At 47.9% G+C, this 141,075-nt stretch overlaps 5 protein-coding genes and 1 long non-coding RNA gene across 10 annotated transcripts in view; 2 read left to right on the plus strand and 4 right to left on the minus strand.

Moving 5' to 3' along the window:
* The first annotated feature begins 19,706 nt into the window (after positions 1–19,706).
* IL24 (interleukin 24) lies at positions 19,707–23,957 on the plus strand. Its single transcript, XM_045983480.1, has 5 exons — positions 19,707–19,974; positions 20,679–20,741; positions 21,604–21,762; positions 22,207–22,281; positions 23,149–23,957. Exons 1-5 carry the CDS (start codon positions 19,741–19,743, stop codon positions 23,230–23,232), a joined length of 615 nt encoding a protein of 204 aa, XP_045839436.1. The 5' UTR covers positions 19,707–19,740; the 3' UTR covers positions 23,233–23,957.
* A 110-nt stretch (positions 23,958–24,067) lies between these two features.
* FCMR (Fc mu receptor) lies at positions 24,068–39,608 on the minus strand. Of its 2 annotated transcripts, none has more exons than XM_045983478.1 (8): positions 39,417–39,608; positions 32,358–32,693; positions 31,516–31,647; positions 30,264–30,486; positions 28,477–28,607; positions 27,935–28,090; positions 27,602–27,660; positions 24,068–25,361 (listed from the first exon to the last, which is right to left on the minus strand). In XM_045983478.1, the coding sequence occupies exons 1-8, from the start codon at positions 39,451–39,453 to the stop codon at positions 25,185–25,187; spliced, it is 1,251 nt and encodes a 416-aa protein (XP_045839434.1). In that variant the 5' UTR covers positions 39,454–39,608; the 3' UTR covers positions 24,068–25,184. The 2 variants fall into 2 exon arrangements, with proteins under 2 accessions (XP_045839434.1, XP_045839435.1); XM_045983479.1 differs by lacking the exon at positions 39,417–39,608 and adding an exon at positions 38,078–38,165.
* A 5,951-nt stretch (positions 39,609–45,559) lies between these two features.
* Positions 45,560–64,086, minus strand: PIGR (polymeric immunoglobulin receptor). Its single transcript, XM_045983663.1, has 11 exons — positions 63,930–64,086; positions 56,271–56,366; positions 55,176–55,520; positions 53,136–53,789; positions 51,536–51,868; positions 50,645–50,968; positions 49,615–49,789; positions 49,121–49,242; positions 48,104–48,235; positions 47,922–47,980; positions 45,560–46,869 (listed from the first exon to the last, which is right to left on the minus strand). Exons 2-11 carry the CDS (start codon positions 56,311–56,313, stop codon positions 46,774–46,776), a joined length of 2,283 nt encoding a protein of 760 aa, XP_045839619.1. The 5' UTR covers positions 56,314–56,366; positions 63,930–64,086; the 3' UTR covers positions 45,560–46,773.
* Positions 64,087–70,320: 6,234 nt separating this feature from the next.
* On the plus strand, positions 70,321–76,895 carry LOC123928467. Of its 2 annotated transcripts, none has more exons than XR_006815710.1 (3): positions 70,321–71,708; positions 72,605–72,663; positions 76,593–76,895. It is a non-coding gene; the product is annotated as an uncharacterized LOC123928467 (long non-coding RNA). The 2 variants fall into 2 exon arrangements; XR_006815711.1 differs by lacking the exon at positions 76,593–76,895 and adding an exon at positions 73,030–73,069.
* FCAMR (Fc alpha and mu receptor) lies at positions 72,679–87,583 on the minus strand. Of its 2 annotated transcripts, XM_045983665.1 has the most exons (9): positions 87,527–87,583; positions 86,900–86,964; positions 85,519–85,633; positions 84,757–85,214; positions 82,098–82,158; positions 77,580–77,918; positions 75,944–76,703; positions 75,187–75,305; positions 72,679–74,566 (listed from the first exon to the last, which is right to left on the minus strand). In XM_045983665.1, exons 4-9 carry the CDS (start codon positions 84,793–84,795, stop codon positions 74,385–74,387), a joined length of 1,500 nt encoding a protein of 499 aa, XP_045839621.1. In that variant the 5' UTR covers positions 84,796–85,214; positions 85,519–85,633; positions 86,900–86,964; positions 87,527–87,583; the 3' UTR covers positions 72,679–74,384. The 2 variants fall into 2 exon arrangements, with proteins under 2 accessions (XP_045839621.1, XP_045839620.1); XM_045983664.1 differs by lacking the exons at positions 84,757–85,214; positions 85,519–85,633; positions 86,900–86,964; positions 87,527–87,583 and having other exon boundaries at positions 82,098–82,854.
* Positions 87,584–135,124: 47,541 nt separating this feature from the next.
* C17H1orf116 (chromosome 17 C1orf116 homolog) overlaps positions 135,125–141,075 on the minus strand; it is a 12,139-nt gene continuing 6,188 nt past the window's right edge. For both annotated transcript variants that reach the window (XM_045983380.1, XM_045983379.1), the window contains 2 exons: positions 139,375–139,552; positions 135,125–137,912 (listed from right to left, as the gene is read on the minus strand). In XM_045983380.1, the coding sequence (XP_045839336.1) occupies positions 136,390–137,493 (1,104 nt within the window). In that variant the 5' untranslated portion in view covers positions 137,494–137,912; positions 139,375–139,552 and the 3' untranslated portion in view covers positions 135,125–136,389. The remainder of the gene's footprint in view (positions 137,913–139,374; positions 139,553–141,075) is intronic.

The following is a 141,075-nucleotide window of genomic DNA, read 5'->3' on the forward strand; positions in this document are numbered from 1 at the left end:
GCAATCCTTAAGACAAGCCTGTGAGGTAGATAGTATTGTTACCAGTTTGCAAAGAACAAAGTGCTCAGGGATGGTAAGTAATTTGTTCAAGAGGGCAGAACCAAGGGTTGAATGTGGGCATGCTGATACCACAGCCCTATATGCTTCCCACTCTATGGTTCACTTTTAGTTCTTTTATCTTATTATTTTATGTTAGACACTGTACAGTACATCATTAGTTTTTGATGTAATGTTCCATGATTCATTGTTTGTGTATAACACCTGGTGCTCCATGCAATCCATGCCCTCCTTAATACCCATCACCAGACTAACCTATAGCCCCCTCCCCTCTGAAACCTTCAGTTTGTTTCCTGGAGTCCATAGTCTTTCATGGTTTGTCTCCCCCTCTACTGTTCACTTTTCCAACAATGGCATCTTGGGTTCAAAGATATAGTAGGAAGGAAAAATGTGTGATGACTTCATAGAGACATGAATAAAAATCCTGACTTTGACAACCACGATCTCAGGCAAGTGACATAGGTAGCCTTAGTTTCTTCATCTGCAAAGTGCAGGTTATACTAGTTACCACACCGGGTTGAAGTGAACACTAAATGAGATCATCGCAGCTACCTTGAACAAGAACTTATTATATACTAAGTACAGTTCTAAGTGCGTCATAAGTGCTCACTCATTTAATTTGTATAAAAGTGTAATAAGATAGCTCTGATTATTCCCATTTCCATATGATGAAGCAGAAGACCAGAAAGATAAAGTACCTTGTTTAAATTCACACAACTTACAATGGTGGAGGTAAAATAGGAATATGGTAAGAAGATTGGAGAACCATGCATCTGACCGCTTCACCTCGCCAGCTGGGCAGAATTTCCAGTCTATAGGGAGCACTGGATCCGTAGAAGCTCTGGCTATTGTAGCAGTCCTGCCTTGAGAAGAAGGTGATGAGCCTTTCTACCAAGCTGTAGTGTTAACTCTAACTTCCTTGTACAACTACTCTCTATGACATCTATGTTGACCTTCTTTTTCCCACGGTCTAAACCTTGTCTCCTCAACAAGCTGAATGTAAATTCCTTTGAAGGTCACAAGATACATGTGCTGAACCTCACGTTGACCTCTCAGTTCTGGTTACTCTACCTCTCCAGGTCTCAGTTTCTGCTGAGAGATTGAATATACAAATGGACAGTGTCTTGACCAATGTAAAAATAGAATTCTGATCTACAATCTGCAGCTTGGGAAACTAACTCATTGCCTACAGTGCCACGCCCAGGAAGCCAGTCTGCCATCTGTAAGTTGGATTTGTATGAAGTCAGACCACTATCTATCAACCATCCCAGGAAGCCAAACCTTAACCCCTGTAGCAATTGGTCCCTTGATGGCCACGATTTGAATGGTAACTGACAGATTCCCTATATATTTGCTCCCACTCCCAACTTTGCAGGAACCAGGAAAGCCGAATTGGCACTCCTAACCAATCACATAGGATGCCCTGCTTCTCGTTAGCCCACTGACATCTTCCTCATGCCAATCAAAGTGTCCCCAAAGGCTTCCTTGTTTCCTGCTATAAAACTTTACCACCCCTGCAAGCCTTTAAATCTGTGTTAAAACACAAGTAATAGTAGATGACTTCCTTGCTATAATAAGCTCTGAATAAATACCCTTTGCCTGTTCTCATTTGGTTGGTCTTAATGTATTCCACACTGCACTTGTAAAATGAAAGAGCTGAAACAGGTGAATCTGAATTCTAGAAACGAGGTGTGCTACAACAGTCTCAGGGGATCAGATGTAGCTGCTGTTGTCTTCATTGTCAGGAGGAGTTTGCATGGTTCCTGTATCACCAGGTTTGGATTCAGAATTTGGGCTGAGCATATCTGATTGGGCAGGCCTAGAGGGTGCTCTGGATGCTGGGAAGCCTGGAGCACCTTCCCTCTGATGGGACGTGGACTCCTTCTCAGAGTGAGAGATGGTTCCCAAACTCACAAATGAGATCTAGATGCAGGGTAACTCGAAAGAGTAAAAACATCCACTCTATCTCTCATTGCCATCATAGCTTGGGGTTGTCCAAATTCCTTTTTTTTTTTTTTTAAGGATCCAGGCCTTCTCCAACATAGTCCAGCATAGCTTTGTCTGCCCATCCCTCTCTCAAAAAGATAGAGAATAGACCATTCTCTTGTGGCCTCAAGTTCCTGAAGGACAGGACTGTGTCTTTTCAGTTTTTTAGCCTATCCTGTCTTAGTATAACACTACATTATTGATAAGGACTGAATTCAAAAGCAAAAAAAATGGAATATGTGTAATGACAACATTTTTAAAAATACCAAATGAAAGTGCTCTTTCTAGGTATGTGGCTTTCACCTGATATTTTTTTTTAGTTCAAACAGATTTGTGTTTATTTCTTTTCTTTTCTTTTTTAAATTTCTTTTCAGTGTTCCAGAATTCATTGTTATGCACCATACCCAGTGCTCCACGCAATATGTGCCCTCCATAACACCCACCACCAGGCTCACCCAACCCCTCACCTTTCTTCCCTCCAAAACCCTCAGTTTGTTTCTCAGAGTCCACAGTCTCTCATGGTTCATCTCCCCCTCCACTTTTCCCCAACTCACTTCTCTTCTTCATCTCCCAATGTCCTCCATGTTATTCCTTATGCTCTCCAAATGTGTGAAACCATATGATAACTGACTCTCTTTGCTTGACTTATTTCACTTGGCATAATCTCTTCCAGTCCCATCCATATTGATACAAAAGTTGGGTATTCATCATTTCTGATGGAGACATAATACTCCAATGTATATATGAACCATATCTTCTTTGTCCATTCTTCTGTTGAAGGACATCTTGGTTCTTTCCACAGTTTGGCGACTGTGGCCATTGCTGCTATGACCACTGGGGTACAGACAGCCCTTCTTTTCACTACATCTGTATCTTTAGGGTAAATACCCAATAGTGCAATTGCAGGGTCATAGGGAAGCTCTATTTTTAATTTCTTAAGGAATATCCACACTATTTTCAAAAGTAACTGCACCAACTTGCATTCCCACCAACAGTGTAAGAGGGTTCACCTTTCTCCACATCCTCTCCAACACATCTTATTTCCTGTCTTGTTAATTTTGGCTATTATAACTGGTATAAGGTGGTATCTCAATGTGGTTTTGATTTGAATCTTCCTGATGGCTAATGATGATGAACATTTTTTCATGTGTCTGTTAGCATTTGTATGTCTTCCTTGGAGAAGTGTCTATTCATGTCTTCTGCCCATTTTTTTGACATGATTATCTGTTTTGTGTGTGTTCAGTTTGAGGAGTTCTTTATAGATCTTGGATATCAGCCTTTTATCTGTAGTGTCATTTGCGAATATCTTCTCCCATTCTGTGGGTTACTCTTTGTTTTGTTGACTGTTTCCTTTGCTGTGCAGAAGCTTTTGATCTTGATGAAGTCCCAAAAGTTCATTTTCACTTTTGTTTCCCTTGTCTTTGGAGACATATCTTGAAAGAAGTTGCTGTGGCCAATGTCAAAGAGGTTACTGCTTATGTTCTCCTCTAGGATTCTAATGGATTCCTACCTCATGTTGAGGTCTTTTATCCATTTTGAGTTTATTTTTGTGTATGGTCGACTCGAGAATGGTCGAGTTTCATTCTTCTACACATAGCTGTCCAATTTTCCCAGCACCATTTATTGAAAAGACTGCCTTTTTTTTCTACTGTATATTTTTTTCTGCTTTGTTGAAGATTATTTGACCATAAAGTTGAGGGTCCATATCTGGGCTCTCTACTCTGTTCCACTGGTCTATGTATCTGTTTTTGTGCCAGTAACATGCTGTCTTGATGATCACAGCTTTGTAGTAAAACTTAAAATCAGGCAACATAATGCCCCCAGTTTTGTTTTTCTTTTTCAACATTTCCTTAGCAATTCGGGGTCTCTGGTTCCAAACAAATTTTAGGATTGTTTGATCTGGCTCTTTGGAAAATGTCAGTGGAATTTTGATTGGAATGGCATTGAAAATATAGATTGCTCTAGGCAGTATAGACATTTTAACAATGTTTATTCTTCTGATCCATGAGCATGGAATGGTCTTCCATCTTTTTGTGTCTTCTTCAATTTCTTTCATGAGTGTTCTGTAGTTCCTCAAGTACAGATACTTTACCCTTTGGTTAGGTTTATTCCCAGGTATCTTATGGTTCTTGCTGCTATAGTAAATGGAATTGATTCTCTAATTTCCCTTTTTGTATTTTCATTGTTAGTGTATAAGAAAGCAACTGATTTTTTTCCTGAGTTAAATGCTCTGGCTTTTGCCAGAACACAGACAACCCACCCTGAAGACTGGGCTTTGCCAATAGGAGGCAGCAGAGCAAACAGTAAAAGGATGACTGAAAACAGCCACTCCCCTATTTCACTGGAAGGTTGGGAGGAGAAGAGGTGACACCCTTTGGTTCAACTCAACTGTCCCGAGCAGGATGAGTCAACTGCTTAACGGGAAGAAGGTAGAACTCAGAGGCCTGGAGGCAGGAAGCCGTGGATTACAACTAGAGTGCTAATACCTTTCAGAAAGCATTCTTTGTTTCACTGAACGTTAGAAGTAGGAGACAACATGTATGATTTACAGGGTGACTGGGGTTCAGCGAGGGAAAACAATTTGCCAAAGTTTGCACAGTAGTTATGGCAGAGTTGGCATTAAAACTCAGGTCCCTGGACTTCCAACATTATTAAACCTCAACTCAATTCAAGAAAAAATAAGTCATCCATATTAGAAATGAAGCAAAACTGTTCTTATACATAGACGACATGCTTATTTGGGTAGAAATATCTGACGGAATCTACAAAAAGCTCCTAGAAATAAGAAGAAAATTTCATTTGGAAGCAGAATATAAGATGAATATACAAAGATCAACTGTATTTCCATATACCAGTAACACACAATTGGAAGTTGAAATAATAATATATATATTATTATAGTACAAATAATAATATAAATAAATAATATACATAAATAATATATGTGTGTATATGATACACACACATGTATATATACATACACACTATTGAAAATAGCATGAAAAGTTTTGAAATTCATGGGGACAAATTAGGCTGAAGATGTAAATGATTTCTTCAATGGGGGTCCTGGGTGGCTCAGTTTGTTAAGCCTCTGATTCTTGGTTTTGACTCAGGACATGATCTCAGGGTTGTTAGATGAGGACCTGCATCAGGATCTACATTCAGCAGGGTGTCTGCTTGAAGAGTCTCTTCCTCTGCCCTTTCCCCCACTCGCACTTGCTCGTTTTCTCTGTCAAATAAATATATCTTTAAAAAAAGATTTCTGCATTAAAGACTACAAACCATTGCTGGGAGAATTAAAAGATGATCTAAATAATGGGAAGATATATCATATTCAAGGATTAGAAGTCTCAATATTATTAAAATGTTAAGTCTCCCCAAATTGATCCATAAATTCAATGCAATCACTATAAAATTTTCAGCAGCGTTTTTTAAAAGGTAGAAATAGATGAAGTCATTTTAAAATTCTTTTAAATTCTTACTTTTAAAATTCTTACTAAAATACAACAGACCAAAAATAGCCTTCTGAAAGAGAAGAACAAAATTGGAGAATTAACATTCTAGTCTCAAGAGTTATATAAAGCTATGGCAATTAAGACAGTGTGGTATCGGCAAAAGTACCGAGCCACTGGAGCTCTGACAGTGTGCTATTGGTATAAAAATAGATCAATGGAACAGAAGAGAAAATCTAGAAAAAGGCCCACACATTCATGGACAATTGATTTTTAACAAAGTTATAGAGGTAATTCAAAAATTAACTCAAGATAATTTTAACTCATTTAAAAATTTTAACTCAAAATGGACCATAGATCCAAGCATACAATGTGTTAAAAAATACATAAAAGACTTGAGCAGACACCAAAGAAGATAAAACAAAACAAAAAGCACATAAAAAGACAGTCGACATTAAGTTGCATTGAGTAAGTGCAAATTACAGCCATGATATACCACATCATACAAACTAGAATGGCTACAAGTAAAAAGATTGGCCATACCAGGTGTGGGGAGGATGTGGGGGAACTGAAAGTCTCATATACTGCTACTGGGGATGTAAAATGGTAAAACCATGTTGAAAACAGCTTAGCGGTTTATAAAAACATAAGTAAACATCTGCCAAATGACCTAGACATTCCGTTCTTATGTATTTATCCAAGAGAAATGAAAGCATATGCCTATATAAAGACTTGTACATGCATTCTTAGAGCAGCTTTCTTTTAAATAAAATTTTGAAATAACCTAAATGTCCACCAATAAATGAATGGTTAATGTGGTGGATATATTATCTTGATGGTGATGATGATCTTACAGAGGTATGCGTATGCCAAAACTTAGCAAATGGCACATTTTAAATATGTGCAGCTTACTGCATGACAATAACAGTAAAGCTTTTGTAAAATAATTCAATTTAATGCCTTAATTTTTTTTTAAGAAGATCTTATTTATTTATTTGACAGAGAGAGACACAACGAAAGACGGAACACAAGCAGGGGGAGCAGGAGAGGGAGAAGCAGTCTTCCGGACAATGCAGGACTTGATCCCAGGACCCCAGGATCATGATCTGAGCTGCAGGCAGATGCTTAACGACTGAGCCATCCAAGTGCCCCTAATGCCTTAAATTTTTCTGAACGTTTCTAAATGTTTTCTAAATGTTTCTCTTTCTAGGCATTGTGGAGGTTACAGGCATATAAAGAGAGTGAGGTTGGCAGGGCAAGTCACTGTCCAGCAATACATGGCCCAATATGATTAAAGAAAGAAGCTTGTGTGGAGGTGAGACCAGAGAAGCCTTTCCAAAGGAGAGATCCTTGGACTAGGCTGTGAAGGGTGAGCAAGGATGTCAGCAAGTGGCGCGAGAAGACAATGGACCTCAAAGTTCTGCTACCTCAGGCAACTGGTTCAGTCTTGTGCTAATATCAACATCTCCTTCTGCATGTACAGCATATAGCAATTTAAAATACCTTTATTTAACTTATTTTATTTACTTATTTATGTCCCACTTCCTACTTAAGTGATTCAGAGTGGCTTATAAAAACACACACAATCCAAGATTTAAAGAAAATGGATGAAACAATTGGAATGCAGACAATACAATGAAGTTGAGCTAGGATTTTTCCACAAAGGATGTATCATAAGATTCTGAATCATAAATTGCTAGAAGGATCAAAATTTGGCCGTGTGCTTTCTACAGGCTGGAACAAATTGGGAAATGATTATTACAAACTCACTAAGCACTTGGTGAAGTTTATCTCATTGAATCCTCACAGACCCCACACAGTGGGGGTGTCAGTCCTCCCAATGGCAGGGCACAGAGATTTTTCTGAAGCTGTTGGGAGCTATTGAATATGTGGAAGTATTTTCCTCTTCATCTGTTTTGCACGAAGGAGGAAATAGCTGTTGAAATTTAAATGAAAATTCTCACTGAGAAGAATCCAAGAAAAATTGGAAAAATCAGGAAATATGGAAATAAAAACTGAAGATAAATGGAGAGGTAACAAGACAAGCAGAAATACAGTCAAGAAGTGGGCAATGGAAATACAGTCAGAGCTGGGCTCGGCACTGGGGATGGCTTTCCCTCAGGGAAGCCATCTAAATTGAGAAAAGTTAAGGAAAGGTTGGGAGACTGAGAAGATGTGTAGAATTTAACACAAATTTACAAGATTGGGGCAACACAAATAAGAGTTCAGAGCCTCCTGAAGAGCGACCCTGTTAAGCTTGGGTTTGAGACCCCAAAGAGCTACCCTGAGGAGTCATGGTATTCTCTAGACTGGCCCTAAGAGGACCAGGAAAATCAGCTTTGAATCATGTCAGTCTACTAAAGTCATCTGAGTAATTAAAGTAATCTGAGATAACTAATCCCCTACTCTCCTTTGAGAAGCAAATATAAATCCACCTCAGAGGCAAATGATATTCTAAGCTTGAAATTATAGTTTTTAAAATACAATGTCTGGAAATGTTCAGAATAGGCAAAGGCATAGAGACTGAAAAGAAACCAGTGGTTTCCAGGGGCTAGAGGCAGGGGAAATGGGGAGTGACTGAGAATGGGTAGGAGGTTGCTTTTTGGGGTGATGAAAGTGTTCTGGAATTAGATAACGGCGCTGGTTGCACAACTCTGGGAATATACCCAAAACCACTTTTAAAGAGTGAACTTTATGGTATGTGAATTATAGCTCAATAAAGCTATTGTTTTTAAAATGAACATGAAATAAAAACATTTTCAGATCAACAAACTTTAGCAGAAAGTACGAATAGTTATTTAAGGCATAACGATTTCAGGACAAGATGATCTGGCTTATTAGGAAATGACTTAGTTCTCATTTGTTTTCATTATAAATGTTAGTCAAAAAAGAGCCCACTCCACAAATCATGGTCATGAGGTTTTCATGTAATATTCTTATATGACTTCTCTCCGGGCTGAACTATTATCGTTTTAAAGCAACTTCGCAGACATCCTAAGCAGACGATAGAAACTGGGATTAACCACAGTCCATTCTACCGTTTCTCTGTGGAGTACTATTATGAACACTATTTTTATTCTTCCTAAATGGAAGAGCATATAGATAAAGGGTAAGAAGCTATTTGTAGCCATCTCAAGTTCTTTTTATTAATAAAAGGCATTAAGTGTGTCACAGTAATATATAAAAATAATATTAGTAATATTTTAATAACATCTAACTCTTTCCTGTGCTTATTAACATGTCAGGCTCTCTCTTCTATACATTTTGCGTGTACTTCCTCGTTTAACAATACCTATGAGGTGCATGGTTATTCTTACTTCATAGAGGAGGAAACTGAAGAACAGAGGAATCAAGAGACTTATCCAAGGTCACACAGCTAGTAAATTGCAGAGTCAGGAACCCAAACACAAAGTGTGACTCCAAGGCTGCATGTTTTCCAGTATACTGTGCTTACTGCCTTTCGTGCACTCAGGTTTAGAGCCGGAATCCTAGGTTCAAGTCTAAGCAGCTCCATTTGCTAGCCCTATGAGCTTGGGCAAATAACAAAACTTCTCTTTGCCTTGGTTTTCTAAAATGGAAATGATATCTGCTCTGCACTACATGGCTTATGGGAATACCAAACTGTGGAAGTACTTTGTAAGATATAACACAACAAGCTAGCTTATTGGACTACAGCTGAGACCAACCTCCAACCCCCACTTCACCGAAGAAATGATGAATTACAGTGCCATGCTACCAGAAGCTGTCCCTAAACCAATCTTCCTGGTAGGTGTCCCAGTATGTGGTCAAGGATATATCCCAAGGACTTGCGATATAAATAGGGAAAGCTGTTTCACAGGTCCAACTGTGGTCCCACATCCTGTTAGGGTGAATGAGACTTTGCAACATTTTTTTGGCTGGAGCAAATGGCACTGAGAACCTGGTAAGGAGAATTCCATTCTCACCATCACTGGGGCAGCCGCCGGAGCTGACAGAGCTGGCTCAGCCAGCCCTGATGGTGTAGACTGGTGCGTGGACGTGCCTATGAGAGACATTCCTTTGAGAATTCTCAAAACGCTCTGGAGAGTGGGACTCTGTAAGAGCCTGGAATGTTTATATGAGTATTTGGGACCACAGCACTTTGAGATGTTTAATTTCTAATTTTTAATCATAGGTTGATGAAACATGAACTTTCAGGTTATCCTATTCCCAGTCATTTTTATTACTATTTTATTGTGGGAAAGAGGAATTCACTCAACCAGGATTAAGCAATGAGATCCATTACATCTCCATTCTTGGAGGTCCATCTCTCGGGGCTGGGAAAAGGCATGGTGATTTTTCAAGGCAGGAAATACTCCACAGAGGGAAATACCCTCTCTTCATTTCCATGAGTAATACATTTTCCAAGAGGATATTTTTCGGAAGCTGAAGGCAGAATGGACAATGAGCCCCACCCACTTGCTGGAAGCTGTGACCACTCTTCATCAGTCCTTTGACTTTTGATGATTCTCTGGATTTGATCATTTATCTGTGGTAAAGGCTGGAGGTAAGGAACCACACACAAAAAATTTTGGTTTAAGGTGCCCAAATTATTTTGTATATCAAGTATCATATGCAAGGCTTTTCGGGGACACAATTTCTAGTTTCTCATATTCTGGGGCAAGCTCAGACCTGCCTTTCTTTGCCAGTTTTAAAATCCATGTAGTAGGGGCGCCTGGGTGGCTCAGTGGGTTAAGCCTCTGCCTTCAGCTCAGGTCATGATCTCAGGGTCCTGGGATCCAGCCCCGCATCGGGCTCTCTGCTCAGCAGAGAGTCTGCTTCCCCACCCCACACCCCCAGTTGCCTCTCTGCCTGCTTGTGATCTCTGTCTGTCAAACAAACAAATAAAATCTTTAAAAAAAAATCCATGTATTAAGTACGTATGTGGGAGAAGTGTGTATGTGGTGGTGGTGGTGGTGGTTTGTCCAGAACTTTTTACTGGCATCTACCAGGAGAAGGGTCCCAAGACTCTCTCTTGCAGGCAAGCTTTCGGACTCCAGCCATCTTACGTTCTGGAGCTGCAGTCCCATTGTGTGACTCCTAAATGACTGAGCAGCCAGTTGCTGGATCCCAACATGGAGCCTCATGCCAGAGCCTGCTGAGTGCCCTGCTCTGCTGTGCTTCAGGAGGAAGCAGTGCTTTCCACCAAAGAAGGATTTTTGAGAATCTCTGACTTAGAATGAGTCGTCTACATAGCACTAGACCAACAGCTCTTCCTAGATTGGGGTCTAAATTCACTTCCTGAGGGCTTAAAGGATCTTTAAGGACATTTAAAATCTTCTCCCCTCTAACATGAACCAGGTTAGGCGAAGTTTTGCTGGTTTTGCTGCAGCAGTAAACAAGACCTTCATCTCTCTCAGTGGCTTAATACAACAGAAGTGATTTCTCCCTAATTTCGCACATCCAAGACACATTAACAAGAGACTCTGCCCATCATGGATACTCAGGGGCCCAGGCGGAAGAACTGCTTCTCTCCTGGGATGTTGCCATCACAACAGGAGTGGGACACGAGAAAGCATGGAAAAGTATGCCTTGGCTTCTAATTCTTCCACCCCAAATAGTCACATGGCCCACTGATTTTCAGTGGCGCAGGGAAGTGTGGTTTTCCCATGCGGTGGGAAGGGGGAAGCTGTAACATGAGGAGCAACTGCCACGTCTGCCTTACATGGAAGTGAGTATCCAAGCAAGAGCACAGAGATTCAAAATCCCAATTCGTGTGCTGAGATGAACCCAACAAAACGTAGTTTTCAAATCATTCTGAATACTTTCATATTGAGTATCTTATTATTTATTTATTCAATAACCTATTCCTCTACTCTGAACAGTGTAAGGAAAAGAGAAGGACACAATATCTGATAACAGTATCTGTCCCTTTGCCCTCCCAGGATCTTAGTCCAGGAGAGGGAGGGCGATGGATGGGAAGGGAAGGGAAAGGGAGGAAAGGGAAGGGGATTCAGTACCACACACACACACACAAAAGACTCAAATTGCTACAGTGTTCAGAGGTGATAGAAATTCTTTGTAGCTTTTGGAAACGGTTTCAAAGAAGAGGACTTGACGAGCAGGCAAAATTTTTAATGCAAAAGTAGTAGGTGTTTGTTGTTTATGCCAATTATACCAAGTAGTTGAAAGATAAAAAGAAAATTATACTCAGCCTGTACTTTTACTTCTTCAAAATAGGTATCCTTAACAGTGTGTGTGTGTGTGTGTGTGTACATGTATATGCATGTATATGCAATCTGCTTTTGACAATCAACACTGTATCATGACCATCTTTCTATGTCAAGGCAGCAGGTGGTAAAGGTGGCGGCTAGTGTTTGGCAGGTGGTAAAGACATCTCAGACTGTGAACAGAGGGGCAGAGGCAGGAGGTGGAGATGAGCAGCTCAGCTGGGTGGGAACACAATGTGCGGAGGTTTGGGGGAGAGATAAAGCTGGGAAAATGAATGGACCAAGTCTCAGAGGCTGTGCATTTCCAGTCAGGGAATTTCAACAGTTTTCAGTGAGCAATGATGAAACTAATGATTTACTTAAATTAAAAATAACGTTTAAAAAGATTTTTTTTTTAATTCGAGAAAAATTGAGAGAGAGAGAGAGAGCAGGAGAGAGAGGGAGAGAGAATCCAAAGTAGACTCCACACTGAGGGGAGAGCCTGATGTGGGCTTGATCCCAGGACTGAGAGGTCACGACCTGAGCCGAAACCAAGAATCGGATGCTTAACTGACTGAGCCATCCAGATGCTCCAAATTAAAAATGACTTGTAAAGAAACTTGCATTTATATTCAACTTGTATAAAATTAGAAAATGAAGAATAACTACAGAGGAGGAAAACATCCATTATCTTACCGCTCCAAGGTAACTCTGTTAAAATCTTGGTATTTATAGTTCTTGATCATTTTCAAGATATATGCCCACTCTTTTTGTGTAAAAACCAGATCATACTGCATATGTCATTCTGTAATCTGCTTTTTAAACCTAAAATGTTATAATTTTTTTAAGAATTTAAATATAAATTATTAGTGGTCAATAGCATTCCATTATGCAGATTTTACCCATAAATAATCAATTAAGAATCACACAAAAATAAAAATCAGTTCAATTTACCTTACCTCCCCCTTAGTGCATTCCATGTACCAAGTTTTGAAATTAACAATTAATTAGAGAACAACCACAATTGCTGAACACCCAGTAAGTGGAAGGCTCTGTGCTAAAGCAAGGCTGGGATGCAGAAACGGAAAAGAAGAGTGATGGGTGGGAGTGGGGAAGGGGGAGTGTTCTCACCAGAAACCAAAGATGGTTTGGTGGGTGAGGAGTAATGCAATCAAGCCGTGCATTTCGAAGTTTCTTCCGGAGTAGTGTGCATTCTTTAAAGAGGGATGAGAGAAGAAGAAGCTGTAAGACTCCTTCCTTTTTCCTCCCTTTCTTTCCCCCTTCCCTTCATCCTTCCTTTCTTCCTCCCTCCTTTCCTTCCTTCCATTAACAAAGGAGAATCTCCGTTAGGAAAAGCAATCTGGGATATGTGAGCGACAGAGCAACACAGGAAGAAGGACCACAGTCTTCGACCTGGATCTACTCAGGAGACTATAACCATCATTTTCTCCAACCTGTATACAGTCAGGTATTTAAAAAAGTCATGTCTTTGGGACTCAAAGCTGGTGTCTTGCAGGTTGTAGGAGAGTACAGGAGCCTGATTCTGGGGAGCAGGGGCAGTTCTCAGAACTGGATGTCTTGTGTGGTTCTGTTTCCTGTGACTGGCCAAAAGCCTTTGCTTAGAAAGTGAGGACCATGGCTCTTCCCTCCCACTTTCCATTCCTTCCTGCTGCAACGAGGATCTGCAGCACCCTACGTCCCTTGACGTGCTCTTAAGTTGTATTTAAATTGCTGTTCCCCATTGGTTTCCATGAATCTTTAAGCAAAATAACAATCACTGGTGGTCCTCTTCTAGCAGCTTCCAGATCCTTCTTTTCCTTGGTCCCTTACAGTCGTTGTATGGCCATGGAATTTGTGAGGGTCATAGCAGTCTTGGGCAGGTGCTCTCCCTTTGCTTTTGCTGATAAACTCCTGCTCAGGCTTCAAGCCTCAGATCAAACATCACCTCTACTGCAAAGTCTCTCTACCCCTTCCAGCACTGTCCCAAGATGGGGGGAGATCCTGTCGTACCTCCATGTTCCCATGAACGCGATTCTTCTGTTAAGGGCACCCAAGACACAGTGTGACAATTTACCTGTTTGCAAGTGTATCTCCACTTTACTGATGCATTAGAGCCCAGAAGACTGCATCTTTGTTGATTTTTTTAACAGCTTTATTGAGATAATTTACACACGATAGAGTTCACCTGTTTAAAGTGTACAACTTCATGGCTTTTAGAATGTTCACGGAGTGCATCACCATAATCTAATTTTATAACATTTTCTTAACACTCCAAAAGAAACCTTGAACTCATTAGCGGTCACACCCATTCCTCCCACCCACCCAGACCCCGAACTCCAAGCCCTAGCCAACCACAATGCTATTTTCTGTCTGTATAGATTTGTCTTTTCTGGACATTTTTACATAAATGCAATTATAGTGATCATTTTTTTGGTATAGCCTCTTCTGGCGCTTAGTAGTGCTTAGGAAATGTTTGTTCAGTAAATGAATGCACATCTGCATGATTGAGAAGTGGCTCGGAAAGGGTGGTACAAGGCAGAGTACTAGACTGAAAACCAGAAGACCTGCACTCCACTTCCAGTTCTGTCGATTCTTTATGTGTCGGAGGGAAAACCACTGGACTCTTCCGACTCTCAGCTTTCTAATCTGCAAAGAAATATTATCTGTCCTCCTTATCTCAAAAGATTACGGTGTATATCAAATGAGAACATTTATTTGGATGTGTTTTGTATATCTAAGCATGCTGTAGAAATGTAAAAAGAATTTGTTTTTACTTTCCTCTTTTGGAATGCCTGTAATAATAAATTGTTTGTTACATCAAGGACAGCAAAGAAGGTAGGATGGCAGAGTGCCGGTCTAAGGGGGCCGACCGATAGACACGCACGTTTCATTTCTGCTCCTGGAATGATAGCAGCTAAGACAGGGAAAAAACTGACAAAATGCCCAGGTAACCCATATCTATTACCGCATAAGTTTCTTAGCCAAATAGGGAGATAACGATCATTCTTAGGGTGAAGATTAAAGTCAATTCATTGGAAGAAAATATGATGTAACTTTCTTTTCTCTCCTGGCTATCAGGAAATCCTAGTTAATGGGCTTATTGCTTCTCTCCTTCAGGGTGTTTCCATGTCTCAGAAAGACAGGGTATTCAGTTCTAAGAGTGAGCCCTTTAGTGCTTCACCTCAGAGTGCAGATGGGACCCTTCACCCTGATTCAGTCCCTTTCTCTCCCTATAGATTCAAGGAGACTTAAGTAGATGTAGGGTAGGCGTGGATTTACTTCTCAAACATGACACTGAAACTCTGTAGAGAGATATAGATGGCAGGTTGTATGAGATTAACTGAGTAAACCACCAAATCTAAGAATATTTTGGGGGGAAAGTAGCCCTGTAAATCAAAGCTTATTCTCAGAGATTTTCTCTCACCCAATATTTTTGTAAGGGAAATTCCCCAAGTCCTGGATGAGAGAGATTAGAAGAGTCTCTGGTCTTAGTCTGGTCTAGGATGGAGTCTGGGTAAAAATACATGGATATAGACCAAAGGACCAACCCCAATTTCTCCAACCTTTCCAAGTCAGAGACTTGGAGCTTCCCCAGGGGTGAGCCAGTGGGGTGGGCTGGGCCATCTGCTCCCTCCCAGGAGCCTTTGGGCTCTGCCTTCCAAGTTGCCATCTTGCTTTTTCCACTTCCCTGATCATGTGATCTGTCCACAGCCCTCTTCCTAGTAAGGACCCCCTTTTTATCCATCTTTGGTGCTATTTCAGCTCTTTCCCTCACAGCCACTTCTTTCCTCTAGCCCAGGATTTCTTAGCCTCAGCACTGTTGGCATTTGGGGTCCCATCATTCTTTGTGGTGAGGGGCTGTCCTGTGCACTGTAGAGTGTCCAGACGCAGCCCTAGCCCATTCCACTCCATGTCTGTAGCATCTCCATCTCCCACACTCCCCAGTTAGGATGCCCCAAAACATCTCCAGACATTGTCCAATGTCCCTAGGGGACCAAACTGTGCCCCTGGAATCACCGCTCTAGTCCTTCCAAGTTCACTTGTGCCCCTGGAATCACTGCTCTAGTCCTTCCAAGTTCACTTGAAGTGCTTATTTGTTGAGACACTGGATTGTCCTTCCTGTGTTTTACGTAGTACCTCACAAATTTTAATATGCTTAAGAATCACCTTGGCATTTCTTAAAATGCACATTCTGGTTGCATAGTTTTGGGGGAAGGGTTTGAGTCTCTGCATTTCTAATGAGCTCCCGAATACTGCTGTTGCTGCTGGTCCACAGACCACACTTGGAGGAACAGGCTCTCCATCGTTGTGTCCTTATGAGCCTGTAGGACTTGACTTTATAAATAAGAAAACTGAGACGCAGAGAGCTCATAGGCCACTCAATCACATTTTGAACCCAAGTCTGCTTGTGTGCAAATCTTGTGCTCATAAGGCACAACCTCATTTGACATTGGGCCAAGGTCCTTGAGTTCTCTCCTGGCCCTCTCTTCCCAGGTAATCGTGCTAGGTTAAGCTCAGGCACATGTTTGCCTGGAATATCCATATTACACCATGCCTTCCTTCGACAGAATGAGCTACCCATGACCCCAGGTCGGGATTCTGGAATCTACTGAGCTATACCCATGACCTCATGCCTCTGTTCTAGCCTGCCCTGCTAACAGCTCATCCCTCCTGCCCTCCTGCCTATCTGGAGGCAGTTGTCTAGCACTGCAGCTGGCCTGGGGCTCACTTTCTCTCTCAGCTTCCTGCCTCAGCTGTCTGTTTCTCCTGTCCTCTCCTGTCTCCCCCGTGTCTACTGCTGCTACGTTTGTACTTGGTGTTCTTTTTTATCTCAGGAATGCCTCTGGGCATCGTCTTCCCGTAGTAGTTAGGGATTTTAGTAATGCTCTGGATCCTCACAGGGGAGGAAAGGGTGTGGTGCGGGCTCCTGCCAAAGACTGGAGGCAGGTTCTCCAGGAGCAAAAGGAGCGAAGGATTCCAGCTTGGTCCTCATACAGACCAGGCTGCTGGCTGGAGACGGCAGCAAGTATTTCATCTGCTTAAGGAAACAAACACCATTGAATGTGTGATGAAGGGAAGGGGTGTAGGTGCCAGAGAGACTGAGAAGGGTCTGCCTGCCGAGAGACTGGGACGGGCCAATTCCTTCCAAGGTCCCCTGTTCGTCCTCCACTGAGCTGGGGAAATGATCCCACCCCTCACATCACGTTCTACTCCCATGTCTCTTGCCTGATCCCAGATGATCCCAAGTCCCAGATGAATTACCAGGAAGGTAATTTAGAGCAGGGCTCAGCAGTCTCTCTGCAAAGGGCAGAGAGTAAATATTTTGGGCTTTGTGGGCCATACGGTCTCAGCCATGACTACTAGTCTCCATCGCTGGAGCACAAAAGCAGCCATAGACAATATGTAACAGACGGGGTGTGGCTGTGAACCAGTAAAACTTTACTCGTAAACACTGAAATTTGAATTTCATGTACTTCTCATTTTTTGATTTTTTGTTTGTTTGTTTGTTTTAGTCATTAACAAATGTAAAACCATTCTTAGGTCACAGGGTAAGCCATTCTCAGCTTATTCTTGGTCCATTGTTTGGCAGTCCCTGATCCAGGGTCTGGTGTTTCCCACAATGTGTCCCAGGGACATGGTCAAATACTCATGGGATGTGCTGCATTAAACAAAGTCAAGTACATGTCCCTGCCCCCCGGCCCTCCTGGGACTTCTCAGTCTTCATTATTCTCAGGAGCATTACATGTTCCCTAGAGGGGCTGGCACACGCCAGCCTTCTGGAATCTACTGACGAGGCAGTCTCTTGTCCCTCAGGACCAGGTTCTGGGCAACATGCTGTAGGAACGCGGCTAGGGTCTACCCTTCACTTTGACCACAGGACAACCGAAGTCTGACACCCAAACATATGGTTGGGTGTCTTCATCTTGGCTCCTGACATGCCAAGTCCCATGGGCAAAACCTGGCCAAGCAGTGCAGGGTGAAGCCCACCCACCAGGACACCGGGATACCTCAGGATACACCAGACCAGCTTTCCAGGTCTGGCCACATACTCACTGCCTTATTCTTCCTGAACCTGAATGGGGCCATCGGGGGCTGCATGTGAGGAAACTCTAAACTTCCAGGCCCTGAACCATCACAGAAGTACGTGTGGGTGATCCTCAGCCTCCAGGTCACTGTCCCGTCATTAACAGAGCACAATTATTGAATGATTTTGGAGTAAGGAGACTGGGTTGCTCTGCACAGCAATAATGTACTCCCGTGCGTGTACAGTTTGCAAAGCACTCTTTGTCGTTTTCCTTTGCTCCTTGCACCTGCGTTGTGGGGTGGGGGAGTCTGTTTGTTTGTTTTAGTTTTATAGATGCAGAAACTGAGGCTCAGGGTAGCCAGGAGACTTGTCCCTGGTCACAGAGCTGGTGGCACAGCCAGAAGTCGGCTCCAGGCCTCAGCTCACCTCGGCTCACCATCGCCCCATTGTCTTCACGTGAGGGGTGAGTAGGCAGTGAAGTAATTCTCTAGGAAAGCATGACCAATTTCCCTTTCTCCACCTCCCCCCTCCCTCCGCCCCTCCCCCCAGCCCCCATATATATGATCTCCACAGAACCTTGAGAGCCTGCACATCTTTACTTTTGAAACGGCTTTCACTGCTAGGAGAAGAACCTTCCACCCGTGGCTATACCCTTGATCAGTGAATGGGGAAGGTGCCTGTCTGACTTGCCCCTCCCTCAACAGGACCCGGCCACCCCTGAACAGCCAGCCCTCAAGCATCCCTTCCGGGACTGAGGTGAGTGCTGGGGGTCGCGGGAGTACTTTGCTTCCAAGCACCCGACCGCTGCTTCATTGGGAGCAGGGCCAGGGGGACGGATGCGGAGCTGCGGTCTCTGCTTTAACACCAAGAAGGGTCTGGGCTGGATGGAAGGAAGGCGGGGAGGATCATGAGGCCCAGAAACGAATTGTCAAGAGAGGCTGCAAAGGCTGTGGCATTGGAAGGAGCAGAGCGAGAAGGCTCTGAGGGAGGCACGGAGGCACCAAGCTCCGGGACAGAGGCTCATCTGACTGGGCGCTCGTCCTGTGCCCCTCTGGCCCACGGGTCGTCAGCCACTCTGGATGCAGGGTCTTTCCCACCTCCCTGCCCAGTCCGGGCTGGAATCGAGAGGCTGCAGGTGTGAAACCAGAGCCCTGAGTGAGGCAGTGAGACAGGTTCTCAAATGTTTGTGGAAGGAAGGAAGGAAGAAGGAAGGAAGGAAGGAAGGGAGAAAGCAGAGAGGAAAGAAGGAAAGAAGAAAAGCAAAGGGCAAAGAAAGCAGGGAGAGGAAACTCTGCACACGGGTGTGACAAAGAGAGCGAGTGGCCGTCCCCTAGCTTGGGGCATCTTCAGACAGTCATCCCATCCGTGCTTTAGTGGGAGGTTTTCAAGGTGATTCACTTGGAAATCTGATTCCTCCCGTTTGTGCGGTTACCTGAAAACTTAACTCTTCGAGTCAGGGGTGAGTCGGTCAGTTGAGGTGGCCGAGTGAGTGTGTGATCCTAACCTGCTGTCTGGGCTCCTCCCTGTGGGCGGGGACTAATCCCCGGGCTCCCTGGTCATGAGGTGTCGGCATGGTCTTCTCCTGGGGAGGAGAAAAGACCTGCCCGAGGGGGCCTGGTGACTTCAGGGCAGAGCTCAGACATGCGAATGCCTAATTAAGGTCCCTATCCTCCCGAGTTCGGAGAATGTTCTACACATGTTCTGCGGCGCTATAAGCCCCCCGCCCACCATTTCTTCACTCTTCTTGGTTCAATTCTGACTGGCCAATTCTTGGCTGGAGAGAACGGTCATGGAGCAAGGAAGGAGGCGTTGGGTGTTGGGGACGTGGGTGGACATGGCGGGGAAGGGTGAAGAGAGAGCGAGACCAGCGGTATGAGATGGAGGGGCAGAAAGACCCGCCCCCCCCCCCCAGCACACCCCAGCAAGGCCACACGTTTGCCATATTCTAAACTGGGAACCTACTCTGATCTCAGATTTCACATCCGTGTGTCCCCGAAGGTGGCCCGGGAGAGCCAAGGAGCACTGATCTTGGTGTGCTACCGCCGGGGCAGAAATGCTACCTTGCGATGCCTCCTTTTCTTCCAGCAGGACCCTCCTGCTCCCTCCTTCGCGGCAGATGGGCTTTCCAGGGCGGACAACTGCCCTCCTCGGCCTGAGTCTGACCCTGCTTCTCTGCAGCCAGGCTCCAGGGGTCCAGGGCCAAGAGTTCCAGTTCGGACCCTGCCGAGTGGAGGGAGTGGTCCTCCAGGAAGTGTGGGAGGCCTTCCGGGCCGTGAAGGACATTGTGGTGAGTGAGTTGTGGCTCTGGACGTGGCTGTGGGGGTTCCCGTGAGTGCAGGAGGCTATTTTGTGATTATGGAGCCCTTTGCAACTCCCTGATTATTTTCCTATATGATAAGTTTATGAAATCAGAGGCATCACAAGCATGCATTCCTTCTTGCACATGAGGAAACAAGGCTTTAGCTAATGGTAAAAAGAGTGGTTGATGCTGAGGTGGGGGGAGCTGCTGGTGAAATGTGACCTAGGTGATCGGTGCTCATACTGGCTCTAAAGCGCCTTTCTCACAGGGATGCTTTGGCTATAAACCAAGGGTTGGAGGATACGGCTGGTTGAGGGGAAGTTCCAAGGGCAAGAGGCAGCTCAAAGGTGCAACCCTCATCCTATGCCAACCCCCATGGAAAATGGGGGTAAAACACTGCCCGTACTCATTCTTAAACCAAATAGGCTTATTTCCTCCTGACTGTCAAGGCTCTGAGAGCTCCTGGGATTCCATCTGCCTCTGGGGGTTAAGCTTAGTGATTTCTGTGGCTGGAAACTTGTATCCTCACCCCCTGGGGGCCTACGTCAGCTCAGCCCTTCCTGGGTCCTCCCTTGGCTCCTCTGGCCTGTGAAATCTCAGACTGGATAGACCTGGGGGCCAGCATGTATTTGCATGGTTGCTTTCTGCGTTGTCCCTCAAGCTGGATGCATCTTCTCTTTCTATTCCCAAAGCAAGCTAAGGATAACATCACGAGTGTCCGGCTGCTACGGAAGGAGATTCTGCAGAACGTTTCGGTAATCAGACACTGGGGAAAGACAATGCCGCTGTGTCTGGTGGCTTGTCTCCTATGGGTGGTCGAGGCGAGGCTGATAGAGACCCCTTCTGCCTGGACTGAGCCTACACAGGATAGGGCTGGGCAGGGAGCCAGAGAAGTCAACGTCTAGATCATCACCCCCGTGTCTGGGTTACATGGGTATGTGTGTATGGGGACATGGAGGGTGGTGCAGATTGAGGCTCATAAGCGGCTTTCTCCATTCAGCTAGAGTCACCAGGATTCCACACGTGCTTCAGTCTCACTGGTTCCATCCTTCTTTCTCACTCATTACCGTCATCCCCACACCTAGCTAGGCAGTCAGTGAGCGCATGTACTGAGCCCTGATCCCTGCAAGGCACTGAGCTTCCCTCTGGCACTCAAGGGGGCTTGAGTGCAACCCCCTCTCTGTTCCAGGGTGTTAGTTTTCTTTCCTCATTTCTCTTTCCAGTTCTTTCCCTGGACTCTCAACTCTGAACCACCAAGTGCCGGGTGCTTTCCGCAGTCCAGCACGCAACCCTACACAAACACAGCTATTAGAGAGGCCATGTAGTGTAGAGGAAAGGACATTAAACAGATGGGGAATTAGGACTTCTGGGACCTAGGTCTGTGTCTGCCACTGACTGGCTGTGGGTCTGTCTTCTCTGGGTCTGTGGTTCCTCCCATCAACCAAGGGCGCCCCTCTGCATGCCCCTGAAGGCTCCTTCAGATTTAATCTTGATCAGCACCTCCTAGAAGATCTCTTTCTCTATGTGCTTATCTTGCCGCGCATGGCACCTGGGTTGTTCACCCAGGGCCACGGTGGGGGGAAGGCTCGGCTCTGCAGTAACCCAGACCCTCCCCAGGACGTCGAGAGCTGCTACCTCATCCGTGCCCTGCTGAAGTTTTACCTGAATACCGTTTTCAAAAACTATCTGGATAAGGCAGCTGACTCCAGGATCCGGAAGTCATTCTCAACTCTGGCCAACAACTTTTTTGTTATCGCCTCAAAACTGCAACCCAGTGTGAGTAGAACAATGCTGTGACCAGGGCCCATGGGAAATGACGTATTTTGAGAAGACATCCTCCCTCCCCTTATCCAGTCCTGGCTTTTATTGTGTGACAGGGATTCGGTGGTGCCATGGGAAAGAGCACAGGCTCTGGATTCTGAAATGAGTAGTTCGGGTCTGCTTCTAACCAGCTGGGAAACCCTTTACAAAGCAGTCAACATCTCTGAGCTTCATTTTCCTTATGTATAAAATGTAGATAATCATGCTATGTGACCAGATTGCTGTGAAAATGAAAGGAGTCAGCCCCCACCACGGTGGGAGTTTGGCAACGGCTACCTTGAGAATTTGGGATTCAGAGTTGGTCTGGGGAACTGCGGTGGCATCACTAGGAAGGAGAGGGAGGGGGCTTGCTTCTGCTGCTACCCAACACTTGGCATAATTTCCCCCCCTATTATCCAGCAGGAAAACGAGATGTTTTCTGTCAGTGAGAGTGCACGCCGGCGGTTTCTACTGTTCCAGAGAGCATTTAAACAGGTAAAGGCCAGGATTTGAGAGCTTGCCTGTCCACCAGTAGACTAGCCTGAACCGTCACACGTGGGTGTCTCATGCAGAACTCACTGCAGGTGACCCCACCAGGCATACCCCAAAGCCACCTAATTTTGCACACCCACAGGGATATTTGCATCAATTATCATCTACTTTGCACAAGCTCCACAAATGACATGATCCATATTTGTGCCAGTTTTCCTATTGAAGTGCATTTCTATTTCCCTACAAGATGATTTCCTTATGAAGGACTTTCCCTGGGAAAGTTTTATGATCACTTGAGCTGGGCAATTGGAGGCTGAAGCGGGTGCCCCAACCCCAAACATGTGCTATGTATCTGCAGTATTTTCCATAATGCTCAAATGGTCTAGTTAGTGAGAAAAAAAGCGAGAATATATTACCATCACCCAAATAAAAACAAAGAAAATCCAAATTTCATCTGTAGACCCCTCCAAAAAATAAATGATTTTGATCACTTTTTTGAGGAACAGATCAATCAGCCTAAAAATAAATGGTGAAGAGGAATCATATACACAGAAAGGGGGGCAACTGGACCTCAGTTTCTTCATCTGCATAGTAAACCTGGGAGGTGGCAAAATCCACCTCGCACTGGGATTCCATAGTTCTTGTTATGAGGAGCTCCAGGTGCTTTTCCCCTGCTCCTTACCCACTGCTACTCACTGGTCCCTTGGTCTTCATTGCCTCCCCCAGCCCTGCGGAGGAATAAGTGATGGGTGGGTGCCCTCATCAGAGGCCATCCCAGAGCTGACACAGCAAGCTCCAGGAGCACAGGATGGGAAGGAAACTTATTCCTGTGGCTAATATGGTAGACCATCAACTCTCTTTTCTCTTTAGTTGGACATCCAATCAGCCCAGACCAAAGCCTTTGGAGAAGTGGACATTCTCTTGACCTGGATGGAGAAATTCTACCAGTTCTGAATGCCAACACCAGGATACCCTCCTTATTCTCCATGTCATTTTGAATGTGCCATATTCCTTCCAGTGATGTTCTCTGAGCACTTCACCCCTTTGACAATGGATATCATTCTTGGCCAGGCTTATGCTCAAAGACTTCTTTCTTGAAGTGGCCCCAAAGGCAGTCCTGGAAGGTTCTCTTGGATGCTGTGAATAATCTACAAAGTAGATTTCTATATTTATTACAACTCTATTTAATTCCTATCAGTGTTCTAATCGATGCCGTATTTATTCATCGGACTGTAAGTTCTGTTTTGGCAGCAGGGACTGTGCCCCATGCTTCTTTTTTTATCCTCCATGATGCTTGACACCATGGGGGGCAGTGGATAAGTGCTAAGTAAATGCTTAATAAAATGGATTTTTTGGTCTGTCTTTGAATGATTGAGGAACAATGAGGGGTGCTGGGATATGAAGTTGCACTTCAGGACATAGAAACCATTTTGCCATGAGATCTGCCGGAACACAGCTCTGGGGAGGAGGTGAGGGGCATCCGTTTGGAATGTAAATGACAGAAGATACAATGCAGGCTAAGGGCCAGGCATGAAGCTGGCTCACTAAACATTTCATTTCTCAGGGCGCCTGGGTGGCTCAGCGGGTTAAAGCCTCTGCCTTCAGCTCGGGTCATGATCCCAGGGTCCTGGGATCAAGCCCCGCGTCGGGCTCTTTGCTTGGCTGGGAGCCTGCTTCCTCCTCTCTCTCTCTCTGCCTGCCTCTCTGCCTACTTGTGGTCTCTATCTGTCAAATAAATAAATCTTAAAAAAAAACAAAAAAACAAACAAAAAAAAACATTTCATTTCTCCCCATCCCCTTCTCCCCATCCCTTCTCCTTGGGGGCCCTCCTTTCTTATACTACTTACTCTTACTTGCTGCTGGAGAGGGTGCCATTGTCAAGCTGATACAGCTAATGGCATCATCACATGACTGTCCAATCTTTGATGCCACTCCCTGCTAATAAGAAGCAGGAAACTCAGCTCTGACAGCCTCTTCTTCCTAAGTGTGGGCAAGTGCTGATAAGGCAGAGACATGCCTCCAGGAAAGGTCTTCTTAACAGCATGACTGCGGTGATCTCTAGTCCTGAGCTCTGGCTGAACTTTGTAGTTGACTTCAGTCTACCTATGCCCTTGCCTGGAAAACTTCAGAGAAGGTCTATGCAGGAGGTGGGCGATCTCTCCCTTCATGACATAAGTGCTTTTGCAGAGTGGCAGGCCCTCCAAGAAGCCACTTTCCTCCCTACCTTGCCAGAAGTTACCTGGCAAAGAGATGAGGGGGCATGTCTGAATGCAGAGAGATATTAACGGTTTGGGATGGCCAAAAAAAGACCAACACGAAGTGCACAAATATCATTGCTAAGCCCTGGAAGGAAGATAAAGAGATAACACAAACTATCCTATTTTTAAAAGAGGGGAGACACTGGGGTCACGGCGTTTATGTACATCAAGGGAAGGAGATAGTATAGAGGATTTAAGAGCACTCACACTAATGAGCCTAGGCTCTGAAAATTTACAACCTTTCATCGTATCGATTAACTCACGGGACTGAGGCATGGCCTCACTAGGAGGTCCAGGAGCCTTCTACTGGTGTGACACCCAAGCCTGAGAAAGTCTCCTGAAGCAACACCTATGCCTATCTCCAGCCTGATGCCATGAGTCTAGAGCCCGGGCAGCGAAGACCCTGTGATCGAAGATACTCTTTGAATCCCATGGCTTGGAAAGGAAGCAGTTAGCACTGGGACAAATGGTCTGCGTGCCCAGGGCCCACTTGAAAACCACAGGGGGCTGCAGAGGGGTGCGAGAAGAGCTGGGAGAGGTTACTGAGCTATTCTCAGGAGACACAGGAATGAGACTCAAGGTTGGCATGGGAGGTAATGAGGGCTCTGGAAACAGAGCAAGTATTGGAATCCAGCAGCTAGACAGGACTCACTGGCACCAGGGTCTGGGCCCAGGGGGACAGCTGGCTAGGTGAGTCAGGCAGGGGATATTGACATAATCATCAGCATCCGTGTCCTCCGCTTTGGCAGCAGGCTTGTAGTAGAGGCTCATGTATTCACAGCTGGTCTTCAGAGACGGGGCATGGAGCCAGAGAGCTTCAGATACCTGGGAACCAGCAAACAAGCATCACTGGATCTGAGGAGGGTGATTTTAATATCTCTCCAGATAGATTTCCACAGTGGGCAATGGGGGGCATGTGCATGGTTGCCAATTTCTAGAAGGCAAAGACACAGAGGTGGCTCTGCCTTGGGCAGTTTCAGGGTGGCGTCTCACCGCAGATAACTGGAAACCACTTAAATCTAATGCGGGCAGGAAATGCCTTAAATGGGGTTCAGGCTCAAGTCACCTGGCTAAGCATAGGTCTAAAGGAGACTCAGCTGCCAGAGGAGTTTCCCCTCTGGGATTAGACAGTGTGACTTATGGAATAAATATGCATTTTCTTAGGGAGTTATTCAGAAGCACGGTGAGTCATCCCTTGCACCTCTGTAAGGACTAAGAGAGGCTGTGATGTGGCATAACAGTACATTCCAGGAAGGGGTTGGGTAGGGAAGAGGAGGAAGGCAGTAGGCTGCTTGGGCACAGTGGTGATCCTCTTCCCCGGAAAGAAACTTCAGGATCATCCGCCTTCAGGATGGGTCAGTTTGGGGGGAGGACAGCACTGTGCATTGATTCCCACACTGCACAATTATTATAACATCTACCCAAGAAGGCTTCAGGAGGGAGAGTCATGTATTGAAATACAAGTGCTGAGAACTGCAAGTTCAGGCCCACGAGCATGGTGGCACTCAGGGAGTGCTCAGTCATGGAAAGCTACTACTACTTTGTGAACGTCGGCAGAGAGAGAATGAGCTGCAATGTGTTTCGAAGATAGATCTCCTACTACTTGTCACCGTCTGTCACCTGAGATTAATTTATTCTGCTTGAAAAATCAAGATGCTCCCTATGAAAGCTAAAATATTGAGCCATTAACCATACACACCTTGTAGTGGACTGGTTTGGTCAAGAGTTTTATCCCTAATAGTGGGAATGAGAGTTTCAAGCAGGGAGGAAGTGTAAGATGGGAGCAAGGTACAGGCTCCGGTGAGGGTGTGTGTGGCAGTGGGGAAGTTCAAGAGGCTGGTGTAACGGTAGATGGCGCTGCTGGGCCATACTTATGCTACTAGGAGCCTTTTCTAGCAGGGGCGGGTAAGGGCAAGGTCAGGAAGCTGAAGGTGACTATGGCATCCCCGTACCTTTTTAGCAAGGCACACAATTATCCAGTTAGGGAGTCCATGTCTCAGTCTCCCTTGAAGATAGGTGTGGCTACATGACTAGGCTAAGGACAATGGGATGTGACTGGATGGGATGCATGAAACCTCAGGGTCATGGTCTTAAAGAAACACCTTTTGCTTTCTCTTAGGGGCTGGAATGGAGACATGATGCTGTGACTAAGCACTGATGGTGGACCAGACGAGACTCCAGAGGATAGTGGAGCAACAAGACAGAAGTTGTTTGAGTCCCTGGATGACCTGGTGGCTTTGGCCAACTCTTCCTGGCCCCCTGCCTTAACTTGGGAGGAAAACAGGCTTCCATCTCATGAGCCCTGTGGTTTAGGGTCTGTTGCATTAGCTTTGTCAACACCCCGATTAAAACTAGGACATCCACCAAGCTTAGTTTTTTCCTGGTTCCTGGGGCAATAGTAGTAGTAGTTTTTAACTACTCTGGGCTCCTTTAGAGAATAAAATAGTTTCTTCTTAATTTGGATAAACAAAAATGAATGGACAGTTCAAATACTTGTTACCCATCTGCCAATGGCTATCCACAGACACAGGAGTTCTCTATGGCCATTCATAGATTTCCAGAGGACTCCTCCTCAGCCAAGGGTTGAATCCTGTCTGCGTCCTGACATCTGTCTGCCAAGTCATCCTCTAGGCCAGGCTTACTACCTCCAGATGGGCAAAGTGCCTCCTCTCATCGACAGAGTTTACTAGAAAGTTCTCCCTCATATTGAAGTAAAACTGGGTAAATTCCAATCCCTAAGACCGCCTGGAAATCGCAGCTCTTTCACATGAAAGCCCTTCTTCGTGTGTAGAATTGCCATCCCTCGCCTCTACTAACCCCCAATTTATCCCACGGCTGGAAGCCAGGTAACGGAGTCTACCACGATTGTTGGACTCTCAGTCCACCGACACCCTCAAAGGAGGAAACTGACACAACCTCTTCCCAGACTAGGGGCCCAGGAGCTGCTGGGAAAGCCGTGCCCTCCCGCTAACAGGCAGCTTCGGTAGCCGCCTCCCCCCAGGGCCAAGCCCAGGTCAGGGCCAGCTTCCCGCCCTGCTGCCAAGCAGGGGCGGGGCAGAGCTTACCTGCGGAGCGGCAGGGGGCGCCCACGCTTGGAGGCCTGGGAGAGGTACCTCCCCCTCACCTAAGGAGACCAGAGGACTGAGGTGAGGGCGTGGCCGCGGTCCGGCCCGCCCCCGGCCCCGCCCCCGCCCCCGCCCCTGGCCCGCCAGAAGCCCTGGGAAGGCGGAGCGGGAGCGGAGGAGCCGGCATTCCCGGAGGCAAGGGGTCGGGCGCAGCCTCGGCGTCCGCGCAATTTCTGCCGCTGCTTGGTGCCCAAGGGTCTCGCTCCGCGTGGCCCCCGCCCGGCTCCGCCCGGCCCCGCCCTCTGTCCCCGCGGCGCCCGGCCCCCGGCTCACCCTCAGCGTCCGCCGCCCGGGCGCGCCGCGGGCACGCGCTGTAGATGTTTTGGGAGCGCGGCGGCTGCGAGGCGCGGGGCCGCTGCGTAGGGGGCCGCTGGGACGCCTCCAGGGCGCGCATCCTCACGGCAGCTCGGCGGACCCGCCTGGAGAGGGCTACTCGGGAAGAGGAGAAAGGTGTCAGGGGCCATTAGTCACCGTCCCCCTCACTCGGGTCCCAGGAAACTACGGGCTGTCTCCCTTTCCCGGGGCGCTTGGCCAGGTCTGCCGGGGAGATGCTCTGAATATATGAGCCTCAGCCTGGCCCAACACGAAAGACCAAAGGGCCCAGGCTGCCCTCCACGTCCCCGTCCCCTCTCCAGTCCCAGTCCCCTCTCCAGACCGTAGACCCCCTGCCACGTTTCTCATGCCCCAGGCTGCTCATCTGAAGCTCCTGAGTTTTCCCTTGGGGGGAGGGGGGTTGGGGGGAGGGACTTCAAGCGGAGTCTGAATGGGCCTTTCTCACAGCTCCCCTCATCCCAACTGAGCCCCCAGCCGCTCACCTTTTCTCCTTTGAATGACCCTTTTCATCAACAGCCCCAGCAGGGCCACCAGGATGAGGGCCAGGGTGGTGGGGACCAGGATGTGAAATCCTTGGTCTTCCAACCCAGGCACGGGGTCCTGGTGGAAGGCTCTGAGGAAGAAAGGAGAGGGAGAGGGAAGGAAGAGGTCTGGGAGGGAGGGAGGTTTAATGCAGCACTCCCAAATAGCCAACTTTTTGGGAAATGGCTCAGAGGTTTGTCCATTTCTTACAAAAAGCCTTCCTACCACCCTGCCCTCAAAGAGCCTTGTCTATGGAGTCATGAAACCTGGATTTAAATTCAGGTTCAACTTTCTACTGGCCGTGTGATCTTGAATCAGCCTCCGAACCTCGCTGAGCCTCATTTCCAGAGAAATGGGTAGAGTAAAGCCTATTTCACGGAACTGTTCAAGGATGAAACAAAATTGTAGGTATAAAGAAGGGAAAGCACCTGGTCCAAGCAGCAATCAGTAAATGTCAGTTCTCCTCTGACTGTTTGCATTTCAGTTTCTTTACAAGATTAGTGCAAATACCAAGCAAATTAAGTTTCTTGTAATAGTGGAAAAGATGTTCCTCACATGGGGTGCCCCTCTGCTTAGAAGGTCTTCCCTCCATGTGTCTACAGATTGAAATTTTACTTTCCTTAAAGGGTGAGTACATCAGTTCTATTTTCTCCTGCAACCATGGCAAGCTAGAATTATTTTTTTTCTCACTGTCTTCAGTTCTTGTGTTTACACGGATTACAACACTTATTACAATCAGACTGGCGTTAGTAAGAGAAAACCTGGATATTTCATGTTTTCATCTTTCTTACATTTTTCAGGACAGAGCACAATGCCTGGAAGATAGTAGAAACTGAGAAAATGTTGGTTGAGGGACACCTGGGTGGCGTAGTCAGTTGAGCTTCTGACTCTTAGTTTCAGCTCAGGTCATGACCTCAGGGTCATGAGAATGAGCCCCCAGACGGCTCAGTGCTGAGCACGGAGTCTGCTTGAGATTATCTCTCCCTCTCTGTCTTCCCCTCCCATTTGTGCTTTCTCTCTCTCTCAAATAAATAAATCTTAAAAAAAAAAAAAGGAAATAAAGAAAATGTTGGTTGAACTGACTTGAGTTCTCCACTGGCCGGCTGGTGGAGTCTACCAAACTAGGGAATCGGGAGTCCTGGTTCTATTTGAAAACACATAGTTCTGATGACCTCAGTTCCTCATCTATAAAACACAAATGGTCCTGGAGGTCCCTTTCCTCACCAACATGCTTGTCTTTGCTTAGGCAAAAATAATTCCAATTCTTAAAGGTTTTCTTTGGAGGCTGCTCTAATGCTGCCCCCTAGTGGTCCATTGCAGCACTTTCCTGGGTGTGCCCCAGCCTTTAGACCAGTAGAAATACTACGTTACACGTGTAATTTTAAATTTCCTAGCCACACTGAAAAAGCAAAAGAAAACAGGTGAAATCAATTGAATAGTTAATAGTTTCATCATTAGTTTTTTTTCTTATTTAGTTCCCCATCAAAGCAGATCTGAATGAATGCTGAGTGACTTAAAGATTTGGGTCTCCTTCCTACAGGATCTCCTGCTGGGGCATTGCCAAGTGTATTCTTGTCATTGCACTAATGAGCCAATGTGCTACAGTCATAGGTAGTATGGTCCACAGGGCCCTAAAGACAAGAAGGGTCTCTGTTGGCAGATGTTGTGGGAAGAGTTCAGTGGGTCTCCTACCTCTAGACTACTTTGCCCGACCTCTAGCCCATTCTGGGTGGTGGAGACCTCTTACCTGTGCCTGTGAAGCCTGGTGTGGTAGTTGTAGCTGGCTGTCTGGGGCTTAAGCAGCCCCTCTGGAGCTGAGGTTTCTGAGGCTGTGGTAGATGGCAGGAAGGTTGGGGGCTTGGCAGCTGCTACTGAAGACGCTCTGGAAACTCGAAGGTGGTGAGAGATTGGGGTGGTGGGGGAGGAGAGGGTTTCTGGAGGGACCTCTGTCCTTTCAGCTGGTGTGGTAACTGCAGGAAATAGCAGAAATAAGTGATTTTCCCTATACACACTCTAGTCTCCAGCAGGATTAAGTCACCCTCTCTTTCCTGAACGCACTCCTCTTTACTTAGACTCTGTACTTGAAGTCCTCATGGCTGAAATGCCTTCTTAGCATGTCCTCTGCACCTAGTATATTTGCTATCCTATATATTTTTCTATATATATTTACTTCAAAATGCCATTTCCTCCAGGAAGCCTTCTTGGACTTCCCAGGCAGAAGAGCTTGCTCTCCTCTGAGCATGGGGAAAACCGTTTGTAGTTCCATCCCCACTCTGCCCTATGCTGTATTTGTGTGCTTGCCTATTCTCCATCCTACACCTATCAGTCACAACCTTGGGGATATGGTACACTCAGTGACACAATCTCTCTTGGAACCCAGCAAAGTCCTCCAGGGTAACAGTTGTTCAATTAATGTATCTACCTCACAAGATAGATGTGAAGATGTGATGGAAATATTGCATGTCAAAATGCATTTAAAACAGGAAAAAGATATAGGAATGTAAAGATACCATTAGTATAATCATCAGTATATAATTATAGTATAATTAGTATAATCATCAGTCTTTTATTGCAAAATGGAATTGTTAAAATCACTGTATTCCAGCAAATGTAGATAGTCCTATGGGGAACAGGAGGTATCAGGACCTCTGGCTGCCTAGTCTTGGCTTCTGCAAGTCATTCATTAAAGAACTAAGATTTTGTGAATGGAGCACGGACTTCATTACTTGTGGTGCCACCTGGTGGTGATGTGTAAGTCCTGCAATTAGTGCCAAGTGCACAAGGCTTTAGGATGGGCTTGAAGGACATTAGGATGCTGATCTTAGGGAGGTACCCTCTCTCAAGACAGGGTAATACACTGTTATCTCAGTGTACTCAGGAGTACACAGAGCTGTCCTCTGCCAACCATTCAATGAACTGAACACATCCCTCCTCCTCCACTTTAGCAATGCCACATCATCTCTCCACCTCCTCTCCCACCTTAGCTTTGATGAACTGACCTTTAGGTATGAATTCAAAAGCACTGTCACGTGCAGGCATCTGGAGCCAAGGGGGCACCGGCATGTGTAGAAATTTGTGAAGCCAAGGTGGGGGTTCAGGCATCGGCTCCTCTTCCCAGAATGGCTCATACTCTGTGGAGGCAAGGGGAATACACCTGTGGGCTCTAAGACCAGACTGCGACCTGGGGAAGGGATGTCAGTAGGAGTTGAAGCTGACCCAGCCAGGGTGGATGGCAGCAAGCGGATGATGGCAGCCTCCACCGGGAAGAGCACAAAAAGAAGCGGACTGGAGACTTCCCCAAAAGAAATTCTCTTTCACCTTCACTCAGCCACCTTCTGCACTAACCACCACTGGGATTCAAGGCTGCATTTGAGTTAGGAAGTCAGTGGAGGAATGGAAGAAGGTGGGATTCAGAAGACATATGGAAAGGATCCGATTATAAAGTACCAAGTTTGGCTTACAAATGTGGCTTGAAAAATGACTGTCTTTCCTTAATAGTTGTCCCTGATATTTCTTATGGGGCAACTGTGTAGGACAATTATGTCCTTTCACTTCTAACTTCTTCCTGTCTCGGAGCCCCTCCTCAATCTTAAACCCCCACTCCTCTTAGGCCTTGGGTGGGATGGATACAGTACAGCACAGTAGTGTTGTAGGAAGAGTGCTGGTTCTTTCATATGGTTTGGACAGGAAATTGGGGGGACTGTGAGGTTTCAACTATACAAATCCCGGTATCTTTGGATTGACTAACATGGCAATAGCATGTGAGTCCGGGGGACTGGTGGCTGTCTTGGCCGTTGTGGGTGAAGACATTTGCTGGGTGCACTGAGCCTGGGACACCTACCGCTGAAGACAGTCAGGGTGACTAGCTGGGTCTTGCCTCGGTCTGTGTTCATGCCTGTCCCACAGGCATAGACCCCACTATCGCTCTTGGTCAGCTCTGTCACCTCTACGAGGAACAGATTCTTATCTGGACAAGGCTTCAGGGTGACTCGTTCTTTGTATTCTTCCTTGACAAAGTTCTTGCTGGACACCACGGTGGCACAGCCTCCAGTCTTGGCCATTTCCCGGCACAGGTAGAGCCTCAGATGCATCTGGGGAAGTGGGCACTCGATGGTGATGGATCCACCCAGCACTCCCTCCATCTTTACTTCTGGGAGGATCTTCAGAGCCCCAGCCACTGCAGGGAGAGAAAGTTAATGTAGAGAAAGCCCCGTTCCCAGTCACAACTCCAACTCCAACCCTATTTCCAAACCAGGCCCCCGCCCAGCCTCGCACTCATCCCTAACTCCAGCATCATCTCATCGTCGGCCCAAGCCTCAGCCGGCCCTTAGCCCCAGCCCTCTTCTGGTCTCTAGCCCTGGCCTCATCCCTAACCCTGTGTATGTCCTCAGCCCGCTTCTATGCCCTGGTCCCTTTGGCCCAAGCCTGGCTTCCAGCCAGATCTCTCCCAGCCTAAGCCTTAACATAACCTTCAGCCTCATTCAAACCCAAACCCATAAGTTCCCAGACACCAACCCCCTAAAAATATAGTCAAAGTACTGCCCTGCTCCAAGGAGAGAGGCTCTCCCACGGCGACCCTACACAGCCCGTAGTGGCCCAGTGGCTTCCGTGCGGAGCTAGGAGGCACAGTGTGATTTTGCTGTAGGAGGTTTTCTGTCTAATTCTGTTTTGCTCAGATCCACTCAGCCAAAACGACTGTTCACCTTCGGTTTCATTTGTTAAATCGTTAAAAAAACAAAACAAAACAAAACCAGAACATTTGTCGAATGCCTTTCATGTGGCAGGAAGGCTGTTGGCCTCCCTCCATGCGCAGAGTGACTCCTTTAGTGGGTGATACAAACGGCCAGTCACTATGGCACCAGCACAGCGGGGTGAAGCCCACGCGGGAAATACGCAGCATTCCCTGTGAGGAAGGAGGCAGTGAGGGCGTGCAGGGGGCTGGTGTAGCGTGAGGGAGAGATTCTGGAGGAAGTGATGTCTCCATTGTGACCTGGAAGACTGGGCGTGAAGGGCCGCCAAGAGAGTGATGATCACCTTTCCTGAAGCAGGGAACACGGGCGGAGCACAAGGGAGTGTGTCAGTGTGCGTGCATATGTGCCCGGGCGTATGCACCTTGTGCATGCAGGGAGGGGGTGACGCAGGGAGGAATACATCATGGCTCATGAGTCCCTGAAATCAAAGCACTTACTCTCTGGCTGAGAGAAGGCAGGTCTAATGCCGTTGAGTCAGCCGGAGAGGAGGCTAAGTCCAAGTCTGATTAATTACCAGCCAAGTGGGTCCTAGTAAATGTCCACATATTTCTGGGAAGAGGGAATAGGCTGGAATGTGTGTGGGGGGAGGGGCCAGGGGACTTGCATGGAGGAGGAAAGACTCTTCCAGGCAGTGAGTACGACCCCCAAAGAGGCGAGGGTCGCAGAGAGAACGTGGCGTGTTCGTGGGGGCAGAGAGGAGTTGATTTCATCCACCGACCATATTAAGAATAGCTCCGATGAGTTTAGTAAGGTGAGGAAAGGCAAGAAGGGAAGTCAAGGAAAGAAGCAGGGCTTGAGGTTTCTGCATGAGCAGAGAGAGAGCTGAGGAGGACATTCTGGAGAGATGGGAGAGCGTGGATAACAGTGAAGAGGTTGAAACCATCATGAGAGTGTGAGTGGGGACGAGGTGCTGGGCGGCGACTATTTACAGGAGCCTGTTCAAGTCTGAGAGTGTAGCTGGTGCCCACGGGGTAGGGAGAAGCACAGGGGCCAGCCAGACACGTGATACCTGCCGTGGCCCTCACACAAGTAATCCAACCCTGTTTCCAACCTGCCGGAAACTGAGGTGTGTGAGGCAGCCTCATGACTGGAACATGGCGATGGAAGGGTGACCCATTCAAAAGACAAAGACCCAGTCAAGGGGTGGGGGAATTACCCTGTGTGACCAGACAGCCCGCACCTGTGTGTGAGGCCCAGCACCTGCCATGAACATGTATTTTTGGACCAACCCAGCCAGAAAGGGGAGTGAATGCTGCTTTCCTAAGAGCAAGATGCTATAGTATGGGCAGGGGCAAGAGAGACCAGAGGGGGACCTCCACCTACGCAGACACTTCCAGTGACCTCACTCTGCTCAGGGATGAGCTTCGGGTAAAGTCTTGGCTTACCCAGATCCTGTTACGGGCTGCATGCTTATGTCCCATTAGAATTCATGGTTTGAAGCCCTAACCTTCAATGTGACGGTCCTAGGAGGTGGGGCCTTTGGGAAGTAATCAGAGTTAGATGAGGTTAGTGGAGCCCTCATAATGGGATTAGTGTTCTCATTCCCTCCAGGGACATGAGAAGAGGCCACATGGATACCCAAGGCGATGGGGGCTGTCTGTAAGCCAGGGAGATGACCATCACCAAGGACGATATTTGCTGGCCCCTTGATCTTGGGCTTCGAGTTTCCAGGACTACGGGAAATAAATATCTATTGTTAAAGTCGCACTGTCTGTGGTATTTTATTGAAGTGGCCAGAACAGACTAAGGCATCCTTACTGTGAGAACTCTGAATGGATGAAACACAAGAAAAGCTACTGGCTACACTGATCTCTGGTCCCAAGGAAGCACGAGTCAGTGAGATGTGAAATGGCCAGACCCCAGATCTCTGTGGAGTTCAGAGGAGCTCCTAGCCCACACACAAGGCTTAGTAAAGCGGATTTCCCAAAAAGAGAAAAGACAGATGTAACCTCCTAGCTTTGAACTTATGCACAGGGGCACCTGTATGGCTCAGTTGGTTAAGCATCTGCCTTCGGCTTGGGTTATGATCACAGGATCCTGGGATGGGGTCCTACGTCGGGATGCCTGCTTAGCCAGGAGTCTGCTTCTCCCTCTGCCCTTACCAATCCCCAGCTTATTCTTTCTCTCTCTTTCTAATAAATAAATAAAATATTTTTTTAAAAAATAGAACTTATGCTCCATGCGCATTAGATTCGCGTTGGAGAAACTTACTAGGCTGCCAACCACCTGATCTCCCCCTTCAGCATGGTGGTTACATTTATCTACCGCGGAGCCTGTGCACCTGCATTTTAAAATAAGCATCCTAAAAAAAAAAAAAATAAATAAAATAAAATAAAATAAAATAAGCATCCTAGGCGCCCTTGAATTTTGCAATTCCAAACTATGTAGCTGTATTTCCAAATGACTCTGGGGACTAACGGGAGGGGTGGAAGAGGTGCCTGAGGATCAACCCTGCATAATATTGGTATTTTAGAGAGACTCCTCAGTCAGCGACATTGATTTCTAAGTTGGTGACTTGGTTTCCATGGTGATGGTAGGGGACAGGTATATATGTGCTTTGAAAAGTCCCTCTCAACATATAATTGGATATAAGTGTGTTTGTGTGTGTGTGTGTATTTGTACATATTGTGTGTGTGTGTGTATTTGGAGCATGGGGGAAAACACATTATTTCCATGATGAGAAACATGGTGAATGCCCGCAGGGCCTTGGCTGGGGAGGTGCTCTGGAGGTAGACTTTGGATTCTGTAGCTACAGTTTTGCAGGTGATGAGAACCCTGTCAACTCAAGTCACAGCAGAATTATGTCTGGAAGAAGGGAGCTGGCCTGAGATTTTTACGTTTGTCATATGGAGTGTGAATTTTTCAAAAAGAATGAGAAACTTCTGACAGCTTCTCGTCCCTGCATACCCAACACGTGTGTCCAGGCCGGCGGTCTGCTCTTTGTCCTGTCACGAGGAATGGGGTGCCCTCTCTCCTCCCACAAGCCAGTCCCTCCTCCTGTGTCCTGAGTCCGTCCTGCTCACTTCTTTAGAACTTCTCTGGTGCCGCTGTCCCTCTCTCCTCCCTGTAGCATTGGTCTCTTCTCTGCTCGCATTGCCGTGGCTTACACACCTGCTCTGATAATGTCCATGTTGAAAAAACCCTCTGTTCGCTTGTTTGCTACCCCCTTCTGTTCTCTTTCTCGGACGAGTCGTCATGACCATGGCTCCATCTCCATGCCTCCTACTTCCTCTTCCACCCACACCTGTCAGAATTTTGTCTCCAAGAGTCCACAAGAACTGCTGGTCAAGTTCAGCAAAAGTTTCCTTTTTTCCCCAAGTTTTCCTTACATTTGGTGTTTTTGTTTTACTTGCCTCTTGGCAGCATTTGAGGGAACTGAGTCCTTCCACTTTGAAACACTTATGTTTTGTGGCTTCCCTGACACCGCATTCTGAATGACTGCTCCTTTTCAATTTCCCTACTTTCTTCTCCTTCTCTATCCACCTCTCAGTGTTGGGTTCCCCCAGGGCCTGGAACGTGGGCCGGTTCTTTACTTGGTCTTCCCTTACTCTCCCCACACTAGTCAATGCCAGCTCTCTGTAGATTTCTCCAGAACATTGATCTCCAGGCTTGTCTTCCCTAGACTCACCTTTCTGATATCTCCACTTGGAACTACTTGAATATCTGAGATGTATTTCAAACTTAAAATGGCAAAACAAACAAACAACAACAAAAAAAGAATTCTTGATTTCTCTTCCAAAACCTATTTCTTCTAAGATCTTCCTTTTTCAGAAGATACACCAGCATCTATCCAGCTGCTGAAGTCCAAAACTCATTCCCATATTATATTAAAAAGTCAAGAATAAATTTAAGGGTGTGTGCATGTGCGTGCGTGAGTGTGTGTGTGTGTGCACATGCATGGATCCGGCCACAACATCAAGTGTATGTATTATTATTTTTGGAGTCAAGGTAAAAAAAGATTTGAAAGCCTCCAGCATGTAATACTGCCTTGCTTTATTATAGAAATTCATTTAGGGCTCCAGGCACGATGGCCTATTGTTTGGGACCTAGACCTGGTTCCTGGGAACCAGGACCACCCCAACATTTGTACAACCTGGGACAGAAGTGCAAATGAAGGCCCAGCTATCCTATGTCTAAGTATTTTAAAGTTATAAATAAAGCTAATGAACTCTTGAAAAAAGTGTGTTCTATATCTCATCTTGGCAAATTCACATGCTCCTTAGATGTCCATTCTAAACCACTTTTTTGGGGGAATAATGTTCTCCACATTCCTAACCTCTGTCTCATCTCCCTTCTTTTCTCATCCCTGGCTCCTGTTCACACCACAAGGGTCCTGGTATGGGCATGACAGATAACCCAGCTGTATTAGTTCCACCCATCTCATTCTGAATGGCCACCTGTGGCCACCCTTCTATAGAATTAGAATACTAGCATAGAAGAACCAGGATAGAGGCTCACACAGTCATTAAAAGTGGTCCCAGAGTCATTTGGACAGGAGACTTGAGGTTTAGGTGAGGGGACATGAATGGGGCTTGAGGTGGACAATATCCTTGGGTCTGTGAACTCCTCACCCTTTGGGGAAGGGCACAAAAGGGAGATGTTCTGGACCCAGAGCAGGGATCACTCTGGCCCAGCTAGAATGGTGGTATTGCTTGGGACAGACTGCAGTGGTACAATTTAAGTACCCTTCACTGCTAGAGATTTTCTACCTCCATCCAACCCCTCTCTCCTCTCAGACCTAAGTTTAGTTAACCATCAACTGGTTCACCTAAGTCCTACTATCTCCCACAGAGTCTGACATTTTGCTTACCAAGTACAGAGTCTGACATTTCATTAAAGTTGCATTTCCTTAGATTTTTAGGGGTATTTAATCTTCAACTCAACAAATATTTGACTTTCTTCCATATTCAAGCTATCAGGAAGGAAGAAAATATGAATAAGAAAATAATGTTGACCCTCCAGGAGTTTACTGTTTCATCAACAAAATGAAGTGAATATATGCCAAGTCACAATATAAAACAGAATGAGGTCAGTTATGGAGATTCAGAAGATGGGTTCTGAAAAGTGTTATTGAAAGGAAGTGGAGGGTGAGGTAGACTTTGAAGGATAAAAGGTGAAGCTGAGAGGAGGGGTGTTCCCAGCAGAAGGAATGGCATGAGGAAGAACATGGTGGCAAGAATGTCTAGCACAACTTCAAGGAGGACTCTTCTTTGGCTGGAGGTTAGGAAGTTCAGGGGATTGTGGTAAGCTCTGAGAGTAAAAAGGGAGCATAAGGGATGAGTTTGTAGGAAGTGGGAACCATTGACGGTTGCTGGGAGGGGCACTCCTATAATTAGAGTCAAGCATTAGGAAGAGGAATCTGGCACTGTGGGCTAGTCAGGTTGAAAGCAGTGGGAAAGACAGTTATGGGATGACTGTGTGTTCTCTTCCTTCCCATTCCCTGTTACCTTTTTATAGAGACTGCCACTGCTGCTCCTTCTGGTAATACTAATCCAGAAACTACATGAATTGGCCACTGACTGAGTCAAAGTCTGGGTTGGGATAAATGGGAAGAGGTGGCAAAAAAACCATTCTGCATTCTATAGCTGATATCAGTGATAGTTAAGATGGATAGAGTGGCTGGTTTGTTGGGGACCAATGAGGAACTTGAAGTAAGGTATTAGGCATGTTGCATTTCAGATCTTCGTGGGATATTGAAGTGGGGGTTCCTAGAAGATAGCTGTAAATTATGGAACTTGGGGAATGGACTAGGGTTACTGAATGGATCAAGGAGCCTTCATTTAAGTTGAAGTTGAAAATGAGACCCAAAGAAAGAGAATGTAGAGGTAGGAAGAAAGGAATTTGGAGGCACTTGCTTTAAAATTCCCCAATTTCAGACTAATGTGTCTAGGAGGGGTGACACCTTCAGCTCTCATGAGTCAACACCTGAGCCCCACAGGAGATGTGTCTGGAGTGGAGAGAGGTGCACTAGCAGAGAGTGGGGAGGACCTCCCAAGAGGCCCTCATATGGTATCCATTCTTATTCTGCCCTAGGTACTGGTCTGCAACTAAACCTGTCCAGGAACAGCAGAGCTAGAGATGGCCCACAACTCCCCTGTGGCCAGTTCGAACCTCCTAAGATATGCGAGGTGTTTTCCCATGGCACTTACCTGGCAGGAAGCAAAGTGACCAAAGCCAGAGGTCCATGGCTCCTTCCAGAGCAAGGTCCCATCCAAGAGCCCCTGAAGACCAGAGCAGAGACCCACTGCTCACCCAGGAAACCTTTACAATCTGGAGCTTGAAAGAGATTTCTGGCCCCACGAGGAGCAAGGCTTGAAAATGAGGAAATGACAACCTGTCTTGTTTGCTAACTAGTCTTAGACTAAAAAAGAAAATACCAGCAAACCACAGCGGAAGTTAGGAATTAAGAAAACATGTTATGTTGAGGGCGAATGGGTCATCAGGGTTCAAAGAGCTTCTAGGCAGCTCCTGAAAGCTACTAGAAACGCTCAGGTTTGCTATTTCTTTGCCTTGGGGACTTTCTCTTGGAGGTCCTCATGCTTTACGTCTATTCGTTAACTTCAAAACCACAGTCACTTGCTTTATCTCTGCCTTTGGGACAAAAGAGACTTATCACCAATTTTCTCCACCTGGAGAAGACCATATGGATAGAAGCTTAGGCCTGAAGTCAGAAGATTCTGGTTGTAGAACTTGAACTTATATGAGAAATAATTTTGAGCACCTCCTATGTGGGAATCCTAACCATAGGTTTTGAGGCACTCAGTCCCTTTCTCTAAGCCTAGATCTCTTCATCTAGAAAATGAAGGTGGGACTAGATGAGCCTGGCATTCCCTCATATAGGTCATTGTTCCTGGAGTCTTAATGAACCCCAGTTTCCCCAGCACCTGATACAAATCACCCCTCATATCCCCAGCTGTGCCCCTAAAGGAGTTGCCTTCTGGCCGGGGCCCAGGCCTCCACGCAGTGACCACAGGGGCCTGCCGGGAGATGATGTGACCATGCCGAAAGTCACACAGCCTAGCAGAGCTGTCCTTCAAGCCCCCAACAGACCATCGGGGGAGGTCCAGTGACTGATGGAGAAGAACAAAATGCTGAGGCCCTTGGTCACAAGGTGTCACAGACAGAGCCTTGGATTCCAGTTAGAAGATGTGGGTTCTGGTCCTGGCTTGGTGCTTACTAGCTTCTGGCCTCAGTTGTCTCATTGATAAATAGGGGTGGTCCCTGCCCTGTGTACATCACAGGGCTTTCATGAGGCGCAGCAGGAGCCGTGGTCATAGAGGTGGTGGAAGAACCCTTTGTTGTGGAGATGCATGGGACTGACCCTTAAGAGGGTATCCCCAGGGCTTCATTCCTGGTGGTGACATTTTAGGTGGCTTCCCAGCAACCTCACCTCTAGGTGCTGCAGCTTCTAGAGCCCATGGAGGACTGAGGCTTCCCACCTCTTTTCTGGGAAGGCTTCTCAGTGGTCCTGTGCACACTGCTCTTCCCTGGCCCCACACCCCTGATTTGTCACATGCTCTCCAAAACACAAAAAGAAAACATCCTCGGTAGAAGTTGCATGGGAGGCCCAGAGCAGGTGCAGAGGAAACGGGTGTGTGGGCGGGCAGCCTGCCCTCCCCGCGCCTACATGGGTTTCCACCAGCACAGAGCTACTGTGGTTCTGATTTCCTCCAACCACAAACTGGGCCAAGGTGGCAGAGGGCAGGCCTGAGAATTCTGGTCAGTGAGTGACCACCAGAGGTCTTGGTTCCAGTTGGCCTCCACCCTACCCTACTCAGAGGGCTCTTCCCAGTTCTCCACAGCTGTCCCACTCCTGGGCTTTGCCATTCATTGGGCTCAAGACCTGGGACTGCCTTGGAGAGAGAGAATGTGACATGTGTGTGACAGTGGGCCCAAGAGGGTTTGTGTGTGTGTGTGTGTGTGAATGTGTAGTGTTTGAGTGTGTGCTGTGTGGTTGTGAGTGTGTAGATGTGGGTGTGTGGTATGTGAGCGATGTGTGCTCTATCACTGTGATGTGTGACTGTGTGTGACGTACACACCATGTGGGACAGTGGGTGGGAGGAATGGCATGGGAACATGTCATGTGTGACAGGTTAGTGTGTGAATATATGATGTGTGGTGTAAAAATGTGTGTGTGGCATGGGAGGTGTGATTATGAAATGCGTGACTGAGTGTGTAAATGTGTATGTGAATGTATGTGTTGTGTGTGTGGCATATGTGGTGTGTGGTTGTGAGTGTGCAAATGTGTGTGGGGGTGTCTGAGAGTGATGTATGGGTGTGAACATGCTGTGTGTGAATGTGTGCAGGGCACGTGGGTGTGCGGAAGGTGGGTGTTAACAGGTTGCATGTGTGAACATGTGTGATGTGATACATGAATTGTGGTGTGTGGTTGTGAGTGTGTGAGTGTGTGGGGGTGTGTGATATGTGTGTGTGAACAGACTACATGTATGAATGTGTGTGATGTGATATGTGAAAGAAAGTGTGGCATATGTCTGTGAGTGTGCAAATGTGTGCAGAGTGTATGGTGTATGTGTGTGTGGACAGGCTACGTGTGTGAACATGTGTGTCTATGAAGATGCAGATTGGATGCACTATGGCGGCCTCCTGCTAGGCAGTGCCTGGCCATGTGTGGCCCAGATAAAACCCTTAGAGATATCACACTGGGGTTAAGAGCAAGAATTAGGGGTCTCATGACTGCCAGGCAGGAAGGGAATGTTGGGAGTCTGAGGAATCAAAACTCCCAAACCTGGGCTGTCCGTCTCGACCTCCAGAGGTTGCTCCAGGGTCTCAGGGACTGGATCCCCAGGGGAAGGCTGAACCCTGGCTAAACTCAAAGTGAGAGAAGTTTACTGTCTTCTTTCTCTTCTCCCTCTCTTGTCTTCTCCAACTGTATTTTCTCTCTCCTTTCTGCCTCTCAGGCAGCTGCAGTGTCCTGGAGTTCCCACTCCCGGGGGAAGGGATAAGAAGCTGAAGTCCACTGACATGCAGGGACCTGAGGGCTTACCATCCTCTGGGGCCAGTGCTTGACCAGAGAGATGAAGCCCAGGGAAAAAAAAGTCTCATGACAGGCAGGTGGATAGAATAAATAATACCGGGTACACCGGGAAGTGTTCTAAGTCTTCAGGAAAATTCACTTATTCCTCCTAAAAACATGGGGTTTATTATCCTCCCTATGTTATAGATGGAGTAAGAAAGATATTTCTCATCATGTTGCTGGGAGGATTGCCTGAGGGGAGCACAACAGAGGGTTTAGCACGATGCCTGAAGTACAGTGTAAGTGCCGTGGCGATCAGCCCTTGTCACTGAGGTGGAAGTTGTCCTTATGGGTTGGGCTTTGTCATAGCATCACCCCACTTTGACCTCCCATATCGCCAGTCTCCAAAGAGCCATCTCCTGGGCCTTTCCAGACCAAGAGCTGAGATCCTAGGTGGTCCTCGCCATGACCCAACACTGCTCTCCCCAAAGACAGACCCTGAGAATCCCCCCAGCTCCTGGACTCAGTGGGGGTCCCACTCAGGTAGAGGTACCTGGCTCAGGTATCCTGTAGTTTCCACCTTCCAACAACCTGGACCACAGGCTTGGCTGTCCCAGAGTGAGCCAGTCCACAGGAATGTGGCTTTGGGAGGGTTAACCTTTACTATAAGCCTACTCATGGCTTTCTGCTACAAGAAATGGTAAGACTTCTTAGCTGAATATGGCTAATATGAATATGGCTATACTTCTGGTAGTATTCTAAGGTTAGAACTTGTATACGTAGAATTTTGCATGAATCTTAATGTGACTTAAGAGCAAAAATCTGAAATTTAGAGTAATCACCTCCACACATTTAGTCAAAGACATTGACTCTAGTGAGCGCGGATTGGCTGCCCATTTCCTTGTCAGTCTTAGGAGGGGCTTACCAAGCCCGAGGAACTCCTGGAGTCTTACGGGACTATCTTCCTTCCCCTCCCGTTTCAGCTCCCTGGCCAGCTGGGGACCAATGGTCTCACCATCTCCTCTCATGGTGTGTCCCCTGTCTACTTAGATATGTGGTCTTTCTGAGGTGATCTCTTATTATTTTTAACATATAGACCCCTTGGTAGAGTTCATCATTTCAGAGAAGTTTGTGGGGTCAGGGGATAGTCCTTGTTTCCCTGCCTTGGGGACCAGTTTCAAGACCTTATGCCAGTCAGCTTCTCTCTGCTGTCTACTGTTCTTGGGAGACATGTTCTGTCCTGACTCTTGGGAAAGTCTTGGAAAAACGAGATATATAAATATATCTTCACACATTAAAATCAACTGCTACAAGCAGATTCGCAGGCACTATTGGACCTCAGTAATGTGTAATCATTATTATGTAATAGATTTTTTTAAAAGAAAAAAAATCAAGGTAATTCAAGGACTTGAGGAAGATTCTTTGTCATCAGAAATATTTAAATAGTTCTCTGAGTGATTGCTGGACACTGATCGTTGCATTCGGTTTATCATTAACCCCACAGTTGGTTGTTACTCCCCAGTCCTGGGCTGAATAGTGTCCTTCCAAAATTTATGTCCACCTGGAATCTTGGAACCTCGGAGAATGACCTTACTTAGAAATGGGCACTTTGCTGATGCAATTCATTAAGATGAGGCCACATTGCATCAGTGTGGGCCCTAAACCCAATGACAAGTGTCCTTGTAGGAAGGCCCTGTGAAGACACAGAGAGGCACAGTGGGAGAAGGTCAGGGGAGGATGGGCAGAGGTTGGAGCCATGCAGCTGTGGGCCAAGGATCCCTGAGGATTGCTGGAGGTGCCTGGCAGCCCCTGGCAGCGAGAAGAAAGGCACAACCCCCTTCACAGATTCCCCCTCACAGCCTTCCAAAGGAACAGACCCTGTGGACATCTTGATTTCAGACTTCAAACCTCTAGAATGGTGAGAGACTAAATTATCATTATTTTAAGCCACCCAGTTTATGGTACTTTGTTACAGTGGCCCTGGGAAATTAATATACTGCACCAAACTGGTGAGTTTTTAACTTAATTAGATATCCCATTTCGACTGCAGACCAGCTTCCTTAGTCATGGAAAGATTTAAAGCGGACTTTGGGGAGTTCATTTTTATATCTGCTATCTCCTCTTTTTAATATCAATTAAGAATAATGTAAGGTTGTCTGTGGCTTCAGTGGCATTTCTTGGCCTTTGATTCTAGGGACCAGGATAGGCTGTCTGAGGTCAGGATTGGCTTGTGGGTTATTGGCATTAATATGGAAGCTGTATCTTAGTCCTTCTGCCCTAGGAATGATGTGCTGGAGGTCAGGGAGCCCCTTCCAGGGGGAAAAGATTGATAGGTTCTGATGGACTTTGTAGTTTTGGTTCTTATGGAATGATGGGCCATCATGCCAGAAGAAGCTAGATATGCCACTCCATTATAGAGAACAGAGAAATAAACATTCCTGATGACCACCTCTCCAGGGTGGAGCCCCAGGCTCTGACCTAGGTCATGGTCTGGCAATCAAGCCTGGGCACTGCAGCTGGTAAAGCAGGAGAGGAGACCAAGGAGGACTGAAGTCCGAGTCTTGTCAAGGGCAGGTTTAGAAGCATGAAGTATCAGAACAGTATGTTCAAGGTCCGTGTGGAAGCAAAGGTTCTGCCCCACATCAGGCAGGATGGAAGCCTGGGAAGAACTTTGTCCTAGAGAGAACTCTCATACACAGAGGCCCTGGGGATGAGTCCAGCATGGACTGGGAGCTGATAGGACATGACAAGGTTTAGTGCCAAAACCTAGGAATGGCCTTGGCAGACAAAGGGGTCCTTTATCTAATTGCTGTACCCCAAGACACTCTGGGTTAACTACTCTAAAAGCTAAGTTATCAATTACCTGGCGTCTGGTTGATATTTCTGTGGAGGGAGTTTACTCATTTGGTTACTTGATTTTTTATTAATAACCTCTCCATCTGGGACGATATCGCAGAAAGGTATGAGATTCAAGGTCAAGTGTTCCATGGATGCTTACCCAAGATTTGTTTTTTTAATGCCAAAGAGAAGTGTGGTTATACTTGCTTACAATTTGTTCCTTTACAAATGTCCTAATTACATTCTATAACACAGAGCTTTGGGATCTTGACCATTGGTGTAGACCCCAAACTATCCTTCTTCTGCAGACCATCTTGGTCCCACTCGTAGGTAGTCTCCCACCCCCGTTCTCAGCCCAGCCTTGGAGGGGGAGGGAACTTTGTCTTGGGCCCACAGGCTGGAGTGCCTGAGAGTGGGACCAAAGCAAAAAGGGCTGTCTGGGAAACAGAAGGTATGGGGACAAATGCAGCCTGAGCCTCCTTGGTGGCAATCACGGTCTTTAATTATTAATGAAGTCGCATTTTTGATTTGTAAGCGAGTGTCAGCTGGTAGGTGCTGGTTGAAGTACAGAGCTCAGAGGGAAAAAGACCTTAAAACTTAGCTCTTGGGAGATCAGCCCCTCCCTGGCATCATCAGACACCTTCTTAACTTTCCTTTGGTTGGGAACTCTTCACATAAGTGGTGTACGAGGGTTTGCCCCCTCGTTTATCCTCTTGGGTCCATCTGAGTGACAGAAAGGGAAAGAGTCCTCTTCCCTGAGGTGGGGTTTGAGAAAGACCAGTCTCCATTATATTTTCTCCTCCTCTACCTCCTCTTTATTCTAGAACTCTGCCTCCATCAGGAGTGCAGGGGCTCTTGTAGAGAGATGCCTGGTCAGGAGGACAGGAGATGCCACCCCTGGTTTTGATACTATTTTATGCTACGTGGTCCCCTTGAGCAAACCTCGTCACCTCTCGGGATCTCAGTTTTCTCTCCTGTGAAATGGTTAGCATGTGTGTTTACGATTCCTTGTATGTATGCCCATGTAACCTGATCGCTCAGGCCCCAGGACTCTGGGCAGTTTATGATTTCTCCTACTGTGGGTGGAAGTGAGTGTCCCTGGTGGGGATTTTCAGGTCTCGGTGAGGGTCACTATAGTGAGAGAAGCTGCAGCTTCCAAGAATTTAGAGATGTTTACAAAAAGGCTACTGGCTGGGTCTGCGGCCTCTCTGACCCAGTGTCAAGAAGAGCCTGGATTCTAGTGAGTATCCAGATATGTATTTTCAATGAAGGAAAGAGGAGAAGATGGAAGGGAGGGGAGATGAAGAGAAGAAAGAGTCAAGGGGAGAGGAGAATTCCACGGAGGATACCATGAGAAGGATGAGGAAAAGCTGCCTTTTTGAAACGATCTTCCCACCCACGGGATCTCTCTTCTTTCTGACAGGTGCCTCTGAGATCTTAATTCTCCTTCGCCATCTTGGGTTCCTTCATTAAAATAAGCTGCAGAGGGGACCCCTCTTGGTCCCTCCACCCCACCAGAAACAGTTAGGCCAGGCTTGGATACCACTGAGGAGGGACCAGCAAACCCTCTGAGGAAGGGAAAGTGGGATGTGAGTGCACGCATTGAAGCCCCCTGGAGCCGAGGTCCCCTGAGGATCAACATGATTTTGAAGGCGATTGTCATGAGTGGTGGGAGCGGAGAGAGCCACTGGCGCCTAGACTTTCTCAGGGCCCTCCCGGACTCCGGCAGCCATGTTGTTGGTCTGGAGCAAGAAGGCGGTGTAGGCCATGTCAGCTTCCTCCTTGGAGGACTAAGGGGGCAAGAGGACAAGAGTCAGTGTTTGGGGCACTGGCTCAGCAGGTGGGGGTCGGAGGGAGTGTAGGCACTTCATAATCTTGGCCTAAGCAACCCAAGCCTGTATTGACCTGCTGCTCTTATTCTAGCTCCTCAGGCTCGCCAAGGACTAATTTTGAGAAGCGGAAAGTTGCAGTTTCTAAAAATACCTCCCTCTGTCTCACTACCTCCTTCCGACACATGGAGTGGAACCACCTCTGTTGCTTGGGCCTGTCCCCGGAAGCTCTGCCCACACAGTCCATGGGCAAGGTGGTCTAGACTGATGTCAGCCACAGTGGTTCACGTTTTTCTTTCATGACCTGCTCAGAGATGTAGCTCGGCAACAACACAGGGCTAGAGGGAAAGGCTGTCTCCAGGACGAGCTTCATCCCCTACTTGTTCCAGATTCGGGGTCTCTGCTGCTTCCAGGGGGAGTAGATATGATAGCAAGCATTAAAACCCTGGACTAAGGAGGCCCAGGGGATGGGAGGAGGGTAATACATGACCCAGAGCCAGGAATCACCTCTGGTAGGGTTGTAAGCAACATGGTGCTTGGCTGGGGTGGGGAAGGGCTTCTGGTGACTACCGAAGTGCCCGTGGCCAGCAGATGTCTTTCAGACTCAAGCGGAAGGCTGGTCCTGAGCAAACTCTCAAGGGAGACTGGGTGGCCTGGAGCCCACATGTTCCACAGCCCAGGAAGGGGATCCACGTAATCACCGGCATTTGGCATTCGACCTTCCCCACCCTGTAGTTTCTTTGTCCTTCCTTCTCATCCCTCGCTCTCCCTGCCTCTGGCACATTCACAGCCCGTCCGCTTACCTCCTGCCTCTGCCTCAGTCACATCAACAGCACAGCCGGGAAGTCAGGCCTTGCCCTCAGAAAGTTCTCCTGAAAACTATTTTCATTGCCTTCCCTCTTCTGACATCAGCCCCAACACTGAGGTAGCTTCTCCTGAGGTCTAACTGCCGTCCCCCATGCTGCACTTCCTTGTCACAAAAGTGAGGCCTCCCTCTCCCTCCTCGTTCTCACCCGTTTTGCCTTCTTGGGTTCTTCGGTCTCCGGGGTGTTCTTGGTGGCGGTGCGGCACTCTGTGTGAGGAGCGAGGGGTGGGGGTTCTTAGCCTTCACTGGCCTTATATCCCCAGAGGCAGGGTCAGGTCTCATTCTCGCTCCCCCAGGGGGTCGGGCATTCCCTTTGAGTGAGGGACGTACCATCTTTTCCTCCGAGCGTTGTCTCCTGAGTGACTGGCGAGGCTCCCATGTTGTCATTGGCACCAAAATCCTTGGAGTTCTCAAAGTCCGACATGCTGATGTCTGTCCTATAGCTTCTAATTGAAACCCGGTCTGTCCAGGAGAAAAAGGAGTTGGTATAGGGACAGGAGATATATGCGAGCAGGACATGCTGCCTCGGAGGGAGCCCCACAGGATAGCTGGAGAGGACAGTGTGGCACGTTGCTCATCTCTGACTCTGACCCGGAGCAGAATGGAAAAGGCCAGAGGCTCCTTCCCCGTCCCTTCTCAAGGAGAATCAAGACTCAATAACCCCTGACCCTTTTTTTTTTTAAAGATTATTTATTTGTGTGTGTGTGTGAGAGAGAGAGAGAGCGAGTGAGAGAGAGAGAGAGAGGGAGCAGGGGAAGGGACACAGGGAGAGGGAGAGAGTGGGAAAGAAGCAGATTCCCCACTGAGAGCAGAGCCTGATGTGGGGCTCGATCTCACTACCCCGAGATCATGACCTGAGTCAAAACCAAGAGTCAGAGGCTCAACCGACTGAGCCTCCCAGGCGCCCCAAGAACCCCTGATCTTTCAAGGCACAGTGCCTCGTTCTGTCCTCACATCAGCCCTGTGAGGCATGTATTATTATCCCTGCCTTGAACCCTGAGGAAATGGAGGCATGAAATGGGGACACCCAAAGTCACACAGCCAGCCAGTTCTCAAAGTAGGCTGGAAGTGTAGCTCCTCCTGCATCCGGAGCTCCTCGTCCTGGAGGTCCTGCCTCTGAACTTGGACCCTGAGCCATTACAGGTGGCCTTCCTGGGACAGCGGCATTCAATGTGAGTTTTGGGTATGAGTTTATCTTTCCCCACCTTGCTTTCCCAGAACACTTTCTCAGAGCCTGTGAAAGAGAAGAGACCGTGGCGGCCCCACACTAAGGGCAGCTAAGCCCCCCCACTGAGGTCCAAGGGCTTGGGACTGGAGCTGCGGGGCAAGGGCCTCCCGGGCACTCACCAACGTTCTTCCTATGCCGTGCCCTGAGCACCGCCACAACCACAGCCCCCACCGCCAGCACCAGGCCCAGGGGCACCAGGGTGGAGACAAGCACTGTGGAGCTCCCGCTTTGTCCTGCAGAGCTGGAAGAAGGGCTGAGTTAGCCGCCGGAAGGGAAGCTTGGGGTCCCAGGTCATCCCAGCAGTCCCCCCAGCCCTTTCTTTCCCTCCTCTTGATACAGCCCCTTAGCTCCACTCTTCTAAGGAAACTTCCCAGACATGGCAAAGGCAAGGACTGAACCTTCTCTGCATCCCAGGTCTGGGAAGTTGAACTGAATGGTGGACACCCCCCACACACCCCCGGCCTCAGGAGAAGGGCAAAGAGAACCACGAGCCCCTCCTGAGCACAAATCAAGGTAGAGAGGGCTGCCCCACCAGCGAGAGGAGGACAGGCCCTCCTCTGTGCTCCCCACAGCCCAAGATCAGGTTCTCATCCTCTGGGATATTCTCCCTCACCTGCTGGCATCTACGGACCCTTTGCTCCCATCTGCAGGGTCTCCGACATCCTTCACTGTTTTGTCATCCACAAAAAGCCTGGGATTCTGAACGACTTTGCTCTCAACCTCTCTGACACTCGACTCTACCACTTCTTCACCAGGAGCTGAATCCACTTGGCTGATGTCTTGGGACCCTGGAGAAAGACAGGCGGGGCTGGATTATTTGTTCTTTCTCTGTTTTCCCTCCTTGATATCAGGGAATGCAAGGAGTGGGACTTCAGGAGCAATCCCGGGGTCAGGGTGAGATCTCAAGGCTATTAGAGTCGAGTGCAGAATAACACTAGAAATAGATGATCTCTGTCCCATTCATACCAAACTCATTTCCATCTCCAAGGCTCCATGGCATAGCTCCAGCTGTACATAGGAGACTGACATTTTTTTTTCAGCTTTTTGAAATTCTGCCCCAGGTCTGCTGGGTGCGATTTTGCTGCCCCCTGGTGGTATCTTGGCAATGGTTCCCTTCGTGAAGGAGACCAGTGGGACCCAGGTATGGTAGGATTTCTAGAGATTCTTATAATACCCTCACTAGGGACAAAACATTTCATGTGACATTTTAAAAAGAGCCTTAAAATGTAAACATGCTCGAAGAATTTGCCTTAATTGTCTTTGTTATATCTTATACATGAAGATATCTGGCCTCTTTCGAGAGCAGGCTTTGGCAGAATGTATCGCATATGACAGTGACTTTGAAATTTCATGACGCAGACGATCTCTCTTATAGAAAGGGCTTCAAAATAGCCTGAAGGGGCAACTATAGGACTTGTCTTGAACCTGTGGTTATATGGCAAACCTACTTTTTTTTTTCGGTTTGTATGCTTTTTTCAGATGCTCCTTGTAGAGGGCTAAATGAGACTCGACAGAGGCTTACTCTCCCCCTGCTTCCAGTCGCTTATAGCCAGACTGGGGGGCCGCCTCTGATGGATGAGCTGGTAGGCAGGAACCTTCTCTGGTAACCCCAGGGGACATAGACCTTGACCTCAGAGACTTACCCTTTACCCTTTCCCCGACTGACAAATAGACAGCCATGGTCTCTCCGTATCGGGGCCCATCCTTCACCCCGCACCAGTACCAGCCTTCATCTGCCTTGGAGACTGGGTTCAGGGTCATGGAAATGATCTGGCTCTTCTGGTCACAGTTCACGAAGGCCTGGCTGGGCCCTTCGTCTTGGCTGGGCAGAGTTCTGCAGTCTCTGTTACTCCACTTGCACCAGTATTTCTCAAAGGAGTAATATTTGCATGGGAAGTGACAGGAGAGCTTGAAGGTCTCCCCCACCCGAGCAACGGCATTTTTGGGTGCCTTGAGGCCTGGTTCTCCTGGAGCAGGGCAGGAGGGAGAGATAGGCATGCAGGTTGACATTGGTGAAACTGCAGGGAAGTAACTGTGGTGGGGACCTTTGTCCATGGCCCATTTCCTCTCTGGAGAGTATTATAAATAAATACATTATACTGAGCACATAAAGAATGTGATTATGTGCCTATGTAATAATTACTATTGATGACCCTCATGCATTAATCTAGTCTATCATTAAACATAGGGTCTTACCCACTGGCCTCAGTTTGCTTTCCTTGATCTTCTCTTCTAGACTCAATACAAAGAGCCACACTCTACTTTTGCTGATGGCATATATACTGTAAAAGAGGCCACTGTTCTTAATACTAAAAGGTGCTACATGCTGTGGTTTGGAGAGTGTGGAGTATGCGCAGGAAAGGGTGCTTGTTACAGTTATGAAAACATGATGTCTCGATCGTTGGGCTCTCTCCTGAGGTTTGTCCCATCAGCATGGGATGAGATAAGAGGAAGAGTGGTTGAGGGGGATGTCACTGCTGACTGAAGGGTCCTGGGGCTGCCTCCCCTCCCTCTTGTCCTGGTTCAGCTCTTACCTTCCACAATCTTGAGCTCCACCATGTATGTCCAGCGATTATCGCCATTGGTCAAACACCAGTAGAAGCCAGCATCCTCGGGGGTGAGCTGGTTGAGTATGACCGTGTAGGTGCCATTGCCTGGCTCTTCGTGCAGTGTGAGCCTGCCCTTGTACTGCTCCTTAACCAGCTCCTCACTCTCCACCAGCGGCTGGCAGCGGCCATTTTGAGTGTCTTCCCAGCGACACCAGTACTTCAGGCGGTCTGCTTCCTTGGGGTTGTAGGGGCAGAGCACTGCCACAGAGCCACCAACCACACCTTTCACCACAGAGGGAATCTGGGGCATTACGGTCTCTGGAAGTACAGAGATGGAATGGAACATCAGCAACACAGTCTGGGTAGCTCTTCCCCATGGTCTCAGCCAGGGCAGAGAGGGAAGTTTAGATCATTTACCTCACTCTCCTCAGAAAATGAGAAAAACTTTCCTAAGCTTTCCTGTAGCTGGAGAAGTCCAGCCAGACTCCAGTGACCTTCACCACTAGTCTGGGCATTTTGTTTCCTTTCCCCACTTTATTCTTGGCAGAGAATGGAAGGAGTTTAAGGAACGACTCTCACTTCTCCTTGGGCTTCTTATAAAATCTCTCTATATACAAGTTTTTGTCTGTTTATTAGCTCATCCCATAAAAATGGCCAGATGGTTTTTCTCCAAATTAAGAAAATATGTTTAGGATGGCATGCTTTGAAATACAAACTATGTAGCACAGAAGGTTTACTAGTTGACCACTCTGAGGGCCAGCTCAAGAAAAAAAAAGATGGCCGTTCTCCAAAAACTAAAGCTGATGTCCAGTGGGAACATGGACTTCATATGAAGATGCTGAGGAATATAGTGAGGGCCAAGCTGGATATAAAAGTACTTCCCAGGGAATGTGAACCCCTTAAGGAAAAGTCGCAGGTGACATTGAACTGCAAGTACTGGTTTGCTGTTTCTCATGAGGGTAACTCTCTGCAGTGCTCCCTGGTGAGGGGGAGCAGGGACTTAATGATTTCACCACCTTGCTGGCCTGCCAGACTAGAGCTATGTAGGCCAGGTGGTGGAATCACAAATACTCTTAGGAGATGTTGAGGGGGAAACTCAGAGGCTGGGGTATTGTTTTCTTGGGACAGCACTGAGGCCAAGATAAGACCAAGAAAAGACCGGGATAAACCTCCCATTACAGATTAAGGGATGAGGGTGCTATCCTGCTTGAAAGACTAGGGAGAAGGGACAGGTGGCCCTTGTAAGCCTTGCCATGGCACTGGGGTTCCATGCTAGGTCCTCACCATGGCTCTCTGAGACCCAGACAGTCTGCGGGTTTTGCCTCAATGAGGAGTTTCGCTCTCCTTCTTGTTAATCAGGGACAGCCATCAGAAGGCCTTTGACAGAGAAGAATTGGTAGGTAATGCAAGGCTGAGGCTGGGTTTTCAAGCACTCCTGTCCAACTGCCTACATAGCACGTAGTTCAGGGCTCGATGGGGAGAGGACGACATTGACTGATGTATAATGGATAGACTCCCAGGGCATGAGACAGGTGCCCACCTGCTGGGCTGACACTCTTCTTCCCCTCCCCATCTCAGGTCTCACCTTCATTGACAAAGAGTTGCCAGGCCTGGGTGGGGTAGCCTTCGTGAGGCTGACCGTCAGAGTGGGTTCCACACCGGTAGTGCCCGGCATCCTCTTTCCTCAGGTTGGTGATATGCACACTGAAAGAGCCCTTATCCTTGGGAATAAGCAGGATCCTGCCCTCAAAAGTCTGAGACTTCTGCCCCAGGGTGTTGATGACCACATCGCAGTCTTCCCCGTTATGTGTTCGGCACAGAAATCTGGCTGTATCTGGCACCTCGGGGCCCAGAGCACAGTCAAAGGTCACGGAGCCCCTCAGATCGCCATAAAGCAGTTCAGGCTCAGGCTTCAGCACCTGGAGGTCAGCATTACTCTTCTCACCACTGGGGCCGTTCCCAGTCTGGCAGACGTACATCCCAGCGTCGCTGAGCTGGACTCGCTTGATAATGAAACTGAACATTAATTGGCTGGTATCCTGAATACTGATCTCTGCTCTACCTTTATAGTTGGGGTTCACATTGCCATAGGAGTCAATGACTAGAACACAGAGCTGGTCTGTGTTCTTGCACACGGACTTCTTCTTCTCAGAATTCTCACGCTTGAAAGGGCAATTGATGGTCACTGTTGCACCCAAGTCAGCAACGTAGACGTCAACGCCATTTTGAAGCCCAGGACCTGCAGGATAATGGGCAGGTGGCCAATTGTGATTTCACTTTCTTGCAATAGAGGGCTGTTCAGTATTCCCAGTGAGGGTCTGGGTATACCTATAACCTTCACTGCCTTCCTTCCAAGAAGGACACTACCAGAATGTCTTCCAAGGACCAGCCTACTGCTATCTCCTCCATGAAGCCCTCCCCAAGCTGATGCTAATCTTTTCCTCCTCTGTGCTCTCTTAGCACTTACATCTGTTATCTCTTATTACATCTGATCTTGCCTAGAGTTAATTATGTTCCCCATAGCCTGGAAGCCCCTTGAGAGCAAAGACATACTTTACCCATGCTGCAGTGCCCAGCATGATGAATATACGTGGTAGGAACCCAAAGTAATGTTTGTCGAAATAAACAGAATGAATGTAAGGATAGGGTGATGGATTTCAGTGCACTGTGATGGAAGTTTCTAAAACTTACAACAGTCCAAATATGGAAGGATCTGCTTTGTAAAGTAGTGAATTTCTGCCATTTCAAGTGTTTAATCAGAGGCTGTATACCCATCGTCTCCAGTGTTCTTTCAGACATCCTGTATAAGGTCAACTCCAAGTTCTCCTCGACTCTTAAAATTCTTCCATTTTATGACTCTCCATGACCACCTGAATGAACTCTTTATTCAGTCCACAGATAACCCCCAGGCACATCCCAGAGGAATGTCTTTGGGACATATCTTTGAGAACCCCTCCAATTTTCCTCCCTTAAGACTTCTTTCTCCCTTAATTTCCCTTGATTATCTGAAATGCCCTTTGTTGTTGAACCTTGTCAGAAAGAGCTTTCCTATTTTTCTTTCTCTTAACTAGAACAGCCTTATGCAGTGGCCCACTCTTGCAGGGCCCTGTTCTTTGGGCAACAACTGATCATTTCATTTATGCTAAGGGTGTTGGTAGACTAACGGATCCCAGATCAAAAACGCATTTTGAAAGAAGCCTTCTGGTGACCTTAAGGTCCTGATCTGAAGGGTACACTAATGGCAGGAATGTAACGATCCCTAGAAACCTCTCTCTGCCTTTTCTGTCTCCCTCAGTTCAAAGACCTCTCGCCCCGCCTGGAACAAACACAGTAAGAGAACTTGTCCTCCTGATGCTCTTCTAAGCTACCGCTTTAGTAAAACCCTCAAATGTCATCGGCCCTGAAGACCTAGAAAGTTGTACTCACCATCCCCAAGGGTGTGCCATCTGTCTCCTTTCCATATTCTATTATGAAAAGTCCTTGCCTCTGGAAAGAGAACTCACAGTCTTCCCCACCCCGTGCTGGACCTCTTCCCTCTCAGGAAATGCTTCCTCCAGCCCTCCCATGGCTACTGAGATGAGTCCCTCTCACTTTTCCAAGGACCCCAAGGAGCCTGGGTTCTTACCCTGGAGGACCTCCAGGCTCACATCAAAGGACAGACCTCGGCTGTTAATGCCCAGACCACACTTGTAGCGCCCAGAGTCGCCCCGAGTGAGATGGCCAATGTTCACCACAAATGTGTTGCTCTCTGGGAAGTTGGTGAGGTTAGCTCTGCCCTCATAGTCCTTGGAGATGTAGCCTTCTGAAGAGACGAGGGTCGTGCAGCGGCCCTGGGCCCCCTGTCGGCACCAGTACTTCCGGGTATGCCGGTTGACGGAGGAGTCTGGGTAGTAGCACGTGATAGATACTGAGCGCCCTTCCACACTGCTCACTTCCTGGGGACCGAATATGGGACTCTTCATGGAGACCACTGTGGGGACAAAAGGCAGAGGTTTTCCGAGGCCCTGGCAGGTAAAACCTGCTCAAATGATCCCAACAGCCTCCCTAGGAGACGAAATTCTCCCCCGACACATGTGCCTCCTGTAGATTATTTGCTATGCACGACAGCAGGACAACTGCTGCCAGACAATTCTACATGACTTGCTGCGATTGGGTAAAATGACTGATTAAACGTTATTACATTCTAACTGTATCTCATTAAGGATCGCCATTTTTAGGATAATGGAATGGCAAACTTAATTCATATCCTCGTCCATTAATAAAAAGCCACTTTGTGGGGTGCAACACCATTGCATTTGTTATCTATTATTTTTTTATGTTTCTAAAAACACTTGGTAGATTCTTTTCTTTTCTTTTTTTTTCCGGTTAAAAATATTGGGAGCCAAGAAGGAAAAGTTATTTTCCCCAAACCCCATAGCAACTCCTGAGAGGTCTGATTTGAGGTCTAGGTCTTTTCTTTTTCTTTTTCTTTTTTTTTTTTTTTCCTGGTAAAGAACCTTAACCAGACTCCTGGCCTTGAAACAAGGAATTGCTACTCTTCTTCCTGACCCCCAACACTGGTCACCATGTCTTTTTCAGATGTGACCTTTCAGCACCATCTGTGTGACTCCTCCTTGAGTCGGTACAAGTTTTGAGAGTGGCATCCCTGGGGACAGGCCAGGTTTCAGTGTTCCCGGCACCCTGGGTCCTGGAGGGGTGGACTGGGGCCTGAGAGACGCACCTGGGAAGACAGCCAGCAGGCAGGCGAGGAAGAGGAGCCCCATGGCTTGTGGTTCTCAAGGGGCTGTGCCACCCAGGCCGACTTCTTTGTGGGAAGCTGAAAGAGAGTAGCAGAAAGGATGAAGCTCTTTTGTTTTCCAAAGCCAGTTGGCTTTACAGTTCCTGTAACAACTATTTGGTTTTGTAGTTCCAGTAACGGACAGAAAGCCTGTTGAAAGAATGAATGGCTCCACCTTTCCCATTATATTTCAAAGTCCCATTATTCCACAGAGCTTTTCATTCCTTAATAGTTCTAAGTTGCTATTCGTCTTCTCAACTAAAATGCATGTACCTTAGGAGTAAGGACACAGGTGCCATTTTTCGTGCATCCCCCTCTGGGTGGCATGGTCCTAGGGTTAGCTTTGTAAAGTCTCAGAACAGCTCACTGGATCCTGGGTTATACCCACCAGTGGTCCCGTCTCTCTGTTTCGGCTGCCCTCCCTACAGCCCTGGCATACTTTATCATGTGTTCATATGTGCAAACTGGGACCCCTCGAGAAGGCCTGATAGGGATTAGAGTTTAAATGTCACAATGGTGGGGGGCGCCTGGGTGGCTCAGTGGATTAAATGTCACAATGATGGTCTCTTACATTAGCTCCTTCCAGGCACTGTGTTAAATAATGTACATGTATTATCTCATTTAAACTTAATATCACCCTCAGAAGTGGTTGTTCTTCCCCACATTTTACATTGGAAGAAATGGAAGCTTAAAACTAAGTGCTTTCCTCAAGGTTGTATAAGACTTAAGTGTGGGGGTGGGCAGGGTGGGGGTGGGGGAGATGGGCAAGATTTGAACCCAAACTTGTCTGACTCCACAGTCCAAGCTTTTGGCCTTCTCCCGATGCACTGGTTCACGCCCCAAACACAGTAGCAGGCTTAGCCCTGTACTCATTCTTGTCCTCTGTAGCGCCCCCATTGCTTATCAAAGTAGTGTCATTCATGCCTTTCTGGAGCTTCATAACTTCCCTTTAGCTAAGACAGAATGGATATAATTACAACTGTTTTATGGATAAGAAAATCAAGCTCTTGAGATGCTGAGTGATAGGCCCAAGATTTCCCAGAGATTCGGTTATGGGGTCAGAGTTTAAAGCGTAGGTATTGTGGCTTATTATCTTGCCTAGTTATTCAGGGCAGAGGAAGCTGGAGAATCCAAAATAAGGCCCCTTGGAGGGTCCGGTGCGGGTAAATCTTGCCATGTCTGTGGATGTAGCTTTGGGGTGGGGTGGGGTGGGTGCAGCTTGAGGGTACCAGGGCTCAGCCTTACCACCTTAGGATCCCAAACTGCAGCCCAGAGGAGGAGAGAGGTGGACAGAGGAGCCACACTTTCCCACGACCTTCGGCAGGCTTTAACCTTTGGAGTGGATTTAACGATGGATGAGAGCATTAAGGGAGAAAACCTTGTCAATAAGCCCAGGGCAATAATGAGCACCTATAAAGATAAGGAAGCCCTAAGCACTCGGGAGCCCAGAGAGTGAAGTCCCAGGCTCCCCTTACCACCCCGGCCCCTGCTCCCGCCCCCAGAGACTCCCTTCATTAGCTTGAGCCAAAGGCAATAGAGCTGTTTATCTTGGTTATTTCTTTTCCGGGGGGGAATTCCCCAGCAAGGAACCTTTTTATTTCCTTGTGCAGATAAAGGTATTCTGTTTCTCCAGTTCTTTGGGAGAGTAAGGGGAGTGGGTTCGGGAAGGAGGGGACAGATATGGTGCCAGGTGGCAGCTTGAGGTTCTCTTGATGCCAGTTAATTGCCCCAGACTTTTCACACCAGGCCAATGATTAACTCCTGGGGTAGGTTCTCAGCCAAATGCCAGCGTCAGCCCCAAACTGGATGCATTCGGGGGATGCTGGCTTGAGGAACCGTCTGAGTGGTCACTACAGGTCACCATGAGACAGACTTCCAGGGGGGACCAGGCCTCAGAAGGCTGGCAAGTCTGTGTCTTCTGGAAGACTTGGCATGGACTGGGTGCAGAGCCCCAGGGAAATTACCTTGGGTAAATCGGGGCTTGGGTGCAGTGACAAAATGCCACGTGCTTTGAAGCGCCAAACCAGCAGTGCTTCCCTGGGTGCTGGTTGCTACTCTCACCTTCAGACAAGCAAGCTCTCTAACACTTCTGTATGCCAGGAATGGGTACCTCCCCGGACTGCTAAAAGGGACTTGCTCTGGCTTCCAGAGAGGCAGGTGCCTGCTTTTCCCAAGCGGAAGTTCCAACTTTTGGCCCAGGCTTCCCCTCGTTTGTGACATGCTTACGTGGCTGTGACTCTCCATCTGGGGAGACGACATGCACATGGGCCCGTGGGCCTTTGCCCAGCCTCGGGGCAGGGATGAGAGCATCATGTGTGCACAGCTGGAAGGGCAAACCTGGCAGAGAGTGACCTTGGTGAGAACCACAGGGGAGATGATGGGAGGGCAAGGGCACCCCCACTCTCGGAGGCAGGAAATCTTTGTCCAAAGATAAACTTAAAGCACCGTTTCTCTGCTAGCCGCTGACGTGACCCTGGGCTTTGACACTCATTAGAGATCCCTTCTTCTCCAAACCAAACTTTTCTCCCAAACCTGGGAAATTCAGGTCTCTGGGAGGCCCCAGGCCAAGGTGGTTAGAACTGGCTTAAACGATTTGCTTACGGAAAGAGCACACTATTTACTGGGCCCTTACTAGGGCAGCAGATGCTTTGTTAACTGCTTTTCTTACGTGAATCCATCCATCATCACAGGAACCCAAGAGACAGATAAAATTACCTTCATGTTGTAGATGAGAGAGCAAAAAGTTAGCGAGATTCTTGACCTCAAGACCCACAGCAGAATTAGATCGCTACTGCATTATCATTCCTTGCGTGAGCAGAGGGACCTGTCCTTTTGGAATCTACATAGGCTGAGATACCCGGCATGAAGGCACTTTTTCTTGTCCTTAGAACAGGGCTTGTTCTTTTCCCCAGCTAGGCTGGGGTATTCAAAATCACTCTCATGTTACCAAATTACTACCCCTGACACATTTATAACATGTCTACACATTGTGGATTGGGGCAGGATTGTCGAATGTACTGGAGAATAGAGTTTTTTACCTTATAAAATTAATATACCTATTTCCCCTTTGGTTAGAGTGACTGAACTTCAGCTCTACTAGGTTGGAATCCAAACCCTTGTCCACCGAATCTATAGTTTCCTTTTTTTTTTGTTCGGAGGGAGAGGGATCTCCCGGACAGACCAGGTCCTAGCACAGCTGCCTGCGCACCATTTGACCTTCAGCGTCTCAGAGCTCTTCCTCTGTTTGGTACATCACACAGGGCCAGTCAGAGCTCTCAGCCCCAGGGGCTTCAGAGAGGAGGGAGAGTGTGCACGACAGGGACTCAAAGCCAAGTTGGCAGTTTCTGATATCTTCCTGTGAGTTTGAACTTGGAGGAGCAAGAAGCTTGGAGCAGCTGGCCTGGCTGGGGATGGGGCTTTCCTTGGCCTGACCTGAGCAGCACCTTCCCCTACTTCTAGAAGAGGCACCGCCTGAGTCCATGTGGGGTATCCCTTCTCTCTCTCGGGTGCAGGAGCAGAGTGCATACTAGAGTGATCCCGGAAACTGCATGATCACTGTGTGGTTTGGAAGGGCCTCAGAATGAAATGACAAGTAGGAGCTTAGGAGAGTTTATATAGTTTATGTAAGTCCTGGCGTGTGGGACTGTCTCCATTTAAAGGCAACATTTGGGGGAAGGGAATAAGAATTCTAGAGGACAAGAAGATGGAGAGAGAACAGACAAGGAGTCCGAAGAATATATGACCTAGAAATACCCAAGACTTCCTAATCCCATCCCTGTCAAAAGTGGCCTGCATGAATGCAAAATTTAAACAGAATTAAACATTTGAAATACCAGCTCCATGAAGCTCTGGGGATAAGCTTCATGGATGTCTAGACGACCTTTCTGTAAAAACTTAGAACCTTGTTATTGATTCCACCCCATTCTACCTTAATGCGTGGATGCTTATCTCGTCCACTCAATCAAATGGCTCGCTCCTGGAAGGCAGGGGCCAACGGGGATCGGTCTCTACAACCCAGAGGGGCTTGCGTCAGAATATCTGGCGAGGACCAGCTGCTCAGCGAAGTTGAATGGGGTTGGAAAGTGTTCTATCTCTATCCTCTCTATGGGAAGGGCCAAGTCAGGGCTGATTTCTTTCATTTTGCCAAATGCCTTCTCAGTTTGGGGCACGCAAGGGGCAGTTGCATGAAGAGGAGCCCAGAGGATGGAAGAGAACCCAGAGGTCCCAAGTCCTTCTGTGTCACAGGCTAGCGGAAGAGCTCTAGCACTTGGGCAAAATACGCTGGGCCAACTCCGTCACCTGTAAAATGAGCATCATAGTTCCTGAGTCTTCTAGAGAGACTCGCTTCTATGGGATGGGGGAATAGGGAGGGGATAACGGGATATGCACATGGAAGTACTTTAAATAGTATAAAGTGCCCTTCCAAAGTAGGAGCTTACAATCCCTCTTAAGCACAAGGCAGTGAGGGTCTGTGCACTTGACTTTCATGGTTGCTGAGCACTTGGAGAGTGGCACAGAGTATGGGCTCCACCGCTTGGTTTTCAGCTCTCTCACTTGGGGACTGTGTAATTTGGGGGCAGGATATTTAATAGCTGGTGGGGGAAGAAGGAATGTCTGCGGTCAGCATGTGCAGGTTTTCTCTAAGTTCATCCCCTGAATTCCCAACTAAGGCCTCCATAGTTTAATTGCGTGACCTTAGGCAAGTCACCTCATGGCTCTCCGAGCCTCCGTTTCTTAATCTGTAAAATGGAGATCCAAATCATGCCTATCGCTCAGGCATGTGGGGTTCAAATGGGAAAATATGTGTGAAGTTGCTTTGTAACCTTCAGAGCAAAATAGCGATGGTTTGGTGTTTTTCAAATTGGTTCAGTTTCTCGAGGATTTAACTGAGCAGCAGACAGACCTGGATAAGATCATGCATAGCAGTCCAGGATATTTATAAACTAGAGACAATTGCACGTCGTACAGAGAATCGCTCTAAGTATTAAATAAAACAACATGTAAAGTCCTTAAGATGGTGTCAGCTTAAAAAATGTTAGTTCCTTTCCCATCTCCTCTCTAAAATCAGCAGTCCTGGGTGCCTGGGTGGCTCAGTGGGTTAAGCCGCTGCCTTCGGCTCAGGTCATGATCTCAGGGTCCTGGGATCGAGTCCCGCATCGGGCTTTCTGCTCGGCGGGGAGCCTGCTTCTCTCTCTCTCTCTGCCTGCCTCTCTGCCTACTTGTGATCTCTCTCTGTCAAATGAATAAATAAAAAATCTTAAAAAAAAATAAAATCAGCAGTCCTCTCTTTTTCCTGTCCTAGAGTGAGAGGAGAATAGAAGTCTCTTCACTGGGCATCCCTTGAAGGCCGGGAGTGAGCAACTCAGATTGGACCAGCATGGTCTGAAGGAGAAGAGCAGGTTAGAAGTGGGAGATAGAATTATAGCTAGCACATACGGAGTTTTTTTCAAGGGCTTTCCATGTGTTTATCTCACTTAATCTTCGCAGTGACCCTAGGAGGGAGAATAAAATGGGCAAACCCATTTCACTGATGAAAAAACTGAGGCACAGAGGAGTAAGAAATCTGCCCGGGGTTACAAAGCTGGTAAGCGACTGCCATGGGATTCAAGTTCAGGTGCTCTGGACCAAGAACAGAGGCTAGGCTGTACTAGGCAGGTCTTGAAACTGACAGGAAGCAGTCAGGAGAGGAGGGAGCCAGAAAGCCACTCTTAGAGAAGTCAGTCCAGTTCTCTCCTCTTCACTATTCACAGGAAAGATAGTTCCTGTAAAGAAATACCTGAACCCAGAGGTAGGTGCCAACAGAGAAATTTCTTCCTGAAAAATAATAATAGCTGCTATTGATGTAGCCCCTACCACGTGTAAGGCACGTTAGGTTTGTTTCCTGTAACTGGACACATTGCCTCCAAAGCCTTTTTCCACATGGTCAGTGCCAGGGACTTTGGGATCCGAGCCCCAGCCCACCCAGAGTGAGGGCAAGACGTAGCTGAGAAGGGTTTCGGCGGAGCACATGCATGGATAATTTCACTTTTTAAAAAGTTGGGTATTTGTTTTTTTAGGTGATGTTAAAAGGTCCCCATGACCCTGTCAAAATGTCTGTACCAGACTGTCCTCGTTCATACTTGCTGGGTGACTTTATGCCACTCGCCTTTACTCGTGGAGGACTAGCTTCCTCACCGACAGGCGGGATTCTGTACCTACCATGCCCGCCTGCTAGATTGAGCTCAGGCGGGAATGAGATGATGCTCTAAAAGCCTGGGGTAAGCGAATTCATGACATGGAATTTGCTGTCTTCACACTATTGATAAAATAAAGCCGTCAAGGTCTAGAGGCGCCGAGAGACAGGAATGACTACGGAGCCAGTGGCTCTCCTGACTCCTGGCTCATCGCTCTTTCAACTACATCCCCACATCCAGAACCGAGGTGAAGGAAGGATGGATGAAGACTTCCAGAGCTGGCTCTGGGTGGGCAGATATCCACCTTCCTCCATAACCATGAACGGACGCATCCCCCCTCCAGATGTTCGAGAACTTGTAATTCCTCTAGTGAAGGGGGAGAGCAATGGTTCAGGTTTTGGTGCAAAACCACTAGCAACTTGGTTGGCCCCAGGCCTAGGACAGTTGCACAAGTGGCGCTGGGGGCCCTGGGAAGGGAGCCAATGCAGCCACTGTGCTTATGGACGAGGGTCCCGTGGCTGGCTGGGGAGACTGTCAGGATGGGCAAGGTGAGAACATGGAGGGAAAGGGGACTCCTGGCTGCAGAGCCAGGGGGAGCATCGGGACTCGGAATGCTGTCTGTGCCTGGGAGGGGGCTCTTCCCACCTTACTCACCCCAGGAGGACGTCCTTTTCCCCACCGTAGCAAGGGCAGGGTGATATGACCATGTATATCATGCCTCCCTACAGCAGGAATCAACAGGATCAAAACGAGGTTCAAACAGGAAAGGATCCCAGAGCCTCTCCAAAACCCAGAAAAGGGGGCTGCAGGTGCCCTCCCCAGCAAGCTGGAGTTGGAAAGCTTCCAGGACTGGAGGACTGCTATGCATGATCTTATCCAGGTCTGTCTGCTGCTCGGTTAAATCCTCGAGAAACTGAACCAATTTGAAAAACACCAAACCATCGCTATTTTGCTCTGAAGGTTACAAAGCAACTTCACACATATTTTCCCATTTGAACCCCACATGCCTGAGCGATAGGCATGATTTGGATCTCCATTTTACAGATTAAGAAACGGAGGCTCGGAGAGCCATGAGGTGACTTGCCTAAGGTCACGCAATTAAACTATGGAGGCCTTAGTTGGGAATTCAGGGGATGAACTTAGAGAAAACCTGCACATGCTGACCGCAGACATTCCTTCTTCCCCCACCAGCTGATATTTCTCAGAAAAGAGGTGGGGGGGTCCCCCACCCACATGCACCCTCGCTCATTTCTGGGCCACAGACCTCTGCTCCCCGGCCACACTCTCAGCTGCCCACGATGCGGCCCCTCTCCTCCTCAGCCCGCCATCTGCAGGCTGTGAACTATGAATGCAGAAGGCTGCCTGAGCCCCCATCCCAGACCCTTCCTGGATGGCATCCCGTTGCAGATCCCAGAGCAGCCACACTTACTTTAAGCCACTTTCTTCTCTCCCAGCAACTCAGATTCGGGGGCACAGCCTGCTGGCTGGTCCACAGCCTGGGGTTTTCCAAAAGTTGCCCGCAGGACACTGGATGTTGCTGCCAAAACTGAAACTGTGCAATGCTTGACCCACACCTGGGCTCTTAAAGGGACACTCTCCCGTAGGCCTGGCGGCCGGCCAGGGGCACGTGACTCTCACGATCCCTTGCTTTCCTTTCCTTTCCGTTTTTCTGACTGGTTTCATTTGCTCCCCTTGACCTTGGGGAGACTGTTACCAGGGAACCCTCCATCATTTTTAGCTGCAAGATGAGAGACAGAGTAAAGCACGAAGCACCTACTCTGACTTTTTCTAGCTACAAGATCCTAGGCAAGTCTTCTTTATATTTCTTTTCATTGGACAGACAGGGATAGTAATCCCAAACCTACAGGTTGAGGGTAGAGCCAGTTATTAGATCTAAAACCCTGGTCCAGGTATGGTATGAGATTCATATGCATTTGGTGGAACACAGGTGGCAGGAAGGGCTCTCAGTCCTTGGCCTCATCTCCCCACTCACTCGGGAAGCACCTACTTTCTAGGAAACTTAGCCTGGATGAAGTCCACTCTTTACACATCTTCTGAAGAGCCCCCTTCACCAGTCCCAGGGCTTCCAGGAACTTAGGGGAACTGTGGCTCTCCCATTTTACTCCCTCCTAGGATTAAAGACGGGCTTCTTCCGGGCTCTCCTGAAAATGGCGGACCTGAGAGCCATGTTGGGACCTGGGCTCTATGCCATAGCAAAGTGGGCGCTTATCTGCCGAGCTGAGTTGGGGACCTCCTTCCCTTCCTCAGGAGGTCGTTGGTGGTCTCCCAGCCACGATCCGGTTAGGACTCCCAGAGGTGCCCCAAATGATCTTAGCAGTCCTGTGTCACACAAGTGAAGCCAACGACTCAACACACACCGTATGTTCCCCCACCCCTCACCACACACCCGCTCCCACAGAATCCTGCCCCAACCTACCTGTGCGGGACGACCCAAGCTTTCCCTACAGCGTCCTTCAGGCCAAGCTCAGAAGGGGAAGGAGGAAAGGAGAAATAGAGCCCTGGGAAACGCAAGATGGTCAGAGCCCTGAGTCTTATTTTAGCTCACCACTCACTCAGGAGTGAGTATAACCTGCAACTATTGGTTTGCATGGCAGGAAAAGAAATTGCATTTTCTAGCTTGGAACTTAATTTCAGACCCCAAAAGCACAATTTGACTAATGTTAGAAAATAAAATTACCTAGTTACTTCCGGGTAACCTCGGTACCATTCAACGAGCTCTCCGGCACCTCGCTCCCGATTTAAAATTCATTCTCATTCAGGACTTAATTTACTTTTTGTCTCTCTTCTCCCTTCTGGTTTTATGTTAAGTCTGGGGGAACGGGGCATGCACAAGGGGGTGGCTTATGACAACATTACTGTCGAGGCAGTAAGAAGGAATGCCCTATTATTTTGACCTTGCTTTGTTGTGATTCTATGTTGCCTTCATCATGGGGCAGGAAATAACTTTGTCTTCTGAGATCTGACTTGTCCTGCTGGTCAGTGGCCGGTCAGTGGCCCTTGTCTCTGCCCATCCTGAGACTGTATGATCTACTCTATGCTCTCCTTGTCCCTACTTCGGGGCTCCTTCAGGTAGGGCTTTTGTGATCTCTCAGCCTTTCATTGTCTTTCTTATGGACGCAGGCTAAGTCGGGTTCATCTGCATCCTCCCGAAGCCTTTGGGCGATCCTGGCAGCAGAACCCATTCTCCCTTAACGCCCCTTGTAGCCTTCTGAGCTCCATTGTTCCCATGTAACTGGAGTTGCAGTGAGTGTCGACAATACCATCTCCCACTGAAGTACAATTCGGGACAAGCAAGGTACGGTTGCCCCAGGTCTGGCACCTCCAAACAGTTCTGGATAGCCCCACCGTGGTGAGTGGAAGGGCACACAGGTGCATCGACAGCTAAGCAGTCTCTCTCCTGCCCTGGCCCAGGGTGGCTATCCATGGGAGGGTGGGAGGGGAGATGGAGACGGTGTGGGGATGGGGATAGGACAAGCCTGGTCCTGCCAGGTTACAACTCCTTTCAAATGTTTCCCTTCTGTTTCTCTCTTTTCAAACCCAATCGCCAGGTATCTGTAGGTTTTCTTCTCTTGTTTTGCATCTTTTCCCAAGGCAGGGGATAACTTGGATCTAGTGGTCTGGGCTAGAATAGGAGTTAAGGGAGGCCCACTGAGTCCAAGGACAGAAACCTGATAAATGTTTGCAGGGCGGGAGGGAAGAACACCCATGCAATGGTTGCTTTTCAGGCTGTCTCGGGATCCCAACATCTCCCACTCCATTTCCTTATTCTGCGTTGGGGAGAATTTCCTGTGGTGTGTGTTCCCAGGGACCCCCAAAACTGTCTTAACAGACACGCACATACGCACAACCCATAGGGCCTACTGATCCAGCTCAGGGGAAAGGGAAAACAAGAAGTAAGACGTAGGGAAGAGTTGGGAAGTCAAACCCTGCATCTTATTTTGGGCTCAGCCACATGCTAGTGGTGTGATTGAAGCCACCCAACTTCCCCTCTCTCACTGTGGCTTCCCTATGGGGAACTTAGTGGCCCTAAAGCATGGCTCCTGCCTCCCAGTCCTGAGAGGGGAGGAACTGGCCAAGAGGGTCCAACTGCCCAGCACAGCAACAACGATGATGAGAGCGGTAATCATAACCTCTGAAACTGACATCCCATTGCGGGCTTTAAAGCTCCCCCCTCCATCTTGAAATAATAATAGGAGAAGAATATACTAATAATAAGAACTTGGGCTCCTCATTTGACTTTCGTGACCCTGGGACTCAACATGAGCACCGGTCTGGACTCGGAACACGTGTCCTGGTCCTGGCTCTGCCTCTAACTTGCTGAGTGACCTTTGCCAAATCGATTCCTCCTTTAGGGCTGCAGTTGATTCTTCCGTTCAATGGGAGGCCTGGGCCACGTGGTCTCCAAGTCTTTTCCAGTGCTGGTTTCCGTGTTTTGAGTGAGCTCTGCATTTGACTCCTATGGCTGCTGTAACACATCACTGTAATTTTGCTGGCTTAAAAGAACAGAAACATGTTCTCAGTTCTGGAGGCCAAGAGTCTGAATCAGCAGTGGACAGAGCCATGCTCCCGTTGGAGGCTCAAGGGGGGAATCTTTTCCTTGCCCCTCCTGGCTTCCAGCAGCTGCTGGATCCCTGGGCATATTTTTGCCTGTGGCTTCATCATGCCCGTCTTGTCCCTGTGCTCATGTTGCCTTCAATGTGTGCCTCAAATGTTTCTCCACTCTCTCTTACAAGGGCATTTAGGGCCCATTCGGATAACCCAGGATGATCTCTTCATCTCAAGTGCCTGGACTGAATCAAATCTGCAAAGACCCTTTTCCCAAGTAAGGTAACATTTACAGATCCCAGGGATCGGGAGGTGAGCATGTCTTTGGGGGCACACTTTGTAGCCTGCTGTAAGCATCTACTATGCCCATGACCAGTCTGAGTGAGGTCCAGGGAGAATCCAGACATTAGCTGTGGGCGTCCCTGCTCCCCAAGGGCATCTGGTCTAACTGAGGAGCCATCACCCCACACACCACTGCCAAGGGCAACACAAGCTGGGCAGTAGCCAGCGCACTGAGGCAGCCTTGGGGAAAGGTCACAGGCTCCAGACCCAGAATGCCCGGGTTCACATCCAAGCCCTGCCACCTGCTAGGCCAGGGGACCCTTGACAAGTTTCTTAGGGTCTCTGGACCTCAGTATTCTCCTTTATAAAATGGGCCTAATTAGACTTAGCCTGTGTGTTTGTTGCAGATACTAAGTATGATATGTGCAGAGGCTGGCATCTTACAGGCTTTCAGAACCAAGAGTGATTCCCACTGATCAATGAGGAACCAAAGGCAGAGAAGTGGAATGACTTGCCCAAGTTCACACAATGAGGTCATGGCAGAGACGGGTCGAGAACCAAGGTTTTCCAGCATTAGGAAGTTTCTTCCACTTCCCAGAGCCTTCTCTCTCCAGATGAGTCTTTTGAATCATGTTTGCATGGGCAACAACAGGCTTCAATCTGCACTTTCTGTCAATTCAGGGAAGACTGGAGAGGACCAAACATACAGGCCTGCGCAGGTCCGACCCTGCAGGCTGGCATCATCAGCTGGACGCTCCAAGACCTTGGGTTGACCCAGCCACCCAGAGAGAGAAGGGGAGGCCTGAGCTTCAGGGTCCTTTCCCAGACCTCCCCTGTCCTTCTGGCATCCTGGCATCCCTCCCTGCAGATGGCCTCTCTGAGTGTGGCTTTTGCCAGCCGAGGGAGATAAGAGCGGACACATAAAACAGCCTATCGCAGCTGTTTACTGCCAGTTCTCTGCTCCCTAGTGCAAATCTTTGGCTGAGTCAATGTTTAACCTCATGTAGAGTCAATGTTTAATCCCAGGCCAGCCAGCCCCCAAATCCAGCATTCCTCAGCAAACCGATCATACAGTCATGTCAGTGTCCATCACTGGGAAAGTAGACTCATGACCGTGAATCTACCAAAACTAAATATCAAGTCCCCTCCCCAACCCCACACCTTTAAGGATATTGACTATGTGGGATTATCATGTCCAAGCAGCCCTTCCCTGGTCATCAGGTAATACTCTAGTCATCCCTGCTCCTAGCTGTCTTGCACTGGCAGGAACACAGCAGGGACTCTTCCTGTCCTGGGCGGGAGAGAGCCACGGGATGGGGATTACCACCGCTGGTGCTCAGCTCGGTGCTGCGGGCTGGGAAGGCAGGCCCTAGTGTGCTCGCTGCCGGGGACCCCACCGTGAAAGTGGGCACTGCCATAGTCTAGCTGGCTGAGCTCGGGTGGGCTTTGGGGCAGCTCTTGAGCGCACACATATGTTTGGAGGCCTGGGCCTTTTTCGAGGTGAGCCTCCCTGTTAGGGAGCTACCAATAGTCTGTATTTATTTGCCTGGCTGTGGAGTGATTTCATAGAGGCTCTCCAGGCCCTTCTCAAGGAGCTCAGAGCCCGATATCTGGGACTGGGACAGGCAGTATCACGTCCATGTCAAGGACAACCTGAATGAGTGAAAGATCGGACAATGGCCAGCTGGGCAGTGGATGCGTGGAGAGTGGGATAGAAGGTGGTTCTGGTCACCGGAGAGGGTCAGGGAGGGTGGCTTACTGGACAAAGTACGTATGAGAGCCTGACCACTCTTCTTCCCAATGAACTCACTGAGCTGTCTCCTTCTCCCTGATGACCTGCCCCCCTGTGTCATTGCCCACACGCCTACCCCTCTCCTATTTTCCTAGCTCTGTTCACTCTGAATCAGAGAGTGAAAAACAACAATTCCTTGGGGGGTCCTGGGGTTGGGGGTGGTTGTCTTCGTCATTTGGGTGGCAGAGCGATGAAGGCAGAGACTGTGGTGGGAGCCCCCTGAGACTGGCGGGGTCTTGTCCCAAAGAGCTTGTTGTGCAGAGCAGGGAGGAGTGAAGCTGGGCTGGAGAGTTGGCCTTGGTCCAGAGGCTCTCTCCGTTTCCCTGGGCCAATCCCAGAGCCCCAGAGACTTTTGGTCTCTCGGTTTGAGAGGCAGGAACAAATGAACCAGCCTCTTCTGAAGTTTCCAAACTGCTCTCTTACCCTCTCCCACCTCCATACCCTGTCCAGGGAGGGGCGGAAGGAGGAAGATTTTCAGAGTAGACATCCAAAGTCAACAGGCAGAGTGTCAGGTAACAGGGCCCAGCCCCTCTCGTAAGCCACTGGGGTCCTTCTGCAGAAGTGCTGTTTCCTTGTTCCTGATCTGAGCCTGGCCTTCAGCCCGCAGTGTGCCTGTCGGACGGCCAGTGGAAAAACATCCTCTGTGATCCCCTGCAGCCCACACCCCTCCAAGCCTCAACATTCCCATCTGTGCAATGGTACACAATCCACTTTTTTCTGGGGATATGTACTGTCATTAATTTTTAGTTGTCTGTGCTGTGCGGGTGGAGTCGTGTGCTGGCAAAATGAAGAGTTTAGGCCGTTGCATTCACTAACCATCTGCTCTTTCCCATGCCGGGCTCTACAGAAGTAAAACTCCCTGATGCTCTTTTCCTGAACCCTTGTCTCAAGGGCAACATCTGACCTTGACCGGCAACATGGAAAACACCTTTGGTCATGGTAGTCCTGGCGTTTCCTCTCTCAGCTAAGATCTTCGGGGGAGTCAGGAATTTGTAACATTAGGGAAAAGAGTGGCCTTTCTTTGACCTCCTACTCTCAGAGCAGAACTGGTAGATCTAGACCAAGTCAGCAAATAAGCAAAGGTTGGGAACTCAGCCAGAGGTTGGAAAAGGCGGAACAGAGAAGACTCTGGATGCTAACCAGGAAATTTATGTCTTCAACAAAATGGGACCAGGGGACACATAGTGGCTGACTGGCCCAGTGCCCCAGTGTTCATGATTTCTACATGCCTCCAGAAGTGTGGGATAGTGTCCTCCCCTGCCCCTCTGCCGTCCTTCTGGGTTTCTGCTGACCCCTTGGGGAGCAGGCAGGGGGATGACAATTTGTCCTCCTGCTTAGAGTGAAGGGAGCAGGCTGGCCCCGGGGCGGGGGGGGCGGGTAGTGCCCGCGAGCCAAGTGGCATCCCTTAATGGGAAGGGAAGAGCTTGGTGGGCTGGACCCTGCCAGAGGGTCTATTGCCTTTCGTGTGGAATCTCCATTTTCGTCGAACATTTGTCAAACCCTTAGCCCTGCAGTATCTGCACCCTTGGAAAATAATCACACAATTCATGTTGACTCGGCTTAAGTGCATTACAGATCATTCTGTGGAAATACCTTCCTTTTTGTGTCTGACTAAAGTTGTGTTTAAGCTGATTCCGGAGTTCCCAGACCACACTGGCTGCTGGAGGAGAGGAAGAAAACCCCAACCTTAGTGGAGAACAGTGACAAGTTGCCTGGGTTGTCAAGCATTTGCCCTGGGTTACCCAAGATGGACGGACATCCCCACAGGGAATGAAAGGTCTGGGCTCTACAGTGCCGGGAAGGACCTTGGGGCAGTGACTGAAGTTTCAGCTCTCCGTTCCAGCTCCGTGAACTTGTATGCTTCGTTTAGCCAGGCTGGGAATCCACCCGCTGGGTGACCAAAGAAAATAAATCACTGGAAATGATTATAAAACCTTCTACACACGGGCTTTACAGGACAAACAAAGAAAGCTCTCGAACGTTAAACAGGAAAGGACCTGAATAGATTCCAGGGTGTAAACCCAAGTGAGGAGGAAGGCAGCGAGTATGGATCAAGGATTTAACCATGAGAGTAGACTGCTTTGGGTTCAATTCTCCACTTGCCCTTTCCCTAGGGGTCTAACGTCTTCATTTCTCTGACTCCAGCTTTTGCATCTGGAAAGCGAGAATTCTCATGCCTGCCTTCCAGAACTGTTGCATCAAATGCAAGGCGAAAACCAAGGGTGGTGCCTGCTACGTAGCAATACCAAGGCAAGGAGCATCCACATTAAGAGCTCTGCCCTCTTGGGGAGAACCTGCTTGATCACGGGAAAGTCGGTGCTCCCTGCATCTTGAATTCTCCACGGAGACTTTCCTGATTCTAGCCTAGCGATGGATGTTTCCCTGCCCCTCGTCCCAGTGATGTGACTACCATGCTAGCTGGGGATAGAAGACAAAAGCCACGCCACTGACCATGCCACGTGGTGGAGTTGGCCCGCTTTGTCTGTTTGACTCCTGCCCCACTGTGGGCATCAGTTAGCCCACAGAGGAAAGCTATAAAGACTTGGGGCTGCCCCCATTTCTTTCCAGGTGAGAGTTTCCCTCTGATCTTATCTCTGCCCAGCAATAAACTGTAGGCCCTGAGACTCTTATCTTGACTCTGCTCTGACACTTTGAACTATTGCTGGCCCCTCCTCCTGGCAGACCTCAGCTTCCCCCATGTACCCGGACGCGCCAACCGGTTCTACTTCCGGAAGTCACCCCTGCCTCCAGCCACTTGGCGAACACCCTTGCTAGGCTGCTCCCCTCTTTCCCCAAGATGGCGTTGTCAGACTGGCCTTCCTCCCTGCTGAACCCCAAGCAGATACTGTTACAGGAGGTTGGAGGAAGGAGAGGTCCCTGAGAGGGTTATTCAGAGGGAGGCAGGGAGGAGGCGGGGGTGATTATGAAGAGTGGGGTCTGATCCTTGACATCAGAGTGGGAACAGGACAGTCTTGTATGCTTGTATGGTTTAGCTCGGGGGTTGGGAAATCCTGGATCTAGAGCCAGATCCAGCCTGACACCTGTTTCTGTAAATAAAATTGTGTTGGCTCACAGCCAGCGTCATTCCTTTACGTATTGTCCTTGGTCGCTTTGGGGCCACAACAGCAGAGCTGCCTAGTTGCAGCAGAGCCTACATGTCCTACAAAGCCTTAAGTATTTACTCTCAGGCCCTTGACGGAAAAGGTTTGCAGACCCCTGCTTTAGGGCACCCAGCTTTCCCAAACAGCGATCCAAGGAACCCAGTCCAGGGAGATTGCGTCACCAAGACACCAGAGTCCAAAACGCTGGGGAAACACTCCTAACGTCCCCATACTCCAGGGCTATTCACAAGGTACCTTAGTGTATCAAAGGCTCCAAAATGTATGCATAAGAACCCATTTATTGTTTAACCAGCATTTCCCAAACTCGTTTGATCTACCACCGCAATTTTTTTCTTCCCTCAGAACACCTCTTAATGATCTTGAGAAGCTTGCCTTCTGTGGACGCCCCTGGTAAACACTGGGTAGGTGGAATGATCCTTTACTGCCTAAGTTCTCAGCCTGACCCTGTCTCTAATGGGCCAAGTGACCTTGGCAGGATGGCTCCGCCCCCACGCCTGCTTCCTCATTGGTTGAATGGGGTAATGTGGCTCTTCTGGCTTCCCTGTCCCTCTTACAGACTGTTCAGGAGGGTCACTGAGAACTGAGAGAGTGTTCACAAAAATGGTCTGGGGCAAGAAATGGCAACGTCATTGATTGTATTAGTTTTGCTTTGATACATTGTTTAGCAATGGCAAAGAGGAGAAAGCACTCCATCAATGTTAGGGGTTTCCTTTTCAGATCCTTACTCTATTACTCACTAGCGTTAACCAGATTACTTCTCCCCATAGGGCCTCAGTTACTTCACCCAGGACTCTAAGGCTCTGTTAGCTCTGAAAACCTACGATTCCATTCGGCTAGACACATCCAACTTCCCTACTTCTCCAAAACAAGGGGTCTCTCTCACCAACTTGGAAGACTAAATCTCCGTGATTTTCTGGGGACAGCGCCTGTGCTCAGCACCAGCTGTGAGGCAGTATTAATGGAGGGTTTCTGGTGCTACTGAGAGCAATAGAGGCAGGGCGGATCCTTCTGGAAATGTTGACCCGACAATTCTCAACTTGATATCGGATCCTTCCTTTCTTTCTCTCCCCGTTGCTCAGAGGCTGCTTTGCCCAGACACAAAGTTCAGACAGCTGGCTAACAGATTTGGCAGAATAAAAAAGCAGATGTGACCCCTGAAAAGGCAGTGGGACCAAGGGTGGAGTGAAAGTTCCCCGATAGACATGGAATGAAGTGTTTATGAAGCAGAATCCACATAAAATTCCTCTGGCCACCTTCTCTGCGAACACCGCCCTCCCCTTAAAATGACCATTTCCCAGCTTCATCAACAGTCCTTTGGGTTAAAGATTTATAAACAGCGGAACAAGAGGAACTTTATGAAGAAGGCGAGAATCTACTGAAAAATTCCCTCCTCATCCATGCGTTTAGGAAAATCCCAGAAAATCTTGCCTGGGTCAAAAGGTCTGTGACATAATGGGAAGGGGTGATTTGAGGAATGGGGGTTGTTCTGTTTGGTTTCCATGGAGAAGGCACCTGCCACTATAGTCAACCAGGGGAACTCCCAAATGAAGGGGACTCAGCTTCTCAGAGGGCACTGAGCCCATGCCCTCTAGTTGGCCTTTCAATCTCAAATATTTATTGGAGGCCCCACAGAGCTGGAAGTCATCTGGGGACTTAGTGAGGTGGCTCTAGCACGATTACCGCCCCACAGGAGCACAGAGTGTACTTGAGAAGGGAAGCGTCATGTACGTGAATCGGATGAAATGTGTGCAGCAGGCTGAGCACTAACGGGCTTCAGAAAAGAAGGCTGCTAGCAAGGGCGAGGAGTGGTGGCTAAGAAGTTAGAGCAATTGGAGGACTCATATATTTTCCAAACCCCAGGAAAGGAAATTCCACACTTTGCTAGGTCACCTCCACCACGGTTCAATCGAACCTTTCTTGAAGTTCTCTGAGTCATGCATCACCTTTGGCTGTGGGAAATGCTTGACTTTCCTGGGCCCAAGGGTGGCCCAAGGGAAGCCTCCTCTTCCCCAGAGGGAATGCCCACTCCATTCGCTCCCCTTCATCCAGGCAGAGGAAGGATGAGGAAAGGCTGAAGCTGTGGTTCTTCATCCTGGTTCTCTTTCCATGGTGATGGAGCAGCTTATGCTTCCATTCCTCCGGGTCTGGGGTGTGTCTCTGGGACAGTCAGACTGACCTGGGGAGGACAGTCATCCGGGAGCATGCTCCTTTCCATGTGGGGCCGCTGGTCTGGCTGCGGGCTCAGTTCCAGGAGGTATGTCATCTGAATCAAGGTGACCGCTGCTGTCCTCTTTGTCTCCTGAGCTGCACAGACAGAGAGCGTGCTGTGAGGGGACTGGGGACTGAATTTGATTCCCTGAGAACCTCAACCCCCCGCCCCCGCAAGACGCTGGGAACTTCCTGACACAGAAGAACGCGGTGGAGCCCTTTGACTGAAGAGGATGGGGCCGGGCCTCTGGGGTCCTGGGTGTGATCATCGTAGTCTCTTCCACCTGCTCCCACAAATCTCACCCTTTCTTCATCAGAGCTAACCACTGTGGAGAACTCATTTGGGGAGCATTTAAACGTGGGCTGGAAGAGACTTTCAGCCAGGCCGCGGAGAGGGCACAAGTGTAGTTCGTTCCCACATCTGGGACCTCCACGTGGGGACTGGTCCTGCGGTTCACATGCCTGTGGGGAACATCTGTCATGCCTTCCTCTGAGGAGCCTCTCCTCCAGCTCTGGGATGTCACTGAGGCCTAAGTACAGAGACGGTTCCCCCATTTCATTGATAAACCAAGGCCAGGAGCGGTGAAATGGCTCAAGCTAGAACTTAGCATTTCTCTCTCCCGAGGTCTTGGCCCCGACTCCGACCCAGTTCTGAGGGTGTCCGAGCAGAACAAACACTCCCTCCCCAGGCTCGGGGCTACTCCAACAGCACTCACTCATCTCCTTTGTCCGGAGCTTCTTTTGCAATAGGCCAAAAGCCACAAGGGTCAGGGGGCACAGCACTGTGGAGACGGGAATCAGGATCCGAGAGATGTTTTTCTCTCCTGGAGAAGCACTGGAGTGGAAGTTGCCGGTGGGGGGAAGGAAAAAGCACAGGGGAGGGACAGTTGGAGCTGGACAGGAGACTGAAGGGCATATGGCCCTCGCCCCTCACTTTACAGGTGAGAGGCTAAGGTGGGGGAAGTTGGCTGCCTTCATTCCCACAGCGGGTTAGTAGCAGGGCTGGGACCAGAACCCCTGTCTTCAGGTTCCCAAGCCCTGAATCCCGGTCCCCACTGCACTGCCCAAGTGTGGGCTCCCCTGGGGGCCGGTGGAAAAGAGTCAGGTCACCCACCCTCGGCATTTGGCTCTGCCACACTCTTTCCTTGTGGCTTCAGCAAGCACCTCCCCTCTCTAGAGCTTTTGTTCCTCATCTTTTAAAAAAAAAGTCCCAAAGCTTCCACCTAAATATTTTGTTTTCCTAATGTTTAGATTTTTACTTGAAAACCACATGAAAATACTCTGGGTTTCTTAGCAAGGACTCTTGAACAAGGGAGGGTCTGTGATTTTTATGGTCCTTGCCCTTTGCTGTCCTGAGGTTACAAAGAGAGAAGTGAGCGCATGGAGTGGGGTACAGAGCTCAGCTCACGGAGGAGCATGCTGAGAGTGGGGCAGATACGGAGCCCCGGCCAAGACGAAGGTCTGGAAGTTTACCTCATCATGGAGGACCTCTTGCCCATGGGCATCACGGACCCAGCAGCTGGGGCCTGGCTTGGTGTGGCTTGGGGATCGCTGTCTCCAACAGGCATGTCTAGGTCCCCTTTGGTGGCTCCCTCCTCAGACGCCATCTCTATGCTGGTGGGTCCCGGGGTCCACACACCTGCAGCTGGGGTGCTTCCTTCATTGGAGCCCAGGGCTTGTGGCTGAGCAGCAGTTGTTGCTGTTTCTGACAGGATTTCCTGCACCCATTTTCCTGAGACCAGAGTTGATGGCCTACTGGTCCCTGGGACCTTCCCAGTGACATCCAGAGCTGTTCTGACCCAGTCTGTTTCTTCTGGTGGTCCAACGGCCTCAGTAGCTGTCTCCCTCCCTTCCTCACTGGGCCTAGCTATATTTGCTACTGAGCCTCTGGTGTCCCACACCCAAATACCTTCTGTCGTTCTGGACACGCCTCGGATTGTTGAAGCCGGACTCTCTGGAATGGGGGCTGTTGCCCAGACAGAGCCCTCTCCCTGGCTGGCTGTCCCTATAGCTACTGCCTCAGTCATCCCTGCACTCTGCCTTCCCTCAGCTGATGCTCTTGTTTTGTTGGTTCCTGGAGGCAGCGCAACTCTGTCCCATCCTGTCCTCTGTCTTTCTACAGTCTGGGTGGTTCCTGAAGTCTGTCCGTTGGCCACTGGTGACGCTATTTCAGAGGATCTCACGACGTGCTCACCCGCAGCCAGAGTGGCCGAGGGATTGGTGCTGGAAGGATCTGTGAATGGCAGAGAGAAACCACATGGGAAGGCTATCCTGGTTGCCTGCGGGATTTAGCAAAGGATGCCAGGCTAGTGTGCTTGCTCCAAGGACTGCGTCCTCACTAAGCCACATGGTCTTTGGTTAATATGTTGGAAAAAATAAAAATTAGGGAACACCGGCATGTTCTCTAGCCTGTTGCACATATTGACATTCTGTGCTCCTTTCTCCTTGTTTTATGCCCACATACTCTCTACTGAGCCATCCCGCACTCCCACGCGGGCCCCTTTCCCGCAGCCCACCCCGTACTGCTTCTCAGACACAGCAGGCCATCTCAGCAGATGTGTGAGCAACATCTCACCAGACACATGCAAGCCCGGGCTCTGCCTGCTCCCTGACATGCCACCTGTCCCTGCCGGCCACTGCCGGGGCCCCTTTCCATGGACTCTGGGTGCCCAACTCCAGGTCACGTCTCTGGAACCTGCCAGGCAGAGCATGGTCTTGGTAGCTTGTGGGATGTCTGCCAAGGGGCTCGGTCTCAGGAAAAACCACTTCGCTCCTGAGTATCTCACGTGGTCTGCTTGTCTGAACAAAGAGACGTCGTGAGCCTAAGAAGCTGCGTTTTTCAGCTCGCCCCCTTCTTGGAGTCCTCTCCAAGTATCGAGGCCACAGAATTTGGGGGAAGGTGGGCAGGACAGCTGGCAAGCATTCATTTAGGCAATTTTCCTAATACCTACCTTCCTTCTGAAATGAAAGCCAACTTCCTAAAGTCCCTGCTTCATCCCCAGCTTTTCCCTCAAGCTTAAAGCCCTCTTGGACCTGTTGATCTGCTCCCGCACCTCCCCCACCACCGCAGTCCCTTTGGCAAACTTGACCCACCAGCCTCCAGCCGTACCTGCGGAGACGGTCAGATTCATGCCGAAGAAGAACATGTTGTTTCTGTTCCCAAGGCCACAGCGATAGCGCCCCACGTCTTCCGGGGACAGCTGGGACAGCGTCACCACAAACAAGCCGCCCTGCGGGTAGTCTGCTAGGGCCACGCGGCCGCGGTAGCCGAGGTGAGTGTAGTTGGTGGTGGACACGACGGTGTGGCAGACCCGTGTCACCGGGCTTATGCGGCACCAGTACTTCCTCGCGTGCTTGTTGATGGACAAGGGGCTGTAGTGGCAGCGGATGGTGACAGCTCCTCCAGGCCCCCCAGACACCAGCCTCGGGCCTTTCAGTGCATTTGCAGCTGTGGGCAGAGAGCGGGGGAGAAAAGTCAAAGGAAATAGAGCACTGGCTATAGTCACCGTTTGCGGGTTACAAGCTCCAGGCTCTGCCGGAATTAGGGAACAGGTCAGAAAATGCCATCATGAAAGTGAAAGGAAGAGGAATGCATGTGGTCACTTGGGAGCTCAGGAGCACCCCCAAATGTGGAATGGAGCTTCACCTAAGGCCTCATGTGAGAGACAGAAATGCAAGAATGCTCCTCCCAGCTAGCTAGCTAATGCCCGTCACGTGCCCTGCGTTCTCAGACAAGTCCTGCCAGAGCCCGGGTCAGCATCTGATGGAAGGGCCACGGTTTGTTTGATGGCACTCACAAGAGGAGTAAGTAGGGGAGGGTGGGTTAGTGTGCGTTCCCCTGAGAGGGAAGGGTGCCCTGAACGCAAGAATCGCGGTCCATGTAGTGGACCAGGCAGTTGAAAAATATTCACACCTGACACTTTTCTGCAGAAATACAAACAGCCGCGTACCACCGTCAAAGCACAGACGAACCACGCTGTGAACATGTCTGCTTTGGCAAGGGGCGACATCAGGCCTGAACGAGTCCGCAGCCTGTTTACTGAGTGTTGTGAACTTGACCTGACGCGGCAGAAACAGAGCTCGTTCTCGCACTGTCTCTTCATAACGGCTCTGCTCCTCAATAAATCTCAGGCAGGATTTCAGGTGCGGGAACCTTCACAGTCTTACTTAGACTGGAAAAAGTCCAGTCTGGTCAAAACCTACATATGCAGCCCCGTCCCGGGACTGACTGCAACACCAGTCTCTTTGCTCTGCTCCTTCCTCTGTTCGAAACTGCAGGTAAGGCCCCGCGGGGATTGTCTGTGGCGGGCAGAGGGGAGGGTGACGGGGAGAGCTGTGGTCTGTGTGCATGCTCCCCTGGCACAAGGGATATCCAGAGCTCTTCCTAGAACTTTGGCCTTCCAGACTGTTCCAGGCCCTCGGGCTGCAGTTCCTTCCTTGTAAGAACTGCCTCTCCTGGGGCCTCTTGTGCCTCCTCCAAAACCACACCTATGACTTTGGGCCACCTGCCCTTCTTTCTGTAGTCACAGCCCTTTCTGGGTGGCCTTTGTGGTGGGGTCCCCTAGGGCCAGCTTCTTTCTGTAGGTCCCGCATTTGATCACAGGAAGCATACTTTGGTCCTGCTGTCAGGAGAAGCTAGGACATGGGACAGCTTGGCAAATGGCATTCTTTAGTTCCTTCTCTTATTTGAGAGAATGTGAGGGGGAAGTGATCCTTCCCCCCCTCCCCCCCCCCGCCCCCGTGCAGGTGGAGACGAGCCCAACACACTGACACCTCTCTCCACAGCACTTCTTCAGTGAGCTCAGCTACCCTCCCCTGATTCCTCAGATGCTACCGTGGGGGGCTGTCGCTCGCACAGCCTGCTCCGCAGTCTCTCCACAGTCCTGCACAGGCACTTAAACATCTGGCTTTCAGATGTGACTGCCTGGCATTGATCGATTTGGTCTATGTCTCTAGGGCCCTCTTAAGCCGAGAAGGTTCAGTTTTTGTTGCTTATTTGTTTGAGAGAGAGAGAGAGAGCGCGCACACAAGCAGGAGAGGGGCAGAGGGAGAGAGAGAAGCAGACTTCCCGCCGAGCAGGGAACCCGATGCAGGGCTCGATCTCAGGACCCCAGAGATCATGACCTGAGCCGAAGGCAGACATTCAACCAACTGAGTTACCCAGGTGCCCCAAGAAGTTTCAGTTTAGTATCCAAGTTTAATATCCCGTTACCAGAACTGGTGTAGGATTGCAAAGCCCGGTGCAAAATGGAAGTACAGAACTCCCTGCTCGGAGGCCAGTAAGCCCTGTTCTCTATGATGCTAGTGGAGCATTAAACCGAGCTCCTTCTGAGTATGGGGCCCTGGACTGCCCAGGGCACATGCTCATGAAGCCGGCCTGCCTGCTGCATATGTCTTGAGGTCTAATTATAGGAAATGCTGTGACCATAGCACTACTCACTGTAGGTTTAATTAAATGACATGCCACCAGCTATGTCGCTATTAATAAAGCTAAATGGCGACTTTTCTTTAAAAGTCAAGAATATTCACAATTACAAACAAGGACCGTCTCGGGACAACAGTGATGGTGTCCTGATGAGGTGTTAGTACCTAGTTCTCAGGAATTCTTGCAGTCTACACGTGGCACATACGAGAGGCTCTCCGCCCCGTTCATCGGCAGGATGGGGCAGTCTGACCTCGCAGGAGAAGGCTGATTAAGAATCCTGAATGAGCTCTTGCAATGAACATTTTTTCTTATATAAATACCAAATTTTGCTTGCCCTTGAGAACTCATTTGGTGAATACCTGATCAGTAGCTCTTAGTTACATATATTTAAGGTGTATACAGATTATATTATATATAATTGAGAATCTATTGGGTATGGGCTAGCATTTTAGGATGAAGGGGGTGACTTCCTCGGTTCCTTGATGCATATTCTCAGCCCTGAAGTGGAGACGAGGACCCCATCATTTCCCTGCAGCTGTCTGTGGCTCTGGCTTCCCCCGGGGAGGAGCGAGGGGGGCCTGTAGAAGGAGGGAGCTCATGGACTAGAGACCGTCTCGGTCTGAGCGAGCACAAGAGGTCTGAAGCTGGACAGAGGGGGAGCGGCTTCACCTGCAGGGCCGTCTCCTCCGTCTGGCAGAGGGGTGAGAAAGGAATGAGTGTTTCCCTGGCCCAGAGGCGGGGCCCAGGAGGGACAGGGCCACTCCACTGGCATCTGAGACGGAGTCTTCTGTGTGGAGGGGTCAAAGTGGAACCTGGGCAAAGGGAGGAGATGGACGATTAGCGGACCATCTTAGTTCACAAATATAACCGCAAGAGGAAGCGCCAGCTCTCAACTCCTTGCCACCCCATTTAGTAAGTGTTCCCTGCCTTCTGCCTCACCTCCTTTCGGCTCCTGTGACCCTGCTGGGGTCCCACATGACATGGGGAGGAGAGGAAAGGGAGGAACAGAGGAGAGGGCCACCATTCCCCCATGCTGGTTTCCTGACCACAGGCCTTAGCTGGATGAGGGGACATATCTTTAAAGGAAGACTGAAGTATTTAACTGCACCCTTAAAAGTATCCATTCAGCATTTGAGACTTAAGGGAATTGAGTTAGGACTCTTCCCTACACTAATATGTTAGCAGAAAAATCATGGGCCTGCCTGAGTTTTTGCTTGGAGGCAGGGGATGCCTGCTTCTACTGAAAATTTTTTAAATTTTCAAATAAAGAGGTGGAGTGATTATATGACAGAGAGTTCTTGCTCAAAATGAACTTTTGGTTCATTAAAATTCTGATTTGTTTATATACCAAACACAATTATTCAATTATTCATCCTTTTTTTTTTTTTTTTTTTTTTTTTTTTGGTGTTACCAGAGCATTTTCATTCATTCCGTCAATGGTTATTTGCTCAGTCTCTACTCAGGACCCGGTTCTAGGACCAGGCACTCTGGGCACACATTTATCACATTTCTCAACGGTTCCCCATCACCATCAAAATAAAATCTAAACACCGCAGCCCGGAGGTGGGCCGTGCGTCATCTGAGCCTGATCTATACCTGGCCAGCCTCACCATACCAGCCTGCCAGGACCTATGGGGCAAGGACTCTGTCCTCCATCCACCCGTCCCTTGTGACTGGCACGTGGTCAGCCCTCCATAAACATGTGTCCACTAAATCAGTAGATGCAGAAATACAAATTTTATTTACCTAGCCAGTTTCTTTGTAGACTCTGAACACTTTTGAGGAGGGCAGGTCTGCCCTCACCCCGAGTTCTGGGCCTGGCACTGAGTGTTTCTGAAATGAGGGAGAATCAGCAGTGCCCTTCTGAGCCCTGGAACCCTCATCTTGCAAATGCAGACGACTTTCAGTCAACTGGAAGGGAAGAGAGCAGAGACACTGGGACTATCAGAACAGGGAATATTCTAGAAGTGAGCATGGCAGGCATTGGCCCTCTCCTGTGGGCTCTTGCCTCTCTCATTCCCCCTGGACGCAGGCCTGACCCTTCCCTGGACTCATCGCATGGCCCGGGATCCCGGGAGAGAAAGCCAGGGGTGGAAAGTCGGAAGTGTCGAGGCAGCCTTGAACACTGCTGCGAACTCCACAGGCTGGGAGGCTCCGGGCCGGCGTTGCAAGCTCCACATCTGGGTGGTGTTTGGGACTCACCTTGCAAGAGGAACAACATGACGAGGATGGGCATTTTCCATCCTGCCCTCTGGATGGCGACCTGCAAAAAACACTGTATTTGAGGAAACCCAAGGGGGCAGCTGAGAAGCAGAGGGGAGCCCAGGGAGACCTGGGGTGAGGTGAGCCTTTTCTCACTCGAGGACCTCAGTGTGCTCAGTGTCGTGGCTGATGGGCCATATCTCACCCAGAGCAGGACTGGAACTGCCCTCCTTGAGAGAAACATGACTCCATCTCCCACCCCCAAGCCCGCATGTTTGGCCTGGGTCACGACCACCAAGGCGAAAAGGTCTCTACCCTTGGGGTTTCTGTGTTCAGAAGAGTTGGACCTCCCTCTGTAGGATCCCAGCACTCCCACCCCCCACTTCTGAATTTGGGGGAGCCTTGGATCGTGGAAAGACCATGTGCTTGAAGTTGAAACATGGGCGGGCGCTGTGGGGCCTTGGGGGTCAGTTTCCTCCCCGGGGGAATGAGCACATGCGGGGGAATGAGCACATGCGTCAGGGGCTTGTTGCACCACTGAAGCTAGATTGTGTTAGAAGTGCTGGCGGCGTGCTGGGTACAGAGCCGCTCCCTCCCCTTCCCTCCTCACCCCTTCTTTTTGGCAGAAAGAGAATTGATTCCTTCAAGGGGAAGCTGGTGGGGTTTCTCCAGGCAGTAACAAGAACTTAGACACAGACTCTCTGGACAAGCTCTGGTCGGCACAAGAGTTCTATTCTCTTTCTTCTCCATAGCTTCTAGAAGGCTCTCCCTGTCCTCCAGGGCATGCTGATCTCCCCCTACTCTGGTCTCTCCTGTGGGCCTGGTGGGACTTTGTGTGTCATCGCTCTAACCCCAGGCTCTGGGACAGGACGCAGCACGGTGCTGGAGCAAGGACCGACCACTCTCAGAATAGACACCATACTGATCCCCACTCTCTAGCCTTGTACTGCTTGCTGATGATCAAGACTGAGACTGTACATTATACTTCATTTGTAGTCTCCCTTAGCATTTTCATGGATGTTTTTGGTTGATTAAAAATCTGTGCTTTAAATCTGTCTACTGCCTGCAGTTCTTAGGACCTATACATTTAAAGAAGAAAGAGAAAAAAAGAAAGAAAGAGAGAGAGAAAGGGCAAACTAGTTAGCTATCATAGTCTCCTTCTCCCTCCAATCCCGACCTCACTAATGCTGAGCACAGGTGTAGACCATCAGTGGTCTGATCCAGGGGCTGGCGATCCTCACCCCCCCCACCCTTGCCCAACTAGACTAAACCACTCAAGGCCACTGGCCAAGCTGGGACATAGGTTTAAGGAGGAGAAAAGGGAATGGGGGAGGCAAGAAGGAGAAGTGGGAGAGGAAAGGAAGGGCAAAGGAAGAGAGAGGAGAGGACTGGAGAATGATTGAATCCATGGTTTGGCCCCATAGCTGCGAACCGTCCCCTCAACTTGGCTCCGCCAGCCATCGCCCCTAAAGCCTTGGCCTGCTCTACGAGGTGGAGCCCCCAGGGTGGAGGAAGTTGGAAGAGTCCTTGGGCTCCTCATGCCTCCTTCGTGCCCTCTTAGCGGTGCCCCTGCCTTGGGTGCCGCCATGGCCGCCCAGCGGCCTGCCTCCCCCCGCCGTCCAGGGTTCTGGCTGCCTGCCTTCCCCAGAGGCTCTCCCAGGTGTGCCTGTGCCTAATCTGCTGTTTGTTTAATGTCCACCAAGCCTGGCTTCCTCGGGGCTTGTTTTTCTAGGGCACTAGGTGCTGACACTGCCCACGCTGAGGTCAAAGTCTTGGCACCGCACCACCCAGTTCCTCGGAAGTCGAGCGGTGCAGCAATCTCTAGGCTCGGGAGCAAAAGCCACCTCGCCCTCGAGGGGCAATGAGGAAGCATGGAGTGTGAGATAAAAGGTCTCCCTGGAGTTATCAGCCTTGATTGGAGGCTGGAAGGACAATATCCAAGGAAATGTCTCCGTGCCGGCTACCCAGCCAGTGACCTTCAGAAAACCTTCCTCCAGGATACAGAGAGCCCCAGCTCAGTAGCCTGGGGCGACAGGCCTCTGTAACAATCCACAGCGTTTTAGGGGATGAGGCCACTTCGGGGGGGCTGCCCTCGTCCCCCATCCTGCTGGGAAGGGCATCTATTCATCTCCAGCACAGGCTGGTGTATGACTCCCCAAATCCCTACCGCCCCCCTGAGGCCCACTTCCCTCCTATTCCTACCCGGGGGCAGCAGACACGAAAGCAAGGGAGCCTTCGTGATGTAGAGGGAAGTGCTCAGAACCAGGACTCAGGAGACTTTGCTTCGCCAGTGGCTGATGGAATGACCTAGAGCAAAGGCAGCCTTGTCTCCACTGCAGCAGAAGAGCTTTGGCTGTGTGATCCCCATGACTCCTTCTCTTTCTGACATTTGTTGGTTTCACATGACTCAGGGCCTCTAAAGAATCATGCACTCTGGTGGGAGGAAGAGTCCAGGGGAGCAGGAGAGTGGGGAGGCAGGAGGGAGATGCTGTGGCCTGAACCCCATGGTCCTTCCCTGGCCTCCTGGGCATGAGCCCAGCCTGCTCTGGGAAGGGCCGCTGAACGCACACCGGAGAGCTGCTGCTGCAGGTCACCACCCCGTGCCCCCCGTCCCGAGGGACACAAGACCCCAGCTTCTGGGGAGAAAGCCGAGTCTCACCTGTCTTTCTCCTGGCTTAGCTGAGACTTCTCCAGCCATCTCAGTCCAGAGATAATATCCACACGGACTTTTCTTTTTATTTTCTTTTTGAGATGCTGGTGTTTGAACACCTTCTACCTTCTTTTCTTTAACCTTGAGAGTGAGAAGGCAGCCCTGGAGGGCTGAAAAGCAGCTGGAGCCCCAAGAAGCTCCAAGTGCAAGATGGAGCTCTGCCCCTTGCCTCTCCGGCCCTGCAGCAAGTCAGTGCACCCCGGGCCCTGGCTGCTAGTCCTAGAAAGGAGCCAGTCCCGGTTCCTTGTGTTCCTCACTGACACTCTTGCAGAACTTTTCCAGGGGTGGTGACAGTGACGTCAAGGATCCACATTCTTCCATCTTTTGTTTCCCCTCCAGTCCTGGGCCCCAGATTTCTCAGGATGCCCCAGTTTAGCTGACCCCTTCAGGATAAGTGGTGCAACCATCTGGGGAGGGGAGAAAATTCAGGAGGAATTCCCCCTGTAGTCTGGCTGGGCAGCCGGTGCCTTCTCCCAGCTCCCAGGAGAGCCAGTGTGGGTCACGGACTCCAGGTCAACTGCACGCCTGGTAGTCCCTAATTCATGCTCTGCACGAAGCACAATATTGGAAATGAGATGATTTCCGTGGAAAGAGATCCCTGACCAGCGTGGCTCATCCTGGAGGACAACATGCTTAAAAATACTCCAACATTTTGCTTTGGAAAATAAGCCATGGGTGGGTTCTCTTCCTCATAAAAGATATAACTCCTACCTCTGCCGGTTTTAAACGGACATCAGAATGACGACTAAGGAGCGCCAAGGGATGGAGGTATTGCGGACTCGATTGAAGGACTCTCACCAGGGCCCCTGTTGGACACTGCAGCACCCTTGGGCCAGTTAGAAAGGGCACTTCTTCAGAAAAGTCAAGGCTGTTGATATATATTGTTGCACAATAACCATGGATAGCAACGTGTATTGTCCGTGCATCCCCCCTTTCAGGTTAAAGACAGATTATGGATAGGAACTGTGTCAATGAAAGCAACAAGAGAGGAAAAGAAACAATACCAGGGGCTGTCAGAGTGTGGCTGGGACAAGGTCATCTCAAGTGTGTGTGCGAGTTTCTGAGTGCACAGTGGTGTCTGACACTATCCCAGGACTTGGTTAGGAGGTCCAGAGCTTCACAAACGCCAACAGCCTCTCATATAAGTTACAAGATACCTACGATGGAAATGGCATCCCCTTAGCTGTGGCATACATAAGCAGTGCACAACCTGAAGAACTGTATACGGTGGGCCTGCTTATCCCCAGAATTGAATGGCGGTAGAAACGGTTAAGGTCTGGCTAAATTCTCCATTCTTAACTCCTGTGGGAGCAGTACAGCATTGTGCTTTGATCACGTAGACTTTGGAGTTAAAACTCCTTCCAAGTTAATATCCCAGCCCTACTTTTTACTGGAAAAATGATATGGGTCAGATTACTTAACAGCTTTACTCCTTGTTTCTTTCATCTGAAAACAGGAGATAATAGCACCTACCTCATAAAGTTATTTTGTGGATTAAGTGTGACAATCCATGTAACTTAAAGTTCCCTGTATGTATCAAATTCTCAGTAAGTTTCAGCCCCTAATATTAATAGCTTAGCTCACAGCAACAGAGAGCAGGTATCTTTTAATGATCAAAGCCTCAGAAAAGATCCCTTTTGAAGGTCATCTATTCAGTGGTTTGCTACTTTCTTTCTCTTTTCCTTTCCTTCTTTCTTTTTTCGGGGGGGGGGCATTTGATCACCTTGGCATTTGAAAGATTAGAAATAAGTCAATTTGTCTGAGAACATGTCTGGATTGGTTTTATATTTTAAAATAAATATTTCTCAAATTGCATTGTTTTATAAACCATGCAGTCATTTTTCATCCTTAAGGATATTTTTTCTAGTTTATCTCCTTTTGAACATTTTGGAGATTTTTGAACACTAAAGACATAAACCATAGTAGGGTCCAATTAGTTGTAAAGCACTGGGCCAGTTTTCAGAGGACTGACCCAGAGTCACAGTAGCTCCCTCTCTGAAGCTTTATGGGAGAGAAAACTCTGTACTAGCTACTCCTCTTGAGTATAACTGAATTCTTTTGCCTAGCACAAAGCCATGGGAAGCCTCCTTACCTAGGTTTATGACACGTTGACCTTCTGATTCCAGGTCCCAGACTCCAGAAAAAAGCTAAATAATACTGAGAAGAAATGTGAGATCTGGGAAGAGTTTTGCCCACTCCCTGCCCCCCACCTCCAATCCCCCAATCCGAATTTTAGCAAAAGCTTTTATTTGCTGAACAGACACACAGAAGTAAAAATCAGAAACCAGCTAACCAAGGCAAGGAAAGCCATTTGTGCTATAACACAACGTGTATTGATCTCTTCCCTCTCCAAAACAAGTTTTCTAATGAATAAATTAAGAGCACTGCACATCGCTGCCAAGTTTTCTGCTTGCTATACTTACATGTGCAAGCTTTTCTCTCTTTTTAAAAGATTTTATTTACTGTAGAGAGAGAGAGAGAAAGTGGGAGGAGGTACAAAGGGAGAGGGAGAATCTTAAGCAGACTCCACACTGAGCACAGAGCCCAACTTGGGGCTCGATCTCACAACCCTGAGATCATACCTGAGCCAAAACCAAGAGTCAGTCACTTAACTAACTGAGCTCCTAAAGGGCTCCGGAAAGCTTTATTCCATCCTCATTATTAGCAGGAGAGACACAGCCCTTCTCCCCCTCCCTAACTCAAGTCCTGGTCAGAATACCAGATGCCGATGAAAGCGTTGTTTTAAAACACCTGGATCGCCACTACAAGGCCTTGATCACTTAGAAATTCATAGAGGAAGGTGAACTCTGAGACTTGTCACTCCTCCAAAGCATAAGAGGAGAAACTATTTGGATAACATGAGTAATCATTTTATAATGACGTTTAGCAGGCTTTTACAGCCTCCACACCATTTAGCTGATAGTAAAGATTGCAATCCTGCGACATTCACAGCCCTCCAAATCCAGAAGACCTCTCAAAGGCAGTCGGGTAAGTGCTGTGATGGTTTAAGTTCATGGAGAGACCGCTGGTAAAAGCACAGGGGAAAGAATCCCAGGAGATCATTTCCTAGTTCACAGGAGTACCGCCTGAGACCTTGGCACAGATGGCTTCAGGCAATCATGACCAACAGCTTTCAGCACAATCTTTCTGGAGTGATGAAGTTTGGAGACTGAAACACACATATTTCTGACCGGTTGGAATTATTTCATGATGATGCTATTTGGAATAGACATTGTTCTGCGATAGTGAATCCTGAGTCCTTGCTGGATGAAAGGGGCCCCCAGTAATTAACTTGCCACTGAGGAATGGTGTTAGATGGGGGCCCAGGTGCTCTGCTCTATCGCTGGCAGGTTGAATGGTCGTGAGCAAAAAGGGTGAACTCAGCCAGGGTTCATAGGAGCCTGTGCTGTCTGTGGGAGCCCGGGCACAGCCCTGTCCCTCATGTGTCCCTTGGGCCAGCACTTCGGTGGCCAGTGCTTACGGTTGGCTGATGTCAGATCGCCAAGTCATTCTGTCTGCTCGGGAATCGACTGCTTCTTCCACAGTGGGGCATCAGCCTGTGACTTAAAGAGCTTTGCACTTCACGCCACTCCCACGTCCACCCATGTGTCCCCACCCGTTCTTTCCATCTCTCTCCATCCAGGCCTCTGTATCTGTCCTAACATCAGGCCATTTTTCCTTCCACACAGAGCAGAACATCAACCCAAAGTCTGCCATTGGAAGGACTTTCTCTTGCCACTGTTTTTCGAGACCAGCCCTTGTAACCCACTTGCTGTTCACTTTCACCGTGAACGCACATACCGGACCAACTCATCCACAAGTGAAGCTTAGGTTGTGTCTTCCGCTGCCACGTGGCTTATTAGGGAGGCCCCTGTGTGGCCCTTCATGAACGGAGGGAGGGGGGACACTTGTGCAATGGTGTAGCTGAAGTGAGGGGCTGGGCTACTCGCTCACGCAGTCTGCTTGTGCCCTCAGGTCCTTAGTGAGCTCAGACCCAGCTGTACCCCCTTCCAATTCACCATCAACTGCTGCTGCCCCGTCGGACCTTATGACTCCACACGGGTAATAATAGCTTTCAGCCCATGATGGGCAGTTGAAAGACGCACACTCCCCTGGGGTTCTGTGTTCAGGGATTAGGTCTCCGCGGGGACTCAAGATCACACCAGGAGTCGTTTTTCAAAGGACACATTTAATTTCCCTTGCACACAGCATGTCTTTGCCAAAGGACCCCAGGGGACTATGTGACTACGTAACGATTCTCCCCCTGGGACTTGCCATAAGCTCCTTACAGTATCTCTCCCCAACACCTACACCTCTGATAATGAAAATGCAGGGCTGCTGACGTGTCAGCCTGGACCTGCCGCAGAGCCCTTCCCTGCTCTGGGCCCCATTCAAACAAACTGAGGGTTTTGGAAGGGAGGGAGGTGGGGGGGGTTGGGTGAGTCTGGTGGTGTGTATTGTGGAGGGCACGTATTGCATGGAGCACTGGGTGTGGTGCATAAACAATGAATCTTGGAACACTGAAAAAAATAAAATTAAATTAGAATGTTAAAAAATAAATAAAATAAAATACACGTATTAATAAAAACAAAAACAAAGGTAGGAGCTGTGAAACACTCATTTGAAGTGGAGCCAGGAAGCCTGGGGGCGCTCTCCTGCACGAGCTGCGTTGCTGCGGGCTTTACCTGGGGTGGGGTGGTAAGAAATATCTGGACAAGGGAGGGCATGATTCACATAGAAATTTCTCTCCTACTTTTTCTTTTTTTAAAGATTTTATTTTATTATTTATTTGACAGAGAGAGAGAGAGATCACAAGTAGGCAGAGAGGCAGGCAGAGAGAGAGGGGAGAAGCAGGCTTCCCGCTGAGCAGAGAGCCCGATGCGGGGCCCGATCCCAGGACCCTGAGATCATGACCTGAGCCGAAGGCAGAGGCTTAACCCACTGAGCCACCCAGGCGCCCCTCTCTCCTACTTTTAAGAGAAAGCAGGAAGATCCCTCCCCGCCCCAGCAGTAATGCACCAGCCACCCCATATGGCAATGAGAACCTGCCACGAGGTCCGACACTTCTTCTCCAGTGAACTTTTGTTGAAAACAACCCTCCCCAGTTTCCTCCTAAAAACCTAATAAAAGGTGACCTTCCCTTTGCCCATTTGAACTTGCCTATGGTTCACCAGAGTTTGCTTGAATTGCAATTTCTCTCTTATTTCCAAATAAACTTATTTTGCTAGTAAAATAACCTGCCATTTTATTTTCAAGGTGGACCAAGCAGTTCATGCCACTGAGTGTATGGTCAGTATCTGTGGGGGTGGCAGAACCCACGATGCCCACCAGGCATGTGCTTCCTTCCTTGTGGTGGGAGGTGCAAGATGGCATCTTGTCTTTTACTTGGGGTGAGGTTTCCTGGCAGGACCCTGATCATTCGACCCCTAAAAATATTACTGATGTGACAGTCCCCTGGTCTTCCTAGGTTTTACCTCCCATCCCCTGAGGCATGCACACCTAAGGCCTCCAACATGTGAGTCTCTTCTTGTTCACATGGCCTGATTAGCATAAGATCATCAGTAATTAATGGATCGCAATGACATCCTACAGAATGCCCAGATGGTCCAGATCCCTCTGGACTATATTATGTTAGAGGACAAGGGAGTTAACATAGCCTTGGAAAATTGTAAATTTTGTGTAATTTACCTATATAAATGCAAATGGTCTCTCATCCTCTTCTCTGAAGGGTGTAACAAAAGATGCATTCACCAAGTCAAGGCTACATACTATGGGCCCAGGGCCATGTTGATTCTGCTGTAGTAGATAAATGAACACAGTGGCTGGAATTAGGGCCAATATTTGTTTGGGTTTGCATTAATTTATAGTCATTCTCCAGGGTCCACTAGGTTTCTGCAGAGACCAACTATTAAACTGAATGAGACACATGGGAACTACTACTCTGCATCCTTTAGATCCTTAAGTGTGATACTAGAATCAACCATCCTCCCCACCATGTGGTATTGTTTCATATTTATTATCTTGGCTGGGGGTTGGGGCCACTTGACCTTCCTCAGTACAATACTTCTTATTGCTCAAGCCTAAGACCCAGCAATCCAACTAACAAGCACGTCCACCCCAGTTATCCATTCAGGGACTGGAGAAATTACCATTAGGCCATTAGAAGTATCTGCAGACCCAGTGGGCACACTGTAAGCCAGACCTTGACCAGGATTTTATTTATTACCTGCCCCTCCCCCATATATCCCGCTAGTTAGAATAAGGGGCCATGATGATGCTTTGGTTCTCTGGGTATCATGTCAGCTTGGCCTCTGTATTCTAATATCAAACACTTGGCAGTCCCTCTTCCCCAGTACACATTTCCCCAAATAAATGACTGTGGGTTCTTTTGGAAAGGACTTATGGAATCATTACTGTGTCTGCTTGCTGTGGTGTTGCAGGGTTTTGTCTCCTGGGAATCTGGCTGAGGCTGAGTCTGAAAACTGGCTCAGGTCCAGGAAATAGGCAAGAGATCACGCCATGTTATTGGGCCACTGCCTTTAGACTCCTTGTCATCCATCATTAACTTCTTCTAATGGTACAAGCTAAGAAACAGCTTTGCTGGCCAAGTGTCCATTTGCCTCTAGGAATACCATGTTCTTTTAATCATCCTCATTACTGTCTGTGAGTCAGGCCCCTTTGGCTGCCACTCTGACCCTGTTGCTCATCATAATAAGTGCATCCATCTGGACCTATCATCACCATTGATATCACTAAGCCAAACTCTCTACCTACCTCTCCTACTTTCAGCCCTGGCTTGCAGAAGAGAGTCTTGGTTGAGTTTTTGATGATGCTGGTGTCCTTCTCACCAGTCCATTTCTTTTAGTTTTGTGAATGATGTACTTCCCAGGTCTTCCTATAGAACAGAATCATCTGGTAGGTCTTCCAGTCTTCCGGTACATCCACTCTAGCACACTCATTGCCTGAGCCTCTTCATTTCTTCCTCCACTGCCTTCTGGGGGCAGTTCTGGCATTTCAACTTCATATAGCTTGGGTCATCACTTTTTCCATACTTGGTCATACACTTTCTGAAGTCCCTGCCAGGCATTAAAACTTGTATCCCTGGATTTGTACCCAACTCAATACACTCTTCCCTATCTTGTCTTGTGCTTCAGCCTCCCTTGATCCAGCATTTTCAGAATCCAGTACCATATGAACTCCTCTGACTCTTGCTGGTACCTGCTGAGTAGGACTTACAGCTCATCTGAGGTCTAGCTCTTTTTTTTTTTAACAACAACAACAACAACAACAAAGGCTTAACATGGAGTCACTTGTGCTAAGTCCCACACCAACAAACTAAGACTTACTACCTAGCAATTGTAGTTTCAGTCTCTCCCAGGAATGCGACCTTTAATCAATCAGTCTAGAGTTAATGGTTGGCATCAGTGAGGTAGCCTGCCCGATAGACCCCTGCCTGCCCCCAAAGGAAGGTGACCTTGCCTGAAACAGGTCACTCTTTGCTGGAATAACTTCATTGCACTGCCTCCTGCCTATATTCTTCCATTTTGTACAACTCCTCAGAGTTCCTTTCTATCTGCTAGGATGGGATGCTGCCTGGTTCATGGATCATCAAATAAAGCCGATTAGATCTTTCCATTTATTCAGATGATTTTTGCTTTTTAACACGCTTCTTCCAATACCAGAACATCCCAGCTGGGTTATGCTATGACTTAGCCCTAGTTTTAAGCCTAGTTACTAGGAGGGGAGATGGACGGGAGAGGTCTTTGAACTGTCTTCAAGCAAGGTGGGAGTGGGAATAGAAACAGTAGGGATAGCTCTTAATGGGGAGAGAGAGGCTAATTCTGCGGGCTCAGAGAGTTTAGAAGAATCTGAGAGTTAAACATTTGGTGGGGGGTCACCCACCTAGATGTTCCATCCCAAGTTCTGGGGCCCCATCTCCTCCACAAATGTTTTCATTCCCCTTGGATTCAAGCCTGTTCATTTGCACGAAATAGAAAGGGCAGTTTCAGCTTTCCTTTACAGAGATTGTTATGGGACTTGCCCAACCTGCCTGAAACCCCACAGGAATTGATAACAAGGGGGTTCTCAAGGGTGATTTATATCCAAACAAACAGATGTATTTAGCTACCAGATTTACGACTGTGGGACAAGCTCCATAATGATGGGGGATTTCATTCCTATTTAAATTCTAAATAAAGCCTGTCTGTTCACACTATCACCTTTTAAGCTCTACAGTGAAAAAATTTCTTAATTTGAGAAGGTAAGGTTTCTTCAGAGATCATTAACCTTGATCTTTCATTCACGCGAGCTTTTTTTTTTTAATAACTTCTGCTGGAAGATTCCTTAAGAAATGATGGAGCCTCACTTTATATTTCAAACAGTGATGCATAGGATCTCCAATGTTCCTGTGGTTCTCTCCTTCCTAAGTGTTCAATTTATGCAGCTGAGGTTTATCTTGAAGGGGAGAAGGGGATGGAATCCTGCAGCTCCAACCACTTCAGCATGGGAGCTCTTCTCTCTAAAGGCAAGACCTGTCTGGATGCCCCTTCCCCTCTGACTCTTATTTATTGAGCAACCAATGACTATCCAACACAATGCTGGGTTCATTAGGGAGAGAGCAGTAAGGCACAAAAACAAGGGATGTCCTTGTACTTGTGAAATTCACTACCTCAATGAGAAGGAACTTGAAAACTCAAATATCAATACAAACATATATTCCAAAAAAAATAAGACCTCAAAAAAGTGAGAGAATTCAGTGGACCAAAAAAGTTAGGAAATGATTCTTATAGAATCATAAATCGTCATAGGATTATAAAGTGTAAGGGAAACTTAGAAGTGACCTAAGTCAAGTCTCTACTTGATGCGTGATATCTTCAAAGACATCTTTATTTTTTTATTTTTTAATGATTTTATTTATTTATTTGACACAGAGAGAAATCACAAGTAGGCAGAGAAACAAGCGGGAGTTGGGGGGGAGCAGGCACGCTGCCAAGCAGAGAGCCCGATGCAGGGCTTGATCCTAGGACCCCAGGACCACGACCCGAGCCAAAGGCAGAGGCCCAACCCACTGAGCCACCCAGTTGCCCCCAAAGACATCTTTAAAAGAGAGGCATATCACCTTAGTTTGATTACGTCCAGGGCCAAGGAGCTCACACAAAGCCAATTCCATTTTCAACTATCTCCAATTTTTAGAAAATCCTAGCTGAGAAAAATTGAACTTCTTTTAACACCTACCTACTGGTATTACTTATACTTTCTAGAAAGGAAAATATAAAATTAAATCTATTCCTTCTTTCATTAGACTCTGAACTAGTCCACTAAAGTCAGGCTGATATCTGGAAATATGGGAGTAGGTGGGTAGAGGGGGCGGAAGACACAGAGGGATGACTTTCATGAGTCCTCCAGTGTTCATCGAGAATAAATACACCAGGGGTGCCCGGCTGGCTCAGTTGGTTGAGTGACTGACTCTTGATGTCAACTCAGGTCATGATCTTGGGGGCCTGGGATCAATCCCCATCAAGCTCCTTGCTCAGTGAGGAGTCTGCTCAAGGATTCTCTCTTTCCCTCTCCCTCTGCACCTCCCTCTGCTCATGCACTCTCTCTCTCTCAAATCAATGACTAAATCTGAAGAAAAATAAGGAAGAGGAAGAGGAGGGGGAGGGGGAAGAGGGAGAAGAAATACACCAGGTGGAATGCTAGGTGTCAGGAATGGATAGTGAACAAAATGGCTATGTGCCCCCCTTCCTGGAGTGTCCAGCCTGTTCGGGGAGAAGGACATGAACCTGATCATCATAGAAACAAGTACATAATTACAAGTGTTCATAACTATTCAGCAGGAAAAGAACAGGGTTCTATGAAAGTGGTGCAGGCCAGGACTGGATCGTGTGTGAGCTGGTTGGTTGGCTGTTCTGATGGGTGAGAAGCCCATCTCCTTCAGACATGTTCCAGGTTCAAGTTCAATCACCTGTTGGGCCCCTAGAGCTGCCATCTGGAGGGAGTGAGAACCCAAGCGGGAATGCTGGAAAGTGCCAAGCATGAAGTGTCCTCTAGTGTTAAGAACAGAATGCCTGCCTAAAGAAGGAAGAATATAAGTGGGGACTTGTTTTGGAAGTGGGTGGCCAAGGAGAAGCCCCCAGGGACCTGAGCTGATGGGGTGGGGAAAAGGTTAAAGGGAGCACCCCCTTGATGTCCAGAATACATACGTGCATGCCAGCCAATAACACAGAGAGTGAGCTGGGAACTGTTCCTCTGTTCTGCATGTTTTACTCATTTATGCTTCACAAAAGCCATATGAGAAGGATCTGGGAGGACCCGATTTTACAGGAGTGGCAACTGAGGCACAGAGGTGAAATAACTTGCCCAAGGTCACATGGCTTACGCATCACATAGAGCAGAATCTGCAGTCCATGTCATTTTCTGGGGAGCCTCAGCAGGGCTCTTGATCCCAGGGCAGGTTCTGGATGTTTCATATGTGCTTGGCTGAGCTGCTCTTTGCAACGTTTCCTCTGAGGGCTGATAAAGCAACCCAAACTCTATTCCTTATGCAAGTGACATCCTTGTGGGTTGGCAGAGGGCTCTCTCTCCAGGACAGTCCCGTCTCAGGAACCGCGCTCCCACCATCCGGCAGCACTGCTCTCTCAGCACTCGACCTCCATGGTTTCTGACTCAGGGGAGAAAGGAATGAGCAAGACACACCGGTTTTTCCATGTTGTTGTCCGAAAAGCACCACACCAAGTGTACTTGGCCTAAATCACTCTGTGTCCCAGGCCTAACTGCAAAGGAGGACAGGGAAAATATGAACACATGGAAAACCAGGACAATACTTCCCTTGTTCTTGCCATAATGTGGGACTGACCCTGAGCTCAGAAGCAGAAGCAAGGGAAAAGTGGGTGAGCATAAGCCGTGGCTCGTTTCATCCCCACAGGAAGATAATATCCATCAAATTCTGGACAAACACGGCCTGTCCTTTCCTTGGACCAGCCTGTTTTCAGCTTTCATGCTCTGCCCCACCCCAGGGTAAGGAGATTCCCTCTACGCCATGGTCCAACTAGCAATAGAGAGAAATGGGGAAAATTAGGAAGGGGGTCGCCCCACAGCCTAGTGGGAAATTGCTCCCCATTTGGGAATGGGGAGGAAAAAAATATTTTTTAATTTTTTGGCTATATGGGGAAACAGTGACCAGGGAGAACCTCAGAGACTTGAGCCCCTGGAATTTCACTCTGGAATCCCCACCCAGGATCATGTTGTCCACTCTCCTTATAGAACGTAGCACCCAGGCCCCCTACCTCAGGATGTTCATGACTTTCTCTCAAGGGTGAGATGAGCTGTGACATACTTTTGACCCATAGAACACAGCAAAGGTGATGAGGGGTCCCTTCCATGATGAAGACGTATAAGGTTGTAACCCCACCTCTCAAGGAGACTCTTACCCTTGCTGGCTTTGCTGAGGCCCGATGCCATGTTGGGAGCCACTCCGTGGAAAGAGCTGTATGGCAAGGACATGAAGGCAACATTTGACTTACAGCCAGCAAAAAACTGAGGCTCTCAGTTCAGCAACCCACAAGGACCCAAATCCTACCCATAATCTGTAAACTTGAAAGTGGCTGCTTCCCCAGGCGAGCTCTCAGTGAGAACTCAGCCACGGCCAACACTACCATTGCAGCCTTGGCAAGAACTCCACTGAGTCCTGCTGGGACTCTAGACCCAAGGAAACCATGAGATAATAAACAGGTGTTGTTTTAGGCTGCTAAGTGTATGACAAGATCGTAGGCAGCAGCAGTGCTCAAACTGCTTTGGGATCAGTAAAAGCGTGAGAGGGAGAGCACAAGTTTGCCGGGGCTACTGTTGCAAAGGATCACAGACGGGGTGGCTGAAAACAGCAGAAATATATTGTCTCACAACCTGGAGGCTGGACGTCCCAGATCCAGGTGTGGGCTGGGCCGTGATGCTTCTGAAGCCTCTAAGAGAGAATTCAGCCTGGCCTTCCTCAGCTTCTGCTATCCCCAGGCGTCCCCTGGCCTGTGGCAGGACGCCTCCAGTCTATACCTCTTCTCTTGGCTGGCCATGCTGGACTGAGGGCTCCCTCTGCTCCTATGGCTTCATCTCAACCAATTGCCTCTTTAATGATCCTATATTCACATATGGCCATTCTGAGGGACAGGAAGTTAGGACTTCAACCTATCTTTTTTCTGCAGACAAAATTTCACCCAATCACAGGAAGAAAAAAAGAAAAGGGTCGACAACGAATGAATATGTCATCTGGGAGGGCGCCTGGGTGGCTCAGTGGGTTAAAGCCTCTGCCTTCGGCTTAGGTCATGATCTCAGGGTCTTGGGATTGATCCCCGCATTGGGCTCTCTGCTCAGTGGGGAGCCTGCTTCCTCCTCTCTCTCTGCCTGCCTCTCTGCCTACTTGTGATTTCTGTCTTTCAAATAAATAAATAAAATCTTTAAAAAAAAAAATCTTTGGGGCACCTGGGTGGCTCAGTGGTTTAAGCTGCTGCCTTCAGCTCAGGTCATGATCTCAGGGTCCTGGGATCGAGTCCCGCATCGGGCTCTCTGCTTGGCAGGGAGCCTGCTTCCTCCTCTCTCTCTGCCTGCCTCTCTGCCTACTTGTGATCTCTCTCTCTGTCAAATAAATAAATAAAAAATCTTTTAAAAAAAAATCTTTAAAAAATATATATGTCATCTGGAAAACAAACATCTTCTTGAGCCTGTTGGACATACCAAAGCATCTACACCTTCCGTGCAAGGACTGGTGTCTCTGTAGGTGAGGGTCTCAGAGAGCGCTGGTGGGGAGGACCCTCCCTGGGCAACGCACAGGACATGCTTGGAGCGAAGTCGCATTCCACATGCTCGGAGCACCCGGGGCCCCAGGACCGCTTCTCTTGCAGCTGCCCACCACAGCTCTGCCGCCTGCCGCATGGCAGGAGATGGACGGGGACTTACAAGTCCTTCATCCTACAGTGCCCTCATGTCAGGGTCTGGTGCTGTATCTCCAGCCCTGTCCTGGGTGACGGAAGGGGCGGCCTTCATGGCCTCAGCCACTGGAAGTGCGCACAAGCGGCAGGACTTCCCTAAGTCTGGGCACTTGCTGCCCCCTTGTGGCAGAAAGACTCCACGGCCAGGGTGGCCGTGTAATTCATTACTCAGACAAGGACACTTAGGAAAGTGAAAGGGGCATTTTTATTTTTATTTTTTTTATTAATTTTTTATTTTTTATTAACATATAATGTATTATTAGCCCCAGGGATACAGGTCTGTGAATCGCCAGGTTTACACACTTCACAGCACTCACCATAGCACATACCCTCCCCAATGTCGGTCATCCTACCACCCTCTCCCTACTCTCCTCCCCCCGCAACCCTGTTTGTTTTGTGAGATTAAGAGTCCCTTATAGTTTGTCTCTCTCTTGATCCCATCTTGTTTCATTTATTCTTTTCCTACCCCTAAATCCCCCACATTGCATCTCCCCTTTCTCATATCAGAGGGATCATATGACAATTGTCTTTCTCCAACTGACTTATTTTGCTAAGCATAATACCCTCTAGTTCCATCCACATCATCGCAAATGGCAAGATTGCATTTCTTTTGATGGCTGCATAGTATTCCGTTGTTTATATATATACCACGTCTTCTTTATCCATTCATCTGTTGATGGACATCTAGGTTCTTTCCATAATTTGGCTATTGTGGACATTGTTGCTATAAACATTCAGATGCATGTGCCCCTTCGGATCACTATGTTTGTATCTTTAGGGTAAATACCCAGTAGTGCGATTGCTGGGTCGTAGGGTAGCTCTATTTTCAACTTTTTGAGGAAACTCCATGCTGTTTTCCAGAGTGGTTGCACCAGCTTGCATTCCCACCAACAGTGTAGGAGGGTTCTGAAAGGGGGCATTTTTAGTTACTGGATTGGGACAACACTGTAACTGGGGACTGTCCCAGGCAACCGGGGCATATGGAATGCGAGGGAATGAGAGGCCGTGTGGGGTTCTCTAAAGGCAAATCTGGCAGTGTTTCCCAAACGACCCCACATTCCAGGACTGACTCCCAGCACCAGCCTTCCTCTACTTCCCACCCAGCCGCCACTCACCGCACATGAGGCTGACCATACATGAAAGAGTTTTGAAGGGCGTCTGGATGGCTCAGTGGGTTAAGCCTCTGCCTTCTGCCTTCAGGTCATGATCTCAGGGTCCTGGGATCGAGCCCTGCATCGGGCTCTCTGCTCAGCAGGGAGCCGGCTTTCCCCTCTCTCTCCGCCTGCTGCTCTGCCTACTTGTGATTTCTCCCTCTCTCTGTCAAATAAATAAATAAAATCTTTTTTAAAAAAATTTTTTAAAAATTTTAAAAAAGAAAGAGTTTTGAGTTCCTCCGACACAAGGTATAAAGAATTCCCAACTGTAACTATTAAAAGGGAAAAAAAGAAAAGAAAAGAGATCTCCTTCTCCATTGCCTATGGACACAACATGCCCTAAACACACTTAAAGTTCTGTTCTGACTTTACAGATATTTTAAGTCAATAAAGGAACAAAAAGCCCAGAAAGGGCCTCCTGTGTGTATGTATGAGTGCGTGTGTCTGTGTGTGTAGGGGGGTGGTGGTAATTTCAAAGTATATATATCATTCAAAAATATAAGAGTAACATTTTTGTTTTATAATTGTATTCTATTCTGGATGCTAACTTCTTTTTTAAAAAAGATATTTTTATTTAAATTCAATTTAGTTAACATATAGTGTATTGTTAGTTTCAGGAGTAGGATTTAGTGATTCATCAGTTGCATGTAACACCTGGGGCTTCTGCCCTCCTTACGGCCTAGCATCCAGTTACCCCACCCCTCCACCCACCTCCCCTCCCACAATCCTGTTTGTTTCCTGTTGTTAAGAGTCTCTAACGGTTTGTCTCCCTCTCTGTTTTCATCCTATTTTATTTTTCCTTCCCTTTCCCCATATTCATCTGTTTTGTTTCTTAAATTCCACATATGAGTGAAGTCCTATGGTGTTTGTCTTTCTCTGACTGACTTATTTCACTTAACATAATACCCTCTTTTTCCATCATTGCAAATGGCAAGATTTCAGTCTTTTTGATGCCCAAATAATACAATTCCATTGTACATATACACCACATCTTTATCCATTCATCTGTTGATGAGCGTCTGCGCTCTTTCCATATTTTGGCTGTGGTGGACGTTGCTGCTATAAACATTGGGCGTGCGGGTGCCCCTTCGAATCACTATGTTTGTATCCTTTAGATAAATACCTAGCAGTGCGGTTGCTGGGTCATAGGGTAGCTCTATTTCTAACTTTTTGAGGAAACTCCATGCTGTTTTCCAGAGGGGCTGCACAGTTTGTGTCCCCACCAACAGTGTAGGAGGGCTCCCCTTTCTCTGCACTGGGGCTACCTTCTGTTGATAGCAGGACCAGGTGACCCTGGCAAGATACTTCAACTGATGATTAATGGTGATTTAACCTCTCTCATCTTCAGACCTTCTGTGGGTAAAGCAGTCAAGTCCTAATAGCTTGGAAGGGTCACCCCTTCCCAGACTGCTGGGAAGTGAAATTGGGTGCAGTGATGTTGCTCAGCTATCCCCTGGTCCCCAGTGGCTTCCACTGAGCCCCATCCTGCTTAATGACGAAGGTGCAGCTGGCCTGATCTGGTCCATGGCCCACATAGTGGTGTCTGCCACCCACACCCTGGCCCTTATAAATGCCTTTGGTGACAAAAGGACCCCACTCTGAGTCTCCTTATTTAGAATCTAGGTCTCTTCCAGTCTGTCAGCTATCCTACTCTTCATGAGGACCAGAAATCTGTAGATTATCTTCTCTTTGACCAGCTGGAGACGGGGTGGGGGGGGGGAGGGGAGGGAGTTTGGGGGAGGGGGGTTGTTGGGGCGGGGAGTTGGCTCAGTCCCTGCTATGTCCCCCATCTTGGATCACGCCAGTGGGTATCCCGCCAGTGAAGCCTTTCTCTGCCCAGCCTGTGGTTTCCCCAAGCTCCTTCCAGCTTGTACAGAACACCAGCCTCCTGAAATTCTCAGATTCTCCAAATCTATCCGGTTGTCATTTTCTCTCCCCACCTCCTGCCAGCTCCACCTTTTGTCAATGCTCCATCCTGGGGTGAGGAAGGGAGTCTCACACCCAGCCCCCGCTCTCAGCAACAGGGAGTACTTTGCCCTTCCTCTATGGTGGGAACTTCACTGCTATCTTTTTCTGAGTGCCTCTCTGATCAATGGTCTGTCCTGTGGTCAGCTCGCTAAACTCTGGCTATCTGAAACTCCTCCGGCTTTCTTTTCTTTTCTTTTTTAAACTGTCTCAACATAGCCTGGAACACCAAACAGTAACTCTCCCATTCTTGACGGCTCTTCCCTCCCCAGGAAGCTGTGGATGCCATTAATTCAACATATGGGAGCCATGGGCTAATCAGACTCTAGGTAGTACCAGGCATAATATCTCAAAAAATATTTGAGGCCAGGGGGCGCCTGGGTGGCTCAGTGGTTTAAGCCTCTGCCTTCGGCTCAGGTCATGATCCCAGGGTCCTCGGATCGAGTCCCGCATCGGGCTCTCTGCTTGGCTGGGAGCCTGCTTCCTCCTCTCTCTCTCTCTCTCTGCTTGCCTCTCTGCCTACTTGTGATCTCTCTCTGTCGAATAAATAAATAAAATCTTAAAAAAAAATATTATCCTGGAACAGTGAGAATTTTGCATTTGATAAGCATCTTCAGATAATAAGCACAGAAAGAATAGGCTTAGCTAGCAATTTAAACTGCTCCAATTAATTGTTGAGATTAATTCTAGATGGATTAATTAATTAACAACTGAAGAAAAATCAAATCATGTTTTAAAACTAACAGAAAATAGAAACGAGTATTTAACTTACCTCTTAAGGAGTAATTTTTCTAAACAAGCTTTAAAGTCGTGGAAGAAATAAAGTAAAAAAAGAGAAATTAAAATACTTAAAAAAAATTCTGCCCCACAGTAATTTAAATAAATCAAAAGGAAAACAAAATTTGGAAAACATTTCAAGAACATATAAGGATCAAGGCACTGGGGAGTCTAACAGGAACCATGACTACTTCATTGTAGTGAAAACTGATGCCTTTTAGAAAGCAACTTGTCAGCACTGTATAACCCAGGAATCTCACTACTTGGAATCCATCCTTAGGAAAAGAAGACTCAAGTTATACATGCTTTTTGTAATGCTGTTCTTGTTGCACTGGGATGACCATTTTATACACCTGACTCTCCCATCAGACCCCTCTGAACACCAGAGCCTAGCACATTGTAGGTGGCAAATAAATGGTGCAGAATAACTATTTTGTTATTTTTGTACATATGAGAAATGGAAACAACCTTACTTTTCAACAATAGGGGAATGATTAAATAAAATACAGTACACTCACTCTATGAGGACACAGTCAATTTCATGACTATTGTTACACTGTTCCGGTCTCATCCACGAGGTCCTGGGGGAGCAGAGAGTGTGGGGAATGGGCCCAAGACACACATGTTTCCCCAGATTCTCTGCAGCCCTGCCCTAGCCCAGTGGGCTTTATCAAGTCTCTGAGGCGAGAAAAACTGTTTATGTACTGTTTTATGTCTGGCTGTTTACGTACTTCCAAAAGCTCTTATCTTTAGCCTTGAACTTAGCTTTTGAAATTTTAAACTCAATAATCGGTTATTTTATTATTTATTTCTATTCTAACAACCCTCCGGAAACAGCCTAGGAAATACAACAGTATACACCAGAGCAAAGTTTAAACTCTTTGATTAATGAATCAAAACGCCGGTCCACTACAAAATACTAAAACAAGCAAACACATCCCCAGATTTCATGTAGGACTTCATTATAATTGTGGAAACATTATCTATGGATATATACAGACACTATAAAGGAACAGGGAAAATATTAAGCTAATTGATATGCTGGTGAGGAGAGAGTAGGAGTGATTATTTTTCCTTGACACATTTCCTTCATATTAGTTGGATATAAATATCAGCTATGTCATTTGTGAAAATATCAATCTATTTTATCTCCATTAATACGGAGTTCCTGTATATTTCCCAGCAGGTCTCCCATTAACCCCTGATATGGCTTCTTTGCTCCAATGAAGAGAACCTCCTTACCTGCAACCTGCTGGTGCCAGCTTCAAAGACTTTGCTTAGCCCAGTGGTTCTCAAACTTAAGCTACATCAGAATCACCTGGAAGGTGTGTTAAAACCCACATTGCCAGGCCCCACCCTAAGGTTTCTGATTCAGCATAACAGGGCTAGGCTGGAGCCTGAGAATTTGAATTTTTAACAAGTTCCCAGTTGGTGTTGATGGCAGTGGTCTAGGGACCACTTACTTTATTATTTATTTATTTTTTAATTTTTTTTTTTTTTTAAATTTTAGAGAGAGGGCTTGCAAGCAGGGAGAGGGGAAGAGGGCGAGGGAGAGGGGAATCTTTTTTTTTTATTATTAAGATTTTATTTATTTATTTGACAGACAGAGATCACAAATAGGCAGACAGGCAGGCAGAGAGAGAGAGAGGAAGAGAAGCAGGCTCCCTGCCAAGCAGAGAGCCCGATGTGGGGCTCTATCCCAGGACAGTGGGATCATGACCTATGCCGAAGGCAGAGGGTTTAACCCACTGAGCCATCCAGGCACCCCGAGAGAGAGAATCTTTTTTTTTTTTTAATTAATTAATTTATTTTTATTTGCTTATTTACAGCATAACAGTGTTCATTGTTTTGGCATCACACCCAGTGCTCCATGCAGTACGTGCCCTCCCTATTACCCACCACCTGGTTCCTCAACCTCCCACCCCACCCCACCCCCCACCCCCCCGCCGCCCCTTCATAACCCTCTGGTTGTTTTTCAGAGCCCATAGTCTCTCATGGTTCATCTCCCCTTCCAGTTTCCCTCAACTCCCTCTCCTCTCCATCTCCCCATGTCCTCCATGTTATTTGTTATGCTCCACAAATAAGTGAGACCATATGATACTTGACTCTCTCTGCTTGACTTATTTCGCTCAGCATAATTTCTTCCAGTCCTGTCCATGTTGCTACAAAAGTTGGGTATTCGTCCTTTCTGATGGAGGATTAATACTCCATTGTGTATATGGACCACATCTTCCTTATCCATTCATCCGTTGAAGGGCATCTTGGTTCTTTCCACAGTTTGGTTACTGTAGCCATTGCTGCAATAAACATTGGGGTACAGATGGCCCTTCTTTTCACTACATCTGTATCTTTGGGGTAAATACCCAGCAGTGCAATTGCAGGGTCATAGGGAAGCCGAGAGAGAGAATCTTAAGCAGGATCCATGCTCAGCGTGGAGCCCAATGGGGTGGCTTGATCTCATGACCCCGAGATCATGACCTGAGCAGAAACCAAGAGTCAGACACTTAAAAAAAAAAAAAAAAAGATTTTATTGATTTATTTGACAGAGAGAGAGAGAGAACAGAAGCAGGGAGAGGAGCAGACAGAGGGAGAGGAGAATCAGACTCTCTGCTGAGCAGGGAGCCAGATGTAGAACTCCATCCCCGGACTCTGAGATCATGATCTGAGCTGAAGGCTGACGTTTAACTGACTGAGTCACCCAGATGCCCGGGACCACACTTTGAAAACCATTGTCTTAGCCACACCCACCTCCTGAAATATCTCTTATTTTTTCATCCCTCCCTCCTTCCCTTCCCTTCTATTTCTTCCTTCCCTTCTACCTTCTTTCCTTCTACAAACAACGAGAAACAGGCATAGTAGGCATAGTAAAAAGACGCACTCTTTAAAAAAAGAATTTTTTGGCTAGAACCAGTCCAGACCCCATGCATTTCACTTACCTTTCCTCCACAAATTCTTAGAACTCTGATTATTTACTCTGTACCACTATCACTTAGATAATTCAGCCGTATGTCAAAATAATACTAGATTATTTTGAGTTTACTACTGCATACCTTTGTAATTGATTCACTTTTTTCCACCTCTCTTTGATCAGCCCTTTGAGGCTCAAACAGATTTCTTTCTCCTTCAAGGCATAGAACCAGTGTTTGCTGACTGGGGCCCCCTGAGGGGCAGGTGTACCAGGGATTAACAGGACACTGACTGTAGAAACTTGTCTGGTCCGGCTGCTCTCCCAGCCCTTACGGGTCCTGATGTGTGAAGTCTGTTACCCTGTCCTCGCTGGTCTGTTTTCCATGTTCCTGCTCCCCTTTAACAGTAAGAAAGCCCCCCAGGACCACTCCCAACAGGCTTGACTTACATCAAAACCAATTCCCAAAGACAGTTGTGCTGAGGAGACAGGAACAAGCTGTTTACTGTTTTTTTGTTTTTTAATATTTTTATTTATTTATTTAACAGAGAGAGAGAGAGATCACAAGTAGGCAGAAAGACAGGCAGAGAGAGAGGGGGAAGCAGGCTCCCGGCTGAGCAGAGAGCCAGGTGCAGAGCTCGATCGCAGGACCCTGACATCATGACCTGAGCCGAAGACAGAGGCTTAACTCACTGAGCCACCCAGGCACCCCCTATTTACTGTTTTCAAAATGGATTTTATGGGTGCCTGGGTGGCTCAGTTGGTTCAGTGTCTGCCTTTGGCCTGGAGCCTGCTTCTCTGTCTCCCTCTGCCTGCCACTCCCCCTGCTTGTGCTCTCCCTCTCTGTCAAATGAATAAATAAAATCTCTTAAAAATGGATTTTATTACAAAAGTTATAATACAGTTTCATAGTTTTATATGAAAAATTATACGAAGCTAAAGAAGAAAATTAAAATTTACCTGTAACTCCACCATATAAAGATACCCAATTTTAACGTCTGAATGCTTATCTCTCATGTGGTGTTTCCCACAAAATTGAATTTCCCACAAAATTAAACTCTTCTGTAGGTACACCGGGGTGGCTCAGTTGGTTAAGCGACTGCTTTAGGCTCAGGTCATGATCCTGGAGTCCTGGGATCAAGCCCCATATCAGGCTCCTTGCTAGAGAGAGCCTGCTTCTTCCGCTGACCTCTCTCCTCTCGTGCTTTCTCTCTCTCTCTCTCACTCGCTCACTTGCTCTCTCAAATAAATAAATAAAATCTTAAAAAAAACACAAAGCCTTCTAAACTATCTGTAAATGCTTTTTTTCCAAGTCATTTGCCAGTATACTTAGACTTATTTACTGATGTCATTTCATCATCTATAACATCATTTTGGATGGTTCCAGAGCATTACCTGATATACAGAAACTATAAGTTCATCAACCAATCCTTTACTGGTTAATAATCACTTTTTTCGCATAAATAATGATTCAATGAATATCCTTTCTCATTTATCTTTGTACACCTTCCAATGATTTTATCAAATGAAACTTTTAAAGATATTGATGGCATATTAAAAAACTGCCATCCAAAATACTTACAATCTCTCAATTCTTGGCTTGGAATGGAGGAGGGGGATACAAGCCTCTGTTTGCAGAGCACCTTCCTCCTAGAGTGCTTGGAGACTGCTGCATAGCCGGCATCCTAGGGTGTCACTGCATTTCTGAGAGCCACTGTTTCTTGGGTCCCTTGTTTTCCTCAGTCTTAGCTGACTCCTTTATTTGCTGAAGCATGTTGCTAATCATTTACTAACAAAGGAAGTTAAATAAATAAATAATATTTTCTCCAGTCTTTGCAGTTCTAAAAATATCACTATGAATAAGACAGGGTTGATCTAATGCACACATATTAAATGTGCTAATGAAAGAAAACATATTCTTTTAAAATATAGACTTTTCTATGTTTTATATAGAGTTACATTTTATATAGACTTATCTATATAATTTTCAAAAATTGACCACCAAGGTAGTTCATAAATCTATTTTAAACAAATTTCAGTGAGTTAGTATCAAACAGATCTGATGACAAAAGAATTATGTTAAAACTCAGTAACGAAACATACCACATTTTTAGAGCCATGTATTTGGAAATTTTAAAACAGTCCTCTAAATATTGCAAGTTTTAAAATAGAAATAATATGAATTAGAAAAATATTTCAATATAAATGATAAAACACTAAATTTCAAACTTAAAATAAACATTTGAGGGAAATTCATAAACTTCAGTTGTATTAGGAGAGAAGAATGGATGAACACTAAATAATTAAACTTGGTTAAATATCCAACTAAAGATGTCAGAAAAAGAATCACAAAAGGAAACCAAATATATATATATATTTAAAATATTTATATATAAAAGAAAACCAAATATATAAATAATATATAGTATATTATATACATTATACACACACACAACACATGCACAATGGAATATTATACAGCCATCAAGAGAACAAAATCTTGCCATTTACAATGATGTGGAGAGAACTAGAGGGTATTATGCTGAGCGAAGTAAGTCAGTCAGAGAGAGACAATTATCATATGATCTCTCTGATATGAGGAATTTGAGAGGCAGGGTGGGGAGTTGTGGAGGGTAGGGAAGGAAAAAATGAAACAAGATGGAATTGGGAGGGAGACAAACCATAAGAGATGCTTAATCTCACGAAACAAACAGGGTGGTTGGGGGGAGGGGGGTATGGAAAGGTTGGTTGGGTTATGGACATTTGGGGAGGGTATGTGCTATGGTGTGTGCTGTGAATTGTGTAAGACTGATGATTCACAGACCTGTACCCCTGGGGCAAATAATTTTAAAATTAGAAATAGAAATGTAAAACACAGAGAGAAAACAAGATTGAAGTGATTAACCAAGTTCTGGAAAGATGATTCAAGTAAGGCAAGCAAAGATACTCACAATCAATGCCAGGAATGAAAAGAATAACCAATAAGATTAAAGATAATACAGGAATGTTATAGATCACCTTAAGCCAATAAACATGTATTCTTGGGTGAAATGGACAAACTCCTAGAAAAACATAACTGGTAACCATCGCCTCTGCATGAAAATGTAACTGGTACCAACTGCCTCCTCTAACAGATTTATAACTGTAAAGAAATTGAATCTCAAAGGAAACCCTTGGCCCAAACAATTACAAAGGTGAGTTCTGTCATATATTCAAGAGATAGAGGTAGAAAATCCAAATTTACTCTTAAAAGAAGATAATGAAACTCTTAAAGAAGGTAATGAGAGAGGAAATCACCCCAAATTTTTTATGAGATTAATGGAAACTAGATCCCCAAGCTGTACAGAAAAAGTAAGAAAAAGGGATCAGTCATATTTATGAATACAAATTTTTTAAAAACTTAAGTTAAATATTCCAAACATAATCTAGCTATGTCTTTTTTGCAAATAATATAAGTATATTCCAAGAAGTTATATTGGAAAATGTCTTAATACCACTCATCTCAGTGGAGATTTAAAGAGATATTCATCCCAATAGGTCTAGAAAAAATATGATTCAACATCTATCAAAAAAAAAAATTAAAACCAACCTCTTAGTAAACTAGAAACAGTAATTTTCTTCACCTGATCAAAGAAATCTATTTTTAAAAAAATCAACTACAGTATTAACGTGGTAAATCATTAAAAGTAGTGCTTTTAAATTCAGGAACAAAATTAAGATTGCAGTAAAGATTTTAGCTGTCTCGACAAGGCAAGAAAAAAAGAAAGTATAAGAATGAACAAAGGATGAAATAAGATTCTCATTATTTGCCAATGATATGAATACTCCCATGGGAAACTCTAAATAATCTACAAATTTATTATTAGAATTATTGACAGGTTAGCAAACTTGCCAAGTTTAAAATCAATATACCAAAATTAATATACAGATAATAATTAATCATATATTATTTTAAATTAATATACAAATAATATACAATATACAAAAATTAATTAATTTGGGGGCACCTGGGTGGCTCATTCGGTTGAGCATCTGCCTTTGGCTCAGATCATGTTCTCAGAGTTAATTAAACAAATTAAGTCGCCCGCTGTACCATATACAAAAATAAATTCCAGATGGATTAAAAATTTAAATGCAAAAAACAAATTAATGAAACACTTAGAAGAATATAGTAGAAGAATATCATGACTTCAAGGAAAAGAAGGATTTTATTTTGTAACAAGATGTAAATCACAAACCAAAGGAAAGATGGATATGCTGGAATACATTAATGTACTGTAGATAGTTGACTTTGATACTGTTTATGGTGCTACTGAGAAAGAAGAAAAGCCCCAAGTTCAGAGAATATAATTACAGCACACACCTAAGTGGCAAATGAATTTATATGCAGAATAGAGGAAAAACACCCCCAAATCATAAGAAAAATAAAAACAAATCAAGAGGAAGGCTGACCAAAGACATCTCACTTTTCACTGGAGAAGAGAACTAAAAAGGGCCCCAGAACATACAAAAAGATGCTCAGTAAGATGAGTTATCAGAAAAATGCCAATTAAAAAAAAACCACAATGGAAGAACATTGCATACTCGACAGGTTAGCTAGGATTTTTAAAATGTGATGTCAAGAATTGGAGATGATGCAGAGGAAACAGAAGCTCTTAAACACGTAGATTAAGTGCTTATTAGAATGAGACTGGAAAACAGTTCAGAATTATCTAATAAGGTTGAAAATGTACGTAACGTATGATGCAGCAATTCCACTTTGGGGCATAGGCTCTGTAGAAGCTCCTGCACATTGTACACCAGGTGGCCTGTAGGAGATCGTTCATCCAAGTGTCTCATGTAGCAGTAAAAAACTGGAAATAACCCAAATGATCCCCAACAATAGAACGCATAAAGTGTGGTGGATGAACTACAGTCGCAGGTATCATGAATACATCTCAGAACATCATCTTAACCATCATACATTGCTGGCAGGAATGTAAAACGGTGTAGCCACTTTGGAAAACAGTGTGGCAGTTCCTCAAAAAGTTAAGCAGAACCTTAACGATATGACCCCGCAATTCTGCTCTTCGTATTCTCAAAGAAAATTGAAACATACAACCATGCAAAAACAAAAGCAAAAAACCCAAACAAAACAAAACAATCCAAATACTGATAACAAACAAATAAAACCCCCTCTCCCAAACCCCATGAATGTTCACAGCAGCATTATCCCACTGAGCCACCCAGTGGGTGATATGAGTCAATTATATCTTAATAAAACTGTCATTTAAAAGCAAATATAGAGCTGGGTGAAAGAAAAAAAAAATACAGGGTTGGGCGAAAAAAAAACCCAGAACAACACAGAAAGTGGTTTCATTTATATAAAGATCAAAGACAAGGAAAACTAAGCAATGCACTGCTTAGGAATAGATACTGAAATGACTAAAATAAAGAAAAGCAAGGGAGGGATCACCGCACAATTTGGGCAGAGGGAGGGGAAGACATGCCCAGCAGGGAGGGCCTCAGTGATGTCGAAGGAACCAGTAATATTCTCTTTCTGAAGCGAGGCGGTAGGGATAAGGGTGTTTGTGGTATTGTCTTAATAGTACAGATTATCCTTTAAAGTGAAGTTCAACTATCTCTATGGATATATCTTTATAAACAGTAAGTTTATATCTATCTACATATCTATCTTGATATATGCATATTCATGTGTATATTTCCTGACTTCTAAGAATTAAATCCCTTTTTTCTATCCTTACATTGGATGTTAAGTTGTGGTCTGCCCTTTTTTATGGATGTCCTAAGTATCTCTGAGGATATTAACTTGAATATTTTTAAAATCCGCTTCTTTATCCGTTTGTTTACAATTATTTCTCTCTCCCTCTTTCTCAGTAAAGGCTCTCCTAAGATATCTGGTTATCCTTGGTTGTCTATTCATATTTTAAAACAGCAGACTGGGAGTCCTGTGTTCATGGACGTGATTTGCTTCATGCAGGTGGGGTGCGAGCCCACAGTTACTGTGACATCTAAATGCTATTTGGGGAGTATCTTTTCTCTGGAACCATTCAGGGTCTCAAGAGAAAAAGCCCTCTGAGGTTTTTGGGACTTTTGTTTGTGGGTTGTTGTTGGTTGCTTTATGGCCCTGGGCAGGTTGGGGCATGGGTCCTGCGTATTTTCAGCAAGGGCTAGGGTAGCATTCTGCAGCTCTGTGTGCCGGGCATTTGCGCAAAGCACCGCTGTCCAACCCAAGCCTCACTCCTGGCTTCATTCCTCTTGGCATTTGCTAGGTCCATGTGCACTGGGTTCTGCAGAACTCGGCGGCCCCTCCTCTATTTTATTTCCCCCAACACACACAGCCTCCCTCCCCCCGACCCCGTCCTGTTCTCTGCTTCATCAGCTGTCACTCTCCCAACCCTTCAATGGCTTCCAAGTGTTTGTTGGCGTCTCCCATCCGCTGATGACCTTTCTATCAGTCTCTCTGTTACAGGATTGCAGGTTCTTGTCTCACGGAGTCGAAGAATGAATCTCGCAGACACAAAAGGATGAAGTGAAAGTGTATTAAGTGAAGGTGAGAACAGAAAGGAAAGAAAAGTTTCTAGAGTGATGGGTCCCAAATGGGCTGCCACTGTGGGCTTTGACGGGCAGTCTTTTATTGAGAACCGACTGGAAAGCTTGTGGCCTTGAAATTCTTGTGCCGTCTTGGTTTGTGCAAGGACTATTGATACCATCCTTAGCGGCTTACTTCTTTGAGGTCTGGTCATCTTCTGTGATTCCAATGTAGCTGTCAAAATAAAATATTCTCCAACCAGGACGCCTGGGTGGCTCAGTTGGTTAAGCATCTGTCTCTGGCTCAGGTCATGATCCCAGGGTCCTGGGACTGAGTCCCACTTCTGGGATCCTTGCTCAGCGGGGAGCCTGCTTCTCCCTCCAGCTTGCTGCTCCTCCTGCTTCTGCTCTCGCTCTCTCTCTGACAAATAAATAAAATCATAAAAAAAAAAAAAAATACTCCCTAACCTTCAGGGCCAGGTCGTCTGGCTTGTTCCCTTACCTCTGGGTTTGTAGGCCTCAGCATTTCTCCACATTTGGGGTTTCCATGAACGTGGTCAGGTAGCCCCTGCAGGAGCTGGGGGTCTGGTCAGGAGAGTCAGGAGCCTCCTATCTCTTCCTTCCTAGATCTTAACCCTTTCCTTACTCATCTTCACTGCTCCGAGTTTATACATTTTCATTCCTTTGTATTCTTTAGAGGGATCTTTGAAAGAAGAGACAAAAACATGTATAGCAACTCTGTCACTTTTTTTTTAAGATTTTATTTATTTATTTGACAGAGAGAGAGAGAGATCACAAGTAAGCAGAGAGGCGGGCAGAGAAAGGGGGGAAGCAGGCTCCCTGCTGAGCAGAGAGCCTAATGCGGGGCTCGATCCCAGGACCCTGGGATCATGACCTGAGCCGAAGGCAGAGGCTTTAACCCACTGAGCCACCCAGGTGCCCCAACTCTGTCATTTTTAACCAGAAAGTAGGTTCCTTCAAAATAAAAATAAGAAGAAGAAAAGCACTATTGTTTATTGAGCCCTAACTGAGGGCCAGACACTGGTCTAAGAACTTCACAGGTACTATTTTGCTAATCTTCACAACAGCCCTATGAGGTAAGGGCTCTTATTTTTTTCCTACTTTACAGATGATAAAGCTGAGAGATGGAGACAATAAATGACGGCAAAGATCTCAGGGATAAGCAAGGAGCTGAACTAAGATGTAAAGACCGGCAGTCTGACTCCAGGAGCACTGTCCCAAATCATCAGGTGACAGCAGGTAGATGATGATAGTGATAGGTAGATAGATAGGTTGACAGATAGAGAGTTAGTCACCCAACCTGAAGGTCCTATAACCAGAGGTGGTAGGTGAAAGAGTAAACTCCGTGTCCTAAACTGAAAACGTGAAAATCTGCTCAGAATGAAAAATAAAAAGCAACCTTCCCTTAATCACGTTGGCAGGACAGACACAGATAAAAACCAGCTGCAAGGTTAACCGGAAACATCATTTCTCCCTAAGTCATGCAGCAGATCTGAAATGGCGTAAGGAATAGAGCCCCCCACCCTCCCATCTGAGTGAGCACTGTTCTCTTTCCCAGAGACGCTCACAGACTCGCTTTGCTGGGATACTCAATTGTTAACTGACCCTCGACTCATGACAGCATCCAATCCCTAAGTCATTTCCACATACCCTAATCCTGCGTTGGAAACAGAAATCAGTTCTTCAGCAGGAACCCAAACCTTACCAAAGATGCTTCCCCTCTTCCCTCTTACTGAGCTTCCTTCTACAGTTCATCTGAAATACCCTCCCTCACGGCAGTGAATCAATAAATGTGATTTTGTCAGATGACAGATTTGTGCCTGGTGGTCTTGGCGGATCAGGTTAATACAGGTATGTATGTCCTTAGAGATTCATTCCTTTGGCTTAAATGCGCAAGCTTTCTATGGTGTCAGAGTCCCAGGAGGGATCAGAAACGGAAAACCTCATGAAAACCTTGGGAAAGAGGGATGCTGTTGGGAGGAAGAGACATTGGGACTTGGAAGGCACAGCTAGCTACTTTGTACTTGGCTTTAGTGCTATCCTCCTGCCTGGCCTCTGGCTTGGTCTCCTTCCAGGAATCCTCTTTTTTCCAAGTCGGTATCAATCCTGCCTGGGGCACGTTGCAGCTGCCATTTTTGAGCTGATAAGGATCTCCACCCCTGCCCTAGGAAGTACCTACTTGAGCCAGAAGGAGCTTCACTGTAAGAGACTTAGGTGAGCCACAGGATGTCTAGCCCCCAAGCCCAGTGCCCTGATGAAGCTTCCCTCCCCTAGGGCAGCGTAACTTTTGAGAAGGGTGGAGCCTTGGTCCCAGCCTTGACCAGAGCCAGGAGCTAAAAAGGGGTGGGAAACATCACCACTATTGGAGGTCCACTTGAAGAGTCCGCAGGGATGTAGATGAGTCCCCATGAACATAAGGTTATCGTTACTGTCGTTGTTGTTACTGATATAGCTGATACTTGCTACACTGGGTATTGTATTTTGACTTGGTATTGCACTGTATTGTTCTGAGTACCTGCACACGGGTCTTCTACCTCCCGGTCAAGTATACACGGCACAAGCGATCAGTCCTGCATTTTACGGTTGAAGAAACCAAAGCCCAGGCAAGTCATGACTTCTTGCCTAGGCTGGTGACAGAGCAGAGGTCTAAAACCATAGTCCCCTGCCCCCAGTCAAAGGTCGCTCTAATTTCTCCCAACAGAAAAGAAAAACACTGAACAGTGGGGGTTGGGAGAACCACCTGAGCCTGGGGTATGTGAGCTGTGGCTATGCTTAAAGTCTACACCACTAGTTCTTTGTGGGCAGACCTACAGAGAGCAGAAATTCATTCCTATTTCCCCATCTCTGACCCAGAACCTCCCTATTAACCGCACCTCCAAAAGCCACCCAGCCTAAAGGAGACAGTGGAGCCAGGCCCTGGGCTCGGATTATGTAAGGGGAGGTGGGGCCCCTGCCTGCTGTCAGGCTAGGAAGGGGTGGAGAGGGCCTTGCCTCTGCCCTGGCCTCCCGAGGGTGAGTGTGGGCACAGGAATGCAGACGGGCGCTCTGAGCCAGGCCCGGTAGGTCCGCGCCTTGCAGTCAGCACTGAACTGACAGGTTCAAACCAGTTTGTGGCTGAGCCCACACTTCAGAATGAGGTGGTGCTGGGTGTTCTGATTGGTTTTGTTTGTTTGTTTGTTTACTCCTACCCTGTACCAGACCATCCAGAAAGAATGTGGACAAGGCAAGAGGTGATGGGTTGGGACAACTGTGCCGCAGGAAGGTGACAGCGCTCAGGAGCGGAGGCCACTTCCTCTCCTCTGAGCTCTGGCCCCTGAAGTCAGCTACTAAACCACAGACACTCTGGAGTCCTTACAGGGAGAGCTCCAGACACGGGTAGCTCTTTCCCTCAGTTCTGCTCTCCTGAATCCATTCTCACTCTTCTGTCCATTCTTCACTGGGGACCTGGACTGAGCTTTCGAAACACAAACCTGAACCTGTGACTCCCCCTGCCTGAGACTCCCAGGGTCCTCCACCTCATGCATTAAGTCCAAATTCCTCAGCATGGCCAGCTAGACTCTGCTCTAGAAGAGTCCCCCTTCAGCCTCCCTTTGCCCCTCTCTCTTCACTGCTCGCCAAGCGAAGCGGAAGTTCCTGCAGACAGCTCTGTGCTTTCCAGCCTCAGGATTTTTGCACCTGCTGTTTCCACTGCCTGGAAGGCCCACTGTCTCCACCTCTTAACTTTTTCCCTTTCTCTTCCCGGTTACATACTTCAGATCCCTCAGATGTGAGCTCACCATCTTCTTCAGAGAAGTCTACCCCAATACTATATGCTTACTGTACTGTAGAAATACTTCTTATGACAATTGTCAGTTATACTCAATTTACTGAGGACCTAATAGATTCAGCAGAGCCTGGCTGAGTACTTACTTCGTGTCAAACATCAAACAAATGCACTTACAGTCTTAACTTATTTAATCCCTAGTCACTCTGGGCTAAGATTCCAGGTTCCACAGCTGAGGTTATCACATTGAAATTATGAGTATTAGGCGAGCTTATATGGGTTGAAAGGCACAGGCCTGGCACATAGTAGGTGCTCAATAAATATTACTCAATGGACACATATATTTGAAAAAAACAACCTTTTGATGAAGAAGGTAAGTAACGCAATTTACAGCTGAAAAACAAAACAAAACAAAAAACAAGACTCCCTAAATCACATAGCTGGTAAGGCCCAGGCCTGAAGGCCCAAGTCCAGAGCTTGTGGCATGTTCCCACCTGGCTCTGCCAGCCAGTGGGAAAGCAGAGAGGTACACGACCCCCGTCTGCCCTGGAGAAGCAGATAGTAAAGTTGTTAAGAAAAAGATATAGACACAGGAAACAACCTGAAGACATACTTGCCTCCATGATTTGGTATCGAAGAAATGGATACGAACAGTAAATGAAATTGGAAATCAGAGAAGGGAGAGAGCCACGTGGTACCGAGGGACGCCTGCAGCAGTGGAGAGGCGGGAAAGGGCATTCCAGGAGGGGGAGACAGCAGGAGGAAGGGCAGAGAGGAACAGGACAGAGAGGATGGCCGCCCCACCACCAGACAGTGCACGTTCCCAAGCGGTAAGACAGGAGGCGTGGAGAGATCAGGCGGTGCCTGGAGAGGAGGGCCCTGCACGGCACACAGAGAGGCAGCTGGCTGCCTGGCAATGGGAAGGCATTTGAGATTCGTGATGCAGAGGGCAGCCTTATGCTAGTGGAGTTCCAGAAAGATGGTCTGCGAGTGTTATGCAAGCTGAACTTCAGCAAAGGGGAAAGCAGAAAAGGCAGGGAGGAGGGACAGACAGAAGGAGGAAGAGGGAAGAGAGGTAGCCTTTGCTGAGCACCTAGCAGGCCCTTCATAAAAGAGCTCTCGTTTAGTCCCGTGGACGCCCTGAATGCTGTGTGTAGTTGTCTGTGTTTTGCAGATAAAGAGGCTGGAGTGTAGAAGTGAAATGCCCAGCCTAGCCTTACTTAGTCACAGAGTGCTAGAACCAATGCTCGGGTGTCCTCCCAGGCAAGCTAACTTTGCTCCGCATTGCAGGCTCTGGCTGTGAGGTGACAGCCAGTTAGGAGACCCTTCTGCTGGGGAGGTCACAGGCCGCTGGCTTTGGGTACAGAGAAACTTCCCCAAGCTCACGTGAGCCCGCCTGCCTGTGAGACCCAGCTCTAAAGCCTCATGGCAGGCATGTCCTGACACGTCAGCCGTGGGGGCAGGAGCAACACAAGGTCAGTCCTGGGGTCGGGGGTGGGGGTGGTGAAACGTCCCCGGTGGAGCCACGTGGCCATCTGAATCCAAAGTGAAGTCTCGGGAGATGGAGTTAGAGCCCGACGGTCCACCTGGCCTGGGAGTCAAGGTAACAGCCTGGGGTTCTGGTTCCGGAAGCGTCCCTCTGGGACTCTGGGTCACTGACTTAATCTTTTTCTCTGACAGATGAGCTTCCTCCTCTGTAGAGTAAAATTATGAATCTCAGCTTCCTCTTCTGAGTTTTGAGATCCAGATGATTGTGTAACTGTGGGCATGTTTCGATCCCCGAGGGATGCTAGGCTGGTGGAAGAGAGGGCTGTGGTCAGAGATCAGGAGGTGACAGGCAGGCTGACCCGGGTCCCCGAGGACTCTCTCAGAGCTGGTGCTCTGAACTGGTTTGTCATGAACTATTTCTTCCTCTGACTTATGGCTTCCAATCCAGCCACTGTTCGTTTATCAAGTGTGTATCCTGTAGACATTGCTGGGGGGGCAAATATTGTTCAGTCCTCTCGCTGTTTATCAAAGGAGGTAGTCAGATAAATCCATTGTGCTGTTCGTAAATCCACAGTGAGTTACCTACACCCTACTAACCAGACGTAGTAAAATGCTTCTCTCGCATTTTCCTCAGCCCCTCTCCCTACTACAGTAAATTCACCCTCTGTGGCACATTTGTGTTATAAATTACAAGTACAGCTCACCAGCTTCGGCCAGAAAATGAAGAAAAAGGGAGGGAAATGCTACTTGTTTTCGTTGCTGGTTAACTTTAAAACATGAGGCATTTTGTACGTGTGGATGAGGGAGCTTAAGATTGGCTGACACAACGCCTTGCAAATTTATTTTTCGCAGGAAATACATTGCAGTGGGGATAGGTATTTTCATTTATTTGTGTCAGAGCCGCCAAAGAAAAATGAAATGCTAGTGAGTTGCTCAAGTGTAGGTAATTCTTACAAAACGAAACTACTGTAAAGCATTTGGACGCACCCATCCCTGTCGCCTACAGAAACGGTGCCCACGGGTGTCTTTGGGCTGCGTGTATCTACAGGCGTGCGCGCTTGCTATCTTTTGTCTGTGCACATCTGCTCAGCTCCAAACACCCCGAAGGTGCAGTGGGCTCCTTTGAAGATCAGGGTCAGAGAGGCCAGGCTGGGAATATCCCAATTTCAGACTCAAGCCTCCCTTCTGGAAAGACACACAGAGAGAGAGGAGGCAGAGAAGCTGAAACACAGAGGAGATAGAGACGGGGGAATAGCAGCACCCACAGAAAGACAGACCCAAAGGAAGGTCAAGAGGAACATTACCCAGAACCCAACGAGGAACATTTTGCTTTCCTGAGAATGAAGCCTACTACAGAGAAGCATCCTAGACCCTGGGCTTTGTCCCACCATTTTAGCCCCATCAGCGTGGTCAGAGTGCTCCGGAGTAAAGCCTTTGAGCAAAGCCACACTTTTCTCCTGTATGCTGGGAATCCATTCATTGATTCACCCAACACACATCCACCCGACCCCGGGGAGATGGCAGGCTGCATGCCTAGAGCTGGGGGAACAGAAAAGAATGGCACAGGGTTGCCCCAGTGTTCTGCAACGAAGCCACAGAAGTAGGATCCCTGCCAGCCACATCAGCGTATGGCCAGACTTCAGTAAGGGATTTGAGCCATGACGGCGCTTGGATTTTCTTATTTAACGGTTTTGTCTTTCTTACACTTCCTTATCAAATTCTTTGGAAACAATTCCAGCCTTGGCTCAGCCAAACCAAGCAGGAAATGGGGGAGCGTCTCCATCTGGCCTGGGTCCCTGGAGGACAGGAGGGGCAGAAGCCAGGCATGGGGGTGTGGCAGCCATTCAGTCAGGCCTGGACAGGGGTTGAGGCCCTGACAGGGGACAGCACATTAGTGGCCCTCTTCAGCCTGGGGATCTTTGTACCTCTGAGTGATTGGAGGATGCTTTGTTCAGCAGCTGAGAGCAGCCCAGAGGTGTGGAACTGGGCAGGAGAGAATGCTTGTGGACATCCAAGACCCTCCGACCCTCTCAGCCTTCAGAGAGACCAGCCCTCGTGCAGTCAGCCCTGGACGCCCCATCTTGCGTCTGGGATCAACACGGCCCTGCATGGCGCCCAGCTCAGCCTGTCTGCAGCTCTGCTTTTTCTCTCCTCCCCATCAAATTCCATCCTCCTTCAGGCAGTTTTCCACGCCCTCTCCTCCTGCGTGGACCTGCCGGATGGGGCCAATCTACAGCCTGCCTCCTTCAGATCCTGCGGTGAGCACGGAGGAGACAACATGGCATCCATTTCTGCTCCTGATGGGAGAGCACCCAGCCTTTGGAGGCCCTGCCTCCCCCTCTACTAGCTCACCTCACTTGCTCCCCTACTCCTTTCTCCCCTCAGCCTGGGGAGGGAATGGCAGGAATCCTTTGTCCTTGTGAAACCAGTTTCTCTACTTTCTTCTCCCCTCCCCAGAGTGCGGGTCTCAGTAATTCCTGATTCGTGTGTGTGTGTGTGTGTGTGTGTGTGTGTGTGTGTGTGTTTGTGTGTGTGTGTGTGTGTGGTGTGTGTGTGTTGTGTTGGGCAGTGGGGGGTTGGGGGGTGGTACAGAGGGGTGGGTGCACAGGGCAGGCCAGAGCAAAGGGGGCTGGCCCTGATGCTAAAGGACGGAGAAGGGCACATATTGATTTGTTCAGATAGGAGTTCACTTTTACCAGACCGAGTTTTCCATGCTGGCTCTCTCCTGTCCTTGTCCCCAGCGGCTGGTCCTCCCCAACCCCTCCTGCACACACATGATTTGAACCTTGTTTTTCTTTTTTTTTTTTTTTTTTTTTTTTTTAAAGATTTTATTTATTTATTTGACAGAGAGAGAAATCTCAAATAGGCAGAGAGGCAGGCAGAGAGAGAGGAGGAAGCAGGCTCCCTGCGGAGCAGAGAGCCCGATGCGGGGCTCGATCCCAGGACCCTGAGATCATGACCTGAGCTGAAGGCAGCGGCTTAATCCACTGAGCCACCCAGGCGCCCCGAACCTTGTTTTTCTATATCCAATTCCAATGTGGGGGGAGGTGCCAAGGTCTCCCACTACCAAGCAATTTTTGGACATGAACTGGGTGTCCTACAGTTCAACTCAATTCTGACATGGTCTCCCTGGAGATAGTGATGTGGGGGAAAAAAAGGCAAAAGAAAAAAAAATTCCATTGCCTTTGCTGTTGTTCCTAGGAAGATGTTGCTGCGGCTGAGGTCAAAGAGGTTGCTGCCTGTGTTCTCCTCAAGGATTTGGATGGATTCCTTTCTCACATTGAGGTCCTTCATCCATTTGGAGTCTATTTTCGTGTGTGGTGTAAGGAAGTGGTCCAATTTCATTTTTCTGCATGTGGCTGTCCAATTTTCCCAGCACCATTTATTGAAGAGGCTGTCTTTTTTCCATTGGACATTCTTTCCTGCTTTGTCGAAGATTAGTTGACCATAGAGTTGAGGGTCGATTTCTGGGCTCTCTATTCTGTTCCATTGATCTATGTGTCTGTTTTTGTGCCAGTACCATGCTGTCTTGATGATGACGGCTTTGTAATAGAGCTTGAAGTCCGGAATTGTGATGCCACCAACTTTGGCTTTCTTTTCAATATTCCTTTGGCTATTCGAGGTCTTAGATGTTCATCAACAGATGAATGGATAAAGAAGATGTGGTATATATACACAATGGAATACTATGCAGCCATCAAAAGAAATGAAATCTTGCCATTTGCGACGACGTGGATGGAACTGGAGGGTATCATGCTTAGTGAAATAAGTCAATTGGAGAAAGACAACTATCATATGATCTCCCTGATATGAGGACATGGAGAAGCAACATGGGGGGTTAGGGGGATAGGAGAAGAATAAATGAAACAAGATGGGATTGGGAGGGAGACAAACCATAAATGACTCTTAATCTCACAAAACAAACTGGGGGTTGCTGGGAGGAGGTGGGGTTGGGAGAGGGGGAGGGGGCTAGGGACATTGGGGAGGGTATGTGCTATCGTGAGTGCTGTGAAGTGTGTAAACCTGGCGATTCACAGACCTGTACCCCTGGGGATAAACATACATTATATGTTTATTTAAAAAAAAAATGGAGGGGGAGGCGAACCATAAGAGACTATGGACTCTGAAAAACAACCTGAGGGTTTTGAAGGGTCAGGGGTGGGAGGTTGGGGGAACAGGTGGTGGGTAATAGGGAGGGCACGTTTTGCATGGAGCACTGGGTGTTGTGCAAAAACAATGAATACTGTTATGCTGAAAAAATAAATAAATTAAAAAAAATTCCATTTTCTTACTGCCTAGAGCCTATTGACAAGTTCTGGAAACAGGCAAGGTGACCTTCCTCTTAGGAACTCAGATGCCTCCATGTTAACATTTTGCTAAGGGCAAAGGCAACCTTAGCTCAACATTATCCTGACCTCCAGGATCCTGTAAGTCTTCTTTGACATATAAAATTTCCTTTGGAAACTTCCTTTATCTCTACCCCCCCAAGATATGTGTTAGCATTCATCCTCCAAGCATAGGACCCGCTGATGTACATCTGCAGGGTCTTATGACTCAGGGTTTACTAGACTGTAGTAAATGGCTTTTTCCTAACAATAGCTAGCCCCTCAAGACCCTGAAAACCTTGCTTCCAAATTCCTTAGAGACTCACACTGTCCCTAACCCCTTCCCCTCTTGAAAGTATATATCAGTCACTTTCCCCAACCCCAGTGCAGCTTTCTGCCTACAGGCCCTGTCCCCGTGCCTAATAAAACCACCTTTTTGCACGGAAGGTGTCTCAAGAATTCTTTCTTGGCTGTTGGCTCCGAACTCCAACATCTCTATATCAAGAGCATCAGACTCCACAGGCTAAGGGCTCCATCTCCCAGATTGCCCCACTTCAGAGGCTAATGACTAGCCAGATTGGAACCTGTGCTTTTGACCAATTAATTCTAAATCAGAGCTTCTGACAACCCCCTTTTGGGGGGAATATCCTAAAACAGCCCACAGAGCTCAGAAGAGCATTTTACTTCCTCAATTACCGGTTTATTATTAAAGGCTTTAACTCAGGAGGAGTCAGGTGGAAGAGGTGTGGAAGGCAAGGTATGGGGAAGGGCATGGAGCTTCCTTGTCCTCTCCGAGCATACCGCAGTCCCCGAATCTACCCACATTCACCAACACATCAGAGCTCTCCAAACCCCATCCTTTCTTGGCTTTTCAGTGGCAGCTTCATTACATAGTCACGGTTGGTTAATTCACTGGCCATGGGTCACTGAACTCAACCTCCAGCCCCTCTTCTCCCCAGAGCTGTAGGTGGGACTGAATGAGGTTGGGTCCCCTGGTAAACAGCACCCATCCTTAGGTGACCATGGAGCATTCCAAAAGTCACCTCATAACATAACAAAACCCCTTTATTGTTCTCATCATTTAGGAAATTCCAAGGGTTTTAGGAGCTCTGTGTGAAGACCAAATATATATTCCTTATTATATATCACAATATCACAAGCTCCTAACTCTTTCTCTCCATGTCCTTGAAAAAAACACAAATGGCCCAAACAATGGCTGCTACTATGTAAGCACAGTCCATTCCTGACCAACCTATTCCTGGAAATATTGACCTCGGCCTCTCCCCTCTCCTGCTAAAGCCTCATAAAACATTCCACTCCCCTTCCCAACTTAGAAGGGAAGAAAGGCTTCTGCTAACGGTGTGCTGGAAGATTTTATTCCCCAGCGCACTCCTTGTGATCAAATGGCCCAATCTGGGAAAGGGTCTTCTATTTATCCCAAGAAAAGTGGGAAGGATATGCAACAAGGGGGGAGGGGAAGGGAAGCTCATTTCGAAGCTTGAGGAGGAATGGGAAAGCATGTGTCAGGAAAGGGGACTGGGGAATCCTGAGGCCATGTACTGGCACCACTCCTGGGGGCTGGGCCAGGAGCCCTTGCCTTGTTCCCTCCCCACCAGCACCCCCGAATGGCTCCTCATGCCCCCCCCCAACACACACACTGGGCCCTGCTTCTCAAGCCCTTGCTCAGGACCTCTTTTCCCTGCAGAGCTGTACATCTGCTTAGTTTTCTCTTCCACATTTTGCCTTGGAAAGGTGACTGGCTGAAATACCAGATTTGCCAGGAAGATGGCCTTCTAGAAATGCAGGCTCAGGGACTAACTCAAGGACAGGTCTGGATCCCAGCATTGCGCTTCAGGCAGCCCGGAGTGGATGCGAGTCCTAGTTCTCTCCACGTGGCTGCTGGCCCCACTCCCATCTTCATCAGAGCAAGTACAGAATTCCCAGGTGTGAGGAGGGCCTTATCAGAAGGGACGAACAGGAGGACCACCAGGCCAGGGTCGAAACTGCAGGCTCCGAACCATAGCCACAGCGTCTGAAGGGCAGGGGGCTGCTCACTGACCACTGCTTCCTGCTCCTGCTTCTCCTGAACACAGTCCAAACTTATTTGCAGAGCTGAGGAGTCTGCGAAGGCCAGGGTCTTATCAAAGGGCCTTTTGTCTCCTGAGCTAATAAACACTGGTTCATTGTTACCTTTCTTCCTGGCCCCTTCCGGAGGTGGGAGGCGGCCCAGAGCCTCGGGTCTGTGTGTGGCTCTGAATGCAGTGGTGAGAGGGGAAGAGAGCAGCCCTGCTCTGGGAAGAACACCCAGGGACAAGGACAGGGGACTGGCTGACACGATGACATCTTTGCTCAGGGCTTCTGGTCCCTGGATGACAGGGATTCAGCTGAATGACTACACACGATTACCTTCCTTCAGGATAAGGGATTCTTACATCTTTTCCTTCTTGCCTTCTAAACTCAAGACAGTCAAAGTGTTCCTTACTGCTTGCTTCTCAGATGAAGCACTTTATCCTTTAAAGATGGAGCTCAACATCCCTTACTTCCAGGGGAAGTAAGTTGCTCAATCAACCCTCTTCGCCATCCCCTCAGGGGTTCCTTGTCTCACCCAGTCGTGTTCATTCGCCCTCTTTTTGTGCTGTTTTTCATCTGCGGGCACAGCTCTCACGTTGGAATCCTTTTGGAAGGCACAATCTTTGTTTCCTGCATTAGACTGGGAACTCCCTTCTTGGCAACTCATAAAGCCTGGGTGAGAAGTCACATTCTTTAAAGGGTTTGTTAAATACTGATTTTAGCCTCCGCTCTCCCATGGACAGTGTTTGAAAGGTCTGTGCAGAAAGTTTCTCTTTCTCTCTCAGGTTTGGACATAAGCTGCGTGTTATTTCATGTAGATCAACCATCACCCATCAACATGTTATGGCATTGACTACAGTAAATGGTAGAAAATGGGTTTATTAGATTCCTCCAAGCCTTGAAGGCAATTGCATGACTCAGGAAGGAGTTAATCACCTCCGCTCCACTGGGCTAAGAAGCGAAAACTTCAGAGGGAAGAATTTCCTCCCAGCCTGTGTTCTGCTGTGCACATGCCAGACTCCTTGAACATGCACGCCACCTAGGAGGGACCTCAGCCTGGGCCCTAAGGAAGACCCTGGACTCAAGCATTCCATTCAGTTTCATACCCCTGCACCTTCTATGAGATGCACAACTCTCACAGAGCCTCAGTATTTTACAGAGCATTCCCACTTCCTGCCTCAACTGAAACATGATTCTCCACCTTCCATCCCTCCCCACTTATGTCAAGGGGCCTGGATTCTGCTTGGTGTTAGGGTTCACTAGATTCCAACCCTCCTCTATTTCAAGAACCTCATTCTATAAGGATCACCTTTCCTACATAGTTAATTTGGTCCTCTGTTGACTTTTTCCTTCTAGCATATGATCATGCTCAATTTATTCTACCTCAAAGCCAAAGCAAAACAAAACAAAACCAACCCTCCTTGACCCTATCAATTTCCCTAATTTCCTTCCACCTTGATAGCTAAGCTTAAATCTATACTCCCTGTCTCACTTCCATTTACTCAACTCTCAAGTTGGCTTTCCATACTCAACTCTCCACCAGAACTGCTTTTGCTGAGATTTTTGGTGACCTCCAGATTTCCAAATCAAATGGAAATATTTTAGTTATTGTCATATTTTATGTACCTCGGGCATCTGATACTGTTGACCATATCTCCTTCTAAAAACTTTTATTTTTTAGCTTCCAGAATCTCTCTCTCCCTCTCTCTTTCCTGTCTTTCAGAGAACACCTTCCATATGTTTATTAAACAGACATTTGTCAAATGCATTATAGGCTAAGAATTCTTCTACAAGATAGGAAAAGCCCAAGCTTTTTGTAGAGTTTAATTTTGGTTGAGGGTAAGGGAATGAGAAAGCAAATAAGAAAATAGGAGATAGTGTTAAGTACTAGGCAGAGCACTGAAGTGTGGTATGATGAAGGAAAAGATTGAGGGTCATTGTATTTTTTTTTAAGATTTTATTTATTTATTTGACAGAGAGAGATCATAAGTAGGCAGAGCTGCAGGCAGAGAGAGAGGGGGAAGCAGGCTCCCCACTGAGGAGAAAGCCTGATCCACGCCTCCATACCAGGACTCTGAGATCCTGATCTGAGCCCAAGGCAGAGGCTTAACCCATTGAGCCCCCCAAGGTGCCCCGAAGGTCATTTTTAGATGGAGCCTCAGCAAACGCCTCTCTGAAGATCTGAAATTTAATCAGAGACATAAAGGGTAAGAAGGAACCAGCCACGTAAAGATGAGGAGAAGAGAATTTTAGCAGAAGGAACAGCCAACCCAGTTCAGAGCTGGGTCAAAATTGATGTGTTTGAAGAACATGCAAACATGTTGTGCATAGAGCCCTGGGGTGCCAAAGCATGAGCCGACAAAGACTTAGAAGCAGACAGCACCCAGAAAACAAGAGTTGTCAGCTGTGTGAAATACTGCTGAGAGAGAGAACAAAATGAAGGCAAGAAGGACCATAGATCTGCCAACACGGTCATCACTGGTGACATTGACAAGTGCAGTCTTGGGGGCGTGGAGGAGACAGATGTTTCTTTGAAGAGGGTGCAGGAGAGAAATGAGAATCCAGAACTATTTCATGGAGCATTTCCAGAGGAAAAGGAGAAAAAGATTGTAATCACATTTTATTGTCTTTTCCTCTGACTAGAATATTAACTCCTTTCTAATCTGGATTTGTTTTTCCAACATTGGATAGAGAAACTGTAAAATGAAAATAAACTGTAAAATGTAAAATGAATGAAGGAAAGAATGAGTGAGTGTACTGAAACCAGAGACCTTGATTCTTTCCCCAGATCTATTTCTTATAACCCCATGAGCTCTCCAAAGCTCATTTTCTTCCTATGTAAAGCAAAAGTATTAATTCTACCTTTACATAGGTCATAGGACTGTCTGGGGTTCAGATGAAATCATTTGTTTGTGGCAGCTCTGTAATGGCAGAGACAGGACTAGCCTTGCTGACAGGCAGATACAAGTTCAAGTCCATGGTTGTACTAATTATTAACACAAATTTGGGTAAGGAAACTCTCTGAGCCTCAGGTTCCTAACAGGAGGTTGTATCTAAATGTGTGGGGCTGTTGTGAGAATTAAACAGATATCCGAGGGGCTCAAGAAATATTAGTTGAAGTATAGGGGAAGGAAGGAGGTCGTCCGTCTTTGTGGGACCCCACCAGGGACACCCGGTGCCTGGAGAAGAGCCGTCATTGAAATGCTGCTGGGCAGCCGAAGCCAGAGAAGTCTGCTTCCTCTCATTGTGCAGGCTGCGGCTGTCAGGCCAGCAACTCCGTGCAGAAGTACTCTGGGTCTCCGTCCCAGAGCAGAGGAGTGAGAAGAGTTAGGAACATATGCCCAGCACTGAAAAGACCTCCTGGTGTTTCCCTAAATATCTATCTCATGTTACACAGCAACTCTGTGGATCGAGAAGGTAGTAGACATGTGACGTGACCTGCTCAAGAGCACACTGCAGCCACGTGGTAGGAGAATCAGGCCTTACAGCTCCATATGCTGGAGCCTTTCTTTACTTGCCCTCTTCAAAGACTGAAGGAGAAGAAATCAAAGGTTTGAGCTCCGGGGAATGAGGAAGCCTTGCTCATGGTCGGCCCATGCTACCAGGACCATGAGAAGGGGATTGAAGGGGGGAGAGAGAGCTTGTGAGGGGAGGCTCATGAAAAGGATCACTAGCATGGGTGAGCAGGAAGCCAGAACCAGCCCTGCGCCTTCTATAAGGTGACAGTCACTTCTTTGAGATGAACCTGAGGAAAAGTACTGGCCCCAGAGTTGGGGTGGACTGTCTGCCTCCCATGCAATTCAGGTGTCCACCCAGAAGGTTCTTTCTTGACCATGTGCCCAGTCTTCCTGGGCCCAAATTCCTGCCATGTAGTCACTTACCAGTTAAAGGTCAACAGTGGAGATGATGCCTCCAGATGCTGTTAAAAGGGCATAGTCCTATCCTGATGTGACAGGCAAGCAGAGCAGAGGTCACGGGAGTGGGAGCTCAAGAGACCTTTCCCACTGGAACATCTGAGGTTGGACAATTTTCACACAGTCTGTATATATATTTTAATATTTATTTATTTATTTTAAGATAAATTTATTTATTTATTTATTTTAAGATTTATTTATTTTAGAGATGGAGGGAAAGGGGGAGGGGCAGAGGGAGAGGAAGGAAATGTCTCAAGCAGACTCTGTGCTGAGTGGGGAGACCATCCTGGGGCTCTATCCATGACCCCAAGAGCACGACCCAAGAGTTGGATGCTTAACCAACCATGCCACCGAGGTGTTCCTGTCTGTATCTATATTAAAAATTATGAGTTCATATTGATACCTCCAAATCTAATCCAAAATCACAGGGTTTATTCTAGGCTTCCTCATTTTCTTATTTATAACTCTCTTCTTCAACAGTGAGAAACCTAGTGCTTTCATATAGTAAAGTCACTTATTTGCCCAATCCTGTAATTCACCCAAAGTAAATTCAGAATGCTATCCCATCAATGGGAAATATGCCTTCATCAACGAGAATCTGTCGTCAGCCTTGGACATCATTGCATGAACCCGACTCACAGCATCTTGGACAAACGTGCCCTGATGACTGTTTTGTAGCCTGAAGCCTTCTCCAGAACAGCCCTTGCTTCCACATTCTTCCCTTTTTGTCTAACCACACCCTTAAAGTGCACCCTTGGGGCATAATAGCCTTAATAAGCTAAGAAGAGACAACATTTCCCACCTGGTGGTCTCCCCGCTGGTACTCCCCTCCCTCTAGAGCAATAAAAGCACGTCTTAGGGAGCCGAGGTTGCGGAGACCTACGTGCCTTGGGTCTTGTGGCCGCCCAAGACATGCTTCTGTCCCTATGTCCCCTTACTGAACCATTTCTCATCACGCTGGACATGTCGGCTGGCCTTTAGACCTCCTTTGGCCTTTGGGGGTGGTTTTGCATGTACTTCCCTTCCATGGAGCAATCACATAGTCAAAGTACATTTTTTTTTTTTTTCAAAGTCAGGTCGGTTCGTTTCTTCCTCATTTCCTTGAGTGTGGTGGGACCTTCATCTTTAATAATTAGGCTTATTTGATGTTCATATTTCATTTGGGATCCTTCCACCCTCTTCCAAACACACACACACACACATTTTGCTTATTTATTTATCATTTATATATTTACTTCCCGGATATGTGAAACTTCACCACAGTTCTAAAATCTGGCTATGCAAATAGGTATAACTCAGAGAAGGACGGGTCTCCCCCCTCCCTCCTACCCTGTTCCCATTCCCCGGTTCCACAGCTTTCCCACCCCCTCCCGGTAGGTAATCAATCCCATTCGGTTTTGGTTTGCGCGTGCTGCATTTCTTCTTGCACGAATGTGCGGATACAGGCGTATTTTCTCAGAACGTTCTCCTTTACACAAGCAGTAGTGCACGACTGATGAAAAGATAAGCCTGGCTCCTGGGTGGGAGGGGGCTGGAGCGGGCTTGAGTGGAGGTAAAGGGAACAACCAGAGAGCCACCACCCAAGTCCAGGAGAGAGATGCTGGGGCCCCAGCGCGGCTGTGACCGGTAGCAGGAGAAAAGAAAGGAGGCCAGGTTTGAGTGTTTGGAGATGACATTGCCCTGATCTGGTGACTGATTATGAGGGTCAGGGAGAGGGCCCTGTCAGATGAGGTTTTGGTTTCCGGCTTTACGGATTGGATGGTGGCTAGTGTCACTTGCTGAGATATAGGACATTGTAAAAGGATCCGATTTGGGTATAGGGTCGCCCGCCGGGGTCTGTTTGGACCCGCTGAATCTGAAGTGGAAACAGACTAGGCACTTGAGGCGTACAGCACAGAGGGGAGGTCTGAAGAGAAAAGTCTCAAGCCGCGCCAACTCTGCCCTGGTTTCCTGGACACTTAGGTCAGGAAATAAGAGTGCAGAAGCCCAGCGAGTAAGATCTGCACCCAGTTCCGGTAAGGGGGTGTTCCCCCACCACCAAGCAAATCTGTGACTTCAGCTGGGTGTCCTGTAATTCAGCTCAGCTCTGACGCTACTACCCAGAGACACCACCAGCCTCCACGGGGGGTGGGGGAGGGGAGGGGCGGGGTCCAGTCCCACCCGACGGCCCCCCACTGCAGACACCCGTGTCAAGTCCAGCTCGTCGGTCCTCTGTGCTCCTGACCGGCTGGCTATACAGTAGACGCTTCCAGCACCCCTCCTTGGATCTGACTAATGTGCTAGAGTGGCTCACGGAACTCAGGAAGCCCTTTTATTCCCGAGATTACCGGTTTATTACAAAAGATAGGAAAGGACACACATCAACAAGCAGATGAGGAGATACACAGGGCAAGGTCCCAAACAAAGAGGCTTTATCCTCGTGGTGGATGTGCTCTGGTTCTCCAACCTGGATGCTTTCCAAACCCTGTCCTTTGGGGGTTTAAGGTGGTTTCATTACATAGGTAAGGTTGATTAAATCACTGGCCAATGGCAATTCAACTTTGCCCTCCTCCAGCCCCTCTTTCCCTCCCCGGAGGTGGGAGATAGGGTAGGGGTGGGACTGAAAGTTCCAAACTGTAATTTCCGGATTGGTTCCTCTGGGAGCCAGGCTCCACTTTAGGTGATCTAGGGGTTTTCCTTTTTTTTTTTTAAGATTTTATTTATTTATTTGAGATAGGACAAGAATGAGTGAAAGAGGGCACAGGCAGGGAGAGGGAGAAGGAGTCTCCCCAAGGAGCAGGGAACACGATGAGGGCTCCATCCCAGAACCCTGGGATCATGACCTGAGCTGAAAGCCGATGCTTAACCCACTGAGCCACCCAGGTGCTCCTGAGGGGCTTTTCAAAGTCGCCTCATTAATATAACAAAAGATACCCTTATCTCTTTCATCACAGGAAATCCCAAGGGTTTTTGTTGTTGTTGTTAAAGATTTTATTTATTGGGCGCCTGGGTGGCTCAGCGGGTTAAAGCCTCTGCCTTCGGCTCAGGTCATGGTCCTGGGGTGCTGGAATCGAGCCCCGCATCGGGCTCTCTGCTTAGCTGGGAGCCTGCTTCCTCCTCTCTTTCTCTCTGCCTGCCTCTCTGCTACTTGTGATCTCTATCTGTCAAATAAATAAATCTTTTAAAAAAAAAGATTTTATTTATTTATTTGACAGAGAGATCACAAGTAGACAGTGCGGGGGGGGGGGGCGGGGGCGGAGGCGCAGTCTCCTCGCTGAGCAAAGAGCCCAATGCGGGGCTCAATCCCAGGACCCTGGGATCATGACCTGAGCGGAAGGCAGAGACTTTAACCCACTGAGCCACCCAGGTGCCCCATCCCAAGGGTTTTTAAAAGCTCACTGCCAGAAACAGAGACAGAAATAAAGACCATTTGTGTATTTCTTATTACAAATCAAAATATTGCAGGAAGATATTCCAGTCCCACGCGGAAGAACAAAACCCAAACCAAAACCTTGGTAGTTGCCCCAACCTCTCCTTACAGGAGGCTCGCTACTCAGGGCGGTGTGCCTACCAGGGCGGTGTGCCTACCAGAAGACTGTGCCTTCCCAGTGGGTGAGGTCAGAGGCACAGGGCTATCCTCGCCCCTCTAGGTGGAGGTGGGATGACAGAAGATTGAGGCTGCAATTATGCTTGATTTCAAGTCACCCTAGAAAGTTAATGATGCTGTGTTTGAACTAATTTCAACTAAACCACATCCCCACGGCTCACAAGACCCACATGGGACCTTGGCTATTATAGGGCCCCTGCAAAGGGATTGGGGTTGGAGGAGTCACTGGGAGAGGGGACCAAACCTCTCTCCATATCCAAGCAGATGGACGTAGCAGGTTGCAATCGAAATTAGGCCCTTTGATTTCCTTAGGGAGAGTGTAGTGGGGGTCGATATCCATTGGAGGTGTAGATGCCAAAAGTCATCTTATGTAGTTTCCTCCTCCCTGTTTTCAGGCCTGAAGGTAAGGAGGTAGAGAACATTCCAGAGCTCATTTCAAGGAGATAGCCCTATTCATGGGTAAGACATTTTTTGAAAAGTCTCTTGGGGCAGATGCTCAGATTATGAGGGGGCTCTGATGGTAGGTGTGTGGCCCAGAGAACTTCCTGGTTGACCAAGAGCACAGCAGGAGGGGAGAAGAAGATGGAAAGGGTGGCATGGGAGGTGGTGGCAGGTGTGTGCCTTGTGTTAGTTCCCTTGCTATCTAAACTAAAGATTATAGTCTTTAGTTAAAAACTCAGAAAACAATAAACACCCTTAAAGTAGCTTGATTTCCCATGAGAATCAATGAAAGTCCTAGGCTTTGAGGCTGGCCCAGTGCAGCCTCAAATGCACTGGGATGAACTTGCTGGGAATGGGGACAATGAGACTGAACTGGGGCAGCAGTGCAGGGAGTGGGAAAGCAAGCATTGTGGCAAAGCCCTGGCACAGCACACCAGACCCAGAAAACTCAGTATCGTGAATAGGTTGGCTGCAGGTTCTGGAAATTGGAGGAGGGCTTTTGACTGTTCCAGGCTGAGGAATTCAGGGGTAGGCTAATATTAATCCAGTTCAAGGGCACCCATTGGTGTCTAAATTACATATGTATATGATACTAATATTAATAGGTTCCATTTGTTTTATTTTTTAAAATATTTTACTTATTTATTTGAGAGAGAGAAATCACAAGCATGGGAGGGGTAGAGGGAGAAGCAGACTCCCCACTGAGCAGGAAGTTCAATGTGGAACTTGATCCCAGGATCCTGGGATCATGACCTGAGCAAAAGGAAGACACTGAACTGACTGAGATACACAGGCTCCCAATAGATTCCATTTATTGAACAATGCGCTCTATATTTTTCATATGTATTATCTCATTTGGATTCTATTTTCATAACAACTGCAACAGGTAAGTAATATTACTGTTTGTACAGGGTTCATTCCTATTATAAGTTCTTATAAGTTCTTTTTTTTTAATACGCCATGTTCAAACTAAGTAACTGTGGAATAACATATGGTTCCCTGAACTTCCCAAGAAAGTTAAAGGAATCAAAATAAACTGAAAAGGAAACTGAGGTGCAGAGTACCTGACAGCTTAACCTCTAAGCTTGCTCTCTTGGCCACTGTACGTTCTCAATCCTCTCTCCCATCTACCCACCCATCCAACCATCCACCCACACATCCATCCATCCATCCATCCTTCCAGCCAATCATCCATCCACCCATCCACCCACCCACCCATCCATGCATCCATCCAACCAAACATCCATCCATCCATCCATCCATCCACCTAGCCATCCTTCCACCCATCCATTAGGACATACACCTTTCTGACTATATCCTTATCCACTTACAGATGTAATTCTTTTTTGAGTGTTGGGGGTTAGATTCGATAATCTAACACTTTTCTTCCAGGTCTTAGGTTCTATGAAGTATATTTTACCTTAGACTAAATTGTGTTTATTTTGGGAAGAGTGTTCGACTTTCTAATTAAGTTGCTTGGACTCATTTTAACATATGTTTCAGAGCTGGCATGGGTCTAGGAGACAGCCCAGTCCAAGTTCGCCATTTTGTAAGATGAAGCGCCTCACTAAAGCTCCTCCTGTGCAGAGCTTTGCCAGGACACCATTCTGTTTCAGATTATTTTTGAACCATGGCTACATGGTGAGTGCTGAATAAGGACAATGATCCAGATGGGCCATGAGCAAGAGGGAATGGCAGCCTGGAATCAGAACATCATCTGGTTTTTACCTCACTTATATGCCAAGGGCCAGTGATGACAAGGATGATGATGGTGGTGGCAATGGTGATGAGGCAATGTCTCCTGTGATTCACTGGGCCCTTATATCAGAAGGGATGTGGATTCTTGCTTCCTGCCAACTAATGCCTGATTCATTCCTGAAAGATGCCTACCTCATTTAAAATGTCCCAGGAAGCTTGAATCCTAGTCTCTATCTCTTCCTGATTTGAGCCATTGTTCCCTCCTGTTCTGTGTGTTTATTCTTTTTCTCCTTTTAAAAAATGAATAACTATAGATAGCACATAGTTTCCTGAACCACACAGCAAAAGGAAGTTGAGTGAAGCAAAAAAAAAAAAGTAAAGTACATGTTCATGGGCAACAAGACATTGACAATAAATTGAAAGCTGGGTTTGGAAGTAGAGACGCTGGCTTCACTAAGACACAAACACCATATTCACACAGATCCCTTTCTTTTCCAATTCCAGGAATCTTGGCATGGGTGAAGTTGAGTCACCCAGAGGGGTGCCAAAGCCTAGTTGGTACTTTGGACTTTAACTTGCTGCAAAATCTCTCTCATTTCCTCTCAGAGCTGAATTGGTTGAGCTCTCGGCTTCCAACCCTGTCTCCATTTGGTCCCCTTTGAGAAGGAAGAAATAAGCTGCAGAGGACAATACTATCATTTATCAAGCATCTACAGTATGTCAAGCACCGAGTTTTACATATTTTATGTCACTTATTCACCTCAATGACATTGAAAGGGTGGTATTATTATCCTCATTTTACAGATAAGAATTCCAAGGTCCGGAAGTTAGAGCGCCAGCCCCAGGGTTCCCATATTGGCAAGTGACAGAGGTCAAATTGAGCCTAGACCTATATGCTTTATAGTCACTCACATGAGGAAAAGAGCATGGCTCCTCAGATTCTGAGTTGGACATGATTTCTCCTGCTCATCCCACTGGTCTCCACCTTCTCTGGTCTATGAGTTTCACCTTTTGACAGTATGACTCTCCTCTTCCCACACATATGATCACGGATCAGGGATGGAGTGGTTCGTCTTCCATGCTCATACAGATTGTAGATCTTAAATCTTCAGCTCAAGCTTTAACTCATAACATCAAGTAGGGTGCGCTCTACCCTTCTCCACCTGCCCTTTCTTCCATGGAATTTAATACCTCCTTTTGCACACGTGTGCAAAGCCCAGTTTCAAGGTGGCCTCTGGGAGACCATACTTCCCACGACGGAGAGAGGCACCTGCGACGTGACCGGGCCCCTCCCCTGACTTCCGTGTAGGCTAGCGCTTGGCCCCGCCACACCAGGACAGGGTACGGCACTCCCAGGGTAAATCAAGAGGGGTGATTCAGCTGTCAACACACTTAAGGGCACAGATCCCACCAGGCCAGGCTGAGAAGCCAGCTCCTCTCTTGGTAGATAGTGTGTTCCCAGTAGCCTCAAGACTGCAGCAGGCTAGAGCAGAGTTACAAGGCCAAGCGGAAGTAGAACTGTCACACAGGTGTCTGAAATCAAAGGAATGGCGTTTACAAACTTCCATCCAAAATCTTTCAAGAGGGGACCCCACTCTTGCCTCCACCAACTGCTCCAAGCTGAAAGACGACGATCCTCCACGGAGAAACGAGGCTGGATAAAACTTCTCCCATGAGCCTAGCCTCACCTTCAGGATGGCAGATGTCCCTCTTCAAAATGAGGACAGCTGGGTTTGGGTTGATATTCTATTCTTGAATCGCGAAGACCAATCCTAAGAGTCAGACACGCCCTCTAGAGGTTCAAGACCTGGGGAAGCAGGAAGGAATTGCTCAGGGAACGGGCATGTCACCAGCTGAGGATGCAGAGTGAGAAGGCAAGCTGTATGTAGGTATGTTTATTGGAGACATTAACTTTACCTGGGAGTAAGGATTTAAGAGGAGAAACTCACCCACCTGTGTTGATGCAAGGGTCCCCAGTTTCCTACCATGTCTTACTTTATGGGTAGCACCGAGTTTCCCTATTAAGCAATTAAAAAAAGAAAATAAAGTGATCGTTCCTAGGTCCTCCTGAAGTACAAACATGAAGCAGTTGAACCCGACACAGCCCGTGTCAAACAGCCCTCCAGAAGGGGGCCTTCTCTCTCTGGGGGACAAGGAATGGCTTGGCCAGTTCTGCGAGTCCCTATCAGTTCTGACAGACCCGGTCCTGACCCGGGGCCAGGGAAGCCGCAGAATTTTGGGTGTGTGTGTGTGAGAGAGTGTATACAGAAACTGTCACACCCACACCCCACATGCCATGACAGGGTGGAGCCATTTGTTGTCTGTACCTTAATCTTTTCATCATTTCCAGAAATACTATGCTTTGACAGTGCTGGGTCCCTAAGGACGCAGCCCAGAAATGCTCAGCCGACCTAATAGACACCTTTCCAACAACAGTTCCCCTTATCTGCCCCTCACATCTGGGGATCCTACCTTCCAACCACAGCCATGAATGATATTTATTTCCTTAGGGGAAGCAGGGGTCATGTCTAGCTCTGCCTGATTTCCAAGCGTGTATCCACAAGCCCATACCACCCACTCCTATTACCTACCTTCTCTTGGCATTTTTGCCAAGTTGCACACCATGGTCAGGGAATTAGGGTTCTAGTGAGTTATTAAAGTGCTACTTTCCAAAGACATCGTAGAAAAAACAACACTCGGTATGGTCTTGAACAATGTTTAATCTCTGGCGTTTGAGAAGACGCTTTAGGATCCTGAAGGGCCTGAGGGCTGAGCCTTTGACAGTGACCGCAGATCCTGCCGGTGCCACGTGAGAGAGGCGGGACACAGCGTGGAATGAGAAGCCGGGGTCCCCGCTCTGTTACTGCATGGCAGAGTGACCACGGAGGAGTCGCTTGCCTTCCCCAACATTGTGGGACAGGAGAGGCTCATCTTTAAGATTCCTCCCAGCTCTGATAGTCTGTGAATAACTCGCAGAGAATGTATCGGGTGGCCTTCCCACAGAAACGGAAAAAACTATGTGCAGTGGCCAGTAGCAGGGAAAAGGCCTCAGATAGCTCTTTGGTATTTCTAAAGATTCAGGGCTTAGACTCCCGTCTGTGCATTGGCCCAGCCCTGGGGTCCGTCCTGTGCGGGCTGAGCTAGGGAGCAGGAGATCAGGAATAGCAGAGTCAGGGACCACTACTCGGTTTACGCTTCCAAATTCGTCAGGCCCACGGACCAGGATCGTCCCTGGTGGAAGCGTGCTGGGTGGTCACCTGTCCTTCTCAGGCCAACCAGAGCTCTCCCACTCCCCGTCCTCAGAGAGTTTTAGTTACAGGCATGTGCTGTCCTCGGGACTGGGGATAGTGAGAAAGAGACAGAGAGGGGGACAGTGTCACTGGGGACAGTGACAAACCTGCTCCTCCGGGCCGCTGTCCAGAAGTTCAGAAGCGGGAGAGGGATCCTGCAAGGTGAACCAGTCCCCTTCCACACCGGGATTCCGGCAGACCCACATTTCACAAGACCCCGCATCTGCCTAACGTCGCTGGCACAGCCATTGTCTCATCTGCCTTTTCTTCTCAGGCTTAGCCACCCCGTCCCCTCAGTTCTGGCTGGGCTGAACTCTCCCCGGGGTTAAGCAGATCTCCAACACAAGCAGAACTCTGAGCAATGACTCCTTGTGTCATATAAATAGCTTCAGTGATATATATATAACCTATAGTCCACACGCATGCACGCGCGCACGCACACACACACACACACTGTCTTGTGGAAATCATCTTTGGGATGATTTGGGCAGGCATTCGTTGGCACAATCACTCGGAATATAAACGTATGTGTGTGTCTGGAATCCCATCTCTCCCTGCCCTTTCCCTCAGAGAGAGGAGCGCAGTGGAGGGAAGCCTGCTCGTGCCCAAGCTCCGAGACCTTGTGGGGAAAAGGCCTGTTTGGCAGGGGTGAGGCGGGGGCTGTGGGGTGGCCGGGACTACTCCTTCAACAGTCCCAGCTTCTTCAGCGCTTCCCTTCTGTGCTCATTGGGGACACCTTTTGGGGAGATCTTGACACTGACGTAGGGGGGTCGAGGCAGCTTGTCAGGGCTCTGTCCTCGGTAGGGCAGGTGCCTGCTGCTCTGCTCCTGCTCCTGCTCGGCCAGCTTGCCCACCTGGATGCCTGCAAAGTCCTTCCCTGTGCCCAGGGAGGCAGGGCGGGGCCGTGAGTTACGCAAGACATTAGGAGACATCTTGTCCAAGAAGGAGCCTTTGCCCAGAGAGGTGCTGGTTTGGGGGCTGGGGTCTTTCTCAGCCGAGAGGTAGCTGCTCAGCCCCACGCCCGAGCGCTCCAGAGTGTTGGACTTGAAGTTCATCTGTCTCAGGCCCGGGATGTTGCTGTCCTGGAGAGTCAGCCCTGAGTCTGACTTTGGCTGAGTCAGGGGCTTACTTACCCCAGGGGCCTTAGGGATAGGAATTGGCACGGATTTGGCCACTGGAACCTTCCCTGGAGTGGGTTCCTGGGCTCGAATCCAAGCTCTGCCTGGAGGAGACCCCTGAGCTGGAGCAGGAGTCGGAGCCTTCCCTGGGAGGGGTCCCTGCGGCGGAGCTGGGGCTGGAGCCTTTCCTCCAGCAGGTGCCGCGGCTCTGCCCTGAGCTGGAACCGCAGGCCGAACTGGTGCTGGAGTCAGAAGGGGAGCCTGGAGCCGGGTGGAGCCGGTGCGTTTCGTTAAGTGGGGGCTAGGCTCGTCCTGGTCCTGGGGTAGCCCCAGCTTCTCAAGTGCTTCTCGGCGTGCCTTCTTCTGCTCCTGCAGTGAGGACAGGGCCAGGCCCGGGTCTCCAGGGCCGGCCTCGGCGTGGCGGGCCAGCCAGTTCTGGGGCTCGCTGTGGAAACTGCTGCGACTGCTTTTCAGAACGATATTGGGGGGCAGTTTCCGGGACTTAGAGGCTGTGAGGGGGGCCAGGTGGGCACTGGGTTCCCCCCCTGATGGGACAGGAGCATCTTCAGCTCTCACATTCTGAGACGAGCTGGAGGTGGCTGGAGGAGGCCGAGGCTGTCCTGGGCCCCCTGTCGAGCCTTCCTCATTGGCTTTTTGGGACATGGTCTCTGAGGAAGTCCCCTTGCTCTCTTGAGGGCTGAGTGACGTGTGGCTCTGCTGCCCTCGCTCCTGCGGCTCGGGCTGGGTGTCCCGGAAAGCCTCTGGTGGAGGGACGGGCACTGTGTCCAGGGCTGGGGCAGGTGGCTGGGGGCCGGCCAGAGCCTGGCTGGGCTCACTGCTTTGGCTGATCTGCTCTGTCTCAGGCTCCCGGACAAGGCCCTCCACTTCCCCTGGGCTGTGGCTATGAGTCTGAGTGGTGCTTTTCCTGAGGTTCTGGTTGATGCCGATGTGGATATTTCTGGGAAGGCTATAGGACCCAGACCTGAGGCCCAGGCCTTGGAGCTCAGGAAGATGGGTTGAGCTGGGCTGAGTCCCTCTCCTTGGCTCTGGTTCTTGCTGAACGATCTTCTCACCTGGATATCCTGCAAGGGGGCAGGAGAAAAGGCAAAGAAGAGTGGACAGAGGTGAAGACCCTGTTGCCCAGGGAAAAGCAAATGCTTCCTGAACTCTGATCACTTAGCCATGGGTTTTGTTTTTTGTTGGTTCTTTGCTCTTAAAGGGGCCGCACTGTTGCCTGGATATCATTTAGACCAACAGATGGACACGAGCGGATTCCCTACAACAAAGAATTCATTTCTCATGATGGCTGCAGAAAGAGCAGCCTCACATAACTCCATGTCCTTGCCTCGAGCTCTTCCTAACTGTCTACAGAGACACCAGGGTTAGAAAGGGAGTCAGGACAGCCCTCCAGCTATCCTGGGGCTCCCGGGTCACTGAGTCCAGGGGAAGCACTGAACGTGAACAGTAACGCTGATGTGGTTTGTCCAGACCTCTGCCTTCCTCCACCTTCAGTTTCTTTCTTTTTTTTCTTTTTTCAGATTTTATTTATTTATTTGAGAGGGGGAGGGGGTCGGGGAGAGAACATGAGCCGGGGCAGTGGCAGAGGGAGATGGAGAAGTAGACTCCCCACTGAGCAGGGAGCCCTACGTAGGGTTCCATCCCAGGACCCTGGGATCACGACCTGAGCCGAAGGCAGATGCTTAACTGACTGAGCCACCCACGTGCCCCCACCTTCAATTTCTATCAGCACCTGAATGATTCTGTGACACCACAGCTGTCCCCATACCAGAGAGTGACACGGGCTCTTTCCTTCCAGCAAGCTAGGCAAGTGCATCAAGCCCCCTGGGCCAGGGAGTCAGTCTCAGGGGGCAGAGAAGTCCTTGCCCCCATTTCCTGTTCTATCTCTGCAGAGTCTAACACATTGTCAATCAGTATTTGCTAAATGAATGAACACGTGGTTGTGGTCCCGATAGCAGTGGGGCTGTCCTCAGGAGTAAAGTGCCTCCCTCCATTCTGAGACAGTCATGGCCACACTTGCGTGCCATCCTGTCCCCCTTCTACCGAGCCTCAATACCACTGGCTTTCCACAGTCTTGCACTAGAGCCTCGAGGTACCACCCACTGAAGTTAAGGGAGTGCTTCCCTCTTATCTATTGCAACCTGATCCTCCTGGGTCACCCCGATTAGGTCTCCAGGCTCACTCAGTGTCCCCAGAGCCACCACCCACCGCTCCCCGAATCCCTCCCTCCCCCACCTCTGTGGTCTTGTCTTTTTAGAATTTCTCTGTGAGAGAATGGGAGCTGGCCAAACCCTTTTTCCTCCCAGGCCTCTGATACTTCATAGAAAGACAGGCAGCTGGCTTGTCGTCAGTCCCTCCTCCTTTCCAGGGCAAGACCTTAATTCCAGCCAGGAGAGCGGAAAGGAGTGCTGTTGTCCTTCCGCCCATGACCCTTAGAGCAGAGGGCAAACAAGGTGCAAAGCAGCCGTAAAGATGTACTGGTTTTCTGGGTTTGCGGAAGGTGTCACCCCAGAAGGTCTCTCTTACCCTGGGGAGCAGGCTGGGTTATGGGCAGAGCTCGGGGGCCTTGGGGAGCTGTGTCTTGCTCAGACTCGTCAGTAGACAGTCCGCTGTCAGCCTCAGTGTCCAGTGAGCCGATGGTCTCCTCCAGGAAGAGCAGACACTCTTTCTCTTCAGCGGACAGGAAGTCGTAGCTGCTGTCACTCTGGAATGAGGCGTGGAGAACAGAGAGGGAGAGGGAACTGTGAGAGGGAGCTCCACAGAAACTGGTGGGGCTGAGAACCACCCCTCGTCCTGAAGGAATGCTGAAGAGCTGGAAACCTTTCTGAGAGGCTTCTCCGCAAACCTGTGGGCATTGTTTCCTGAAACTGCAGGCAAGGCCCGGGCAGAGGCTGCCGAGCTATTGGCCCGCGAGTTCCCAGTGCTGGGCAGCCAGATGGCAACTGACCTTTTTTGCCCAGTCCTACATCTAAGGCTTAGGGGAACAGATCCCGGGTTCTAATTCCAATTCCTCTGTGTGAACTATGTCAAGCATTTCACTTTGTATGTCTCCGATTTAGCTCTAGATTATATGGACAACATAATAATTTGACCTTAAACTTGATGGTATCGTTTTGAACTTCCCAAAGGACTTTTGCATACTCCATCTGGTATGTCAAGGACAGCAGGAGGACAAACAAGAAACTGCAGCCAACCACTGGCTGTCGGGCCAGTGGGAACAGTGGTATGACTAGCCACAGATACATTTACTAAATAATTTACTCTTGACTTTGAAATGCATTCCATACAGGATTTTTTTTTTCCTTTGTGTATTTACTTTCTTGATGGCATTTGGCTCTGGCTAACATTCAAGTAAGTGTGCATTTCTTAAGCAAATATTAACTTGAAGCAGGGAGGGTTGAACTTGGGTATGGGAGGAGGAGAAAGCAACTTAGTGTGAAATATCAAGAAGCTATAAAGCAAATAATGTCATGATGAAAAAGCACATGGGGTATTTGGAAATAAGTGTTATGGCCATTTTAAATAGTTATTGCTTATGCTCTACAAGGGCGGCAAGATCCAAAGAAGAGTCACTCTATGAAGTTGAAGGTTGAAGGGAAAACCAGAAGGGAAATGGAAATGTGAGAAATTTGGCTTGAGTCCCTTCCTGGCATGTATCTCAAATCTCTTCCTAATATTTGAGATACTTCAGAGTTATATATTTCCAGACCCACTCAGATGGCCAGGGAAGATTTTGAGACAGCCCTAAATACATCCTGGGAGATGGTTGTTGGAACAACACTACCAGTTTCCAGGGCTCCTTAAAGAGTCATTGTCAGTTGACAAAAGCGAGGCTTACATATCAAAGGAAGCCCCAGGTATAGCCTTTGGAAGCCCTGAAGTCAATTCCAGGGGTTCCCTGAACAAAATCTTCTTCACTGCCCTCTTCTTCCTAAAAGAGCCTTGCCAAAGATAAGCCAACTCTGAATTTCTCCTTTGTGGATGACGCACTTTGAAAACCTATCATCCCTGCCACATTCTGTGTCCAGTGGCCTCCATACTGGCCTCAGCCTAACAGAAACAGAAAGATGTCTCTGAGGTCTTAACTCCTCAGGTCAAAAGAAATGATATACAGACTGTCTGCACTTTGGATTGCGTGTGTGTGCGAATGTGTGTGTGCGTGTGAGTGCGCTGCTTTCTCTATTCGATTTTTACATACCAAAACTCACAGACTATATTAAACATCCT

The sequence above is a fragment of the Meles meles genome, chromosome 17, assembly GCF_922984935.1.
Source record: "Meles meles chromosome 17, mMelMel3.1 paternal haplotype, whole genome shotgun sequence".
NCBI classification, from domain to species: domain Eukaryota; kingdom Metazoa; phylum Chordata; class Mammalia; order Carnivora; family Mustelidae; genus Meles; species Meles meles.

Coding starts and splice junctions, on each gene's coding strand:
- IL24 (XM_045983480.1), top strand. CDS start 19,741: ATGCTACCTTGCGATGCCTCCTTTTCTTCCAGCAGGACCCTCCTGCTC. Junction 21,763..22,206: donor CCTCAAAACTGCAACCCAGT/GTGAGTAGAACA, acceptor CCTATTATCCAG/CAGGAAAACGAGATGTTTTC. Junction 22,282..23,148: donor TCCAGAGAGCATTTAAACAG/GTAAAGGCCAGG, acceptor TTTTCTCTTTAG/TTGGACATCCAATCAGCCCA.
- FCMR (XM_045983478.1), bottom strand. CDS start 39,453: ATGGACCTCTGGCTTTGGTCACTTTGCTTCCTGCCAG. Junction 31,648..32,357: donor CACCCTGACTGTCTTCAGCG/GTAGGTGTCCCA, acceptor TTGCCTCCACAG/AGTATGAGCCATTCTGGGAA. Junction 30,487..31,515: donor TTTTGAATTCATACCTAAAG/GTCAGTTCATCA, acceptor TATTTCCTGCAG/TTACCACACCAGCTGAAAGG.
- PIGR (XM_045983663.1), bottom strand. CDS start 56,313: ATGGGGCTCCTCTTCCTCGCCTGCCTGCTGGCTGTCTTCCCAG. Junction 51,869..53,135: donor GCAACTCTTTGTCAATGAAG/GTGAGACCTGAG, acceptor CTGTACTTCCAG/AGACCGTAATGCCCCAGATT. Junction 47,981..48,103: donor AACGCTCGGAGGAAAAGATG/GTACGTCCCTCA, acceptor CTCCTCACACAG/AGTGCCGCACCGCCACCAAG.
- FCAMR (XM_045983664.1), bottom strand. CDS start 82,341: ATGTTTCTCTCAAGGAGGGCAGTTCCAGTCCTGCTCTGGGTGAGATAT. Junction 77,919..82,097: donor CATGTTGTTCCTCTTGCAAG/GTGAGTCCCAAA, acceptor CTCTGCCCACAG/CTGCAAATGCACTGAAAGGC. Junction 76,704..77,579: donor GAATCTGACCGTCTCCGCAG/GTACGGCTGGAG, acceptor TGCCATTCACAG/ATCCTTCCAGCACCAATCCC.